The sequence below is a fragment of the Accipiter gentilis genome, chromosome Z (assembly GCF_929443795.1).
Source record: "Accipiter gentilis chromosome Z, bAccGen1.1, whole genome shotgun sequence".
NCBI classification, from domain to species: domain Eukaryota; kingdom Metazoa; phylum Chordata; class Aves; order Accipitriformes; family Accipitridae; genus Astur; species Astur gentilis.
In genome coordinates, this window is record NC_064919.1 from 33,725,446 (window position 1) to 33,869,624 (window position 144,179).

The 144,179-nt window shown below is 41.0% G+C and overlaps 3 protein-coding genes across 7 annotated transcripts in view; 1 reads left to right on the forward strand and 2 right to left on the reverse strand.

Moving 5' to 3' along the window:
• Positions 1 to 21,787: 21,787 nt before the first annotated feature.
• Positions 21,788 to 96,163, reverse strand: GAK (cyclin G associated kinase). 4 transcript variants are annotated; one of them, XM_049796295.1, is made up of 29 exons: positions 95,837 to 96,163; positions 87,025 to 87,086; positions 85,632 to 85,691; positions 83,589 to 83,703; positions 83,061 to 83,203; positions 79,750 to 79,875; positions 78,514 to 78,603; positions 73,005 to 73,140; positions 72,284 to 72,396; positions 71,603 to 71,714; positions 69,411 to 69,534; positions 61,929 to 61,978; positions 61,683 to 61,831; positions 58,496 to 58,618; positions 55,135 to 55,268; positions 53,672 to 53,866; positions 52,511 to 52,628; positions 49,989 to 50,068; positions 49,443 to 49,636; positions 47,392 to 47,550; positions 45,668 to 46,138; positions 43,544 to 43,714; positions 36,995 to 37,129; positions 36,511 to 36,630; positions 32,891 to 33,103; positions 32,685 to 32,786; positions 31,300 to 31,448; positions 29,727 to 29,903; positions 21,788 to 28,080 (listed from the first exon to the last, which is right to left on the reverse strand). In XM_049796295.1, the coding sequence occupies exons 1-29, from the start codon at positions 95,976 to 95,978 to the stop codon at positions 27,979 to 27,981; spliced, it is 4,065 nt and encodes a 1,354-aa protein (XP_049652252.1). In that variant the 5' UTR covers positions 95,979 to 96,163; the 3' UTR covers positions 21,788 to 27,978. The 4 variants fall into 4 exon arrangements, with proteins under 4 accessions (XP_049652252.1, XP_049652251.1, XP_049652254.1 ...); XM_049796294.1 differs by having other exon boundaries at positions 45,668 to 46,141; XM_049796297.1 differs by lacking the exon at positions 32,685 to 32,786.
• A 12,276-nt stretch (positions 96,164 to 108,439) lies between these two features.
• Positions 108,440 to 127,582, reverse strand: LOC126036492 (S-adenosylmethionine synthase-like). 2 transcript variants are annotated; one of them, XM_049796369.1, is made up of 9 exons: positions 127,460 to 127,582; positions 123,591 to 123,668; positions 119,674 to 119,796; positions 118,669 to 118,781; positions 117,887 to 118,030; positions 117,001 to 117,219; positions 115,438 to 115,620; positions 112,680 to 112,813; positions 108,440 to 109,401 (listed from the first exon to the last, which is right to left on the reverse strand). In XM_049796369.1, the coding sequence occupies exons 1-9, from the start codon at positions 127,530 to 127,532 to the stop codon at positions 109,299 to 109,301; spliced, it is 1,170 nt and encodes a 389-aa protein (XP_049652326.1). In that variant the 5' UTR covers positions 127,533 to 127,582; the 3' UTR covers positions 108,440 to 109,298. The 2 variants fall into 2 exon arrangements, with proteins under 2 accessions (XP_049652326.1, XP_049652327.1); XM_049796370.1 differs by lacking the exon at positions 123,591 to 123,668.
• A 5,940-nt stretch (positions 127,583 to 133,522) lies between these two features.
• TMEM175 (transmembrane protein 175) overlaps positions 133,523 to 144,179 on the forward strand; it is a 14,289-nt gene continuing 3,632 nt past the window's right edge. Inside the window, exons 1-8 of the mRNA XM_049796362.1 lie at positions 133,523 to 133,741; positions 134,313 to 134,351; positions 136,105 to 136,202; positions 138,213 to 138,264; positions 139,536 to 139,571; positions 140,798 to 140,881; positions 141,524 to 141,688; positions 143,022 to 143,100. Coding sequence (XP_049652319.1) covers positions 133,571 to 133,741; positions 134,313 to 134,351; positions 136,105 to 136,202; positions 138,213 to 138,264; positions 139,536 to 139,571; positions 140,798 to 140,881; positions 141,524 to 141,688; positions 143,022 to 143,100 — 724 coding nt within the window. The 5' untranslated portion in view covers positions 133,523 to 133,570. The remainder of the gene's footprint in view (positions 133,742 to 134,312; positions 134,352 to 136,104; positions 136,203 to 138,212; positions 138,265 to 139,535; positions 139,572 to 140,797; positions 140,882 to 141,523; positions 141,689 to 143,021; positions 143,101 to 144,179) is intronic.

Genomic DNA, 144,179 nt, shown 5'->3' on the forward strand with positions numbered 1-144,179 from the left:
TAACGAACAGGAGACTACATGGAAGTCAAGAAAAGGACAATATGACATAGCACCAAGGGAGAAATGCGTTCAGACCTTCCTGTGAAATAGTAAAGTAACAACTGCAATAAATTTTTGCATTTCTTTCCAAGACCTTAGATTTCTTTGAAAGATTATGAGTATTATGTTAAGGTTTTCAGCTTAAGCTGGATCAAAGTGAAAAGAGGAACCAGAGAATGTGGTCTTCAGCAAGAAGCTGTAGAAGTTTGTTTTGGTTTTGGTTTTTCTTTACTCTCTAGTAGCTCAAACTGACTACAAGATAGAGAGCCAGGCTAGTTCTTGTAAAACCAAAGTAACAAAACCAGGCTGCATCAGAAGTCTGTGCAACGTTTGGCTACCCATCTGTGGTATTTTAACATCTTCAAGCTTTCAAAATGTTCAGTACAAGTATTCCCTTCTGCTGTATTTATAGAATTTATATCACATGCTGTTTATTCTCTTTAATATTTATAGTGTATTCATTTCAATTCACCTGCTGCAATACACAGTTCATTTTCAATTCATTACTTCTAATTTAAGTTCCTTTGCAAAGTCTGCCTTCTTTTGAGCTAACCCTTGGAGAACTCAGTTCTCATCTACAGGCCAGGGCCTGGGAAATCTGCTTAAACAACAGCACATGCTCTGTGTCCTCATGAACCTGCCCGACAAGTTAGGGTCACCACAGAGCTGACATTATGCCTGCTGAGTCTGGAGGGAGAACAGGAGGCACCAACCTCCTTCCTTCTTACCTACGCAAGGAAAGTAGAACACATCACCCAACCCTTACTGCTGGAATGAAAGCACCACTTCTCCACCTTCCCACTTTGAACAAACAAACAGAAGTGATGTTTTGGCCATCTCTCTGTTGTGGCCACATTGGCCATGGTGCACTCCTGAAGACATCATGAGCCTTACTGGGACAGCTTTTTGTCAGAACAGGCATTAGACAACCTGCTTTTGATGAAACTCATTGTCAGTGAAACAGAAATTAACTTTCTTCAGCTTGAGGCACTTTTCAAGCAGGGCAGGCAGTTCCTGGCAGGCACACACATCCTCCCAGCACTCAGTAATTCCCCTCTGCTGCAGCCAGAGACCCCCCAGGGTCCTTGGAGAAGTTTCCCTCAGCATCCTCTCTAAGATACATCTGTGGGTCTGTTCACAGGTGCTCTCAAGCCCACATAAGCTCTCTTGTACACTCCATCACTCTTTCTCCTTGCACCCAGCTCCCTGGACAGCTTGACTCCCCCCCAGCACATTTAGCTGTTGTCACATAGGTGCTGCATCCTCTATTTTCACAAAACAATGTTCTTTAAAAGGTGTGTTACCATCGGCAAGATGTATGCCAACCAGCAAAAGATGCCTTTTGCTGACAGAGCTTCTTTGCGTGCTGGAGTTGCAAAGTCCATGCAATGCAGGTATACCAGGGGAACTACAATAACAAGAAAGCTTTAGTCTGGACCCTCTATAGACTGTCAAAAAAAACACCATGTCTTTTATTCAGTTCTTCAGATACAAAAGAAATATATATCCATTCCTTTAGGAATTAAACCATTAACCTTTTGGAATGCCAGAGAGCCTAGAAGTAGGGCAGAGGGAGAATGATTATAATATCATTAAAACAGCATAACTCCCAAATCTAGTTACTGTTAGATCTGACACTAGCTGGGGAGAAGGAGGAAGACAGAATGCCATTGTCAGAGCAGGATCTCTTTGGAGGGGTTGGGGGGTGGTTGCACAGAACATCCAGGCTGGCACAGGTTTCTCTGACATTTAGTGAGGCATTTGACTTATTTCTTCATGATACCTGAAACAAATGGCATCCTTACTAAAGTTTGCAAAACGCAGGAAGCAGCACTGACCCTAATCAGGAGGTTTTTCTCCTTGGGAGAACCCTCAGAAATGTGTTTCTGGGACAGGTACTCAGACGTGGCATGTCTTCCTCTGGGCGCTGGAAGCCCTATGGTGGTGGAACGCCAGGTAGCACATATATTGATGCCAGAGGGGTTTGTCTCAGGGAGCTCCCTCAGCTCCAGGGCAGGCAGTACAGAGCCCCTCACCTGTAAGGGGCTTCCCCTGGCCCCTGCAAAGCTCCTTGGAAGGGCACATGCAGACACAACCCCTCCCCAAATTCATAACAGGTGGACATGCACCCCATGACAAGACACTTGCAGGTCCCTCTCCCAGCCCACAGCTCAGGAGAGGGTGCGGTGGGCACCACTCAAGTACACTGCTTGTGCCAACTGCTCAGCAACCTTTGATCATCCATTTAAAGCCAATTTCCTCTCCAGGGCCTTTGAAGGTAAGAGAGCTCAGTCCACGCCTGGGTTTCAGGTGGTACAAGAACATCCCTTTTAACAGTGTAGGTGTGGACAGCCCTCACTGAAGGTGACACAGGATTGCCAGTGGCTGCCTTAGCCTGGGACCCAACCTCATGGTTCACTGGTGGGGCTTGGTGCCAGGCCAGGGCTTGGCAGCTGGAGGTGCCTGGTTGCTGCGCAGCACGGAGGGCTTGCATGTGGCAGTGGAGGCAGGTTTGATGCCCATATGTACAAGGAGCTGTCTTCAGAAACTTGGCTTCCCCAGATGGCCTGTGGGTCAGCATGAGCCAGGTTCTACAGCAAAGGGAAAGGTGGGGAGAAGGCAGCATTTTTGGGAGACCATTGCTAAGGTAAACTGCATGTTCAAGCCAGTAGCTCCATGCCCTACCCACTAGATTGCAGGATTACAGCTGAAAACAAAGCAGACATCTCTGAGCCACACACTACCTTGTAATGTGCAGCCCAGGCTGTATCAGCAGGAACAAGTTTTCCTAGTTTGCAGCTGAGTCTGCCTGCCTAATTCAACAATACATCGGGAGAAGCAAAGACAGGATGGGTGCTTTGCAGCAGCAAAAAGCCCCAACTGTTGCTTTCTGCGCAGTGCAGTGGCAGACCAGGGTGCAGCTGCTTGTGTAAATGAGGACCTGTGCTGTTTTCATTCTGATAGTATCCCACAAGCTGACAGTAAGTGTCCTCCCAGGACTGAACTGGAGCTGTTACTGGGAGCCATCCCAACTGCAGTGATAAGGCAGGCATTTCCTTTCACAAGCCAAGAGCTAGTCATCATTTATTTATATGTGGCTTCTGTTTGCTCAACACTATTGCTGGTAACCAGATAACATTCAGTAAAGTGACTTGACCCTTGTGATTTAAAAAAAAAAAAGAAGTTTCTTTCTGCCTTTACCTGTCACCTGTCCCATGTGAGAAGGCATGCCCTGGACAGGCTGTAACAGCAACAAAGATCAGCTATTTTCACAGGAAGATTTGACCATTGTACATTTCATGAAAAACTGAAATTATTTTGAAAATTAAGGAATACTAAAGAATTTTTGTTTCTGCTTCCAAAAAAATAAAACCTGTGTTTGTACCCAGTGAGGCAGATTCCTTTACTACAAGTGGTGTGATGTATTTCCTTTGGAAGAAACTAGAGTGTACAGATACTGGCAGATACATCCCTGCATATTTCTAGGCATCCAGGAAGCAGAGCATGGCATTTCCAGAATGAAAAAAGCTGTTTCACAGGGTTTCTGCGAACAACTTCCAGTCCAAGCTGCGGTCCTGTTGACTTGGCAGCAGAGGGGTATTCACAATGGGGAGCTGCTGTGTCACGCTCAAAGGGGCAGAGCTAAGGCTGAATAAATATTCAGACTCCCCTGTGCCTGGTTTAGCAACTGACTGGTGCTTTGAAGGGAGTTCTCTGTACTTACAGGATCACCCAGAGGGGTCCCTCCACATAAGAGCTGCTGAATGCCAGGGTTCAAAATGCCTCAACACCTTGGTCAGGGAAAAAATGCTGTGTCCAAATTCATTGTCAAGCAGTTCCTCTTTTTTTTGAAAGTTACTTTGTTTGATTAGGGTTCAGTGACTCTTGCAGTATCTCATACGCTAAGTACTCAAACACCAACACGAACCAGAGATATGAGAATAGCTTTTACACTCCTAGGACAGTTTCTGTGAGTCTGCTGAGGAACTGCTGTGTCTCACAGCACTGCAGTTTGTCGTTATTTCATCTTCTCACCACCCTGTATTTCCAAGGGAAAAAAAGAAGCCAGCCTGTAATGTGGTCACAAGGCCAAAATTGTCCAGATCGTCAGTAATGTTGCATTTGGGTTGCCAAAGCTGTGGGAACAATGTTTCCACATCCCAGGGTGCACACAGGGAGCAGTCTCCATTTGGAAGCTGTGGTTCATACACTTCTGTGCATCATAACAGAAGTGCTTAAGGAAGGACTGGTAGTTACCCTGGAGGTTGGTTTCCTAAATGAATATACAGCACTTTCTGAGATCCTGTGGTGGCAATAGCTGCAGATAACCAGCTACCAAGGCATATTTCAAGGTAGGTATGTGTTTTTCTGCACCTATACTGCCCAAGGATGCACAGGGAGCCTTTGCATCTTCCTCCCTCCCAACTGCTGTCTGCTGATCAGCTCTCTGTTACAGGTGTATCCATGATGGGAGAGTATGCTGTTGGGTAGTGTCTTCCTACATCAAGATCAGGCTGGGAACTTGTGTAATTCTTGTTTCTGTGCAACTCCTAACTAGAAACCTACTGAAAAGAGGGATAAATAAAGCCTCTTTATTCCCATCAGCAGAAAGGAGATTTTGTAAGCTACTAGGTAACAGGTGTGAGGGGGTGGTGAGCAGCTACTACCTTCATAAGTTGGTTTGTTGGGTTTTTTTAACAGCTGTTTGGCTTGTAGTGTTGCTTGGAACAACTGAAGATGAGTATTAGCTCTGCTCCCTCAGGCTTTAGGTGATTAATCCACATACAAGGATCCAGAGCAGACCTAAGACTTGTCTAACAGCTTTAAGCCTTTCCTATATGATGAATAGGAACTACAAGGCAGTTAATCTCAGAGACTATTATGCTATCAGTACAGCTCTAGACCATTTGAGACCTGCAAACAGGCTCCCACAGAAAGCAGCATAACATCAACTGGCCTCAGTGCTTAATGGGAGCTTGAAAGAAAGCTGCCAAGTTGAAGAGGAGTGAGCCTCTGCAGGGATGTTTGTTGGTCTGTGCTGTCCAGCCCTCCACTGCTCTCATTTAGAGAATCCCTTCCCAAGAACACCCTGTTGTGACGGATGCAGCAGCTTACCACACTTCAAGCACCACCTCAGATACTGTGCTTGTGCCTGCTCCCATGCAACAGCATTTTAAGCATGTGGTGAGAAACATGCTGCCCTGAGTTAGCCACATGAAACAGCCTCCTGTTTGTAAAGCAAATCCAAATCCTTAGGTCAAACACTCTCATCAAGCAGGGAGGATAATGAAGCAGTGGGTTGCCCTAGAGGTTTTTACTCCACCAGCCTGGTGAAAAACCCTCTAGCAGGAACCAGTTCCCAGTAGTGGAGGAGCAGGTCACACGCACTTGAGAGAGAAATGCCACTCTGCAATGTTCATTAGTGTACTACTCACCAACGATCCCCTGCCATCCTCCCCAGGGGAGTTGGATTGAGATGCAGCTTATGGAGGAAGGGTACGCAGCTCCTAGTAAACATCTCTGAAGAGGCAGAAGCCCCACCGCGTGCCACCCAAGGCCCATCAGCTCCTTCTTGGGGTGTGGTGGGGCTTGAAGACCCACAGCTCCAACCTAGAGGCTGGCAGTGGAGCACTTTGGAAACTGGACCAGGCAGGAGAAGCCCTTTTTCCTAGCTCTGAGAGCATTTGGAAAAGGAGAATTGACCCCCAGACGTGGGAAGTTTTCTTCAAAGGCTTGCTTAGTGCTGAAGTCAGTTACTTCACTCTCCCAGCAACACCACTGTGGGCTGCCGTGGCAAATGACCCCCTGTCGTGGTTTCAGCCCAGCCGGTAACAAAGGACCACGCAGCCGCTCGCTCACTCCTCCGCCCCCCTCCGGTGGGATAGGGAGGAGACGGAGGAGAGAAAAAAAAGAAAAAGAAACTGGAACCTCGAGGATTGAGATAAAGGCAGTTTACTGGGACAAACACAAAGAAAATACAACTACAACAATGGTACTAATGAAAAAGTATACAAAAAGAGTGATGCACAGTGCAACTGCTCACCACCCGGGACCCGACGCTCTGCCACTTCCCCCACTGAAAAGAGAGAGCACCCCCCCGGCCCGCTCCCCAGTTATATACTGAGCATGATGTCCCATGGTATGGAATAGCTCCTGGGCTAGTGCAGGTCAGCTGCCCCAGCTATGCCCCCCACCTCCCAGGTTCCTGTAAAAATTAACTCTATACCAGCTGAACCCAGGACATTAGCCACCCCTTATTCTATACCATCTACATCATGTCCAGATCTTACATTTTTTTTTCTAATCAACCACTACTACTTTCCTTGTCTTACATATAAGTATATGGACTCCCCCCCGGCCCCCCCAATCTCGCACACACACACACACACACACGGTGTTCCTTTAGCCTATGGGCTCTCACACTAATGTGTCCATCGATTTTGGGGGCTCTATCTGTTGTAACAGTTTTTCAGGATAAGAGAGAGATGGTGAGATGTTGGGTCGTTGTATGTTGTCTCTGGAACTTGTGGCTAGTACAGTTCGTGCAACTCATGCCCTTGGTCTGCAGGTCAAAGATGTTGATCTTCAGGAAATTGCTGGGTGCCATTTCAAGTTCTATCACTGTTGTACTTGGCTCAGTTTCAAAAATCCATTCTGTAGTCATCGGATAATTCTTACAATAATACCCTTGATATGGCATATAGACACTATAGATACAATGACATGCATTGGCAGGTTATTTAGCAGTTAAATATCATACAGCCCAATTCACTGGCTATTCTCTCCTGAAATCAAATCTCCCTGAGGTACACATCGAACTTCCCCATCCTTCTGCATCACCCACCAGGTGTACCCAGGTCCTTGAGCAAAAACAACGCCTTGAATAGGTTTGCCTCTGCTTGAGGGAGGACTAACCCAGACTGGCTTTCCTAACATACTCCTCATGCGCACTACAGGGACTTTATCCCCTTCTACAGTATGTGGAACTCTTGGTTGGGCGGGGCCAGCCCGATTGGTGGATCCTCTAGTATTAACTAACCAGGTGGCTTTTGTTAAATGTGTATCCCAATGCTTGAAAGTTCTACCCCCCATCGCTCTCAATGTAGTTTTCAGCAGTCCATTGTATCGTTCAATTTTTCCTGAGGCCAGTGCGTGATAAGGGATGTGATATACCCACTCAGTGCCATGTTCTTTGGCACAGGTGTCTACGAGGTTGTTTCGGAAGTGAGTCCCGTTGTCCGACTCGATTCTTTCTGGGGTGCCGTGTTGCCATAAGATTTTCTCTTCAAGGCCCAGGATAGTGTTCTGGGCAGTGGCATGGGACACAGGGTATGCTTCCAGAAATCCAGTGGTTACTTCCACCATTGTAAGCACATGGCACTTGCCTTGGTGTGTTCGTGGGAGTGTGATATAGTCAATCTGCCAGGCCTCCCACTGTTTATATTTCAGCCATCGCCCTCCATGCGACAGGGGTTTTTGCCGCTTGGCTTGCTTCATTGCAGCACATGTTTCACATTCATGGATAACCTGTGCGATAGTGTCCATGGTCAAGTCCACCCCTCGATCTCAAGCCCATCTATATGTTGCATCTCTTCCCTGATGGCCTGAGGTATCGTGGGCCCACTGAGCCATAAATAGCTCACCCCTACGTTGCCAGTCCAGGTCCACCCGAGACACTTCAATCTTGGCGGCCTGATCTGCCTGCTGGTTGTTTTGATGTTCTTCAGTGGCTCGACTCTTGGGTACATGAGCATCTATGTGACGTACTTTTACCACTAGCTTCTCTATCCGAACAGCGATATCTTGCCACAGTGCGGCAGCCCAGATGGGTTTACCTCTGCGCTGCCAATTGCCCTTCTTCCATTGCTGTTGCCACCCCCATAGGGCATTTGCCACCATCCATGAGTCAGTATACAGATAGAGCACTGGCCACTTTTCTCTTTCAGCAAGGTCTAACGCTAGCCGGATGGCTTTCACCTCTGCAAACTGACTCAATTCACCTTCTCCTTCAGCAGTTTCTGCAACTAGTCGTGTAGGACTCCATACAGCAGCCTTCCACCTTCAATGCTTTCCCACAATGCAACAGGACCCATCAGTGAACAGGGCATATTGCCTCTCATTTTCTGGCAGTTTATTATACAGTGGTGCCTCTTCAGCCCGTGTCACCTCTTCCTCTGGCGACATTCCAAAATCTTTGCCTTCTGGTCAGTCCGTGATCACTTCTAACATTCCTGGACGACTGGGGTTTCCTATGCGAGCTCGCTGTGTGATCAGTGCGATCCACTTACTCCACGTGGCGTCAGTTGCGTGATGCGTAGAGGAAACTTTCCCTTTGAACATCCACCCCAGCACTGGCAGTCGGGGTGCTAAGAAGAGCTGTGTTTCAGTACCAACCACTTCTGAGGCGGCTCGAACTCCTTCATATGCTGCCAAGATCTCTTTTTCAGTTGGAGTATAGAGAGCCTCGAATCCTCGATATCCTCGACTCCAAAACCCCAGGGGTCGGCCACAGGTCTCCCCAGGTGCTTTCTGCCAAAGGCTCCAGGTAGGGCGATTCTCCCCAGCCGCAGTGTAGAGCACATTTTTAATATCTTGTCCTGTCCGGACTGGCCCAAGAGCTACTGGCGTGAACAATCTCCTGCTTAATTTGTTCAAAAGCTTGTCGTTGCTCAGGCCCCCATTTAAAATCATTCTTCTTCCGAGTAACGTGGTAGAGAGGGCTTACAATTTGACTGTAATTTGGAATATGCATTCTCCAAAAACCCACGACACCTATGAAAGCCTGTGTTTCGTTTTTATTAGTTGGTGAGGGCATAGCTGCTATTTTGTTGATCATATCCGCAGGGATCTGATGACGCCCATCTTGCCATTTTACTCCTAAGAACTGGATCTCCTGCGCAGGTCCCTTGACCTTACTTTCTTTTATGGCAAAACCAGCCTTCAAAAGGATTTGGATTATTTTCTTCCCTTTCTCAAAAACTTCTTCTGCCGTGTTGCCCCATACAATGATGATGTCACCAATATATTGCAGGTGCTCTGGAGCTTCACCTTTTTCTAGTGCAGCCTGGATCAGTCCATGGCAAATGGTGGGGCTGTGTTTCCACCCCTGGGGCAGTCGATTCCAGGTGTACTGGACGCCCCTCCAAGTGAAAGCAAACTGAGGCCTGCACTCCGCTGCCAAAGGAATGGAGAAAAATGCATTAGCAATGTCAATTGTGGCATACCACTTAGCTGCCTTTGATTCCAGTTCATATTGAAGCTCTAACATATCTGGCACAGCAGCGCTCAGTGGTGGTGTGACTTCATTCAGCCCACGATAATCTACTGTTAGTCGCCATTTCCCATTAGATTTCCGCACGGGCCATATGGGACTATTAAAGGGTGAGTGAGTCTTGCTGATCACTCCTTGGCTCTCCAATTGGCAAATCAGCTTATGGATTGGGATCAGGGAGTCTCGGTTGGTGCGATATTGCCGTCGGTGCACCGTCATGGTAGCAACTGACACCTGTTGTTCTTCAACCTTCAGCAACCCCACAACCGAAGGGTCTTGGGAGAGACCCGGCAGGGTAGACAGTTGTTCAGTCTCCTCCGTCTCCAATGCAGCTATACCAAAGGCCCAACGCTACCCTTTTGGGTCCTTGAAATACCCCCTCCTGAGATAATCTATACCAAGGATGCACGGGGCCTCTGGGCCAGTCGCAATGGGGTGTTTATGCCACTCATTCCCAGTTAGACTCATTTCAGCTTCCAATACGGTTAGCTCTTGGGATCCCCCTGTCACACCAGAGATACAGATGGGTTCTGCCCCTTTATAACTTGATGGCATTAGGGTACATTGTGCACCAGTGTCCACTAGAGCCTTATATTCCTGTGGGTCTGATGTGCCAGGCCATCGAATCCACACTGTCCAGTAGACTTGGTTGTCCCTCTCCTCCACCTGGCTGGAAGCAGGGCCCCTCTAATCCTTGTTAGAATATACGTTACTCACTTTCTGCACATGTGAATCAGAAGTCCCTTCAAGGGGATCAGAAATGAGATCAGCCCATCTACTGCATCTGGGGGACTGCTCACGGGAAACTGGAGCAGCAGTTTTCCAAGAAGAATTCTCTTTTCTGGTTGCTTTTTCTCGCAACTCCTGTACCCGTGCATCCAAGACTGAGGTAGGTTTTCCATCCCACTTCCTCATGTCCTCTCCATGGTCATGCAGGTAAAACCACAGGTTAGCCCGTCAAGTGTACTTTCTCTCTCCTCTCTCTTGGGCAGAGGAATGCTTACTCTCATGTCCTGGTTTCAGCTGGGATAGAGTTAACTGTCTTCCTAGTAGCTGGTACAGTGCTATGTTTTGAGTTCAGCATGCGAATAATGTTGATAACACTGATGTTTGCAGTTGTTGCTCAGTATTGTTTAGACTAAAGTCAAGGATTTTTCAGCTTCTCACGCCCAGCCAGGGCACAAGAAGTTGGCACAGGACACAACAAAGGCACCTGACCCAAACTGGCCAATGGTGTATTCCATACCATGGGACGTCCCATCTAGTTTAGGAACGGGGAAGTGGGGGGGCAGGGAATCACCGCTCGGGGACTGGTGGGTTGTCGGTCGGCGGGTGGTGAGCTATTGCCCTGCGCATCATTTGTACATTCCAATCCTTTTATTACTACTGTTGTCATTTTATTAGTGTTATCATTGTTAGTTTCTTCTCTTCTGTTCTATTAAACCGTTCTTATCTCAACCCTGGAGTTTTACTTTTTTTCCCCGATTTTCTCCCCCATCCCACTGGATGGGGGGAAGTGAGTGAGTGGCTCATGGTGCTTAGTTGCTGGCTGGGGTTAAACCACAACATCTCAATAACTGCGATGTGGGCCTGCCTGTACAGGTGAGGAGGAGGACAGATCCACTTTGAATTGCTGGAACTCTCGGGACAACTCCTCTGCAGCTGAGACACAGGCCCGTAGGGAGGAAGAGAGACTTCCTTCGTATTGCCGGAGTTGGACAGCCAATTCATCCACTGTTTGTCCGTAGCCTTCTCTCCAGGACATTACTGCCAATGAGTTGGCATAGGTTGGTGGTGCACTTCGAAGAAACTTCCGCCACATGGGTTGTGTGCATTGGACTTCATATGGATCTGTGGGTGACTGCGCATTTTCTGGATCATTATAAATCACCTCCAGCATGGCTAATTCTCTCAGGCACTGGATACCTCTCTCCATGGTGGTCCACTTGCCTTGGTGACATGTAACTTCACCCCTGAAGGGGTATCTTTCCTTTACACCTAATAGAAGTCATCTCCAGAGGCTGAGGACTTGTGTTTTTCTCCCAATCGCCTTGTCGATGCCCCCTTCCCTAGACAGAGATCCCAACCGCTTAGCTTCCTTACCCTCTAATTCCACACTACTAGCCCCGCTATCCCAGCATCGGAGCACCCAGGTAACAATGTGCTCACCTGGGTGGCGGCTAAAATCTTTTCGCATGTCACGCAACTCACTCATGGATAGAGATCGGGTAATTATTTCAGGTTCTGCCTCTACCTCCTGTTCTCGCGATGACCCTGGTTCATCTTCATCTCTCACTAAGCGAACTGATTTCTTTGTGTGTTTCTTTTTCTGTACAGGGGCGACTGATACTGGCACAGGTTGGTTCTCTGGTTTAGCTGAAGTGTCTGTCACCGGGGTAGGGGCAGCCACGGTGCCTGTTGTCATGGTAGGGGCAGCCACGGTGCCTGTTGTCCTGTTTTCCATCTTTTCCCCCTTTTCCCCCTGAGGGTGCTGCCTAGTATCAAGCAGTGTTTGGTAGATACTGGCCAGGGCCCAGCACAATGTAGTGAGTTGTGTGTCTCTGGGATAGCCACAGCATTTTTCTTTCAAATATTCTATCACTTCATGAGGGTTCTGTAGTTGTTCGGGAGTGAACTTCCAAGTCACTGGAGGTGAGAAGTTCTTTAGATACCTGCCCACATCCTCCCACATGCTGTGTCACCCATGATTATCCAGCTTTGGGGGAGATCTCTGAGTGGTACTCTTAAAGAGCCTTTTTGTAGCCCTAAAGAAGACCTGAAACATATTCAGGAGGCATAGCACTAACAGCACACTGGCTTGCGCATCCCAAGGATATTCAAAATTCTCGAAAACTGTTGTAATTAGTCGGAAGGAGAAAAGGGAGGCGAACGGACGGGGGGGAAGTATCCCCCCCTAACTTCCCCATGGATGGGGTGTAATTACCAATAAAATCCGACAGAAGGTGCCCAAAGTATGGAAATGATATCACTGCCTCCTACAGATACCAGCTTAACCTCATGACCAGTGATGCAATCATTTCACAAGTCGACATTGCCCAGTACAGCAAAATGATAATCCCAATCACTCTCCCAGAGATGAGATATGCAACTACAGGCAATACATAGAGCATATAAGAGCTTACAAAATGCCACCATGTAAACAAATGAAACAACATTGTGACTAACATCTATTTATCCAAGAAATGCATTTGACAAATTTGTTTCAACACGCTCTGGCCAGCTCTGTCGTTATCTCAACCCTTCTGCCCCACGTTGGGCGCCAAAAAGGACTGTCGTGGTTTCAGCCCGGCCGGTACCAAAGGACCACGCAGCCGCTCGCTCACTCCTCCGCCCCCCTCCGGTGGGATGGGGAGGAGACGGAGGAGAGAAAAGAAAAAAAACCCTGGAACCTCGAGGGTTGAGATAAAGGCAGTTTACTGGGACAAACACAAAGAAATTACAACTACAACAACGGCACTAATCAAAAAGTATACAAAAAGAGTGATGCACAGTGCAACTGCTCACCACCCGGGACCCGACGCTCTGCCACTTCCCCCACCAAAAACAGAGAGCACCCCCCGGCCCACTCCCCATTTATATACTGAGCATGATGTCCCATGGTATGGAATAGCTCCTTGGCTAGTCCAGGTCAGCTGCCCCGGCTATGCCCCCACCTCCCAGGTTCCTGTAAAAATTAACTCTATCCCAGCTGAACCCAGGACACCCCCCAGGCCATTTGCAAGGCAGGATGAAGCCATCACCCACCTGCAGCATGAGGCCAGTGTCTGGGATTCACACGAGCAGGTCAATACCTCAGCTTCAGCCCCAGCTCTGGGGTGGCATGTTGTCCAAGCAGGGGAAGATGGAGCTGAAGCCTACCTGAGATGCTCCCACCTCCATCCAGCTGGGAGGACAGTGTCCAGCGTAGTCTTACAAGATGAACTGGGGCCATTAGTATACTACAGGAGCTTCAATTAAAAGTCAGTCACAAGGCAGCTGAGTCACATTTGTTTCTCACAAGTTGCAAACTCCCCCATCCTTCTTGCCCTCCCCACAAGCCAATGGCAGGGATGACTTGCCTAGCTGCTCTTTGTGCCTCATCTCTCCCTGCTGTGATGAAAAGGAGTGGAGCTGGACTACTGATAACCCATGGACAGTGCTGGGGCACAGCCTTGCGGGTGACTGCCAGCTCTTCAGGACAGAGTGTGATGGAGCAAAAAGATGGAAATTTCCAGGCCACCATGAGGACTGGCTAGGTTTCACAGGGCATTCAGAGATGTGAGAAGTGGCTGAACTTCCCAGGGAGGGCAGCTTTGGTGACCTCTGGGGGAACAACTCTTGCCCGGCCAGCAGTGACCCAGGAACTGCATCAGTAATAGCATAGAGGACAGAGATTGTATAGATAACCATATCAGAAATACCAAGCTTGGGTATGGATGTAGCAAAACTGGAGCCAGTGGAGAAGCAGTAATTTGGAGGGAGTTGTTTATTTAGGAGGGAACTGAGCTGAGAAAGGGAAGGACAGGGGCAGCAAAGAGGAGGATCAAGTAACAGGATACTAAGGTATGCAGTCAGGGCTTTCCAAGAACAACTGCCACACAGCCCTGCACATGACCACCACAGCCTGGGGCAAAAAAATAAACAAAACCTTCTTTCTGATCATACCACATATGACTGACTGCAGCCAGGAGGATGAGCAGGAAAACAGGGAGCACTGCCTGGCTAGCAAGGGAGCACCCAGGACAGACAAATCAAGCATCCCAATGCTCAGACACATTCCAGACCTGATGGCCTCAACATCTTCCTAACACCTGTCAGACTGCTAATGTTGTAGTCTTAAATCTCCACTTTTTCTTGGGACACATCTGCATATGAGTGCATGCATGCTCCCCACCTCCGTGTGCACACATAAGCCCTTGGCAGCTTCAGATGGATGTGCAGGGACACCTTTATGTTGTGCAAAGACCTCTGGTTAGGTTGATCACATCAAATGTTGCAATGATATAAAACCATTCCTTCCAGGTGCAACTTCAATCTGAAACTCTAAAAATGGATTAGAAGAATAATAGTCTCTGTTATCAAACTTGTCAGGAAAGCTGAAACGGAGGGAGAAGAGGTCTGCTTGTATTGAACAGAAACAGAAAGAGCAGACGACCAAAAGGAAAGCTGGAGTCAAAGCCATCTGATGAGAAGAAACTGATTATAAAGCCTTTCTTGGATCAAAATGCAAACTGAAGTGTGAGCAGCAGTAGGCACCTCTTTAAGTCAGCCTTCAAATATTCCTATTTTCATACACAAGTAGACTCACTAGAGCAGTAAGAGCTGCCTGAAGTCCCCTTAATGTAATCATAGCTTGTGGAAAATTTCCTCTTGCATCTTTGTTACAGTTTCTCCCACAACATTTCTCTCTGAATAGGTGATCATTTCAGTCAGAGTGGAAGGAAACATCTGGGCCCATCTGGCTCAATTGAAGTGCCTTGCTCCAAGAGCATAACCCATCATTTTCTGTTCAGCTTGTTGTATTTTCACTTCTGTCTGAAATTAGGACATACTTGGAAACGGTAATTATTTCATGAACCATCTAACACCAGACTTAATATATCTTTTTGTGGTTGTTGTTGTTATGCAGAACCCTTACTTTCAGTTCTTTTGTCCACCAATACCAAGGTAATGCTGTTTGGCTTATCTCATTTCACAGCCACTAAAGCCTTCCTAGCAATAAAACTGGCGATGTGTATGGCAACGTGCTCTGCATATCAAACGGGTCTGTTCACTGGCAAATTAAGTCTCTGTGCACCCTGGCATACAGAGACCAAGCGAGGAGGAGGCAGATCATGCTGTGCGGATGACAGAATGGAGCTGCTGTCAGCCAGTTGCCACCACCCAGACCCCCTGACTGACAGGGTGTATCTCCCCAGGGCTCTGCATCATTTGCAACCCAACAAGCCTTGCCCCCAGATGTGCAGCAGGACTCCAAAGTATATACGTTAAAACCTGTTCTGGGGCCAAACCATACTCCGTGCTAGGCACAGACCTTAAGATATCAGGCCCAGCTGCCAGGCAGCTCCTCAGGCAGAGTGTGGGAAGCTTTAAAAAGTGCCATGTCCTACAGCTCAGAGCAATCGTCAGTCACAGGGGAGTGGGAGGAGAGCCTGTGGGAAGTGCCAGCCCTTCTGCAGCATGGAGGAAGGACAGGGCTGAAGAGCAGGGCCGAAGAGCAGGGCCTTTTGCACTATTGCATTAGGCAGAGATGTGTCTATTGCAGAAGAGCATGTAGAAGTCTTAAGAAGTGCGACTTTGGACCATAAAGAGAACATTATGTCCAATGCTTTGTAGCTACTGTGACAGGAAAAGAAGCAGGGGCAGATATCACCACCCTTTCCAAGACATTTGGGACAGGATTTACAGGACACACAGCAATGGCCTGATTCCTCTGGTCTCCTGCCCAAGCATGAGGTATGGCAGGGGGAAGCAGCAGGAGCAGGAGAGCATGGGTCTCCAGAGGGCTGGCTGAGGGCACCCAATTCCTTTTACTCAGTCCCTTGCCTCATAGCAGATCCCTTCTCTCATGCTGAACCATTAAACCTGCATTTGCATGGTTGGCTGTTCTCATGTTTCAGGCTCACACCATCACAGTGTATCAGGGAGCTTTCCAGAAACCCCAAGCTCTGATCTGCCCTGGAGCCACAAGAGCAAATGCAGCAAGACCCTGTTCCAGGGGCCCAGACCTCACAAGGCAGGTGGATCTAGGACAGGGTCCCTGGGGAAGCAGCATGTAGATTCCCAGGTGTCATATGCCATGTTTCCAAAATGTCTACCCTGAAGTCAGAGGTGCAAGACTGCAGCAGGTACCCAGCATCCCAGAACCACCCTGCTCCCTGCAGCAGCCTTGGCAAGCCCTAGAGCAAGCTGCTGCGAACAGTCCTCCCTGCAGCAATGCTGAGCCATATCTCTTGTCAGATTTTGGTGTGGAGCCTACAGTGGCAGCAGCAGAATCAGTTCTGCCTAGCAAGGTATTTCTGCCAGCTTGCACACCGCAACCACCAGTCTGTGTAGCTGCAAGGTGCTCATGCAAAGCCCCATGGTTCCATTAGCCAGCAGTGGCTCCCACCACACAGAATATGCCTAATCCTGATGACTGTGCAGACCATGACATTGCAGGTAGAGGAGGGAAACAGCTCGTGCCATCTCACCTCCATGTCCCTAGGGCTGAAAGGTCCATATTGGCATATCTGAAAGCAGGGAAGATGCTAAGTGGATGTGTTATTTGCTAGAGATCAATTACAGACCAGTGTAAACAGCTGATCTACTGAATTCACTTTATTATGCAATTTATTAGAGGATTATTGAGACAGCTCAGCTGGATCTTACTAGCGCCTCAATATTTATTCTGCCCTTTAGCAAAAAGCGGAACTGCAAAGCAAAGATTCTTACTAACCTCTCCTGCTGGGAAGACAGCACGTGCCACAGAAATGCTCTCTCTACTCCATGAAGGCTTATGGCCTCCCACAGACCCACACCTGGGCCCAGCTCACAGGCATAGCCCAGGCAGCACAGCACCCACACATCACCAAGGAGGCACATCTGCCCAAGCCAGGTACCCAACTGCACAGGCTGGTTTTAGCTACAGAAGCTTGAGCTGTAGCTAAAAAGCTAGGTGGAGGTATGACTGCAGTTATGCTTAACGCCAAGGGAACCACATCATCTTTCCAAAAATGCCATAGCAAGAAAAATAGAAAAATCACTACTATTTCAGATGACTCCAACACAGGAATTGCAGAGAAGTCAATAAGCAGATAATTCTGGGAAAGCCACATATCTGAAAACAAGGCTCTGCCTCAGTGCACATTCACCAAGAGTGCTGCTTTCTTGGTCTTGCTCATTGCTCCAAAACTGAATGGCTTCAGCATCGATAACTGGATGTGTAAAACAAGGGCAAACATTATCTCAGACACAGTCAAACATCTGAATATAGGAAACACACAGGCCTGTATGACCCATACTAAAGGTATCAAACCTGAGATTTTTTAGAAGCTATCTAAATAATCAGAAGTATTGACCTCCCATTGCAAGGGCCATGGTATTGTAGGTTGTTTGAAGGACTTCATTCCTCCTAACTCTTGGAAACACCTTACAGGGGCAGGTGGGCTTTTGCTCACCACAAACGTATCACTGGCACACAAGAATTTCTGAAGTTTCAGGTTTTAAGAGGCCTTGGACTTGGCTTTTCTCACCTAGAATTGCAGCCTGGTAGCTCAGCCATGCTCGTAAAAGACCTCAAGCTTTATAACATTAACTCACTATACTAGACCTCAAGTCTTGTCAGGCCTCGAACCTATCTTGGCTTGATTTCAGCCACCTCTGCAAAATTAGTTAAGATGCATCACCTGCAACTTACCATAGGATTAGACACATGTTGTCTAGCTTGTCCTAGCTGCAGCAGCAAAACTGTCTAACAGCCAGTAACTGTTCTGCGGTTTTGAGTTGGGATTTTTGTGCTATTGTTTAACTCCCTTAGCATAAGTTTTGTTTAGCTTGTGCAGCTGTGTTGTTCTCCCTTCCTAAGAAATCATGTCATACAATTTTCTTTGTATATACAAAGAAACAGCAAACCTGAGTAATCCTGGTATAACTAACCCTGTGGACCAATAGGAGAGGAGAAAGTATAATCTATTAGCAAGTGTGGGGTTAAAACGCACAAAGATCATCTTAAAGGTACCCAAGAGCAAGAAAGAAGAAATTGCCTGCTACCAACAGAGCACTTCTCCAGGCAAAGGTTATAGGATGCCAATGAGCAACGCACAGGAAAGGCTAATGCAAGATTGCGACAAAGTACCTAGTGCTAGAAGTAAAGAATTGTACTTTTTAGGATAAACTTTTTACTCTTTTCCTTTTCTTACATTAAAGGAGCCTGCTCAGAAGCAAAGCTGTGCCCACAGATGAAGTCCAGCTTCTTGGGCTCTGAGCAAACACGTGCCTTTGGGTTCACACAGGGACTGGCAGCAGCACTACTCCCGTGTAGACAGCCCTCAGCACCCTTTATAATTCTTTCCTCCCAGCCACGGGCACCTTCTCCAAGCTCTCCTAAACAGGCTTCAGGAAACTTTCATTCATAAGACTCAAGCCATTTCTGAGAGAAGGGTAGAAGAAAAATGCTTGGGTTTGCTCATGGTGAACTCTAGCAACTTCCTGGGAGAAAGTGCAGTGGTGGGTCTGGCAGGAGGACACATGTGGGAGCAGCAGGTGGATGTGTGCCTTCTCCTGTGCATTATGCAGTGGAGATCATTAAAAATAATGCAGCCTTTGTCCAGTTAAGGGATGCAAAGTCCCCCAGTGTTCTGCAGACCTGGAGCTTCATTTCACATTCCTGGATAAGTGCATGGTCTTTTACCATCTCCTTCCTTGTTTGCTTCTGCACAAACAACAAATACCTGTGCTAGGAAAAGTGCCTTTGGGAAATGTATTTCAGTCTATCTATAGAAAAGAATAAGAAGTATTAAATGCCATAATGGATCACAGCAATAGATCTTCCAGCCTATGCTAATCTTCCAGCAGATGCTGATCTTCCAGCATCAGGAGTAATTTTCTAATACTATTTGCATAGTGCTGAAATTGAAGCACTGCATTTATCATTTCTGAGTTGAAGCAGACACATTACACTTGACAGCAACAGAATTAGAAATTGAAGCTAATCTAATTTTATTTACCATATACAAGATGCTTGATCATATTAAAGATGCAGTTTCCAAGCATTCCTCCAGGTAAAACTCAAACTTTGCTTTTAAGGTCTTGTTGGTATCAACTCCTTGTGAACTGCTGTCACAATAGGCTGAATTTTATACCTTCCTGCATGAGGGTAAATAAATGCAGATCAAATTTTTTTTAAGCTGGTGGCATCTTTCTTCAGACAGGATAATTCCCAGGGCAGAACTTAATTCAGCACCTGAGTTTAAGTATTTACCATGCTGACCAGATGGATTTTGAGGCATTCATGGTGCAGCATAGGAACACTGGTGAGAGACCAGTCTCTTCTATGAGAGCACATGTCGAAGATGCCACCTCTGAGACTAGTGCTTGACAGTGCAGGCAGGCATCCTTTGCAGGCTGTCAACATCACTTAGCATTTTTGAGCTTCATAATGAAACTGACAGGACCTAACTAGCAGGGATCAGGAGAGGAGCAGACCCAGTGGAAGCACAGAGCTAGGGAACACTCAGCGCTTCACAGCACATGACATTCCTACATTAACAAGCACCAAGTACAACCAGGTCTCCTGTTTTCCCCCTATTTTGAGGCACTTCCATTCTGCTTTCTACCTAAGTTGTTCCACAAACACAATACTCCTCTTTCCAAAGCCAGCAAGGTTTAGGCTGGTACTGAAAATTCACAGCTATGTAATTCAGTTTATTTCATACAGTAGAAATAAACAGATTTAGCAGTTGCAATCTTAAACCTTTGAAGAGGCTTGCCATTTAAATTAGCTTCCTGAGCATGTTGGATGAGCTGTCCCTTCAGGTTTCATCTGGCACACTAGAAGTCTGCTGAATTCATTGTATATTGTTTGGCAGGGAGGCAGCACACCAACAATCCCACCTCCTCAGAGTGTAACTTGCAGGGTGCTTCTGCTGTCTTGCTGGTCACCAGAACCATGCACAAGGAAGCAAGCAAGTTCACCAACTGATAACAGCCAAGTGAGGCCTTACTAAACACGAGCCCCTGAACACTCACACAAAGATAACTACATAATTCTTTGGTCTGCCAGCAGCTTTACACACCAGAGAACTTCACAGCCGTTATTTTGTGCATGCCCAGACAAAATTTTGTGCGTGCTCCTCTTTGACGAGGAGCTGAAGCCACTTCAGGAGAACAGCCAGCACTGTTTTATAGATTACAGGAGATGAAGGATCCCTTGCAGTTAGTATTAAAAAGGGATCCTTCCAGTTCAAGTCTTCACCTACCTACATGCTCCATTTTCCCTTCTTCAGTGCTTTTTGCTCAGTTCTGCCATAGAGGCTAAAAATCTGCCAGAAGTCCTCCTCTCACCCTCACAAGAAGTGGTGCTGAGGCACAGCAAGTTGTATCCTCTTCAGCACTCCATCATCCAGATCAGGTGTCCACAGTGCAGACTTGAAAGGCTTTGGCTCAGATTGGTACAGGCTACTCTGCACACCACAGTATACACCATGTTCTGCACAGTGTTTCTGCTGCCTTTTTGTAAACCCCCATTCGTTCTTGCCATTGTTTGCTCTGTTTGATATTGAACTTAAGGCCATGCTATTTCTTTGTAACACATTCTGCCTACCTGGTATAATTATTTACAGACATCTGCCACCTTAACACTGCAGGATTTCCATCTGCTGTGGACTGTAGTCCCAACTCAGTCTTTCTAAATACAAGGCAGAGTAGCCAGAGGTTTTGTATATGGCAAAGAAAAATGCAGCTAATATTATCCTTCTTTGCTGCAGCAGTAAAGGACTGGAAGTAGGTATCAATAAATTTTTCAGCAGCTTTGCATTTTAAGAGTAAACAGACTAATAAAAAACTAGCAGCATTTCTGTATGGGATACAGGGAGAAAGATTATTAGGTGAGAAAATGCTAGAAAACCTATCTTAAGTTCTTATGAACCCATCAGACTATTCAAAGTAGCAAGCAAAATAGGAAAAACATGACCAATGGCAATGGCCTTTCCCTAACAGAACTTTGCTGTGCTTGCTTCTCAGCTTGCTGATGCTTCTCTTTCCTGTGCCATGCTTATCCCACCCATCCTCCTCTGGTCACACCCATCCGTTCTCCCATATCCTCCCTGTTTTCCACCCTTCTCCGTGTGCAGTAATCCTACAGCCCTCTGGTAATCCTACACTGCTATGCTCTTAAATTTTAAAGAAACTGTCTCAATGTCACCAAGTGGCTTGTTCCCAACTATAAATGACCTCGCTTCCCCCATTCTTGTTTGAGAGCATGCAGTCAAAAGATGCTTCTGGGCACTTTGTTAGTACCATCCCAGCAGCAACTCACCCTTCTCCAACACTCCCTCACAGACTTCCCAGATCTGCAGTCCTTCATTGCCACACGTCCCACTTCCTCACCCTCCCTACAGGCTGCTCATTCCTTCCTCCTGCCTCAGTCTTGTCCACTTGTTCCTGCTCTCCTTTGATTTGATTACTGTCATGCACCTATGCAAGAGCTTCCCTTGGGGGACAGGATGGCATTGCACTGCACCAGGTCCTGTGCAAGAACCCCTCCCAGTCCAATACAGGGAGCAGTCTAAGAAATTCAGCTCCCAAGCCACAAAGCACACTGCAGGGACTCCCCTCCAACAGGAGAAGAAACAGTTCTGAAGAGACACTTGGTTTCAAAGAGATTTAGTCAACCTCAACATAACTGATGAGAAGCTTGCATATTGTTCTGAAACAGCAGTGGAAATGCTTTGGGTATTCAGGTCACTTCTCCCTTGCTAAAGAAGGAATCATCCAAAATAATTTTGTTTGTTTTAATTGATCACTGGTTAAGTCGAAATACATTTCAAAGCAAAATATTCTGTTCAAGGACATTGTGCCAAACATTGTATCTACTTTTAAACAAGGCTTAATTTGACTACATTACCTTTATATACATACAGGTATAATTTTCATTTCACTAGGAGCAAAATTACTCAGTACATTGCATTTCTTGAAAGATGGCAAAAAATTGGACTTGAATATCTGTTCTGTCCTTCCACACACCCCAAACCAGAAAAATCACAGGTATAGAAAGTACAATCACAACTACAGGTATTAAAAAAAAAAAAAAAGACCTCAGAGCAAGCCAAATCTTTATCAGAGATGACAATTGCTTCTAGAAGTCTACACTGCAAATATACAGTACAGTCCACTAAAGAGTTTCAGGAGTTCTCACAATGCCTCTTAATCCTCTTTTGGTAATAAAAGCTACATGACAACATGTATCCTTCATAAAAAATGACTGAATTTGTATTTTTGGAGCGTATGTTGGAAGTTTAATGCAGTCTAAACTGCAGTCTACAATAAGCTCACCCAAACAGAAAGCAAGGAAGCACTGCAAGATTCATCAAGATGAGAACCACAGCTCAGCTGAGTCACCCTTTGCTCCCACTCAGTGGGCATCTGGTAGCTAGAGCTACTCTGCACCAGGGACAGAGTCAAGGGGTGACAAATGATACGAAGCTTCTACAGCTTTCACAGGTCAATCACCTGCTCTTGACAGAAAATATCAACTGACTCATAAAGCACAGGCAACTGTACAAGACTAATTTGAACTTATTTACAAAGCATTCTTTACATTGCAATTGTTAGACAATTAAGGACCCAGCTAAGGAGCAACAAGGTTTCCACTTTTATGCCACCCCTGAAATATTCCTGTGAGCAGAAGAGAATGCAATGGCCAATGACCTATGCAAACATTCTGCCGCTGCTGGGGAAACTGCAGTCTGGCCTTGAGAGGTGGAACAGTGCACATAACCCAGCAGTCCCAAAGGGCAGCTGAGATTTCAGTTATACTCAAGCTCTGCTTTGTGTTGTGCAAAACATTAATCCTATGCATGCAGCTCTAACACGTAGTCTGCATTCAGGAAGGAACCACTACTTTGTGCTTGGCAAGACAACATTGGAGGAACTTCCTAGAATTAGCATGAAAATGAAGGTAAGCAAGGCATTTTTCACAAGCACTAGCTACCCTCACAGGTGCAATGCCAAGGACTTTACCACTGTTCCAAGGAAATGTACTTCATCAGCACTGTTATAGGTTCTCCATTCTGTACTTGCTGAAAGAAGCTATCATTGATTATCAAACTATCTGAACTTCACCTGAGTGACAATGCAGAGGAACTTTTCCTCCCAGGCTTGATGTCTGGGGATCACTACCCACTGACAGTATTGAGCATAACCCCATGATTTAATAAGATTGTAAGTGCTTAACTGCTCATTTTCTTTCTCTTCCCTGCTGTTAAGTTCAAAGAAATCTGGTAGCACTAGGAAACACCAAACTAAGGTTAAAGCCACCAACTAATTGCCTCCAACATGGTCAAAACACACCACTTCTTCATTTGGCATGTTCTAGCCACACGAATTCTTAACACCAATTCTTCACAGATCTCTGTTTTAGAAGTTAAGTTGCCTGACTTTCCAGATCTAACAGCAATGTAACAGAAGCAACTTAATTCAGAAATAACTAGTGGAAACCTGCCTTATTTTATAAGCCCTACTTTATAGCAACTTCTGCAAAAAAACCCAAGCACTTGGTACTGCCAGTCAGTAGCACTTCTAAAAGGGCTGGAAAAGCAGGCTACAAACCAGTTTCTTTCTTCTAGTCTAGACCTGTTTTTAGCAGAGGTAGGTAGGAATAGGTCAATGAAGAGAATTGGAAAACAACATTTGAGATACAGGTTAGAGTCTGGATGTTCTTCTCTACTCTTCCCTTCATCTATGTTGTATGGTTTTTCTTTGCTCTTACAATAATTATGTGAAACTACTCACTTTTAAGAACTGGATCGCAGTAGGCTGCAAAGAAGGCATGGTATTAGTGAGTTGTCATTAACAGACAAAGGAACTACATGCATGGGCCAAAAGGCACAATGACTTGCTGCAAGAGTCAAGGAGATGCTTCACAACAGAACTTCAGGTGCCATGCATGAAGTCTGGTAGACACAACAACCTACAGAAGCAGATATAAAGTCTAGCTTTCAGGGCATGATTTCAGTTCAACACTTCAAAATTTAGCTGTCCAATGAATAATAAGCATGAATAGAAAATATACATTTTAAGCCCAGAGAGAATTCACAGTATCTAATCAAGTCTCAGCTTAATCAATTTTTCTGTAGCCTATTCTAAAAGCTTTTCAGCTTGTGGACATTAAGAATACAGCTACAGTGAAATGTATGTGTAAGCGTTTGAGTACAGTTCTATCCCATACAGCAGACAACCAATTAACAATGAAATACAGAGCATGAGAAAGGTTGAAAAGCCCTCAATCCATTATTTTAGCATTTTTTATGACTGTTTTAAGATGAATGCAAACAGAACTTCTGGACTTTTTCTTCGAAATGACACTCTCCTTTAAAAGCAACATTAAGACTTACCATAACTTCCCTCTTCCCAGATTCCTGTAATTAAAAAATTTAATATATAAACCTTAAACTATGAAACACCTTTAGTGGTCCTCATGCTGCTTTATCTTCTAAAACCCCCAAAACTTCAGTTTACTATGTTCATGTTCATCCCTTGAATTTTTGAAGTTTGTTTACAGGGCCTTACTGAAATCCAACTTTTTGCACATTCTTGTATGCAACACAGCTAAATGACACAGTTACACACAAAAAAAACCCAAAATAGTTTCATTGTCAAGATTTGAGAGTTTACCAAACTAAGCCTCTCCCAGATTTTTAGCACCAAAATTCAACTACACAGAAAGGAGCAGGATAGAGGAATCGGTCAGTTCCCTCAATAAGGACCAGAGCTGATTAAGCCATAAAATAAGTTGAGGGCTCCCATTAACTTGACTGAAGTTTCAGTAATCATCAATGGCTCTTGAAAGAATCCACAGTCAAATTTCAGTATTTTCCATAACTTTCAAAAGGGGAATGAATTTCAAGGTATCTTCAGTTCCAGATAAAACACTTGCACTCATGTTTCCCTGCACACTCAAAATCACATCTAAGGCTTTTCTCCACTGTTAAAGAAACCTTTGCAAACAAGAGTAGAGAAATAAAAAGAGAAATGTAGGCATCGTCCAGCAAATGCTACCAAACATACAAAGCAGAGGAAGATATGTTACTCCCTGTTTTCAGTTTTAATTTTTTACATACATATTTAAGAAAAGACCAGTTAAAAATGCGTCCCTCAAAATTAAGTTGCCTGTATGTGCTGAACGGAATGTGGGCTTTTAAAGTAGTCCTTCCTCACTAAAAGCAGCTCCCTCAGAAATGTTTGTGTCTCAGCTGTATATAGGAGTGCAGTCACAGTCATTACATACCTGTGTATGTCTTTTTAAACCTATTATTATATATCATTTGCCCTAGAACTGTAAAAAAGCCATGCAGGTCTCCAACAAACCTATCCTACCAGCAGAAGCCTTTAATTTCCATGGATGCAGACCATGCACACAAAGAATTAGTGAAGTGTCCCAAGGAAAAAAAAAATTAGCTCTTACTCTAAATCAGACAGCCAGTTATCTGATTTATGAAGAAATCTACTGAGATTTTAAGACTGCTTCAAAGCATTAACTGAAATACAACTGCAGCTATGAATAAACTGAAATTGCCAGGGGAGGGGAACTTCAATCCATTCCACTCCTACCAGTTCGATGCCAGTGCCAGCAATAGAAGCCCAGAGCCTGGAGAGGGATCACAGGTCAGCAGCAGAGCACCTGGAGAGCAGCAAAAAGGAATTCCAGCCATTAAGTCAGCTTCACTGGGGGCCCAACTTAAATGCCTCTATGCAAACACATATAGCATGGGGAACAAACAAGGAGTTGAGACATGCAGGGCTATGATCTTATTGGCATCATGGAGACATGGTGGGATGGCTTCTATGACTGGAGTGTTGGAATGGAAGGATACAGGTTTTTTAGGAAGGGCAGGCAGAGGAGACGAGGAGAGGGTGTCACTCTCTATGACCAGCTGGAGTGCATGGAGCTCAGAGACATGGATCTGCTCAAGCAGGTCCAGAGGAGGGCCATGAAGATGAGCTGCAGAGTAGAGGTCGTACAGCCTAGAGAAGAGAAGACTCCAGGAGACCTTATTGCAGCCTTCCAGTACTTAAAGTGGCCTACAGGAAAGATCGGTCGGGACTCTTTAACAGGGACTGTAGTGATAAGGACGAGGGGTAACAGTTTTAAACTGAAAGAGGGTACATTTAGGTTAGATATTAAGAGGAAATCCTTTACTGTGAAGGTGGTAAGACACTGGGAACAGGTTTCCCGGAGAAGTTGTGGATGCCCCATCCCTGAAAGTGTTCAAGGCCAGGTTGGATGGGGCTTTGAGTAACCTGGTCTAATAGAAGGTGGCCCTGCCCATGGCAGGGGGGTTAGAACTAGGTAATCTCTAAGGTTTGGTCTATGATTCTATGAATAATATATAACCTTTCTGATCCATAACTGATCCTGGCTTCCATCTTAAAAAAAAATAAATCACAGTAGCTAAATATATCTGAAGATACATACACAAAACCTTTTAACAGAGGTTAATAAGTAACTGTGTCGGTCTGAGCTTAGAGACTACAAACTGCAACCTGTGTTCACATGGCATTAGAATCTCGTGTTTTCTGTTCAGATATTGCTAAACAGAACAGATCTAGCAGCTAAACAACTACCAGCTTCTCACTCAGTTAAGCATGCAAAATGTACAAAACAGCAAGATGATAAAAAATATCCCCTTGAATGTCTAACTGTACTGTTTTAAAAGACTGCTGCTGAAGCTTTAATACCACAACGCTGATTTCCAACATTTTCAAACTTGATATGAAAATTGCATTTTGTTATTACAGAGTATAACAGTCATTGGTCATTTGCATTCATTCACAAACTGCCTTCTCAACATGGATGAGAAAACATGGCAAGTTTTGCTATCACGTTTTGTCTCTACTCATCTTGCACTAGCCAGTGCATGGAAGGTAAATGAGCAGAAATGCAACAATCTACGAATACAGCCCATGTTTTCACATACACTGATGTCATGCACGTCTCAAAAATACAAGAAATTCAGACATACAGCAAAATGTGGTAAAGTACTTGAAATACTCTCCAGATGATAATGAGTAATGTAGTATTTACTCAGACAAATCAGAGTAAAATGTTTTGTGCTTACACTTCAAGTTTCAGAATAACATTATTTCTATAGGAGCATCTGAAGTCCAATGGAAGGAATGTTCCACTGAAATTGGAAGCAAAAGACACCATTTAAAGAGCTAGGAAAATAAGTACTTGTCAGAGTACTGCCTTCAAAGGTTCATAATAAATAACAAAATAGCAGGAACGTGCAGACCTTAAAGTCAAGATTTGTTTCTAGATTCACAATATGTAAAAAAATTTAAAAAAATCAAGAACAACCCTGGCTGACTATCCCACATTTGGTGTCTTTTTGGCTAAACAACTGTTACTTTATTGTAAGAAACACAGGTATTGTCTGAAAACATTATTTACAGAATGATTATCAGACTGATTACATAAAATACAGACGAAAATATACACCTTCAGGTTTGAGATAAGCCAAGCAAATTCACTGCTGATAACTAAAGCACTTTGAATAAGGTGACAGGCACCAAACATCAAAATTGGATCACAAAACTACTGAAAGTAACAGAAAAATTCAGGAAGGTAGAGGTAAAGCAAAGATCAATGAAATTGGGATGATTTATAATTAATACTAGTATACCAGAAATCACAGAGCTTCATTGAAATTCTGTTTTACCATATTTAAAACTGAAAGGAAATCTTTACTCACAGACTGTGATTTCTTGAAGTACTAAGCAGCTGTTTTCTTAATGCATCTATGTAATGCTTTGTACTCTACATCTCACGAAATACATCACCACATTTAAGTGCACTACTAGAAACTGTGCTAAAATCATGGAAAAGCGCTTCATAAATCATTGGTGCAATAAAGTCACAACAATGCTCAGGTCCAGTTTTCAGAAGTAGTTCTGTAAAAGGTGAAGCTTTAGAAAAGGGACTTTGATCCCTGGTTTTCAAACTCTGACCATGCATCACTCAATTCCATGAAGATCATTTTGGCATACTGCTCATAAGGTTGTCCTGTGGCCTGAAAACAAACAGAACATATTAGAAACATAAAAATATCAGGAATTACGTGACTTAAAGATCTCACCCCTTTTATATTTGCTATCTTATTCAGCAACTTTAGAATGCTGTGTGAATATAATCTTTCAGACACACAGATCTCTCCAATCTTATCCAAAGTTTGCCACGAGTATTTTAAACAAAGCCAAAAGCCTTGGTTTCCTTACATTACTTCAAACTTTTACTGCAATTCATAAATAACTGAAACTTAGCTAAAAACAGTTTTCCAAGCTCTTTTCATAACTAATTTTGGTTAATAATGGTTAATGATGAAATTCAGTCATTTTTGGAGTTGCTTCATGACAGACCTTGCGGTAGTGTACAAGAATAAAGTTTAAGCACTACTTAAGATGACTCCTTTTGGATAGGATTTCCTGGAGAGGAATTTGTTGCCAATTGTGAATGATGTTAAGATTCAACATTAACAACATAGCACTTCCTGCGCATTTGCCTCCATACTCAAAGATAGCACGGTCCTGATTCCTTGTCTATTTCACAGCAGCCCTGCCTCTGGGCCAACCCAATACCCATCATTAGTAAAGATCCAGTCCCACAAGATAAGTCATTTTAACAGGTTCTTTCCAACACAAAAGGGAAGCCTGAGAACCCTCTCCAGTATCCTTCCCGTTCTACTGCTGGTTGGCTTTTGCCCGCTGCAGTACTTTAAAGACATTTTTAGGGACTGCTTGAACTCCAGGTGGCAGAAAAAAAAACCAAGGAAGAAAATACCTCAAATAGACCTGTGTTCTGACTCTGATGTTTTAAGGGGCTTACAGAAAGCACCGAAAAACCACCACAAAGGTGGAGGAAGCCACATGGCCAAGAACTGCAAAGGATGGCAGGAAGAAAAGAATGAACAATGTCTTGTTTCTCTGTTACGGATACAAGATGACATAGACTTAAACTACTGCTCACTGAACCACCAGTGAAGGCAAGCCTGAAATTTTAAACCAGGTATATTCAATGCTTATCTTTATTTCTAAAACACAGCCTAGAGCAACAACTCAGAACAAGAAGCTACCTTCATACAGTGGGAGACTAACAAACAGCAATAGAATGCATTAAATCCTTTAAAAAGACAACTTGGATGTCATATTCATCAAGTATTTTTCAACTGCTAATTTATTTACTCTAGCAAAGTTTACATTTTCTAGTTCCCAGTAAAGTTGTTTAGTAAAGGAGGTTAAGTAGGTTTTTCCCCAGTTTTACTGTGGCAGCCTCTGAATCTTCATACACTGATGATTTGTTCTAAGAGACATGAAGTATCAGCTGGTAGAAATAAAGCAGATTCCACTAATCAGCTCCCAACCTGCCAGCAGCTAGTCAGAACCCAGCATAACTGACTGGTGCTCAGTACAACCTTCACAGGATCTTTCATTGGTTAACATTTACCTGTTGAATTTTGTGCTGTGTCAGGATGACAAGAAAAATCCTGTACTACCTGAATGCAGTAAGACACCAAATTCAGAAGACAATGTAAGCAAAGTGAAGAGCATCTAGGGTGCCAATCAAGAAGCAAGGCTGCAGCATCTGTCAGTGACTAGCATGGTGTAGTAAAAGCAGTTTGCATTCCTTCTAAAGGGTAGAAGATCAGAGGAACACACTCACCTTATCTGGATGAACTACAAGCACTGCTTTCCTGTAGTACTTTTTTACTTGTTCAGGAGTTACTAGATCTGCCATGCTGACTGGTTTCCACTTATTTTCCCCTTCCCAAAGGACTGTATGAAGAGTGGATATTAATGCTCTGATATTTCTCTCCTTTCCTTCAATCCATTCAAGAATCTGGGAAAACCAGAATGAATGCAGCACTGTAAGCATTCTCAGCCTAACTAGAGACATAACCTTCATTCTGTGCAAGAGTACAAGATTAAGACTCAAATACAGCTGTTTTGCTGCATTCACCCCCCAAGTCCCAACTGTCTCACTACATTCTTCTTTCGGGCACCCAGATCATTAGCCATGCAAAAGTGGTATTTCGCATCTGCCACTAGGGAGTAGCTCATTGTTACTAGTTTATTGCAGCAATTCAGTCGCTGCAAGAGAAATTACCAAGATAGTTACATATTACAAAACACTGTAAAATTAATGACAAGAGAATTGACAGCAGTAATTAAAAACATCCATTACAATTACACTAACTCCCTGTCAGGGCACAAGTTAAGTTAAGTTTACTAAAATTCTTACTTGTTTTGTACAAAAGTTTCAGATCACACATATTAACAGTTAATGTTTACTTAAGCAACCTGCAGGGGTGCACAAAGTAAAGTGTTCTTTCAGATATCCCCATGAAAGTTGATGAGAATAACCAGCCATTTCACAGACTTTAACAGCAATTTTCAAGCCACTGTGATATAGTGATACAGTGTCTTCACTGAACACTGCGTTATGCAACATGAAAATCTCTGGCCTCTATCAGCAACAAGTATGGTAAATGAAAATCTGTATTTATCTCCATTTATGGTGATTTGTGTTAAAAGGTACCCATGCAAGCTGTGCATGCTCTCTTCAGGTAAGACACATTATGAAAATGAATTTCAGCATTCCCCCAAAGTTCTTTCATAAACTTTTCTAAAGCACCATAAAGACTCCAAAACTGGGAGTATATTAATATGTCATGTTATGAATGAGTAATACATAAAAAGTCTGAAGAGCTGATCACATAACACCCCACAGACTAGTTCTATAGCCCATCTCATCTGCATCTTTTAGTAATTTCTTAGGACAGCAGTAGCACTTGTTAACTGGTAAATGCAAGTAAGCAGTCACCCTGAAGACAGCTATTCTCACCTGCCTGGTTTTTTAAAGTGTAGTTTTGTATTATCAGCCAAATCCATCTTTTCTAAGGAGACCTTTGCAAACTCTAGAGATAAAGAACAGTTCTGGCTTCAAGAAATGGACCGACAGGAAAATAGGTTCTTAAATTCTCCAAGCTTAGCTGAAAGAAACAGGAACTTGTGTTCCATCCACACAGTTTGTGCTACTGTCACTGCTGCTTCATTGCCAACTGACTCTTGTTCATGCTAATTAACTTCTACAGTCATATGACTTAAATACAGATAAAATTTCATTCTGCTTTATCAGTTTGCTCTGTTAGTCATTGTATCCTTCTGCTCTGTTATCAGCAGTTCTAAGCATAAACTCAGATTTGCACTTAAATCAAAATCACTGTTAAACAAACCTTGAGTTTCAAGGGATCCATATCTTTAGACATTTCTTGTTTTCTCATCTCAGCAATGGTCTTTGGTCCCTTCTTATCAGATTTAGCCGAAAATCCTTGATTAGATAAAAGATCCTCGAAGTCATTTTCTGAAACTTTTGGCTTTTGACCTATGAAAGGAAAAAAAAACCCATTAAATGAAAAGTTACATAGGACAACACATTAATGGGGGAAATATACTGCACTTGGATACACCCGCATGACATTTCTCACTACCATGATAAATATCCTTCAGTGGCTTGATAGACACCACAAGATGAACAGAAAAATAGGAATAAAAGAGATCATTGACAAGCGTTCAGTCCAGCACAACAGATAACCTCATGTGCATACATGTGACCCAATACTTGCACGTTCTCTTTTTTTAAAAAAATGGAGTAGATTTGAGGGAGTACACATCTACCTATTCATGATTTTGGAAATGTTTCCATTTTTCCACTGTAAAGTAATTCTAGCTGCTGTGCAGCAGTTTTTCAAGTGTCCACATACACAATACTCTAGTCAGAAGTATGTAGTCCACACTTAAATACATTGAAACTTACACAGAATAATGAAGGGATAAGATATAAACATGAATAGTCAATACAGAACCAACAAATTTTAGAAAGCTGTAGAATAACTGAATTCTGAAGAGGCCTCTAGATGTCATCTACTCCAATCCTCACTCAGAACAAGGACGACTAGTAAATTTCTCAGGTCCTTGTCCAGTTGAGGTCCACCTGTTTTCAGGGATGACAAATCACAAAATCCTCTGCTCCATTTCAGCATTTCATCATGCTAATTGAATTTATTTCCCCTGTTCTCCAATCAGACTTTCCAGTGCTGCAACTTATGCCACTGCCTCTCCATCCTGTCACCTCTTTCCAGAAAGAGATCAACAGAATCATTTCAACTTATGGAAGTACCTGCTGTTCACTTATATGCCAATTAAAGGGAGGCATAATCCTAATACCAACACACCAGGAAAATAAAATTGTCAAAGAAGGTTAATGCAGAAGAGGCCATTCCCACCCCTATACCTCTAGGTTTGCCTATTCAGTTGGAACATCTTAACAGACTGGTTCCAAGAATGATTCTACCTGCTCCCATCCCCATTCCTGTTTGAAACACAAGAATTTCCAGTAACTTTAACCTCAGTCTTGTAAGACTAGCTACTATTCTTCAGCTAAGAAAAACGTTGCATCCTTTTACCTGTATATCTACAAGTGGACTAGCACGAAGCAACATTATCAATCATCTCTCCCTGGACAGATCAAATTTATCTTTCTAACCCAGTGATACAAAACCAGTACCCATGTGGGTGAGTGAATGTAGCCTTGAGACTTTATGCCTAGACTTGCAAATACGTGAGCCACGGTCAGCTTGTCTCTGTGATATTCTAGTGTAGCTTTGCAATAGCAGGACACCAGATTTGCCAAGCTCTTTTCTGATTTCTACTAAGACACAACCTAAACGTAAATAAAAAGATGAAGCTACAAGAGTTTCTGCAGTTAACAGCACATCTGACTAACTTCACACAGGCTGTTAGAAGTAATGCCTTCAGAAAACTTACCAAAGCTTGGGGTTCTGACTCCTCTTTCTTCTCGTCCTCCAATAACACTGAAGTTTACTGTGTAATTTGGTTTAGCTGCTGTGCTGGATTTAGTCTGGGACTGCCATGAAGCGCTTTGTGGTTTTGTGGATTTCTGCCACTGATTTCCCAACTTCTGAGATGGAACAGTCTTCTGACCAAAGCCACTACTTGAGAGCCCACCACTGGAGGAACCTAACAATAAATAACTAAATTAGCTGTTCAGCTTGGTACCTGTCACCTGTTTAATTCAAGTCAGACAATTTGGTCTTGACATCTAACCACACAGTTTACAGTGATACCACTATACAAGAGAAAGTGTGTGTAAAATGAAGTCTTATAAACAAGTAACTTGGATGGCAGGAGCTAGAGCCATTGCTGAAAGTCTTCCAGTCTCTTACAACTCAGGTTCTCAACCGTCAGTTTTAGCAGAAGCATTTGCTCTTGTCTGATCAGCCAGGCATGTGTAAGGCCACAAAATAATTTGGCAGTGACAGTAGTTCTGCCTCCCAATTCATCACACTTCAATGTCTGTTAATATACAGAGGACACTGAAAAACTAATGATATGATCAAGAAAATGTAATATATTGAGAATGTTTTCAAATGAATGCTTTCAAAGTCTCCAGTGACTTCTTGCACTACTGCTTAAGAAAGATGAGAAGATTATTCTACAGTAGCATTATCAGGGAATGTTGCACATGAGTAAAAAGAGCACTGAAGCCTGCAGGAGATATTGTTGTAATCACTCTGGTGTGATCTACAGGCTTCTGTCTATCAACACAATATTAACTCAAATTTTAGTATCCCATTTCCCTTCATTAAACCAGTATAAATAATACTGCTTAGCAGCTTCACCCAATACTCACTTTGGGAAGAATACACAGGACCTTTTCTCCACTCTACAATACTCATTGTAAACAAATTGACCAGAAAAAAGTTCCAACCTTTTAAATTCATTATTCAGCTTCTTGTTTCACTGATCAGAATAAACCTGAGGTGGGTTTTTTTTTAATTCTAAACCAAGCCACCATTAAATTGCCCTTGATTGACTTCCTTTGGAAAGATTCCTAGAAACTCAGTTCCCTTGACAAGCTGCATATACCCACAGGGAAAAAAATAGCATGATAACTGAATTTAGATGCATCTAGATTTTTTGGAAGAGAAACTTTGTATACCACACTTACAGCATCCTAAAACAGATTAAGACCTCTTCATGTTGGAAGCATTCCCTAAAAATGATGGAACACAAATTCAAGACTAGCAATCAAACATGGTCCCACACCTGAAGCCAGCCAAGAAGTGTAATATGAATGAAATATTGATACTTCAAAACCTGAAATCTTTATCACTTGGTATTGAATGACAAACTCATGATCCCATCTCATTATTTCTTAGAGGAAGGTAAATTAGTATTTGCATCTCCACACATATTATTAATCAGCTGATGATGATTAGAACCTAACTTTCAGCTCAAACATATCCCAAGCCAGTTTAAACTTACATGTTCTTGTTTCTATTTTTCCACCCTTTTATTCACCCTAAAGCCTTAGAAAAAACAACCAAGCTTGCCTGGGTACACACAGCAATGTAAACTCAATTTCCTCTTTCAGAACTGGTTCCCCACACCTCAACTCTCCTGACAGCTCTCTTTTGTAGCTTCCATTCATAGGTGTAACAGCTTACAGCTTATATCTTCCCAGGGCCATGTACAAGATACCATACTATAGCTCTAAATACCACACCTCATAAAACCTAGTATTGCAATAAGAGACCTGATAAAATCTAGGATTGCACTGTTTTTTCATTAAAACACCTAACTGCATAGTCAACTCAGTCTTCAGTCATTTCTAACCTGTGAAATTTACAGAAAAAAATCCCTGTTACTAGTCAGAGTACATGACCTTGCACACTGTATGTCCTACTCTTTCAAAATATTCTACTTTCATTATTTCAGTCTTCAAGGCCAACAAATTCTTCCTGTAGGACAAGCCAACGCCTCACTATCAGCAGCAACTTTTCCAACACCACACTCCTACTTTCTGGTACAAATTCATTCTTAGAAATGAAGAGTGAGAGAACACCAACTATCACAGAACACGACTGGTATCCTACCACAAGCCTAATACACTACTACTAAATATCTTTAGCTATTGTTTCTTTTCTGCTCATATAGCATTCCCAATTAAGCAGCCTTCACCCTCATAACTCTTCTTCCAGAATAATGACTTGTATGTGAAGGCCAAAAAACTCCTATGAAAAATACAACACCAACTTGAAACTCCAGTTCTTACAACTCCCTGAAAATTCAGTTCAAGCCTGAGAAGGTTAACTAGCACAGTGGTATCTGGCTACTTTTTAATGCAGTCTTTTTTTCCTATTGAAAATTACCTGAAAGACTAATGAATTGATCTAAATCCTGCTAAAATCAGTACAATTTCCTCCACTGGTTTGGTGTGCACTATACCTACATCTCCAAGTTATTTTTTTACTGTCACACTATTTATAGACTTAACAAGTCCATATTAACATAAATTATTAAACTGGAAAGTTTTTTTAAATTATTTACTGCAAAGCAGCCTTAGTGATACTGCTTCAACACTCGAATTTTGCAAGTAATTATGCACAGGCAACATAAAGAAGACAAACATTGTATGTTACCTTGTGTTTATATAAGATAATTCCACCAAGAGGGCACTCAATTCAATACACAATGCTAACTGCCAAGGCCACAGGATAAAACATCTGTCAGCTCCAAGCTAAGGGAAAAAACACATTTCTGCAATACAGCAACTTGGCAGCTATGGGCTGTTCCAAATTGTTCCTTGGACTCTTGGCAGCTAGTCACATTTAACAGCTACAAATCAGGCATTTGCTATGGCAGTGTGGTCCTGAAATGCAAGGACCTCAGCTCTTTTTATTGCCCTTAGTTTTAATGGTGTTTGAGAAGGCTGCAGGGCTAATTTCTGAGTCTGGGGTGAATATAACATCCTGGGACAAGTGTTACTCTGCAATGTGTCTCATCTTACATAACTTCTTGTGCACACCACTGCAAACTGACAAACATTCATAACGCTCATGGTATTGGTGTACAAGTATGGGCTTGATTTGTGCTCATCTTACAAACATGACAGATTTGAGTAGCAGAGCTATGAAGGCCTACTGAATTCAAAGGAAAGTACTGACTTAAAAGGACACAACTGCCGCTTTGGATCTAACAAAGAATTTAATCCAGCTTTCATTTCATATCCTTCACAGCACAGTATCAACGCTACATAAGAAACCTTATGCTCAGTTACTGAATCACAACCTCTGGTTTCTCTTACCTTCTCAACTAGATTCTTAAGCATTAAGTATTTATACTGTTTCTAAATCACAGCTGTGATTATCTTCTGAATATTATTCTGGATGTTTCACACAGTCTCTGTAATGATTCAGTCTTTTCTTGTTACTTGTCTGTTCTCAGCAACTGCCTAAAGCTGGTTGTTAACAATTAAAAGGAAACACTCCCCTTTATATAAGCTATCAGTTACATTTATTGGCACAAAAAGCAAATCAAACCATAGAGGCATTAAGTATAGGCTCTTAAAAGTAAGATCTTACCTGGAAGACCAGATCCAAGATTGGCAAGATCAGCAAAAGGATCAAAGTTCTGAGATTTAGCCTGGCTGAAAGACAGGCCTGAAGACACACCGGTCTGGCTCCCTGGGGTAAAAGCTTGACCTGTATAACAAGAAAACGTTATCGTGTACTTGGTGTATTTGGAAATTAAATAATGAATAAAAGTACTATTTCCACAACACCTTGTGTAAACATCCCCAGCATTCTGCTTCATGACATCTTTTACTTTGACAAGAATCACCATTACTATAGATAACTGAAAATATTTGGCTCCTCTGCCTTGAACTTATTCTGAAAAACTACACAAGTGCCTTACTGAAGGGGTATTTAAAAACAAGAGCATAGACTCCTTTAAGCAAAGCAGCAAAAATGCATGAAGACATGTTGAGCAGTTTCAGGTGATTAAACTGACCAGGTTTGGAGTATTCCTTATTCCCTCTAATAGAAGAATATAATTTCATAATACCTTCAAAAAGAGGCTTCAACTGTGGTGATGCGACATTGCTGGTTGCTGAGGAATCTGCCCAAGAATCCCATCCACCCAAGAGATCTGGGTGGCTTGCAGAAGATGGTATTTTAGGTGGCTCTGGTGTCAGATTACCTACAGAAGAAAAAAAACCCTTTTGATTATTCTTTTAAGAAAACCATCACAATAATGGATCTTTTGCCAATACCAATAGAACATTGTCAGCTACAATGCCCCACTACATGGCTTGCTTAAATTTCTCCACAACACAGTCACGCAGTCTTAAACAGGACTCAGAAGGGTTTTACCACTGGAATTCCTTCATTTGTATTTGACACATCCCATGCAATTCATAGAGAAGATACTTTCATGCACAGGCAATGCCACAAATTTAACAGCTTAAGTCTCCTGGACAAAAGGACTAGCTAAGGGATGGCTTCAGGGCACACTGTTCCTGACAACACAGCAGGTAACCAGAAAACAGCAGTGCTTTATGAAAAGGTGCTCCATATCACTCAGCAGTCTGGGTGCTACACAGGTGGAGGCAGGTCACTTCAAACTGCAGGTTTGCCTACCCCAGGCCTCATGTGACAAAGGAAGCTGGAGTTCTTGAAAAACTAATAGCCCTTTTAGGTTCAATACATGAATGAATGCATGCAATTAAAGAGCAGGATACAGGAAGAGTGATCTGTTCTGGGAAAAGATTGAGAATCAGTAGCTCCACGGATAAAACCTGCTTTTCTATGTGCAAAGCAAAGCCACCATGCCAATTGAAAACAGATAATGAAACAGTCACATTCAAAAGGATGCACGTGTGCTTCCACTAACTTCTAGAAAGTGTCACATCCAACGTAAGGTTACAACTGCAACCCCTGACGCTTGCAAACGATTGCCCCCCTTTCTCACTCATGCACAGTATGAGGTGAGCCATCCTCAGAATGAGAGGTCATAGGTGTGGAACACTCAAAGCTGCATGCCAGCTGAGCATTCCCTTTGAGTACAGCTTGTAGAGACAGTGAAGCAGGACAGCTTTTGAATGTAACAACCCCTTCAATGCTATGACAACAGTCTGTGCTATAGAGAGAGGGAATATTTCAGCAAAACCATGATGTTTAGAGATACTCTAAGACATTTCGAAGACCTAGAGTTTGGAAAGCTAACCCAACCATCCTTACAAAAATAGCGACATTTTGATACTTTGGATGTTTTGACTGCTACATCATGGCTTTTCACTTCTCTCAGCTTCTCAACTTTACATGCTGAATATTGATACCAAATCAAAGAAGCTATTTTATCCTATTTGAGGAAATAATTTGAAGCAAATTAAATATCCCCTCCACGACCTCAATCCGCTAATTCTATTTATACTATGTCTAGTAGATCTAAGTAGATCTTACACTTGCAAAGAGAGCACTCTGCAACAAATACTCTGCAACAAATGTCTGACAAGAGCCTGTATTACAGCAGAGTCATCTCTGCTGCATGTGAAGGAAAGCATCAGAATAAAATGCACGAAGTAGCCGCCAACATCTCCTGAAGGTGTAGTACAGTTTTCAGCCATTTCTTCAGACTTAAGCCTCATGTCCCTGCCTCTGAAACCATGGGAGAAACACTATGTATTTGCCTCAGTACTCAGGACCCCAGCTATCTGCTACACAGCAGTGTCACTGGCTATAAATGTCAAAGTATCCAAAAGTGTCTATTCACCAGTTTAGAAATTTGCTGTACTGTATGCCACTCCCAAATGTTAAGTGGGCCTTGAATTAATATTAGTATTGATTTTTAAGCTAGAAATAATTGTGGCTTATGATCTCCACTATTACAAGATTTTTACAGGGGCATGAAGAAATTTACCACCACTTACGGAATTAACTATGATAAAATCAAGCTGAGAGAAGTAAGAATAAAGTAAACTACAGCTGAATGCATCTGAAAGATTGAGAACACACTATGTGAATCAGGTGTTTTACAACTCCTGGTTTAAGAGCAGTCAAGTTCATCACCTCCCCCATCCTGAAGAAAGCAAGGAGTAGCCTACTGCTATGTACAGCAGTAAATTTGCTATGAATAGTGCAAGCTCACATACATCCACTACACTTTTACCATAAAAATGTGAAACTTACCATAAAAATCTGAAACAATAGAGTACAACATGCAGTACACTGAACAGATAAAATGTTCCTCCTGGAACTGTTTATTCTTTTGCTATGTTCTTTCTGGTTGTACAACTTGGGCATTACAATAGATTTTAACATCAAGAAATAGCATTACCAACATGATACTCTGACTTCTACATATTCTGAAGAGGTATGACAAGATCACCTGTTGAATCCCTTATTTTTGTAACCTGGCACAATGGAGTTCATGCAGACACTTAAGGTAAAGGAGCAGAATATCTACAGAAAGGGTAAAACATGAAGCATAGCTAAATATTCCGAAAGTTGAAGCAATTGAGATCATGGGCAAGCAGATCCATACCTGCTTGTCCCTTTAGTTCTTCTTTAATGTGCATATTTATAATCCTTAGCCATACAACAGTAAAGCACTGGAGGTCAGGGCATAATTCTTTACTAACACTGCTCAAATCAAGCTAAGATGTAAGAATAAGTTGGTGGTAATCAGATCACACTTTCCAGCTTCCCAAAGTAAGAGACCTGCGTTTTACTATATCCTGCATGCAACTTCACATTAGGTTTTATTTAACTTGTCATCTCTACAGGAAATCCTTTAATCACAGAAGACAACAGGACTTTCTGTGAACCAAGAGGCTGGTTTAGTATGATGGAAGGTTTTTTAACCTTGTCTAAAGCCTGACAGAGAATGCTGTCATCACAGAAACTAACTTCTACTCAGGAGAAGACTACATTGGTCACTCAGTTTCTTTTGATCACGTTTCACATCTATCTTTTGCTCAGATCAGTTCATTCTCACAGAGGGAATACATTCCTGACTTGACTTGCATTAGAGATGACTTGCTACTCGCATACCCCAATTCTGTTCTCAAAAATTCTCACTGAACAGATAACTACTAAGGAAAAAAGGGTACTCCTCCTACAGATGATAGCTTGTGTTGGCAAGTGTGGCCACTTTAGAAAGGTTGTCAGGTCTGGAGTGAACAGTCAACCCACCTACTCTGCCAAATTACTAGAGCTTTTTGCAGAAAATTATATTGCCCTGTTAATATAGTGCTGTTTAGCAGCAACTGCTCAACATTTTCATATAACAGGACAGAATGCTTTAACAGACCAGATATTCTTTAAGAACTACCTTTTCTACAAATTGAAATTACATTTCAAAACTCCTGTTTTAAATTTCAAGCCACATTGAGAAATACTAGCCTAAAATTCTAATTCTTGAATTTGTGTTCACTGAAACAGCTTTTCTCCTGGTATCTATAGACATTTAGTAATTGTTTTCTACCAAAAGAAAGCTTATCCGTCACTAAAATTTAATTCTAGACACTTATTACTGCTCCAACAGTAGATTCAGCATACGTCATTACTGCAGTTTATTTTGAATGAACACCAACATTACTACCAATTTATTTTTAGTGAGTTTAAAATTGTTTCTCACTTTAAGGACCTCATGTTTGCACTTTCTTCTGCTCGCTCGCTCAACACAATTCTTCCAAATATGTCATTTGAGAACACACTCTCATTTGCCTTTGTTCTCTAGTTACTAGTTATCATGTCCTTTCACTCACACTCACTCATTCATATTAAAAGTATTATAGCTGTTAATATTCCTAACTTCCTTGTGAAAAACTGATATCTGTGACTGGATGGAATTCTAAAGGCTCAAATACATAGAAAACCTGTCATTCAAAAGGTAAACATAAAGGAGCATGAAACGTTATCCCAATTCCTCCACTTACAAAGGGTTTTTAAAGCCTGCATAGCAACAGTGAAATATTGGGAAATCACTGTGTAACAGTAGACTGAAGAGAACATGGGTCCATTTTAAGTGCCTTTTCCCTACGTTGACCGAAAGCTCCAAAAATCACATTAAAATAGCAGGTACACTAATGAATTTACCAGGGTGCAAGTTATCAACCAAAATCAGAAAGAGTAAGCATAAAACAATAAGCATTGAAGTGAGATGTCAGAATATTTTTTCCTTTTCTTCTGTACTTGCTTAAATGTTACTAGCAGCTGCACATTGACAGTGGTCTCCTTGAGGTTGCAGGTAAACATTTAGAGGGCAGATAAACTCACATTTAACTATTTTTCCAACTTAAGGGTTCTCTGTCATGTGGGGATTGGAGCACCCCTGATATGAGGACAGGCTGAGGGTGCTGGTACTGTTTAACCTGGAGAAGAGAAGACCTGGGTCTGGGCAATCTCATCTATGTATATAAATACTTAATGGGAAGAAATAAAGACTGAGCCAGACTCTTCTCAGTGCTGCCCAGTGGAAGAACAAGAGGCAACGGGCATAAACTGAAACATAGGAAACTCCATTTAAACATAAGTTTTTGCTCTAAGAGTAGTCAAACACTGGCACAGGTAGCCCATAGAGGTTGTAAAGTCTGCATGCTCAGAAATAATAAAAATCAGCAACAACAAGGTCCTCAGCAGCCTGCTCTACTTGACCCTACTTTGAGCAGTTCAACTAGATAATCTCCAAAGGTCACTGCCTCTGGAGTGAGACAGATTTTGGCTGAGATGATGCTCCATGGATCAGCATTGATCAAATCTTCTACTGAGCATAAGAAAATTATCATCTGTTTGGTAACCTCATACAGTGACATTAATAGCACCACACCTAAAAGTGGCATAAAACTGGCAACTATACATGCATATAGTAACAGCTGTATGTTTTAGTTGTATCTATAGGACAGAACAAAAATGTTGCAAAGAAAGCAGCAAGTGGGATCTTCTCAGTAGAATCAGCCACAGTTGGAATATAATGCTTAAATACATGGCAGAGGGCAATCAGCTGACCAGCCTTTTATTTCAAGGAGGAAGCCCTCATCTCAGCCAAGCAAATACTGCATCTTTTTTATCCAGTTTCTCTGTAGCTAACACTTGGACTAAACCACTCAGAGGCAAGGTCAACTAGATTGACTGTCCAATAAGAAGGGGCAATTCAAAACCATATGCAATAAGCTCTGGGAAGATAACACTCTTGGATTCAGGGTGAAGAATGTGATACCACCATTTCTAACTACCTCCAATTTATAAGTGAGGGTCTTCAGCAGTGGCCTTTGTAAGGAGTGGCCTGGGCTGCTTCATGCTGGGCACAGACAGCTCCAACAGACCCACTGCAGGACACAGCCGAGCCCCTCAGCCAAGATGGTGCTGCTTCTGGGAAAACATATGTAAGAAATGGTAAAACACGCTGTACAGCAGCTGTTAAAGGAGTAAGAAAAGTGTGAGAGAAACAGGCCTCCAGATACTAAAGTCAATGGAGAAGGATGAGGTGCGCCAGGTGCCAGAGCAGAGATTCCCCTGCAGCCCATGGAGAAGACCACAGTGGAGCGAATATCCACACTGCAGCCCATGGAGGACCCCATGCAGGTGGGCATGCCCTGGATGAAGCCACAGCCCATGGAGAGAAGCCCACACAGCAGCAGGCTTCCGGCAGGAGCTGCAGCTGCCAGCGGACCCACACTGGAGTAGTCTGCTCCTGAAGGACTGTACCCTATGGAGACCCATGTTCTTGAAAGACTGCATCCCATGGGAAGCACCTAGGCAGGAGCAGGGGAACAGTGAGGGGATGAAAGAGCAGCAGAGAAGAGCTGTAACAGATTGACCAGAACTCTAATCCCTATGGAGAGGACCCATGCTTTTCTCTGAAAGTCAGATTTAAAAAGCAACACTTCTGGCTCTACCACCCCAACATTTTTGCAAGGGTATGTTTCTTTTTAAAGAATAAGCATGCTTAGAAGCTCAATTTAGTAACACTTTGGAAATAACGTGCTTAGGATGGAGATACAGGAAGACCGAACATATCACAAAGCTTTTTGTTTAAAGATTAATAGATTTTAAAATAAATGCATGAGGAAAAGGCTTCATCAAGAATACATCAGAGAAATTAAATGAAACAAATAAGATTAGAGTATTACATAATGTACTCTGTAAGTATATTACCAGAATGCATTCGGGTCAAGAAGGTCCAAGCTAGCCTCAGCTTGCATTTTAAGAACTGGCTATACTATTAACTTGGCTTGCTGATTTCTTTTCCAAGGCTTCCAGAAAATCTTTAAAATCTGAATACAATCAAAATAGCATTCTGCCATCTAGAAAGTAAGTTTGCAGGTGTTTGTGTACCCTCAGTTCCAAGAGCTCTCAGAAGAAGCTCCAGCTCCTAACAGAAGGTTAGCAATGCTAGAAATCCTCTCGCATCATAAATATCAGCATGACATTATTCAGTGAACCCTTGCTACTTGGTATATTTGTATCTGCGTTCCCAGAAAATGGAGCTAATTAAAACAGCAGTCACAACAAGTGGATCTATTAAGACACTAATCCACCTTGACTAAGCTGAAAGACAAATTCACAGAGTAGCAGAAACTGTTGAGAAACATAACACCAGAAACACACTTACCTAAATTTAAGAAATCTGAGCTGGAAGAAGGTGGAAGTGAATTGTGTGTGGAAAGAACTGTGCTAGCTGTAGATGCTGAGCTTGGGTTAAGAAAGCCCCCAAAGAGGTCTGGACCAGACAGGGCTTGATTCTCTGAACCTGATGACATTGTGAATGGGTCAAAAGGATCAGCTAAAAAAGAAGCAGAAAACAAAATTATGACAAATTTTAGAATAAACACAGTTGAAAAAGTCTTACCCCTCTGGGGGCACAAAAAGTAGAGTTCATATTGGTAAATGCAGCAGCCTTCTGAGAATTTTTTCATGGCAAAGAGTCACCATCTGTCCCTTCTTCTAGACATCTGTATTTTCATGTTGGTACAAAAAGTATTTCAGCCACACACAACATGAAAAGCTATGTCTCCAAACACAAATCCTTACCAGGGATGCATACATTCAATAACATTGTTAATTTCACCCATGTAAGACACACCTTAAATTTGAGTGATCATCCGCATACAAAACAGAATTACACTTGTTAAATGCTCTATAATGCCAAACTATCAAAGAATTTAAACAAACAGACTATTAAACTACTAAAAAGGATATTAAGTAAAACATTCATACTACCATTGTGACTTGAAGGCATTGGTGACTCTGGGGCAGAAAGTGCGTCAACTCAAGAATGAAAACCAACAGAAGCAAGGCTTTCAACAGGTCTCTAGTGATCACAACTAAGAAAAAAACTAATTGGAAGTGTATTTATAGTCAGCATGGGGTAACGTGACAGTCAGCTGGAATCAGAGCTCAAGATCTTCCCGTTTCTGCTGCCCTCTAGCGTCAAAATCCTCAAGAGCCCAGGGACTCCTGCCAGATTCACTCAGAAGCTGACAAGAAGGAATAATCCTGCCGTAGTGCCCTAGCACATCCTGAGGTGATGACCACATTGTACGGGACTTGATAACACTTCAAAAAACAAACCCTGTAATGTCATCAAGCTATCTTACTATAGCATCACACACATCACACACTAAACCTCAAGTACAAGTTTTGATGTGCAAACTGAAATACAGCAGTAGCCAAATATTCTCACTTCTGCAATTATCTTTCCCTTACCCAATTCAAAGGTAGAATGAGATACATACAGAAGTACTGCCCAGGTATTTTATGAAGTAGATAAGAAATGCACAGTTAAACTAAAAAAAAAAAAAAGGTAAATTGATTCCTTATTGACCACAGTAAAAAAGTTCAATACTGACTTGCTTCAAAAGTAAAATATTTGAAATAATCTAAATGTTCTACAAAAACACTTTCCAGCTGTATGTAGATTAAAACTTTTAGCCCAAATAAATTATCTTTGTGCAAATAAGCTAATCCTTGTAACAGTTTCCCAGATTATTTGACTAATATTCCCAAAAATCTTACTGTTAACTTCAGGCAGAGAATTGCTATTCCCAAAAGTTTAGTCATGTGACAGAGCTACCTATCCATTGGTAAGAGGAACAGAACCTCTAAACTAAAACACCTTGTTTTAAATACCAAGTAGATGGCAGTATAACATTCTCCTTCCTTCAGGGTACAGACCTGCCAACATCATCAGTAAAACCAGCAAGAAAACACCTTTTAGCAGTGCCATTATCCTACTTGTTTGAACAGTAATCTACAGGATTTCCAGTTGCCTAGCAGTCTTACATGATTAACACTTAAAAATCCCACAGGGCTGTTTGTACCACATCTAATGCTATTGCTTTACATAAAGGGCAAGAAAGCAGTAAGTTATCTTGCTAAGGCATAAAATTGTAGTAAGTTATTTACACATGGTTTTAGAAAATGACCTAGCATGTAACATTTGTAGGGGAAAGCTATGGATTCTTCAAGAATACTGAACCTCCTTTAAATTAAAAATTTGATACTTTTCTGTTTACATGGTTTAAAGCTAATAGGATACTGGCAACATAACAAAATATCTGGATAATATACAGCAATTTCTCTCTTTCATGCAGTAAAAACACATATTCTATGCAGATTCTTGCTATACACCAACATGTCTTCAGTGTACACATCAAAACATGGTGCTCAGAAGCACAATGCAAGCAGCAGCTTTCATCTGCAGGCCAGCCAGAGTACTGATGTTAAATTTACGTACCTGAAGACATGGCTGCTGTTGAAGATATACCCTGAGTAGCAGCTGGACACTGACTGCTGAAAAAGAAATCTGCTCCTTGTCCAAGAAGATCTCCAGTGGGCTCTTCTGAAATCTGTGATGCATTACCCACGAATAGATTGTTCAACAAGTCTGCATTACTTGATGAAGAGTTTATTTCTGAGATAGGTTGCTTCTGTTCTCGTGAAATATCAGAGTCTAGTCCCAGTAAGTCTACATTCTCTTCAGGAAGAGATTTTTGTAGCAGTGCAGATGGAGCTTCAAAATTGGCTTCAAAAAGCAACTCTCCTTCTGGAGTAATAGAGTCTTTTTCATCAACAGTTACTGCACTTTCTTCACTTGGAAATGTAGGGAATTCCTCATCTGATGGATCACTCTCCTCCCTGTCATCATATAGTTGAACACGATCATTTTTAGATGAACTGTCGTCTATTCCACTTTCTGAGCTTTTTCCTTCTTGAATAAAAAGAAATAACAGCTTTAGATTACCAGGATTCTTCTGCCAACTAGGAAAAAACAGACTTATATGGTGAGATCATATGAAATCAATCCTTAATTAATCAAAGCTCACAAAAGAACTGATGAAAAAAAGAACTACTAACTGTTGTCTACCACCTCTTTATACAGAGCAGGCAAAGGGAGAGCTCACTGCCCCACTTGCCGCTCTGCAAGGGCAGGTATTACAAATTTTTCCAAAATGAGACTGACTTGGACATTCACCTCAGGACATCATACCACTTATGACTTAGAGGATCACTCAGTAACTGCCACTCCACTTGATGACAGCATTCAATGACAGCATAAGCAGTTACTGACATTTTTGCCAACAAAGCAGAACCCCCAAAAATGACCTAAACACGCACTATAAAGTTACATTTTCTCAGTCCTTACGTACTGATCTGGACCCCACTGGCTAGTCTGCTTTGTTTCCTCTGTTCCTCAGCCAGCCTAAGTGGGGCTGTGGGAATGCAAAGGCTTCCTTGCAGATCTTTAAGGTTAACATTTTTTCAGAAAGAGAAAAATTTAGCTCAGCACTTAAGTTACACACAATACAAAAAAAACAGTACTTGGTGCTTATCCAAATGAAGCAGAATGACCACTCATTAACCAGCAAAGCTCATTCTTTAAATAGTTTTTTCTCATAGTCTGGTGAAATAGTGACTTTTGCTGCATAAGAAGGCTTAGGCACTCATTGGAAGGTGTGCAAGGCGACTGTTGTGGTTTAATAGAACAGAAAAGAAGAAACTAATAATGATAATGATAACACTAATAAAATGACAACAGTAGTAATAAAAGGATTGGAATGTACAAATGATGCGCAGGGCAATTGCTCACCACCCGCCGACCGACACCCAGCTAGTCCCCAAGCGGCGATTCCCTGCCCCCCCACTTCCCAGTTCCTAAACTAGATGGGATGTCACATGGTATGGAATACACCGTTGGCCAGTTTGGGTCAGGTGCCCTGGTTGTGTCCTGTGCCAACTTCTTGTGCCCTGGCTGGGCATGAGAAGCTGAAAAATCCTTGACTATAGTCTAAACACTACTGAGCAACAACTGCAAACATCAGTATTATCAACATTCTTCGCATACTGAACTCAAAACATAGCACTGTACCAGCTACTAGGAAGACAGTTAACTCTATCCCAGCTGAAACCAGGGCAGCAACAAACATACAACAAATAGTTACTTCAGAGGAAAACCTGTACCTTTCCAGTCCAGAGAATGGAAGAAGTTATTTGCATCAGTACTGCTGCTGTGTGGGGATTCTGTATCAGTAGGTACACTTTCTGAAGACTGCTCCACCTGGAATGCTTCTGCTTCATATTGTGCAGTTGAACCTGGTTGTCTAGGCAGCTCTGGTTTCCCTATGAAATAGATTTTAAGCCAGAACCCTTAGAGAAAAACTTCTAAAATACAATCCTGGTCAGAGCAGCTGGTATTTGACTTGCAGACTGACTGCTATAGCAAGACAACTGTATCTAAGTACCTATTACTGTACAAAGGCAAATTCCCATCCTCACCCCCCCATTTGAAATTAGCATTATTAACTTTGTTTCAACTGCAAAAGCTGGTAAGACCCTATCTTCAACTATAACATTAAATTAAATCAGACTCACAGCAAAACACTCAAAAATTCTATTTACATTTGTAGGAAAATGTAATTAACACCTCACTTGTACCAACCATCCCTAAAATATGCAAGAGCTACAAACAAAGCTGCAATAAGGAACAGAACATCAGAAAATAGCAAATGCAGCTACAGAAAAAACCCAGATTATAAAGCCAGAGGAGAACACGGAGCTGTTAAACATCTCAAAGGAGTTAAGTAATACACTGTGTGCTGCAATTAGCTACTTCTTATATTTCTTATTTTACTAGGATCAGAAATCAAGTGACTTTTGTGTAAGACTGAGTTTGGCTGAGTTACCTATCATGTCTCAAACAGGAGGCTTCCTCAAGGCAAATAAGACGACCCCCTAAATTATTAAATGTTCATCCACCGTTAGAAAAGAATGGGATGAATGCCTGGGAGAAAGCTACTTGTCTAAATCTAAATACCAAACTGGTAGAGCACTTTTTCACCCTCCTTCCATGTACTCAGTTGTAGCTTACAGAGATGCTGAAAAATAGTCTGTCTCGGAAAATATACACGAAGATTGTGGTTAATGAAATACTGAAAATTCAATTTTAATTAGGCAAGTTTTATAACACCAGTTCACAGCACTTCTTCTTGCCCTATTCCCTTCCCATCAGCTTTAAGAAACATTTTCAATGGAACCTGAAACTCTTACATTTCATTTATTAATCAAAAAATGCAAGCGACTTAAAAAAATACAGTAATTTTTACAGATCCTTATTATCAATGAAACACCTTAACTTCAGTGAGCTAAGACTTGTGTTCACAGTAAGATTTTTCAAATCTGTATAAACTAAGTTAAACAGAAAATGACCGAAATCATAATACAAAGTAAACACACTCTGCTTAAAAAACAAAAACAAAAAATCCACAAAGACAGCAGCAACTACCTTGTATCAAAAAAAATGTAATTAAGATGTACCATATCGAGAGCAGAGAGTGAGATCTCATGTATGGTGTACTAAAATCACCACAATAATCTCCATCATGCCTTTTATTCTGGAAGCACAGAGAAGGCTTAAGAGCCTTAATGAAAATGTCAAAGCTAATTACTGATACCAGGAGAAGACGACACTGAATAGCATTAACTGAAATTAATGCAGGCATCTACAGATGAAGCACAGAATACATAGTATTAAAAAAATTAAATGTCTGCTGGATCACATTAGGAAAAGTTGAGAAATTGAATTATAACATTACGTGGCTATATATAAGGACCTTGATTAAACCATTTTTAGTTAAGACCATTTGTGAGGAACGCTCAGATGATTTTAGGTGAAGTGATAATGGTGCCAGTTTAGGCAAATATAGTTCAAGACATTTTGCCTACAAATCCTGGCTGTCACAATCCTGTTTGCTAAAATCCTTGCAAAGAGCATATTCATAGCTTTAAAGCAAGAAAATGTAGTGACAGTAGAGGTAAGACAAGGATAATTATAATCCATTATTGAGGGATAATTTATACTCCTTCATATAATGCAAATTTTTAAGTGATATTTACAAAAAACACCTTTTAGATTTCTTTCTCTTAAAGGAATGTCAGAAATTAAACAAAAGCCTCAAACACTAAGTACATTAGAAATGTTATCATGTTCTCTAGTTTTTTAGTAGATTCATTACCAAATTTTGATAAAATCTCTTGTTGTTCCTCACGGGTGGAGAAAAGGATCTTGGGATTCAGTCCCTTTATATTCATGTTATCCCACGGTGGCTGTTCACAGCTAGGTCTGTCTCTGGGCTCCACCTCCACTTCCAGATTGACTTGAAATAAATCAGGATATTTTTCCTGTATGTCACAGGCATCCAGATCATACCTGCAAAGACGCATACAAGTAGATTCTTGATATTGATGGCTAACTAGATTAGACTTACTGCAGTCCAAAACAAACTTTAAAACAATTAGTATAAGGCTTAAAATGTGCTGTATTTGTTTATTTTTGTCCATATATTTTAAACAGGTGGTATTTTGGTACTGAAAGTTTTTTTGTGTCATGAACAAAACCTTCAGTTTCCTTGAGGTGAGAAAACAAAAGAATCTTAGAGCAATCAAAGTCAGCTACTTCCTACACTGACTATATTTCCTCCCCCCACCATACGTTGGTTTGGTAGGTTAAACAGTTTCAAAGAAAACTTCTTCGAGTCTCCTACGAAAGGGTGTCAACATACTTGGCAAATTTCACTGTGGTGGCATTTCGGGGCACAAAACCTGTATGGAACTGAATCTGAAACATCTTCATTGAAGCCATCTGTTGAAAACAAGAAATACAGGGTAACTGCATAAATCCACATGAACAGTATGCACAGTGTTCTGCCTTTAATATAATGCAAAGTATTTGCAGCATTAAAATATTTTAAAGTGCTTGTTTTGCTACCGTTTCAGTTTAACTCGATGTATACTTTATCATGAGAAATTTAAATGCAGTTTGACTGAATGCAGATAAATCTATTACTACCAGAAACGAACCACAAAACCTTGAACCAGATATATCTCATCATTAATCTCAGACTATTAGTCTGTTAAATATTTCCAAACCTTGTTAAAGATGCTGAAACTGCATGATCTTGATTACTTTTCCGAGTAACATACACTCATACACTAAGAGATGTCATGTATAAAGGAGTCCATTCAGAACAGTTTTAAATGTAGCACGTTTAAAAGGACACTTTATAATACATGCAAAGACTTCTTTTTCCTGTGCAACTTCAAGTCAACCATGCACGCCAGACAAAATTATAGGGATTTTCCAAACTGATTCATTGTAACTCTTCAACTTTCCCAACTTTTTCTTCTGCTGACAGAAAAACTACTTCCCCATGCCTGATGAGCATGTGAGAGTCCAGAAAATGCTATTATAGTAAAATTCACGTAGCTCCTGGTCTTGCACAAATCCAAATTACAGCAAACTGGTAAATCTACACTGTATTTGTTCCCTGGCTTTAGCTACAACACGTGTGGAATAGTCTTGTGAGTCCTTATAAAAGCAAGTCATACAGTAATAGTCCAATAAATATATAATAGAATTCAATTATGAAAGCTTTCCTTGTAAATAAGCATTTATTGAACATCATAACCAGAAGTCAAGTAACACGCGAAGCGTTGCCAGCAGGTCGAGGGAGGTGATCTTTCACCTCTATGCAGCACTGGTGAGGCTACATTTGACATCCTGTATCCACTGCTGTGCTCCTCAGTACAAGACGGACATGGACATACTGGAGAGAGTTTCTCTGATCCATCCATCTCCACTCTGAACTACATGTGAAAACCTGAACACCCTATTAAATCAGTTTTCTTAATCCCTTGCTATGCAAGGCATTTCCTAGAAGATAAACTAAATCCTCTCAAATTAACTGTGAGCAAGTGGGAGACATTCACAATGCCCAGCTCTAGGCACTTTACAGCAATATTGAAACACGGTAGTTGATCTCCATTAGAGTTCTGCAGAGAGCTTCAGGGGCAATTTAGAGTGCATAAAACTAAGGACACATTAAATATATTTCCATTAAAGGTCCAAACCAGGATCATCACAAACCCTCTTGATGTTTCATGTCATAATGAGAAAATTTTCACCTTTTCCAATCAGTGAAAAAATGCCAGAGAAACCACATCAAAGAAACCCTACCATCAGTGAAATGGAGATTACACAAAGAGTATAAGCTAACCTTGGCTGAATTTTCCCCAGTTGTATGCCTTCTTCACTGATGACCATGAACCATACACTAGTTATTTTTGTGCGTTATAGAATCATTTCACTGAGCTTTCAGTTTTAGGGTATTCTGGAAGATCTGGCCCATAGCACCCTGGGGACACTATGAAAGTCTTGAGCCTCTGCAACTTGACAAGATTTGATACTCATCTTTCTACATACAAAGCAGAAAAAACATAGGGAAAACCATTTGTTTCAGTAACAGTAGATACATATGAATATGCTTGTTTGCCCCAAACGTATGGAAACTGTCTGAAGAACATCTGGATCAACTTTCACAATGCTCCAAGTTATCCTAAACTTTGCACTATCCCTTCCTATCTTTTACATGGACCTCCAAGTTTAATTTGGGTTACTTATCGGGAGAAAAAAAAAAAAAGCTTCTTTTTTAGAAATTTGAAGATAGTCTTCATCAGCAAGTTTTCTGTGATCTTGCAATACATTTGCATACATAGGTGAATTAAAAAAGGAAACATGCATTCTCCCTTGGAGAACCCGTAAGAAAATCAGCTATAAAAACTCTACCTAGCTATAGAAACAGGGTACAAAACTACATGGATTTTTCTAGCCTGTTTTGTAAACCCAGTCCCCTGGAATTCCACTTTTCTACTGAGTGTATTTTTCCTTTGGTTGCAATTTGTGTGTATGGAATTAGAAACTTCTGGCTTATTGTGCAATTTAACAGATAATAATCACTGCCTCAAAAAACTGGCTAGAGGGTTTCCATGCAAATATAATAACTCACTACTAAAGTAATTTCCAGAAATGCTTACCAAAGCATCTATGTGCAGAGCATTAAGATTGGATATACTTTTTAGGCTTGAAAAGGCTGAATTCCCAAGCACATGAAAAACTCACACGTTTATTTGAACAAAGAATAGCAAATAAAGCCATGTACTTAATGAGATCACAAATACAAGTACGATACAAAACTGCAACAAGAAAAAGCAAATCCTCCATGTAGGCTCTTAAATTTATCATTACCTTGGCTTGTAGTCTGCCTCCTAGTGTTGACCTGGCATGATAGATCACAATGAGAACATCTCCCTGGACTGTTATACCTAGTGGAATTACTGCTTTCCCATCTTCAATTTTAAACTCCCTGAAGAAAAAAATACAACCACAGTTAATTTAATCTAAAAAAAGAAAAAAAAGCTTATCACCTTATGTTTAGTTGGGTTTCTCCAAGGCCTTCAATATCAACCCATAAAAATCTGCTTCAAGTTCTTACTTAGAGAGAAGGAATTTGCTCTGAATGATCAAAACGTAAAAGCTGCTCTAAAAATAACAAGATTAACAGTTGCCTACAGCAGAGCAACAGACATATTTAGACCCATAGTTCTCAAATTGAATATGGGAGAAACATGTCTTCAAGTTGCTGCTGGGAAATGCAAGAGACAGGATATTATGAAGAAAGCTGTTCCAAAGAAAGGTGCAGAAAAACTCTAGCTGCACTGCTGTGGTATGTTAGGACTCGCACCGAGTGACTGTGTGGTAGAGAAGAAAAAAAAAGGAAAATGTTATTATAACACCCCCCAGCTATTTCTCTTCCTGCTCTCTTCAAAGTCATTAAACTCCTTACAGGGCTTGGATTTATAGGAAAGCTAGAAGGACTTCAGTATTCTCTCATCTTTCCTCTGTCTGCGACTATCTACACCTAGCATTACTAGTACCATTTCCAATTCCTCTGCTGTATTATAACAGCAGACACCAGAGCTGTACAGGGGCTAATAAGCACTCCCTTTACAGTTACCATGCCTATGGGATCCTTACTGTTTCTGTGACTGAGACGTGATGTTCAGTTCAGTACCTGTACATGAGGAATCAATCTTCCCATCGAGTGAGAGGAAAGAGGGTCTTGCTCACCTCTGCCTCCCAGTGGCCACTGTGCCACCCCACCATCATCCCCACTTTCTGCAGGAACAGATCCAAGCTGCCATTATAACCATGTTGTCTTTTCCCCATGATTTACCTTCCAAGATCAGTTAAAAGGGGAGAGAGGAGCTGTTCTGTACATTAGAGAAGCTTTCTGCTCAACTGGCACATGCAAAATTATGCTTTCTCCCCACCGTAAGGACTTTATATTTAAGTTAGTACAGAAAAAAATAACGTGCTGTTTCAGAGCAAATCATAACCTGTACTTACTTCATTTTGTCATATTCCTGGGAAGTAGTGGTTACTCTCTCATCTCCCACATAAACTTCACAAAAAGGCCTGCAGCCATTACGCTGCTTACTGAAAAGAGGAACAGGAGTCATGACGATTGATCTGACAAGGATGGGCTTGCTGTGAGGAATGATGGGTTCTTCAGCCATCATGTCACACATGTATTCAATGTATCTGCCAAAACCAAACAGTACTCACTTAGCCAGAGAACCAAATTCTAAAAATAGGTTAACAGGTAGGTGAGTGACTTCTGTTCATATCCAGCCACTGAGCAGTGACAAGCGCTAATAATAAAACACTGGGAACACTTAGCAGCACTTCCAGTAAATGGATTTTCAAATCAGATAGAATTTCACAAAGAGGAAAATTAAATAGAAACATAGAGAAATATTCACAATCCCTAGCCAGCCTCTCAATTTAAGGGCAGCAACACAGTTTCTGTACAAAAGCCTGATGGCTGCATCACAACAGAAAAATATACTGCACAGAAAACTGAACACAGCGCTGCGTATGAACTTATCTGCACCTGTGTCCCACCTTCCAGACAGCTCCAGACGTTGCCTTAGGTTGGTAGCTTTACATACATTAACTTGTAGAACAAACTAGTCACTCTTTCCAAAGGCCTTAAAATGCCAAACTAGGAGAACTATTTATTTCGTATCTTACACTTAATGGATAAAAGTTGCAGAGCAGTTCTGGAGCTAGTAACTCAAAGCCTTTACGTTTATCCTCATCAGTAAAAGTTATATTTAGAGGACCCATTAAATATACTCAAAATAAATCTGTACAACTGCATAATTCGTCATTTATACTTAACTACTCCTTACTTCTCACCTTCCTGTATCTAATCCTTTTTGTAGGAAACACCTTTACTACCAGTGTCACTTGCTACTGAGGCTTCGTTGTTTTAACATCTATCAAATTAAATCAAATATTCAGCTTAAAACGTTTGTCAAAGTATATGAAAGTCACCTCTGCATGCACTCCTTTAAAAAGCAGAAGGCATTCTTACCTAAACAGAAAAGATTGCCAGAAATCGTTACTGGTCTTTCCACAGAACTTGCAGTGTTCTGACATAGTGAGTGAAGCCTATTGTAATAAACTTTTAAAATATGGAATAAGTCTTACACATGTGGAAGAGGATTTTATACTTAAGAGCATTCAAAAGCACTGCATACGCTTGTTTGCATTCCTAACGCTTCTTCACTACAGGTCATATTCAACTCACTTTGAGAAGAACATCATGAGTAACTTAAGGGCTCACAGAATTCAGAACTACTTTCTCTACTCATGATACATCTATTTTTCCAAGTATTTTGCTGTTTGAACACAGACACTATTGAAATAATTTATCATCCTAAAAAGCCTCCTGTATAAATAGTAGCATATTCGTAACTGCATAACTACTTGCTTCAACAGTACCCTACAGACTGATACTGTACCTTTTATGAGAAGGCCAAATGCCAGGAGGACAGCGTTTCATACTGAACATATAAACTGCAGCTTCAGCAGTAGTGAAGAGACGACAGAAACACAGAAAAGAACAAACTACAACAGCAGACGCTGCTCTTCCATCCTACAAAAAAAGTGTAACTTTGTTATTAAACCTAGTGGAAAAAGCATTACAGAAGTTACTGAAGAATATGCTATCTCCTTATTTAATGTTAGTGAAATCCAAGGTCTAGTGCGATCATTAGATCTGAATTTTGTATCTGAATGTGAAATGTTTTCATTCAATTTCCACACAAAAGAAAAGATACTACATATTATCTGCTTGCTCAAATGTCAGTAATTGCTTTACTTTAACAGTTTGAAATTTTCAATTGACATTTACTACCTTATTGTCTCTAATATCCATTTTTAAGTTTGTTTTCTGGCTGCTACCTGAAACACCAGTTCAGTGCTATTTTTGACTGATAACCATGGACTTCTGCTACAAGAGAAGTCCTAAGATTCAGAACAAATAAGTCACACTGAACACCTTATTTTTCTGACTAAGACTGCCTGAGATTTGTGGCAAGCTATTAAACTAAGAGAAGGAAATTAAAACAATGAACCTCTTTCTGCAGGGACCACAGCTACACACATCCCACACTCATCCCTACACTACAGAAGACTGAAGATTCAGAAGAGGTAATGGTTGACAGAACAGAATCTCTCAAGTCTTTTTTACTAACAACATGGAACAGATTTTTTTGTAGTCATTTGGCATGAGTGTGGAAGTGAGGAAGAAGGAAATGTTTTTCCTCAACCTGTTTTAACAGGCATTTCCTTAAAAGCCAGGCTTCTACTCTTACCATAGATCAATGAAAAGGTCTGCCAGCTCCATAACAGTGAGATCTTTAAAGAGCAGTTCAACAAATCAATATTATTACTGCTGGTGTAACTAGCAAGCCCAATGATTTCCAGAAGTCACTGAAATAGTCTATGATTATGTGGGCTGGACCCTGCCTTTCAGTTAAATTTCACACAGATGGAACAAAAACATGGTGCCACCCTGAGAGCCTACACTTAGGACAAAACATTAATGAATACAAGGGAAGAATGGGCCAATACTGATCAGCACAACAAGCAGTGACCTATGTACACTTACATCACAAAGCTACTTCCACATTAAAGCACCATACCAAGGGGAGAAAAATCATTGTACAAAGAGGTCAGCAAACAAGTCACAGCAAACCCTTTGCAACCATGGCATGAAGTCAGAGGACAACTTTACAAGACTTTAAAGACTACTTTACAACCAGAAATACAGCATTCAAAATAAAGACTATCTTATTCATTAGTAAACAAATCTGATGACAGAACCTTGGACTTCAGAAAGAAGTTTGATAAGTTGAGAATGAGAGCAAAAGAAACACAATCATTAAGGCAGCAATAAAAAAAAACCAATTATTGGAAAAAGCTAGATTTTGAGCATAAGTTTTGTCCCAAAGTCTCAAAAAACTAGAGGAGTTGTGTCTAAATTATTTTGAAAAGAAATAACCTTCACAAAATAAATAAAACATAACTTTTCCTCATGTGTGCATAATTATTTTAACTTGGTTCATTTAAACACAGGTCAAATAAAGCTACCTGAAGGAACACCTAAGCACACTGAAAGAGCTGCAGCATAGCCAGTTGCAAGTCTCTTTGCCATTAAGTTCTTAAAGATGTGCAACTTTTCAAGGATGACCATCACTGCATGGCCCCAAATAATTACACAGAACAAAGTGTTACTGCAGATGTCAAGGAGCTACTCCAGCCTCTGGCATATGTGCTACAGTCTTACAGTATCAGCAGAACAGGATACCAGTTAAAAACGGATCCCCATCATTGCCAGTCCAAAAAGACTTAACTGCAGCTAAAGCACAGAGCTGCCATTTAAATCTTGTTTTCAACTGCTTGTTCTCAACTGGATCACTCAAACTACAATGTAAAAATTTAGCAATTCACTGCATTATTGCAAACGTCCACAGTAAAGATCAGAAAAACAGAAAGCCCTACCTGGTTCTGAATCCCAGCCATCTAGAGGCAGTTTCGCCATTACAAGAAGCAACTCTTATGTTTTGTTATCTAAGAAAGTGCATTAGACTAAAAAAATGCACCAAAGTATTCTTTTTAACCTAGATTTCCTAGCTTTTATATCTACAAAAATTTCCAGCTAGATGAATCCAAGACACATATTGCCGCTATCATTCATTTCTAGTAGTTCTGGTATATGCTCTTCACATCACATCTGGCATACAGCCATATATACACAAGCTTACCTCACACCTGAAGAAAAGGAATGAGTTAAGTACCTTAAAGGAAACACTTCAAGGGAAAGATCTTACAAAAACTGGGGCTAATTCTTCACATCTGCTTCTTACCTACTTGACCAATCATGTGATACCAAGATACTGTAAGTATCACTTTAATATAGAATTGTATCCCTAACCTCACAGCAGCACTGAAAATCCCATCAGTTTTCAGGAGCTGACATTAACTGATTTTCTCCTCATAAAACTCTGTTTAAGGAAGTACACTTTGCTAGATTAACAAGTCCTTAGATTCCGATAGTGATATTCCATATAGACTTCTATACCATATGAAAGGACTGGTTTTGAATGCTTTCCAGCAGCATCATACACATTGTAACAACTGTCATGTTTATCTTTTTACTGTGCAGGAAAAGAATGTCAAAATTTTGCATGCAATTCTCTTACACAAACATAACAGTAACCTCATGTCTTCAAGTCTTGAGCATAGTAAATATTCTTTAAATTCATTCCTCCCCCCTTCCCCCTGTTGGACATGAGGTGGCTCTTTGAGAGTTTAACTGCTTTGGGGGGTTATATCAAGGTTAATGATATATTAGAGAACAGTGAAAGTTACATAGCAACCTGCCACCAGCAAAAGCAAGTGCCACCAAAAGTCTATCATAGTCAGTTTGTGCAATTCTGCAGATACAGATTACATTCGAAATGGACAGTAGTAGGAAATGCAGTGTATACCCAGCTGTCACTCAGAAAACATGAACAAAAAATAGAGCAAACACTGAAATAGTAGAGCAGATTCTTTCTCCCAAAGGCTACTTTGCCTTAATCCCTCCTATATACTTACTGCCTTCCATGCTACATGCAAGTAAGCAAGGGCTACACTACTCTACTAATTTGCGTAAGGAGAAAATTTATGCAAATAACTTTGCTAAGGATGGAATTGCCCCCAAGCCTCACATTAAAGCAAGTCAGTAATATTCACAAACTGAGTGGATACTAGCATCCTTATTCACAATTTAAAGCTGGATTGAGCAAAGCACTTCAACTTAAGTCAACTTCTTACAAGGCAGTGCACAATGCAAACATTTTTCTGGTCTTGTTTCAGCCATAAATGCATGTTCTTGCATATGCTATAAAGATTCTGAAGATTTGGTGCTCGTCTTGCTGGCCAGCCACATTCAGAAACCTGCAATGAGAGACAGCAGAGGTGAGAAATGAGATTAAGTAATCACATACATTTGCACAGCATAAACTGTGTATATGAGGCAATTTTACACTTTAATGCCACCTTCAGGTAGAAATCACACAAGATGCTCAAGAAAAGTAGTCTCACCACTTTATAGTGTGAAGTGCAATAAAACTCAAGTCCTGTCTGCAGTCTGCTGCACTAGAAATAACAACTCAGATTACTACCCGAAATTTTCTTAGAGCAAGGAATAAAGTAAAACAGCTTTCAACTTATTTGTGCACATATTCTTAAGCAAAAAAAAAAAAACAAAAACAAAACCAACCGACAAACAAAGAAACAGGAAGACTTGGTTTGCTTTTACATTTGTCCTTTATTCAAAGAGCCTCTTCAGTTAATAATATTCCTTCTGCAATAAGGGCTACAAAACACTACTGAATAATCAGCTTCACTGCTGAGAGTCTATATTCTTAAAATCAGCTGTCCAGTAAGAATTCAGTATATGAAACCTGATCCTTGAGCACATGCAATGCCAAAAGATTAGATGTTTGATAGATGTGACCAAGGAGACAACTTATAAAGCAAGCTTTTTCTATTTCTTTTTAGCAGGGACCACAATTGCTGAATGTGGAAGACCAAATTTTGCTATCAGCAACATGTTTTCTTACCCAGATAATAAAGTTCAAGGGTTACTCTGAGATGAATTACCTGCATCAACTGAGTATCACAAAAAATTCTTATTGAGATTGGTTTTTTTGCAAAGCTCAGGAAAAAAGGCTGAAAGAAATGGTCTGGCATACAAAGTCTCCTACAGCTGTTCACTGTATTCTAGTATTTTAATTAAAAAAGAGGACAGTTTCAGAAAGCATCACTTGAGAGATTTAAATTGTACATTCTTCTGTTAGTGCAAGCTCATGCAAAGTCACCAGTGAACGAATAAAAGCTAAGGCAAGCAGTCCTTTATATTCCTGTTCACCACAGGATTCAATGTGGGCTTCAGTACATCTCAAATATTAGAATAGCAGTGAAAGAATCATATTGCAGCATTATATCTACAAGCTAGAACACAATCTACAAAAGCAGGTGTATTCAAAAAAGCAAGAACTCACTTTTTTCTGATTTACCGTTTACTTTCTGCTCAAACACTAGTTTTGTTACAAGATGTATACCATACAACATTACCTTCTTTTCCTTTGGCTATGTTTTAAGCCCAAAATGTTCTGATCATCAGCAGAATGATGGAAAATGCACAATCTGAGCAACCTATTCCAAGTAGGACTCAAAACTAGCAGAGAATAATTCAAAACTACCATTAACTTTAACCAAGGTTACAGAAATTTGTAAAAGTTTCATACAGATAGTATACAGCAAGCAAGAAAGAATATATAATTTCATAAACACCTACTACGCAAAGTGTCAGAATTAAGAATTTCAGAAGCTGTTCTCCTCTGATCAAGTTTAAGGCTTGCCATAATCATCTTTTGCAGGCACTAAAGAAAAACTAAGCTTCCTTAGCTTCTGTCCTGGTTTCAGCTGGGATAGTTAACTATCTTCCTAGTAGCTGGTACAGTGCTATGTTTTGAGTTCAGCATGTGAAGAATGTTGATAACACTGTTGTTTTCAGTTGTTGCTCAGTAGTGTTTAGACTATAGTCAAGGATTTTTCAGCTTCTCATGCCCAGCCAGGGCACAAGAAGTTGGCACAGGACACAGCCAGGGCACCTGACCCAAACTGGCCAACGGTGTATTCCATACCATGTGATGTCCCATCTAGTTTAGGAACTGGGAAGTGGGGGGGCAGGGAATCGCCGCTCGGGGACTAGCTGGGTGTTGGTCGGCGGGTGGTGAGCAATTGCCCTGCGCATCATTTGTAAACTCCAATCCTTTTACTACTACTGTTGTCATTTTAATAGTGTTATTATCATTATTAGTTTCTTCTTTTCTGTTCTATTAAACTGTTCTTATCTCAACCCAGGAGTTTTACTTTTTTTCCCCGATTTTCTCCCCCATCGCACTGGATGGGGGGGGAGTGAGTGAGCGGCTGCGTGGTGCTTAGTTGCTGGCTGGGGTTAAACCACGACAGCTTCCTCCATGGCTGCTCTCACCTATCACTGAATAATGAAGTTAAGTCAGTCAGTATTGCTCATTGTGCATCTAGATTTCAAAGATAAACAGGGGAAGTTTCCTTAATATATTTAAAGAGTTTGTTTTCCAAGTAGAATAGCTGCCTTTTTTTTGCTTTTACACAGAAGACAATGTTTTGCAGAAACTTTCTAAATACTCCCAGCCAATAAAGTGGGCAGGAATCTACAGTGTTTTGACAAGTTATGATCTGCTATTACTTCCCAGCAAAACAAAGATCAGAAGACAAAATGAATGTCAAAAAGATAAATGTAGACCAGAAGACTTCCAGATTATGGGTAGATCTAGCTGTGCTCATTGATACATTAGCTTGTACCATTCACAGTACCAATACATGAGGAATGTCAGTGTATAGGGACCACACACTTGCATAACCAAAAAACCATCCCCAGAGTAAACAATTTCCCAGTGACAGAATTTATCGTTCCATAAGCAGATATTGATAGCTTTGTGGGATGAGGAATAAATCAGTTCACTATGTCAGCCTCAGTGGACTTTTCAGCAATCTAGTGCTCAAAAGCATTGCTGAAGATTTTTGGTTTGAGGTACCTGCTCCAAATTATCATGCAGAAGGTTTCCTGTGTGATTAAGCTTTGCCTTCCATGTTGAAAAGCCTCTGCCTGAACCTCATACTGAACCAGATGCAGATAAAAGTTGATTGCTTCCCCCCAAAGAGGCAGTAATTGTTTTTTTCAGGTGTGATAATACTTTGTCTTTAACTGATCAGTCTTTAATCACTTAAGTTTGGATTGAAAGACAAACACAATATAGGTTATTCTTTGACCTTATGTTTATACTTACTCTTTTGTCATCTTTTTGATTATGCAGCCTACTTTAACATATTTCACAATAAAAAACTGAAGGTATAACCAAGACATTGTGTTGAAAGACCTTTTACAGAAATACACAAAAACTATACACACCCTATTATGGAATCTTGAAGGCCTGTATGTTCTTGGAGAGAGATTGTACACAGCATAGTGGCCAGGATGTTTAGAGTCCAGACATAACCGCACATCTTCTATGTTATTTTTGATGGCAGATTCTACACCTTCAGCTGGAAAGGACATCACTGAAGACAGAACAACAAACACCAGATGAAGTATTTACTTTTTTCATATATTAAGAACAATCAGAAATTATTCTTAAAACAGACATAGCTATCATACCAGCAATTCTGGAAGTGATGTATGATATATCCAAGTCTCCTTTTGCATAACTGAAACAGAACACATTGGAGTTAATACTATGAAATAGAACCATTCAAGCCATAAGTCTAAAACTCACCACCATGAATAAAGTTTCATTTCTTCCAGCTGAGGCTTGTTACCTCATGCTTCAGACTAGAGTTTTCAGACTAGATGTTGTATTTGAACAGTTACTCATCTCAGTTACTTATCTCTGGCGATTTTGTACAGATGCCTTCAATGTTTCACTCATTCCTCTAGACCCTGCTCTTACTGATAAAGATTCATTGTAGGTATCAGTTTGAAAGCTTAATGAGGATGCATTAACATCTTTAATGGAGGACAACATAATGCTTAGAACAAAGATAATTTGTTAAAACATTACATTTTAAATTATGTAGCTCTGGCATGTTACTCTCTGGCCTAGATGGCCATGCTGCCCAGTTTCCGGATTCCATATGAATAGAGAGAACATGAATCTCTTTCCTCATTTAAATCTTTCCTCCAAAAATTCACTTCCAAAACTCCTATACTAAGCAAGGCCTTACTCATTACTCAGATAGTTATGCATAGTCTTAAAGAGCAGCCTTTTTCAAAAATAATCTACCAGTGATTTTTTTTTTTATTTAGCTCCATTCCCTTCATCTCTCCCTAATCACCCACATTATGCCAACAATTTACTATTTTAAGACCACTATTATTTTTTTTGTTTCTAGGTTATCTGCTATGTAGCAGGACAAAAAAGCTCAAGAAAAAGACTGAAGAGCCTCCAGTGCTAGCCAACACCCCTGACTATAATCACATAGGTCTGCACTCCTGACTGGCAAACTAAGAACAAACCTCACCTACAGAATTTGATTTAGACATCCCTAACTTAAAATAAGTCAGTAGCATATCTCCAGAATATCAAAATATCATCACAACACTATGATGCATGTTTAGGGAATGCAGAGGCACTATCAAAGCAATATTTTCACATTGTTGCCAAGTTTCAAGACACTTCTTGAAAGAGCAGACCTAGTACACTGCACTCAAATTCTGAAACATCAAGAGAACATTATGCTTTGATTCTTTACTGCTTGCTAGTAAACATGAAGGAGGCTCAGGAGATTCATAAAAGATTATTGAATTTACAAGGATTAGGAAGAGTATTTTAGGTAAGGCAAGAACAACTGTTCTGAAAGCACATTAAACAGTATTTATGCAAAATGCCATAATCACTGTCCTAACAACGATAATGACCCAAGGTCTTGAGAGAAATGGAAATCACCACAAGGAAGTTTGAGTTTCACTAGACAAAGCACTAAAAAATTCAGCCTTCAAAAATCTTGCATAAGGAGGTAGACAAAATGGCCAAGTAAACTCTACTTCAAAATTCTTTGCACCTTTGGAAGGACATAACTTCATCATGTAGCTCAAGTGGTAACACTGTTGCAACTGAACTAATTAAGGTAGGCATTTACATTCACAGATAATAATTTCTTATTAAAATTAGTGATGAACATAGTCCTTTATATGATTGCAAAGTGTCAAACGTTATTTGTGGCTTACACCCAACAGCTTCAAGCAAGAAAACATGCAGATCATTCTAATGATATCAACTTTTTTGTTATCAAGATAAAGAATGACCTAATATGATAGCCTGAGAATAAAGAACCATAATCTCTTCAATGCTGTAACACTGAGGTTAAGCAGCAACTTGAAGCCTGTTAAACTGAAAAAGCTTCAGAATGCTTGTGTTGCCTTACTTAAAATGTAGCTGCTAAACTGCAAAATCAACATAAGCACCCTACAACGTGACCTTCCTTGAACTTCATTCTGAAGATTTCAGAGCTTCAGTAGTAAGACTTGAACATAACATACTCTGGTTTTAGTGGAGTGTTTCACATCAAACTGGTAACTGAGATTGCTTTAAATAGCAGGAAGGTGAAAAAAAATGCATATTCTTCACACTGGTAAGCATTGCTACACATTTCAAGATAGAACCCTGTAAATAAATGTAAGGAATAAGGTCTTTCCTTTCATGTTATTAACAGCAGAAATTCCATTTACATAGCAATGTTGCTGGGAGGTGGTAAGAGTAGTACATGCAAACAAATCAAGAGATTGCATGGAGCACTTCTGGCTTGTGATCCATATGGAAAACTCGGTGTGCTTTTTAAGGCTCTAATTAAGCTAAACAGGGAAGTACTTTGACACCAATATTTAGCCACTTTTCTGATGATACCAGGCTACTTCAAGGCTTTTTAGTGAGAAGTCTAGTGGGAAATGTAGCAAACTAAATATGAATTCTCATTTTGCAGAATAAATACCTAAATAAAATCAGAAATTTTAATTAGATGTTAAAAATTTTTCACTGTGTATATGGTTGGCATTATTAATCTTGTCAGAGAACAGCTGCATTTAAAAGCCCATAACTAATATTAAACAAAAATATCATTCCAGCAAATTAAGTTTAAAACAATTAAATTAAAATTAACAATTAAATTCACAAAATAAACTAGTTAGCATGCAGCACAAAATTCTGTAACAGTGCATAGTTACTTTGTATTACTAATAGCTGAAGACAGGAAAGAATGAAGAATGACAGACTGACCAGCACAGCTACAATGTGAGCATACAAACTATTATCTTAGTTAAAAATAATGCTCTAACACTAAGCAGTCTTCCTCCAGACATCTCTATGCTCATAAGAGTAGCAAAACACCACCACTTTTGCAGTTTATTTTTCAAAAGCCAGGATGAAATGCAGCACTGAAGTTCACATCAATCTGTTCCCACTTGGGTCTGCTTCACAGAACTGAATTAATCATTCAACTACCTAGTACAACACAAAGGTCCATGAAATAAAACATTAATGCAGCAAACCAGAAACAAAGAAAGCTAGCAATAAAACGCACCTGATTGTTCCCTAGATTAGATCATAATCTCTTCAGTAAAAGAGAATGTTCTGACAAAGCAAAACAAGAGTGATCATAAGTTCAGCACACTGCTTTCAATACCAGTGAAGACCAGATACTTAAAACATTTTTGTATGTTTTTCGGTAGGGCATCTGTAACCTGTGTGGATGCAGACCTCAATAAGCATAAAAGCTGGTCAAGGGCACAGCAGCATCACAAGCAAAAGGTGGATGAGCTGAACAGAGGTACGTTGAGTCCACATGGCTACAGACTGAGTTATTGGGCACACACAGGTACATCTGCTGGAACAAAGTTCCCTTTGATGCAGACGCTGGTCTGCCGTATTCAGGCCCCTTCACAGAGCAACATGCATCTGCTCCTAAGTGCATGTACACCCCAGTACTTTCTTTTAGGTCAGTTTGTATCAACAGAGGGCTGAACCTCTGCTGGTCTGTGTTCTCTCTCATGTAGCTATAAACTGATTCTGCCTAACCTGAATCTGCAAGCGACTGCAACACCTGCAAGTGAGGTGGCCTGGGGGACAATGAAGATGGCCTTCATTCACTCTTCTGTTCCTAGTAGCCTGTGACATGTGTTTTAGTTTTCAGACTTTATCATTTATAAGGATAAATAAGAGATCAAAATTTGAATTAAGATCAAGGCAGCTATGGGAGAGAAGAAAAAATTAACTTTTTTGTAGCAACTACCGAACAGTAACTCTTCCACTGTAGTTTGGATTCAGTGAAAAAGAAGTCTGTCTGCAGAAAAAGGAAATAACTCCACAATTCAGAAAATCAATGGTAAGTAGGAAGGACAGAGCCTACCTAATGAGATGACAGACTCCAACATGAGGAATGCTTAAGTGTGGTGAGGAAAACGCACGACAAGGAAGAGACATTTTAGTTTTTCCAGAATGCCTGCTTCTCATGTTTGTTGAAGAGTTTTGGAAAGGCAGTCAAGGATGCAAAAGTAGAAGAGGTATTCCCACGTCCCTGATGGTACCAGCTGTAGCCACAACACAAGTTTGTAAAGGCAGAGAATGACCATGATATAAACAGATATGTCCTATAGTAGATGCAAAAAGAGAATTAACACTTCAGCTCAGTTAAAGCATAAATAGTTTAAGAATGCACAAGCCCAGTGGTGGCACTCTCAGCAGCATAGTGAATGTTCAATGCTAAGAACATTAAATGCTAAAGAACCTGAGACTACCTTAGGTTCTGCATAACATTAAGTATGGTTCACATTAATTCATGTTTTGCCATTTCAGTGACCTGTTAAATACAGTTAAGATTCAAAATATTCATAAGGCTTATCAAGGAATAGAAATTACAGAACTAAGGGCTACTAAAGAACATTGGCAAATTACAAGTGGAAGGAGTTTCTCTTTCAGTATTGATTAAATACCAAAAGAAAATAAGTACTGAAGTAACTGGTTCTCACTAGCATAATTATGTACTCACTGAATTCCCTCCTCTTCTTTCACTCCCAAACCCAATGGCCAAATTCACATAGGTAACACAAGAAAACAAAGTTGTATGAAGATAGAGTCCTCTACAAAATCAAGATTTGTTTGTATTAGTGCAAAGCTTAAACAAGAATCTGACAGTCTCACGTGCTCTGTCAACAGCGGTGATACACACAAGTCACCTATATATAAACCCTTATTCAATCAGCCCAGTCCAAAACATCTGTGAGGAACTGATACCCTCATGATGAACCTTGGGACTTCACACTGTCTGACAATCCTCTGTCAATCCATCACAGCCTGTGGAAGTGCTGCATCCCCCATTAGCTGGAGAAGGTCTGTGACTCATTGATCTAATTTGGATATTACAATACTCCCACCCATTAAGAGCTACAAACCAAAACCACAACAAACAGTTACATTCACAAGCTACTCAATTCTAGTAAAAATCCACATGTGATGTTCTGTAATTAATACAAATAACATGTAAAAGTAATAAGCTTTTCTTTAACTCATACTTGGTATGTTCCACAAAACATGCACTAAAATGTCTCCAATAGCAGTCGCATCCCTGACAGAGGCTCAAACACTAACACAAAGTAAAGAGTCATGCCAGATAAGGTTTGAAGCAGTTTGGAGAATTCTAACAGTTCCTTATGTCCCACGCAAATTTAAAGCATATACGATCCTGCCATGGGGCTCTGTATAGGACTGAAGAGCCTCAAGTTCCACCTCAATCATACTTTCCAAGTTCTGTCAAAAAAGGGATTCTAACTAACACGCCAAGCATATTGTTTAGCCACAGAACACTAACTAGGAACTCAGAAGTAGCATCATAACTCTAAGAATAAGAGAGATGCAAGACTTATTTGGCACAGTCACCATAATCTAAATAAACAATTGTAAAGAAGATCATGGGAACTGAACAGCATCTTTTCGGACAGCAAGAACTCACTGTCCTAGACTTCAGAAGCTGCCAGATGAGCTCTGCAGATGCAGTCGGATGTACAGTTACTGTTTTATTCCTTGCACACTACACTTAGAATGGAACCAAAGGAAATCACACAAAGCAAAAAGCCAGACACCTAGCAGGGAGGAGAAATTTAAAATAAGGTGCAGGTACAGCATAAGCCATTCCATATTAAAAAGTCAATTTTAGACAGTCCTAATTGACCACTAGAAAAGGGGAAAACGGCACAAGATGAAATTAAAAAAAGTAATTAAACTTCCAGTGGCCTTTAAGGAAGAAGCCACTTACAAGAGCAGGAAAGGAAAACTTCTTCAAACATAACTGATTGATGGAGGCATAACAATTCATAAAGTCAAGTAGAGACAAGAGCCCAAGAAAGTAAAGTGCAGGAGTGCTTCAGAAGCACATAGTGTACAACCAAAATATAGTACAAGTAAGATCTAATAAAGGAACACAGGCATGGGAAAGTAGGGCTTATAACTTTGTCAAAGGTAGAGAAGAATTTAAGTGTTATCTGTCACAAATGAAGAAAAGTAATCTCTGCTGCAAGACTTAAACCTAAGCAAAACTGGCAGAATTTAAGACAAGGAATTAAGTACCTTCAAGTTTATAAATAGTGTATCTGTCAAAGGCAAGGAATCTGGAGAATATTTCCATGTTTTACCACACAGGAAATTTCGTTTAACAAGACAGAACAAAAGGAACAGAAGTAAGACTGAAGTGGAAGGGAGAGGAAGATCAGTGCCACAGAGGGTAACAGATACAAGGAGGTAAAGAACAGAGGCCTGCAATACAGCACATGCCAAGGAAATAAAATTGGGAGTGGTCACTTAGAAGTTGTAGCTCATCTGTTACTTCATACATGGAACTCCTACAGTTCTGCTAAGCTGCTAACAAGTTACCACTTTCATCATGCAACAGTTCATTTCCCTTGCACACCTCCCTGACTTCTCTTGTGTCAATGTGGTTTTCCTGGGGTGAAAAGTTTGATTCTAGTGTGTCAAAAGCTATAGAAAGCCTAAGGACAAACCAAAGCTGCAAAGATTTTGTAACCTTTAAAAAAATAGAGAACCTGACCTAAGCCACACATAGGAAGTTTAAACAGACTAAATGTAAGAGCAAACAGCTAAAAATGCAGTTGAAGGGTCTACAGAGGTGCAAGATCTACAGATCTAACTTATCTGATCATTACAAATATTTTAGAGCAGCATTACACAGAAATTACACTCAGTAACAGAAAAACATTTTGCAAGCAATAGGCTTCATAAGCCATAGCACAGTATTCCAATTAAAGGCCCACAAACCCTACAGTGAAGGACACAGTTCAGTATTCCTTAGGAGGCTCTTGTTCAGTCATGGTATTCAGCAGTGACTTACCTGCTCTTCCTATAATTAAGAAAAACCTTTTACACTTTTTGATAATGAGTTTAAAAAGTATGAATCATACAGATTGATTAATATTGATCACATAGAGGTACTAGAAACATTTTGAATGGGACTGAAAATCTGATTAGAAAGAAATAATCACAGACTAGGTATCCGAGAACACATACATAGAAACAGGAGAGTATTCTTCCATGTAATGCAGGGCAAAGGAGACAAACAGTGCAGATCCTCTCACTTTGCCTTGAGGGCATAGAATTCCACCTGAAAACTAAACTGGACAGACAAGTCCATACACTATTTCCCCGCAGTTTTTCTTCTCACCTCCATTCCCTTTCCCCTGCTCCATCTTTTTTTCTTCTTTTCTTATTCATGGAGGCCCTATCTACTAATTCAATTTATTCATTCTGAACCATGATAGTCCTAGTCCATACCTCTCCACCCTGCTCCAGCCCCCACCTGCTCATCTCTCCCAAGCTTTCAGTATCCAGAATACAGCAGGTAAAGTAGTACTTAAGGACAGGCTTTTGGCCCCAACATTCTCATTTCCAGTAAATGATTGCTAAAGTAACTTTTGTATTACTATCATTCTTAAAATCTCAGGGCCAGCTACCAACTATTAGAGCTCATACTTGGAAAAGTATGCTAAATTTGATAATTTCTGGAATAAGCTCCTGACCCTTCATTTAGAACTCTCACCAGCACAATTTTTATTTTTTTTTATTTATTTTTTTTTACTCACTTGGCCACAGACTGGATAACTTTAGAAGATGTATCCTTAATATTAGTGAAAAATCGCTCTGTTCCACCCCTCAGAATATCAAAGAACCCTCCATAAGTCTGGTCACATTCCGCAACGGTCAGGCCTAGAGTAGTTAAATAAAAATAATTGTACTTTAAGTTGTATCCTGGAATGGGCTCCACACCAAAGCAAGTTGCCTACAAAGCTGGAAGTGAATGCACATACAGGCTACACCTTGCTGTTCTGAAAGTAAAGCATTTATTTCAAATGGCCAGTACAGCAAAATACTGTCTTTTTTAAGTATCAGTCTCTTAAAGTGCAGCTTATGGTTAGCGTATCTACTTAAGCACCCCCAGTAGAGACATTTTAATATAGGGCTTCAAAAGCAGCTGGCATAATTAAGTTACTTTAAGCACAACATCCCAGCTAGCACAGCATCCCAGCACAACATCCCTATTAATATGATTGTAAACAACAAACAGTACTCATTCTTGTACAAAACAGATGGTCAGACAGCCTTTTGATTATAATCCTATTAGGAAGCTGGATTCTTCCACAGAAATTGATATACAGACAGCATTACTCTAATAAATATTACCCAATTTTAAAAGTTTCCCTGGAACAGTAATATCCTTTTTGTCTCATTACTTATGCTGAATTGCTAATATCAAGCAAGAAATACTGAGCTGGAAAGAAAACTGAATACAGTATGAAATATTCCCTTGATATCTTCTACATTAATTGATATGTTCCATATTCACATATGATATGTGACAAGATGGGTGCAGAAATTGCCTTTTAATAAGAAATTAGATGCAAATAAACCTATCAAGCTTCTCATTTTCTTTACTATATTAAGTGCAAGTATTTTCAACTGAATGAACTCTGGAATATCTATTTTTACAGAATGGGTACATCAGGTTTTAATTGTGTCATTCTGGAGATGTGTTTTGGTTGACTCAATTTAGTACTGCTAGTCCAACTATTGTTTTTCCTCAGATGGAACCACAACTCCTTCTCCTCACCATTAATGTCCTATGGTGCAACCTTCTTCCGAAGTCCTCCCTGCACAGTCCTCCCATAATTAGCTGGGCTCAAGGCAGTGCCAGCTATGGCTATTTCTGAAAGTACTGAGTTTAGGCTAAACTGAATTTAGGCTACTGTTTTTTCCCTTTGAGGCTGTCAGCCATGACTCTTTTGGAAGTGACAAAACTAAATAGCTTTAGACTATGATCACTGTCAGAGGCGCATCAACTATCACAGAAGCTCAGAAGTCTTTTCGGGGGAAAGAAAGGAAAAATACTATTTCTTCCTCATACAGGCTTTTCATAGGCCAAAATAAATACATGTCAGGTGAGTGACTCCTTAGCATTAATGAACTAGTGTGATCCATAGTCGAAATCCCTGCAATTGCTTCTGCATTTCTTTGTTGGACTACCTCCACCATTAGACACCAAACACGTTTTAGCATAAAGTTATACCAAAAGACACAAAACGGCTGCTATCTTTTGAAGTTGTAACATATCTGATGTCTTTGCTTTCCAAGAACAACTGCTTGACAACTGTCACTTTCTTATACCAAATAGCCAATATTGTGCACAAACTCAGGGTATGTACTGATTTCAGTAACTTCTGCCACAATGTAACAAGTTATCAGTTAAAATACAGCACTTTTCTCAGAAGACTTTTAACAGTTTAAATTTAAACTCCTCTTAAACTCTGCTTTTTACACAAGACCCTTTCAATTATCATTGCCTCATTGAACCGGAAAGTTTGGGGGTTAAAATAAGCTATTTTTTATTAATTTGTCATAACCTGAAGAGTACTTTCTCTAAAGCTCTTGTTCTTAAGAACATTATTGCTTCTTGTATCCACCACTTTCATCAAGTTTTAGTTCACTTATTTCAACTCTCCCACCTCTAGAGATCAATAGTGCATTTTAGTTTCAATTATTTTACACAGGAAACCAAATTTTATCTTGCCCAGCAATGAACTTGAGAAATTCACATATGCATGTGTCAACATACAACCAAACCTTGCGAAACATAAAACAAGGTTAGAAACAGTGATATAAATGCAAAATAGCTAGTGCTTGTGCAAAATGTCTAAAACCCCCAAATGTGGGGGGTTTTCCCCACGTATAAGATATGCAATTGGTTTTACACTAGTATGATGTCTCTTTTTGCACTTACCTGCATTGTACATATTGTTGAGCTGTCCTGCAGGCTTGGAGCTCTGTGAAATAGAGGTCACAGATGTCCGAGGCTGAGTATTGTTTCCATAGCCTCCATTTTGTTCCAGGAGCTGAGGAGATTAATACTCACTATGAGTATTTTCTTGCCAATTTAGCCAACTTGCTTTGTAAATTACTTTTACATGGTGAGAACAGGCAAGCTGAACCTCAGGAGAAAGCCAGGAAGTTAAGATACACTAATTGATTCATTTGCAGTTTTGTGTAAATTAAGCATCGAACAGAAGACACTAAGTGGGTTTCAAGTCAGTGCAGGCAGAGTCTTCGTATACTAGATTTTTCTGTTCAAGTCAATTATGATTAAATGCACCATGTCAAACAGAGCACTTCTGTACTAAAGAATGACCCAAGACTATGAGAAGTTTTTCAACAAGCAGAACTGAACTAGTTTCCTTTAATGTCATGCAAGCTCTGTGCTTTAAAAGGTGTACTTTCAAAGATCCTACAAGTGATACAGATCAATTCAATTGAATTTCAAAAGAAGTTTTCAAAACAAATTTTCAAAAGACTAAGGCACAGGGTACCTCTTCTGACATCTGTTACTAAACTCACACTCACTGGATAAAAGAGGAGAGAAAGGAGACCTAACCAATAAATAATACTCCTTATGAGACATCTTTACCTCTGTGATAGGGGATTTAGGATTCACATTCCTAGCTGCTGCAATCTCCTGCAGTTGATTCACAAGTTCAGTGATTGACAATCTCTCCTCTGGGTTCACCTTCAAAGTGGAGCCTAAAAAAAAGAGATTCAGACAATGTAACAGAAACCCTTCGGAGTTTCTCTCCCAGCAGAGATTAATAATTTCTTCACTGCGCTCCAGTGCAATAAGCAATGAAACACGTGAACAGAGCAGAGCAACTACAAATATCCTTGTCATAACAGGTATCCACAAAAAAACACCACTTAGGATTAAGAATACTTCAAGGAATATACCTGAGGATCAGTTAATGAATAACCTCAGAAGTAACTTTATATCTAATACTGTTGGAGTTAGAGACATTTTTCCAGCACCGTAATTGAAGCTTCCAGTGATCTATTTGAAATTTAAAGAAAACAACTTCTAAAGCAAATTCAGAGAAACCAAACTGATACACTAGTTGCTCCTGTGGACTAATTCAAATCCTAAACAAGGCAGGCAACAGCACTAAAACCCCAAAGGTTTCATTTAAAATCTCCAAGTTTTTTGATAAAAGATTAAAATTTTTCATAAAACAAGAAGTTGTTGCACTTAACCTTTTTCACCATCACATGTCAACAGCATTTAACTGTCAGCAATACAACACTGTCAATAATAAGACGTATCCATAAAGACACCAAATTAAGTAACACTGTAAACTTACGAATGAGATCATGAAACACAGAATAGCGGGTGTCATTTTGTGGCATGACATATTTCCCATTGACTATGCGAAGTTTAGCTCCATCTTCAAATGGATGTTGCCTAAAGCACAGCAAGTACAGGATACAGCCCAGAGCCTACACAGAGAAAAAGACAGAAATATTTCACAGAATCATGGAATCATTTAGGCTGGAAAAAACCCTTAAGATCGAGTCCAACTATTAACCTAGCACTGCCGAGTCCACCACTAAACAATGTCCCTAAGCACCACATCTACATGTCTTTTAAAGACATCCAGAGATGGTGACTCAAAACACTTCGCTGGGCAGTCTATTCTAATACTTGATTCAGTGAAGAATTTTTTCCTAATATCCAATCTAAACCTTCCCTGGCACAACTTGAGGTCATTTCCTCCTGTCCTACCACTTGCTACTTGGAAAAAGAGACCAGCACCCACCTCGCTACAACCTCCTTTCAGGTAGTTGTAGAGAGTGATAAGGTCTCCCCTCAGCCTCCTTTATTCCAGAATAGGCAACCCCAGTTCCTTCAACCGCTCCTCGTAAGACTTGTTCTCTAGAGCCTCCACCAGTTTCATTGTCCTTCTTTGGACACACTCCAGCACCTCAATGTCTTTCTGGTAGTGAGGGGCCCAAAACTGAACACAGTACTCAAGCTGCAGCCTCACCAGTACAGGGGAACAATCACCTCCCTGCTCCTGCTGGCCACACTATTTCTGATACAGGCCAGGATGCCATTGGTCTTCTTGGCCACCTGGGCACACTGCTGGCTCATATTCAGCCTGCTGTCAACCAGCACGCCCAGGTCTTTCTCTGCCGGGCACCTTTCCAGCCACTCTTCCCCAAGCCTTTAGCACTGCATGGGGTTGTTGTGACCCAGGTGCAGGACCCGGCACTTGGCCTTGTAGAAACTCATACAATTGGCCTCAGCCCAGCGATCCAGCCCTTCCAGATCCCTCTGCAGAGCCTTCCTACCCTCATGCAGATCAACACTCCCTCCCAACTTGGTGTCATCTGCAAACTTACTGAGGGCACCCTCCTCATCCAGATCGTTGATAAAGATATTAAACAGAACTGGCCCCAGTACTGAGCCCTGGGGAACATGACTTGTGACCAGCTCCCAACTGGATTTAACTCCATTCACCACAACTCTTTGGACCCAGCCATCCGGGCATTTTTTTACCCAAACAGTATACAGGTGTCATGGTGGTGTCACAGCAGGCCAAACATTGGCAGTGTCAGTTGGTGACAGCACCAGCTGCCAGATGAGCAGCCAGGTAAGCAAGGACAGCGGGTGGAGGGCACAGAGGCTGGGGCTGCCCATGGTAATGGAGAGTGGCTGCTTTGTGCTACAGCTGGATGTCCAGACAGGGAAGCAACCGGACCACAGCACACTCCCATCCTGTTCCTCCCTCCTCTGCCACCAAGCTGGAGAGCTGCCAACAGTCTACAGGAAAGATAACACCAACCCCCTACCCCATGGTGGTCTTACAGGGAGCTAGAAGCTCCCGGAAGCCATGGGGAAAGGGAGGTCTGTACCCTTTTTCACTGGGTACCGTGGGACTGAGCTCCTGGCCCTAGCCCTAGTGATGTAGTGGCCATGTCAGTAGGCAGAATACTGGTAGTGGCCAGCATTTTTGGCCCAGGATGGGTGTCTCCCAGTCATCAAGGAGGCATGGAATGGACAACCTCGTTGTGAGGCTGGTAGATCCCCAGGCAGGGAGGCAGGGGCTGCCTGTGGCAACAGAGTGGCTGCTTCAGTTAGTGGTTGTCCTGTCTTTGACAGCTGCAGCCCCAGACAGGGACATGAGCAGATGATGGCACACTTCTGTCCTCTTCCTCCTCTGCCACTCAAAGGAGTGTTGCAACTTTATACAAGGATATTAACCCAAGGATAAAGAGACACCTTATCCTGTACCTCTACACCTTATCTCATACCCTGTGATAGATAGCGTCATGGTCCTGCAGGAAGCTGGAAGGTCCCCATAGCCACAAACAGAACTCTGCAGCACCCACCATCTTTGTGTGAAGCTTATCACAGAATGGAAAAAAGTTTATAAATACAAATTTTCTGATTCATGAACACTTTGGCTGGTTCTTCTTGTTTATGCTGTCTTTAATTCAGGCAATGATAATTAAAGCAGAATTTTAGACTATGAAATTGATTAAGCTTCCTAATACTGCTTGCAAATCTCAGGTTGCTATCATCAACTGCTGACTCATGCAATTCTATATATATTCCCAGTGCTTAAGAGATAAGCTTCACACTCCTTCAGAAATCATTAGTCATGATGTTTCTCTGAGGACAGAACATTTAGTAAAACATTCATTTGCTTGGCATGTCAATTACAGAGTTCCAAGTAGCAATACTGCTAAGCGTGTTTCTAAATAGGTCTGTGGGGTTCTTCCCTTTCATGGAAGTTTTCAGGTTCAGGGATTCTCCTATTCCTATATTTTTGAAAATCATTACAATAAATACATTTTATGAATTTCACAGTATACAAAAATAAGTAGTCCTGCAACAATGAACACGCTCAAGAACGGGATTTTCTTATAAAAAGGCTCAGAAGATTTATTTCATCTTCATCCTGTGCTTCAAGAAGACTCATTTTATTTGTGGGGACAGAATTTGTTCTTTTGTATTTCCAACAGATACATTCTGTTATGCAATGCACTGACTAGGTAAGCACTTAAGCGTTCATCATTTTGTTTAAATGACACTAGGGGGACACATCAGCCCTAAAACACTTGTTTTGATAGAGACTGGAAGAAAATAAGCTGAAATGATGGCCCCTTTATTTCCTACAATCAGAAGGCTATTAAAGTCTTAAAACAAATAAAGTTTAAGATCATTTTCAGAGAGGTTCATTCAAGCCACATAAATCACAAAATTGGGACTACCACATCCTGGGAACTTTCAAGTTCCTTGGAGTGCCCAAACTTAAAACCTGTGTAACCTGACAAGGGAACACCACCAAAGCCAGAAATCAGTTTTAAATTCTAATCTCTGAATAGTCCAGGTGTTATGGATAGTTAGGATAATTCCATCTGTTACATAAGCTGATATATGTATTTTCATATAAGTTAACATATGAAACATACTGGCACAGTTATACTATTGTAATAGTACCATGTTCTTCCACCTGGCCTATAAAAGTTTGATAATAAAACATCCAATACCTTCAAGAAAATGTTTGCTCAGACTGGGAAATTCCTCCTCAAAGTTTCTTCTGAACCCCACCTCAGTTGCTTAAGCATATGGACTTTTATAGCCCCCACAAATAAAACAAGCCAGTGAAGACATCAGCTAAGAAATGTGCTCACTGCCTCCAGTCCTCTGCGTGCACCGTCTCCAACTGTCCTTGGTTGTCAATTCATCCCACAAACAGTTTCAAAGATATGAATGTTATTAAAGTCTCGAAGGTTTGAGATTTAGTTACTCCAAAACACTTACTCAGTCTCTCAATCCAGGGCCAGAAATAAAACTGCATATATTAATTCTGTATTATTGTATAGCAAGTACATTTTTGTCAGTTGATAATAAGCTCTCCGTAATGTATACACTGAAGCACCATATAGTCCACATCAATTAATCCAGCAGGGGAGTACAGGAAATACTACCTACTCTGCCACAGAAATGCCTGTTTACAAAGGAGTAAGGCAGAACATAATTTAGTTGGAGGAATGAAACTACTTCTTGTGCAGTCCAAGACACCGTGCACATCAGAAGACAGTATCCACAGACACGTGGTGGAGAAAAGCACAAAGGCAAAGCAGCTAAACACACAGGAAGTGAAGAGACCACTTAGATTTGATCTTTGCTTTAATTGCTAGAGAATGTTTTTCATTCCCTCTGCTTTATCTGTAACTTGGGATTATAACAGTGGTACATTCTGAATATTTTAAACACCGATTTAAACACCGATTGTGATTCATTTTGGCTAAAAGGCAATTCCAGTTGCAGCAACGCAATTCCGCAAAGCCAATACCATCCACATAGCCTCAGCATCGACACACTTAACAGTGTCGTGGTTTAACCCCAGCCAGCAACTAAGCACCACGCAGCCACTCACTCACTCCCCTCCCCACCCAGTGGGATGGGGGAGAAAATCGGGAAGAGAAGTGTAACTCGTGGGTTGAGATAAGAACAGCTTAACAGAACAGAAAAGAAGAAACTAATAATGATAATGATAACACTAATAAAATTACAACAGCAATAATTAAAGGATTGGAATGTACAAATTGCTCACCACCCACCGATTGACACCCAGCTAGTCCCCCAGTCACAATTCCCCGCCCCCACTCACCAGTTCCTATACTAGATGGGACATCCCATGTTATGGAATACCCTGTTGGCCAGTTTGAGTCAGCTGCCCTGGCTGTGTCCTGTGCCAACTTCTTGTGCCCCTCCAGCTCTCTCACTGGCTGGGTATGAGAAGCTGAAAAATCCTTGACTTTAGTCTAAACACACTGAGCAACAACTGAAAACATCAGTGTTATCAACATTCTTCGCATGCTGAACTCAAAACATAGCACTGTACCAGCTACTAGGAAGACAGTTAACTCTATCCCAGCTGAAACTAGGACAAAAGAGCAGCCCATTTCCCCAAGATGTTGCCCCAAAGCTGCACAGTCCCTTCTACCTGGGTCAGTCTGAGTGCTCACATGCCAGCAGGTAAAAAAGCAGCATGACAAAGTGACCAAGAAAACCTAGTGATAACTTTTGACCTGCTGAATGAAGTTCTGAGATTTCAAATAAAAACTTCTAAAGCGCCGGTATTACATTTTCTCAATTTGTCTTTTGACATACCTCCAATACACATAACAGCTGAACATCTTGACACCTGTATCTGCAAAAAAGATCCAATAAACTAAGTCCCTAAGCACAAAGTCACTGGACAGTACCTCAATACTATTACACTATTACACAACTGAAAAAAGGTACAACTAAGGATTTAATACTTACCTTTAATTCTGGCTACAGATTTTTCTAGTGAATGTTAACAGTTTATCATCCTTTCTATATAAAGCATGAATAATCTCTGCATCATTCTCATCCTTGCTATTTGTCAGTATTTTATCTAGATGCAATACCTATATATAACCTTTCTGAACTCAGCAATAGGCTGTCCCAGGATTACATGCATGGCAGAGCATGAAAGGCAAGAATTTGAATCTAAGGACTGTAAGTATTCTGGCTCTATGGTGGCAAGCTCCAACTAGGCAACAGTTCTAGTGAATGTCAAAGTTCAGCATTGTCTCTCACAGTGGAAGTCAAGCTGGATCTGGGAGAAAATCTCAGATACTAATCTCGTTCTTTTAATATTTAGATACACAGTTCATACTATTAAAGCTTACTTTGACATAAGACAGTCTATCCTATGTTTATTTTGGTGCCTTTATTTATTTAATCAACAAATTAACATGAAGACTGCAGAATCAGTTTCACTATGACATAAGCAGCTTCGAGTTAGCAGGAGAAAGATTTCTTACCCAAATGTCCTGTTTTTCACCAATTGGAAAATTTGAATACAAGTCTATCATTTCTGGTGTCCTGTACATTGGAGTTGTATTCCTTGTGATCTGCAGAAGACAGAATTTCTTGAAAGAGAAACTTGAATAATAAACTCCAACAGCATTCAACCAAAGAAACAGCTCTCCATGTAGAATGGATAGCATTCTCGCTTTGAAAATAAATTTCAGAAATACTTGTCAAGGCAGAAGCCATCAATTGAATCCTGCAATAGTCACAACAGCTTTGATATAAGGCTGGATAAAGACAGTAGTACTCAAATAACATTGTGATATTCAAGAGTCCTTCCAAATTGCAAAGCATGTAAAGTAAAATGACTGTTCTACAAAAGGCAAAAAGGGATATGGACACAAATACAGAAAATCAACAATAGACCAAAAGGTGAATTAATGCTCCAGTGTGTATTCTTCATTTCATCACACTTAATGACAGTGCAGACACATCTGAAGAGTTAAGCTATGTTCACAAGGATCCCTGAAGAAACCTTTTCTACTATCTTTTTGCATAGACTATACAAGAGAGTGGTACATCATCATCTTTTCTTCTCCAGAAACCAAAGGATTGCTCTCCAGGGATGCTGGATTCCAAAACAGGGGGAGTTTACAGAGACTCTTGATATCAGAAGTTGAACACCCAGATTTTAAGTGTCATTGTATTTCTCCATACTTAAAGGTCTGAGTCCAGCTGATGTATTACATTAGATTTACCAGCATTACTCTCAACTCTAAACTAAGAAAAAATGCACTTTGCAAAAACACACTGCGTGCTTGACACCATCACCGTAGTCCTGGCGGGACTGCAATACTGCCCATTCAAATTCTGCTGAGCAGACTTGCTACTTCTTTATATATCATTCAACTGAGAAAAACTGATGAGAAGGTGGGAATCACTTTGCCATAACCAATTTTTGACTTCCTGTTAAGAGCACAGTTAGAAGAAGCTCTAGTAATCACTTCTGTTTTCACACCAGATGGCAGAATGGACTCCACTCCAAGTTGAAGCAGTATTTGTATATGCAGCTACAAAACAGTGTTTGAACTCTGGCAACATGAATACAAAAACAAAGCTTTATGAACACTACAACTGAAACACTCTCCAGTTGTCTTAGAAGACCCCTGAATCAATATCAGATTAATAGTGACAGTTAAACAAATCCACTTTTGTTATAGAGATTAAACACATTAAAATAGGCTCACCTCTTCTTCAACCAGTGCTCTCTTTTGCGCAGACCAGTTGTAGTCAGGATAGTAAGCTATAGTTGTAGCACTACCAAAGTCACAAAGTTTAATTGTCCCTTGGTTACTAATAAGCAAGTTTTCCACCTTCAAAAAGAGGTAAAACAATAAATTAAAGATGTCTTTTCTGTACACTAACACACATGCTTTTAAACATCAACTCACTTGTGCATATATATAAAAAAATACTCACTTTAGCCCAGAATGTTGTTTACCGGAACACAAAGATTGGAGACAGTACTGTAGATGTATATGGTAGAAATACAGCCAATTTTTAAAAGGAAGCACCAAACCCACTATGAGCAGGAAACATTCAAGAGAGCATGAAATAAACTCCAGGAAGAAAAATAATCTCATTAGTGCCTAAGAAGAGGCCAGTTTTTCAGAGGACCACTTGCAAAAGCAGCATCTTGGAAACCAAATGTTTTCATGCTTAAAACTGAACACTGTTAACTTAACTGCAATGGAGTGGAGGTTAGGACTGCTGTAGACACAAAACAAGAAGGCATTACTAGAGAAGTAGGCTGCTGGGGGACACCCAGAAAGAGGCAGACATGACACTGTGCGGAGACAGAAACCAGCTATTTGAGGACCATGTGCTGCCCAAATAGTTCATTGTCATCCCTCCCTTTTTCTACTTCATAAAGTCTAACCTTCCTGGATTGTTAAGCAAAATGGGGAAGAAACTTAAGGGGAAGGTAAAAGTAGGTATTGAGCAGCAGTATTGTGAGATCATAACCACAAATGGGCTAAAAAAGAAAATTTGTTTCTCTGTATGAAGCCAGGAAAAGGTGTAAAAGTTAAGAGGCATATTAGTAACATTACAACACTACACTGCAGATAACTAGGTTTGTCTTCCCTTTCCCTTTGAAACCACATCTCTGGACTTCCTTCTGTAAAACCTTAGTTTTCAGAACATCCTACTAGCCTCCCTTACACAAGCCCCTTCCAACTTCTGCGATAAAATGAATTTTGACTACCCTGCAGGAATACATAAGCTCTGTTAATGATGTGATAAGAGTATCAATCTCAACGAGCAATCTGAATTCCCTTCTCTGTTGGATGACCTTTGCTTATCTCCATGTACAATAAGAACAGCGGGCATTCAACATCACATTAAATTTATACACTAAAAATAGTCACAGTAAGACCAGAGATCAAGCTTCTGTGCACACATGTTCTGGTTTTTGTGCTCTGGTAAAGGTTGCTAATAACGTAAAACATTCCAGCTGATCATTCAGATTTTAACAGGCTCTATTACCTATGTTATGCAGACAAGCTGTGTGCTGCATGGCAAACCCCAAAAAGATCAAATTCAGACAACTGAAATACCAGAGCAGCACTGATATTTTACAAATCACCGTCTATCTAGCTTAGAATTTCTACAACTTGGAAACTAGCTGGGTTCTTACAGTCCTGTACACACATATAAGTGCAATCCTTGCCTAAAGGGGTTCAGGAGCAAAGAATGCACTACACTGACAAGCAAGAGAAGGAAACCACAGGAGGATAGAAACAGCTACCACTAAGAAGTTGAACTTGTTTTTAAGCTGCACTGTAGAAGTTCATGAATACTTATATTTTTAGTCAAAATAATTGAGAAAAACCTGTTAGGACTCCACCGTACCACACCCTTCCCCAAGTGCTACGCTAGCAGCTCGTGTCTCATTTGAGGTAGGCTCAAAATTTTGACCTACAGGTTTTTATGCTGCTGACCTAAGTTCAGCCCTCTGGAAAGGGCAGCAGTTAAATGAACCCTATTTGGCTCCAAATTGTAGTAAGGTCTCTGCCTGTTGCAGCACAACTATCATTTAATCTTGCTTTGCAGCCCCTGTGACATGAAACCAACATGAAACCAAATTCCTGCCTTTTCCCGTATTTTATCCCTGCTGGGAACATACATTACTTGACAAGAAATAACAGACCTTGAATTACAGCATTAGCTCAACTTCAGTGGAGCTGGCTATGTAAGAAATTGTATATTTATTTGTAAACAGTTTTTACCCCCTTTTCAGAGAAGAGATGCACCTTTTCTACAAGTTTTTCTAGGGGCTTGGTGCATAGAAATTTCCATGAAGAATAAAAGATTTTATTCTAGAAAGTAACAACAAGAAAGGTCTATCCCAGCTTGGTTAAAATTTCTTTGACATGACCTAGAAGCCTGCTCAATGGTACTGAGGAGAACAAAACAAAACAGAAAAAGTGCTCCATCATCAAAACTACTTTTTATATTAAGGGGCTATACTAGTGCCTAACATTAAAGCTTTCAACAACAGTGTTGAAAACACTTCGCACACATTTACTTTCAAAAAGTGGTTTAATTTTCCTTTCCCTGAAGTAATCAAGTACATGCTTACTTAAGGTGGAACAAATTTTCCTTTTTTTATATTCAGCTAGTATCACATCAAGCAGAAAACAGACATGTGTGTGAAATTTGGACACTGTTTCAGGAATAAGAATCTTCTTTCTCTCATTTTGTTTATGTTTATAGAGACCACCTTTTTCTACTAGGTTCAAATGTATTTGTAGTACAGCAGAATCTCACTAATGATTAGGGCTCGTTCAGCCAAGGTATAGCGTACATGTAAAGGTGAACCCCTGCTTTCAAAATACAAAATTCAAACACAGATGAAGTCCTTTCAAATCACCAAAGTTTCTAATGGGACAACACTTTGTACAGCATAACCCTATAGCATCTTAGTTAAGGCTAACAGAACGAAAAATTAAGAAACAAAAAAATCTATCATTAATTATGCCTACCAAATTTTAAAATTCAAGTTAAAAACAAGCCCTAAAATGCAATACAAGTTGTTAGTTCTAAAACTAACAGCTTACTACACACTCAAAGGCTATGTAATCTTTTACAGAGAATCAAACATTACCTTGTCTTCTCATTCAAAGCTTTCTTTTCTATCTAGAAAACCTGCTCACCCCAAAACTGCAACTCACAAGTCATAATCGGTTATTTTATCAAAAGCAAACTACTTAAAGACTAATTTAATCAGCAAACCATGATATACTGCTTTTCTGTCAGCTTGTTCAGATAGAGTACAAGTAGTACAACCACGAGCCCAAGGAAAAGATGTTGTTTGAAGAGATAAGTATTTCAGTGATGACCTTCACTGACATCCAGCAGCCTTGGCAAGGCAATACATGTAAGCACTACACTCAAGAGCATCCACTGTATTTGATGAACAGTCTTAACACTGATTCAGCCCCACAGGTTCCTCTGCTGTTTTAAATTCAGCCTTTATTTAAACATTGTAACACACCTTTAAATCTCTGTGGATAATAGGAGGCTTCTGTTTATGCATATGCTGCACCGCTCTGCAGGTCTGATAAAAGATCTTCAAAACTGTGTCACAGGAGATAGGTCCTCTGGATTCTACTTTCTTTAAGAATTCCACCAGCTGCCCTACAGGAAATCAGAGAAATTCATATAAGCATACACAGAAGACCACAAATTCTGAAAGCTTGGCATGAACAGACAAACTTTCTCTTTTAGGAAGATTTACAGTCTTGAGTTGTAGTAGTAGGTGGATATTCTGCAAAGGGCAAATCCACACTGACTGCAGTGCCAAAGGAAATGGTGCTCTAAGGAACTATTCCTCCTTTTCCTTCCTCTTGAACTGTAGTCTCAAAGAACATGATCCTTATCCTATAAAAGATGAGGTTGAACTCTAGCTCCACTGAACTATGCTATCTTTAAGAGGCTTTCTAAGCTTCTAAGTTGTGAAGCAACCTGTGCAAAACAGCTGCCAAAAGCAATGCACATTGCTGGGAAAGGAAAGAAAGTTTACCTTTACACAGCTCTGTAAGCAGAAGAAACTCTCCCTGCCCTGTGTCTGATTCTTCTTTTCCTATAGATGCAGCAGAGCAGAACTGGACAATGTTGGGATGACCTGAAAGTTTTTTCTGGAGATAACATGTTCAAGGAAGACAACCACGAAGTTTATTGATGCTACTATACACAGCAGTTCACAGACATCTCATCTGAAATGTTAGCTTAAAACAACAGAGAGCATTACAGCTGCAATTAAAATACTAAAGAGAAGTGGGAAATCCATGCCTCAGCTGAAAAAAAACACAGACTTCAAGGGAAGCCACTGAAGGTAATGTAATAAAAATTCAAAATAAAGCATTAAAAAAAACCCACTTGTGATTAAGGCTCTGAAGAAACTAGACTTCAAAACAGGCCTAGTTACTTCTTTTTGTCTTTTGACAATGATGCAAGGCATTAGCAGAAGTACCAGAGAGACCTTTTAATTATCAGCTGCTTCTTGAGCTGGCTGATCAAGAAAGGGCTATTCTATCAACACCTATCTTTCCAAAGCAAGTATTAAGTATGTTATGTTTCAATTTTTAGTAATTAAAATGAAGTTCAAAACAAATAAAAGCTCTAAAAGACAGAAGAACTTATCCTCCCATTATTAGTAATAATTCTTCATAGTACAACCTTTGTCACGTTTCACTTCCATTTAAAAAATTCAAGGTATCATTTCTGAACTACGTAAAGGGGAGTAAAATGTAAGTGATCTCAGTTCCTGCCAATGGAAGTTACATTGCATTATACCTGTTTGTGTTAACCCTGATGTGCATCACCTTGGTCGTATACCAAGACTCATGCCCACGAGACAAACACACATTATTTAGCAGATGCATTCACCAAGTCTGAAAAGAAAAAAGCAAAGACATCCTAAATACAACAAACCTATTTAAAAAAAAAGGGCAAGTTGGATCCACGAAATTAGAATGAATCCTAAGTACTATTTTATATCTTATATCTTCACAACCTTTTACTCAGAGCTGCAGGAATTAATTTCATTTTGCAGTTATATCTTGGAAAGTTAGCAACTGTTAACTTCATTCATGTTGTACATCTGTTTTAATGCACCTGAGCTGTGAAAAAACATCTAAAGAACATTCAGTTCTTTACTCTGGGCAAAATATAGTCAGAGTAGCTAGAAAATACATAGTGCTATGGTAGTCCATTCTTTGCAAGCGTACTTCTAGTGAACAGTGTTTAGTGTTGCCAAACATTTTGGTAATCACGAAAAGAACTATCTGAATAGCTTAAATTAAGATCAGAGGTTTTGCCTGGTAACTCAAAATTAAGCTGAATACTCAAAATTAAGCTGAATACTCAAAACAACAGTGTACCATAGCTACTCATTGACTCTTGAAACAAACTAAGGGTCTTAAAACAAATGCTGGGGAGCAAATACTGAGTTTACTAAAGCCAAAGACTGAAAACATTCTGAGATACATTATACCCTACCATCTAACATCACTGAAGATGCAAAGGACAGCAACAACACTGAAAAATGTCTGCTGCTTGTTTGTGACGCATGTATTCTACTGAAATTCCTTCCTTAATATTCAGCATTACTTTTTAAAGTCAGACACATCTGAGGCAGAAATTAAGAAACATTGAGAGCAAAAACAAAATTTTGAGTAGTTAAAAAAGGAATATATCCAGCGCATATAAGGGAAGTCTACTTAAGATCTAAGTATCATTTGAATAGTCAAAAGGTCTCTTGACCACAGTCACAGGACTGCAAGAAAGCCCAAATAAGAATTTCACTTCTTGCTAGACAAAGTACATGACAAAGTCTATACTACCTACAAAAGTTGTCTGCACACATTAAATTCCTGCAATTTTTGAAGAACTGAACTTGCTGGATGTCAGTGCCATATTCATGACAAACCAGGAACCTTCCTCAGAATGTCAGTCCTCTTAAGCAGGAAAGAACTGAATCCATAGAGCAGTCCTGCACTTCTCAGAAATGTTTGATATCAGACAATTAAATCAAAACATTAAAATATGTTCCAGAAAAGGATACCATAAAGCAAACTTCCTGAATGATGGCTTTGTTCTTTTCTTCTTCATTAGATAGCAATCGCTGTCAGAAAACAGAATAATTGACAATGTACAGTTATTAAAACTTACAGAAAAACAGTTCACGGGTATTTTTTTCTAGAACAGAAAGGATAAGCTACAGTCAAAAACCTAACAAATTGTGATGGGGCAGTAAACAAAGTGGGCTTACTGTACATTTGGACATACTGCCATAAATAAACCACCAGATTTCCAGCTACCTGTACTGTTCAGGTTTAGTGACAATTGAGCAGTTGTAACCTTTGATACTCGCCAAGTAACTGTACTGACAGTTTTCTGTTGTATAAAACACTAAAGTCTCCTGGCTACAGCACTGTGCACTGACAAGGAAAGATTCATCTTCTGCCTCAAATCTTTAGGAACAACCTTCAATCCACTCCAACCAAAACTTCTCCAAATTATGTAGCCCAACTTTTTCAATGGTACCTGGGTAATCAGCAGCAAAATCAAGCATTACTATTTCCAGTATCGCTTGGATTTGGAGTCAACACTTCACTAGAATCAATCTGAGCAGTTGCTACAAAGTACCAGTTTTACAAAACAGAGGAAGCACAGTAATGGTTCACCTTTTATCCGATATTTTCAAAAATGGGGCTACTTCTAGATGACGTTTTGAACACTTACTATATGGGTTTCATCACAAGTTTTTTTACTGTAGGATGTAGTATGAAAAGGAAAAAGACCAGACCAAGTAATTACTAGTGGTGTAATGCCATCTTACCTCTCCCACCCCTCATACTACTATCCTTTTCACTTTCCAAGATAGATGTCTTCATACTGATACAGCCACAGAACATCCCTACTCCAAAAATGTAGCCATCTTGCAGTGAACACAAGTGACAATTTTTTTTGCAGCAAAATATGACAAAGTAAATTACCTCACTTTATTGTCCCTTCCATAACACTTCAGTTTTTCAGCTGTTAGATGATTATTATAAGCCTTCAGAAAACAAGAATCCAGAGGAGTGTCTCTGAGGAGTGCCAGGCTGAATGTCTGATCAATGAGTCCAAGTGTGGAGCATTATTTTTAATACTGATAAAACCCACCTTGGAAGTACAAAGGTAGGCTAACTGATAGGCTAAATCTGCTCCTGAGGAGTGAAAATATTCCTGTACCCCACTTCAGGTAACTAGGAAAGATTCTTTTCAACCATGCAACAAAATGCCTGGGGGCAGGGTCATGAATTTCTAGACCAAATACAGGTAGTGTGGTACAAATACCACTTTATCATACTGGATTTTTCCAAATGACTTGTCAGTGGCATACATCAAGGATTAAGTGCCATCAAGCAGAAAGACAGACCTTATGTACCTGTAGTGAATTAAATTCACTTTACCTTTAAAGCATAGTCTTTGCCACTTCCAAGATCTTGAGCTTCATAGACAAAAGCAAAACCACCTACAAAAAAAAGCAGCTTAAGTCAGTTTTAATTTCAACATTCAGGCAAATAATTCTTTTTAATCTAACAGTTTGAATTTAGATACTTTCTGAATGTAAGTAGTATACATATTTTTCAGTGGCTTACCAAGAGTATGGGTAACCTACATACAATAGCTAAAATACTTTCGTCCTTTCTTTTACACACACCAAAACCACACTGAGTCTGTTACTTTCCTGCATTTTGTTAGTCTGCATATGCAGATTTCCTATGAAGCAATTTTTTTTTTTTTAATGCAGGTCCTTATAAAACCAAGATCCAGTACAGCCAGTATTACCTAATGTTTTCAATTAAACTACTTCTTGGTTTTACACTGCTATGCTTCCTATAAAAATAGCAATAACCAAGGGGGACAAAATATTAAACATACACCTCCTTATACTTTTAGAATAATTGCCATGCTTCGAACTTCCTATTAAAAGCAGAAAGTGTTTTCAAGCACTGAAGCGCACGCTTCCAATAAGGATGATGCTGTTACTAAATTGCAATTTGTCATTCCATACAACACTTTTCCTTCCAAATACTTTTGTCAGAATATCTATTTCATCGACTACTACCAATAGGCTCAAGAACATTGTACACATTTCTACAAAGTGAAAAAGACTGAGAAAAAGTTACAGGTCTGGTAAGTTTCCTCAATTGCTATATTATGTAATCTAACTGCATCAAAAGAACGTATTTATACAGTCCTACTCCATTTTAAAGATACTGGTATCACTTCCATTTCTTCTGGGAATGTCCTCCTCATGGTTACACAAACAGTGTGGTTGCATATGTGCCCTCCAACTATTGTAGAGTATCTCTAGTAGAGTAACAGCCAAAGTGACAAACTTCAATGATTTGCCTTTCTACTCCTAAAATAGAAATTCTGTTTTCATTGAACTACATAGCAATGTTCTCTACAATGATTTGGAGAATAAGGACAGAAAACATTGGTGAACTACAAAATTTTACTGGTCAAAATGTCTAGGAATAGGATAACTAACAAATGAGCCACAACAGACAAAGAAACAAGTTGACAAGGCACTTTTTTTTAAAAGATGCAGGATCCAAATTAGTATGGTCACATTAGTACCCAATACCTTCTCTGTAGATGAGGAATATTAACATGAGGCTGAAGTGAACACAGTGTTTGCTTTGTGCAATTCAATCAAATACCAGGCTTTTCAAGAAGTACTCTGAAAAGTTTTACATGGCAATTAACCATCACAGTGTTCTCCAAGACTCCTGAATGGTACTGCCCACACATATTGTTCCTTTGCCAGTAGCATCCACAACATGAAACAAATAAATGACAGGCTCCTGGATATTGCCTTTCCTTTTGGTATCTAAAGGGCAATTATACACAAAACTAGCAAAACCATTATCTCAGTTGCAGGGAGGACAAGCAAAGCAGAGTAACTAGTGCACCATAGAAGATTTAAAGTCAGTGAGAACACTGAAGACAACAGACAGTGAGGGCTGCAGTTCAGTCCCACCATACACTACCCATGTATGCATTGTGCTAATCCATTTAATTTGATTCATTCTGTAAAATCAGGTTTCGTACTTCCCACAACAGGAAGTTCCCTTAGCTTTTCTAAAGCCCCCAGTGCAAGTGTTCTGATCAGCAATTACAATCAGCATTTTGGGCACTGATGGGACAGGGGCTGGAGATAAAATGAAGTCCACACTTACCGCCACCTTAAGAGTATTACCTGAAGACAGTTTCTGAATGAGAACATATGCAAGAACCACATGGTTCTGGACAGTGCTAATCAGTTGTGACTACTATTTACAGATTTCATGGAGCTGGTGAAACAAGCAAGAAAATCTGCGAGTCATGCTTCCACTGAAGCTGGGTGCTGGGAAACCATGGTTTTTGACTGCTTTTTCCAACCAGTTCCCTATTCATATCTAGAGGCATGTCCCAGGTTTCAGAGTCCACTGTTCCAGTGAGTTGCAAGGCCCTACACCAGTGTACAATCACTGGACCACACAGCTACTGCCTCCATGTCTTCACCCTACACAGATCCCACAGACATTCTACACAGTGAAAGTACTGCTGGCCCTACAGAAGAAAGTCTTTACATTCATCTTGATAAATATTTCTTTGATTTTATTCTAGTAACCCTGCAAGCCGCATCTTGAAAATATATGCTTCAATTTACAAAATGAGGGGCTTCAGCTCAGCACAAATTTCTAGAACATAAAATTACTGCACAGTTAGTTTTCTGTAAGGCACTCAAGCAAAATGGTGACAGAGGCACCACAGATTACAGAACAATTATTCTGCAAGCTCAGCTCAGCTGAGTACACTGCCAAGGGTTCTACCAGGGCTGGAATGGGGCAAGTGTACTTTGCATTTCAAGTACACACTTTGCTAGTACCTCTACAAACACAAATGTCCACAGACCTACATACAGGCACTCCGAAATATAACCATGCTTCATTCAAATGCATCAAATTGCCTCCTGGAAAGCATACAGGTGAAAGCACCTATGCATCAGAATTAACTCAAATCAATTCAATCCACCATTTTCAAGCATATATCTGATTAACAACCAAGCTGATCCAAACTCTGAAGAAGGCCCCTAGAAGCATTGCTACCTTTCCAACTATTTCAACAGGTCTGAAAAGCCTTCCTGCAAGCTCTCCCTCCAACATAAGAAGTGCTTACAATATAGACCAAGTTGCACATTATCACTAAGGTTAATCCTGTTGACACTAAGTACAAAGGAGTAAAAGGAGGAATTAGTTTACCTGACTAAAGATTATATAGTAAGTCTTCAAAAAAGATATATTTCAAATTTTCACAGAAGTGCTGATCATCATAGTCTTCCAAAAACTCTAGACATATCCACAGTTGCCCTAAAATTTTCTCTCTCAGTTCCCAAATAATCTTGAAATACATGCCTAAAACTGAACCACATTATGAAACTACACAAGTTCATTTCTTGATGGAAAAGCCTTTTTTTTTTTAAACACTCAGAATCATGTTACAACCACCTCAAAAAGGCTTCTGAAGTTTAAGTAATCTTTGTTGCATTTAAGTTAATCTCATTTCCAACCAAAAAAGTTAGTTTCAGTCCTCTTAATTAGTATCTAGGAATCTGAAGAAATTTTATATTCAGCTTCATAACTACTTCAAAACACATACTGCTTGTAAGTTTCAATACTCATGGAAATTCATAAATGTTCATTTTGGCCTAGCAGTACAAGTGAACATTTTAAGCCATGCAAGCCATTTAAAAATGATAAATTCTTGTTATCAACAGAAAGTTAATACAAGCTCTGCTTAGGTTAAAGCAGCTATCTGACTTTAAGTGAAGTATAATTAACATTACCTGGAAATCTGGTGAAATCTGCATACACATTGTCCAAACTAAGACTTTGCTGAGGTCAGATTTAAAGCTGGCAGGACTCAACTTGTGTATTAGCAAAATGCTTGGTTTAATTACTACATTTTCACAGCATGGGTTAACAAAAGGAAAAGTAATGAAAAAAGTCTTTTTTAAGGCCATTTCAATGGTGGCATGGCTTACCAGGCCCTGTGACCAATGTAGTTAGCAATATAATTTGCAAAAAAGAAAAAAAAAAAGGCAGTTTCACCTGTTTAACTATAGCCACACCAAGGATTTCACAGTCAACACAGCCATGTCAGTCAAGGATCACACCCCCACATCAACACACCTGTATGATCAAACACCTGTATAGTAGACCCAACTGAGGCAAACAACAAAATTAAAGTTAAGAACAGAAAGACTGCTTTGGTTTCTTTCCTAGGGGCACAGAAAGAATGTAGTTTTATCTGGGGTGTTTTCACTCATTATTTCCACCCATGTAAATATCTGTCAATGGTTTTAAGTCAGTTTTCTGAAGCTTTTTATATCAGCAAAATCATCTTAATATTTCCCCATACAGGTTACCAGTGTGTATGTACATACATACTTATAGAAGCTCTTGCCCTGAGAGACTAGTTTTTCACTGCTGTAGCATTTCATAGTCTCATTTTCAGAACAAAGCCCAACCTCTCAGAAAGGGTCTCAGATTATTATTTTTTGCCACAGAAATTATGGCAGAATGTCCTGGTTTCAGTTGGGATAGAGTTAACTGTCTTCCTAGTAGCTGGTATGGTGCTATGTTTTGAGTTCAGTATGAGAAGAATGTTGATAACACTGATGTTTTCAGTTGTTGCTAAGTAGTGTTTAGACTAAAGTCAAGGATTTTTTCAGCTTCTCATGCCCAGCCAGTGAGAGAGCTGGATGGGCACAAGAAGTTGGCACAGGACACAGCCAGGGCAGCTGACCCAAACTGGCCAACGGGGTATTCCATACCATGGGATGTCCCATCTAGTACAGCAACTGGGAAAGGGGGGCAGGGGATCACGGCTCAGGGACTAGCTGGGTGTTGAGCAATTGCACTGTGCATCATTTGTACATTCCAATCCTGGAATTATTTATTATTACTGTTGTCATTGTATTAGTGTTATCATTATTAGTTTCTTCTTTTCTGTTCTATTAAACCGTGCTTATCTCAACCCACGAGTTTTACTTCTTTTCCCAATGGTGGGGGGGAGTGAGTGAGCAGCTGCATGGTGCTTAGTTGCTGGCTGGGGTTAAACCATGACAGAGAAGAAAACTGGTTTTCTTTTTCTGTAAACACAAACTTACACAGAAGAGGTTCACTATAGAGCACCACAACAACTCATGAAAATGGAGTAGCTGAAGTACAACAGTCAGACCTGGAACCAGTCTTGCCCCATAGCAGACTCGGAGAAACACAGTAGAGCACAAAGCTTACCAGCCTCACCTTCCTGGCCCACACTGAGACCACCTCATGACTTCCTTTGCATTAAGAACTAACCCTACCTCATTTGCTTTAATAGCAAGCACTCTACACTTGTCTTTACACCACCACAGTCCACAGGCATTGGTCCTGTCAGTACTTCATCTTTTCCAGCCAAGAGATTTGCCTTCTCCCTCAAGTTAAACCTAGGCATCACGTAATATCGATTAACTTCACTGCACTATAAATCAAATTGGATTTAAAACTTTTATTTTTAACCTGTCCTGTTCTTCCCATCTTCACTGATTTTTTTTCAGAAAATTATTTCAGTGAAATGACAGTTTTCCTATTTGTCAGCTAGTGAAGCATCAAAACTGTGACATCAACCACAACATAAAACTGCTTGCTACTGTAATGCATTATTTCATTACATACTTAACTAGTCATGAGAAAGGGAAAGGCAAAAATGAAAGCCAGCAGCATCTATCATTTGAAAAACAAATTTGCAAGGTTGCTTGTCTTTGCAAATATGCCTGCTTTCACAAGCAAGAAACAAGAAATTTCTGAAAACTACTATTCAGCCTGCTGTGGTCACTTGCTCTCCTCACTCTGTCCCAAGGTCAAATGTGCAGGCTACATCAATCATTGAATCAGTTGAGGGACTGAGATGGTCCTTACTATCTGGCACAGGTTAATATAGGAATCCTGACATTCCTGAACAAAGGTGAAGGACAATCCAGGATATCAACTGAAGAAGCAGAAAGTCAGCATAAAAAAGCACATACTTTTCACACAAACAGCAAGGGATCTGACAAAGACTACAGTTTAAGCCATCCTCACCTAACCCTGTAAAAACCAAACATGTTAGCAAGCGTTTGGAGAACTCTTTATCACGTGTAGCTGGACTATGCGTGTGCAGACACCCTGGTGAGAGCAGATACCCATGTTGTGATGGAGACAAATACAGAATACTCAGACTGACAAGTGACTTATGGCCATAAAAGAGAGCGCTCTCTGTCATAAAAGTATGACATAGTTACATTTACTAATATTCACTAATTAGGTACACAATCAACGACTATTCTACATAAGCGAAACTGTGTCTGTGAACTTAACCAGAGGACACAAAAGAACCACAACACCTGAAGCCAGCATCATTTGAAGGGCAAGTAGGGATTAAACGTAAAGGCCCCAACCCATTTCCTCTAAAATTTCTTAACTGCAGTGAGCTACTGAAAAGCCTGAGTAGAAAATACAGGAGACCGTGTTCAGCCCATCCTGTGATACACTTAGTCTGTTTGTGCATTTGGAAGTAGTATCAGTGCTAGAGATCACCACCAGCCTGTCCCCCCCGCTGCCCCCCAGTTGTGCTCTCAGCTTCCTGCAGCAGCACACCATGTTTTCTGTTAGCCCAGTCCTAGCCCTAGCGTGGCACCACTGCAAAATGAACGGGGAAACGCATCCAAATGAACTGTGCAGCTAGTGTCTCAGCTTACAGCATGACCCAACGTGTATTTGCACCAACACAGGCAGCATGCTACAGAGCTGGAAAGAGTTGCAGGGTGCGAGAACAACTGAATTTATGCTGCCATGATATGATACCGTGTAACACTAATCCACAGTTTCTGTTCACACCAACCAAACCCAAAGCAGACCCCATGACCTTACAGAAAAAGGCGATGCCTCTCAATTTGCAGATCACACACAGTTCACCACGGATTTAAAATCTAAATTCAGAAAGTAGCACTTGACTTTCTAGCAGGGAATTTGGCATTAAAGAACTCATTTAGAACAAAAACAGATTCTGTATTTGTAAGCATGGAGGAGAATGCTTATAAGCCACTGTCATGCAAGCATGTATCAGAAGGTGCCAAACAGGTTCAGAGCTCAAAGACAAACGCGATTTGAGCAACAAAATAAATGATATGCTAAAGACAAATTCAAGTCTGAAGACAGCAGGAGAGGCTGGACTTCTATATTTTATATGTATTGTATATTTATACTGAATATGCCCTAAAGGTTGTTTTATTCCAGCTGTGTTAGCTAGGAAGTCTTCCCTTCTAGCAAAAGCAAGCAGTTAGGCGCAATTTTAGTTAGTGAAATACAGAGAACACAACATGAAATAAAACCGTAATAATGAGACAAACATAGAACATGAAGCAGCAGCTACAAATAAATTTGCAAGAACACTAGACTTAAAGCATGCACCCTTTTGTTTTATACCATCTAACCTGGCATCTTTCCCCTTACATTTTAGAAAGCCTGTGTCAGATCCTGGGAAACAGTAAGCTGCTGCCAGAGTAAAGTATGAAGTACTTGTTTCAGAACCCAGAACTAAACAGCAGATAAGTCTCAAACATAGCTTCCTGCCCTTCCTTTCCTTTGTTGCTCTCTGGAAACCGCCGTGGTCACTCCTGGCAGGAATGTCACAGTATCAGCAGCACCAGCCAGTTCCCGTAGTGTTCACCTTGCAGTCACACCATCTTAAGTGCTTACGTTTCACTCACAAGTCTGACTGGATCTTTTATAAAGGAACCGTAAGTAAAGGCTGAAGGCAGAATAGGACTTGACATTAAGTATTGTTTTAAATGCAACTTACTACCTAAAAAACTTCAAGGTTTTGTCTGAGATCACATGCCAAAAGTGCTGAAGCATTAAACTAACAACTTATTTGCCCTTAAGAAGATAAAACAGTGGTAAAGACTAATGTCCTGTTGTTTTACACAAGCCAATTTTTGTAAGTTTAACCAAAGCAGCTAATCTTGAAGAATCAAGTTTTCCTTCCATCCTGGTCACTTAAGATTTCAACAAAAAAACTACACAAGCAAAAAAACAACAACAAAAAAAACCCCAATAAATCTATTTATAAAACTATTTAAATACAAGACAATTAAAAGAAGCAACTACAGAAGATAACTTCAACAATGAAAAGGATCTCTGACTAGAGCTTTGGGGTATTTAACCTAAATGACATCACCCACCTGTACAAAGTTAATGAATTATGTAACTGCATTAATATGGACAAATTCACATCTCAGTCTTTTGAGACAAGCTTTCGATGTCTCTTCTGCCTGAGGAAATAAAGTAATTGCTCTGACCACGAGTGCAACCATATCCAAATTTCTCCTGATTTCCAAGTAATTTGCACACACCAAACATAGCATCTATTTTAAGACAGACTAGCAAGTCTACTACCGTGACGCCTACCCAAAAATTCACTGAAACTGAAAACTGCCCAGACAGTTAATTCCTACGCTCCAGCTAAGCCTATATGCAGAATGAGACCAGCCTCCTGACATTTGCGTTTAGAGTTACCATACTTTCCTGCATTTCACAGTTTTCCAAACAACCCAAAACGGCACAGGCAAACTTAGACCTCTGCATATTATTACACATTGTCGTTTTTAAAAAAAATACATATGCAATCCAGTATTTCCATGAGGTCTTAGTCAGATCTTAAGCGCCTTTGAGAGTTGCGTTAAGCGGTGAGACCATTCTAAATCATAAAGCGAGGTGAAGTTGCCACAAAACACGCTGGCTCTCCCAACATTCCCGCAGCTGGCAAACACCGCCAACACCGCGCACCGCTGCTATGCCGGGCCCTCCCGAAACACCTTCCGCGGCTCTTGCGTTAACTCCTTGCACCCGTGACCCCGAACTGAAGCAGCAAGGGGGAGGCAGACAAGCCTTTCCCAGCGGACGTCTGCCCGCGCAGCAGGAAGCAACCGGCCCCGGCCGGGCACCACCGCACGCCGGCCGTCCCAAGGCTTGCCCTCCCTCGCGGGGCGCGGCCTGCCAAGAAGGAAGCCCTCCCGGCCGAGGAAGGCGAGACTGGGCAAGGGGGAGCGGAGGCCCAGGGCCCGAGGGGACGCCCAGCCCAGCCCTGCAGCGGCGGGTCCGCTCCGCCCCGCCCCCGGCCCGGCCTGCCGCCGCCTGCTCTTACCCTCCGCGATGACTCGCTTGATGCGCAGCTTCATGTCGCCCATCTCCACCGTCTGCCCCACGAAATCGTTCTGGTCGCGGCTGGCGGCCCCCAGAGAGCCGGGACCCGCCAGGAAGTCGAGGGCGGACTGGAAGAGCGACATGGCCCCAGCAGGCGTTGCCCGGGGGCGGGGGCCGGCGGCCCAGGTCAGAGGAGAGGAGCACGGCAAGCGGGGTAATTAGGGGCGGCTGCGCCGAGCTACCGACCACAGCGGCGAGAGGCCGCTGCCTCCTCAACCACCGTTCGCCCAGCTCTCGGCTGCTTCCGGCAGCGCTACGTCACATCGGACCTCGCGGTGCCACCTCCTACCGCCCCGCCCCTCCGGCCGCCGCTCCGCCCCCGGCGGCCGCGGGGAGGGGCGGGGCGAAGCGGCGGGGCGGGGCGAAGCGGCGGGGATGCCTGCCGCGGCGGGGGGCAGGGGGCCTGCCGCCGCTGAAGCACAAGTCCCGAGGGAGCGGGACGGGGCGGCTGGGCCGTCCTCGGGGATAGGAGCTCGGGCCGGGAGAAGGGACGTCATTCAGCAGGCAGCAGGTTTTTTCCCGCTGTTACCACTCAGCGGCCTGGCAGTCACCAGGAGGTGGCGTGCCTCGTGTCAGTAGGCCTACCTACACAGGCGGCACTTGTGCAGGACGTGCAGCTTCCGCCGCAGAGTGCTGCTGTAAGCCTTTCGGGGTCCGCCTCCCCTCGGGGTCTTCCAGCTCCTTCGCGTTTCCCTGCAGCCCTGACATGCCAAGTCCCGCCCTTCCTGCCTTCCCACCGCCTGCACCCAAGTGCACAGGAGGAGGTGGTGGCGGCGGTGGTGGTGCCTTCCCGGTGTGTCACGGCACGGCAGGTACGTGAATATCGCCGACTGCTGTAATCTGCGTAGAGCATTAGCCTGGGCGTTCAGGTGCGAGGCTGACTTCTCCGTGTGTTCGTGCCGGCAGATCACTAACTCTTAGGCTTACCTGCTACTATACGGCTGTGTCACCTGCGACAGCAGATCACTAAAAGCAAGGCTGCCTCGAAACCTTTTGTTTCAGAAAGAATACCGCTAGCTAGGGCTCTCCTTCAAAAAGTCCCGTCTCTTCGCTATTGCAGTCTGCTCCCTGCCAGCAGCCATCACTTTGAGACAATCCCAGACATCCGCAAATTCTGTAAGGTTTCAGGTGGCCATGCTTACGTTCTCCTGCAGAAAGGAGTTTTACTTCCCAGTCAACTTCCATAAACTAAGAACTTGCAGTTCTTCATGCTACTGTGTAAATTACAGGGGCATGGCATCTTGTGCTTCTCTCACTGTTCTGTAATGGCTTACCAATCAAGAAGTGTGGTCTTAAAAGGCCTGTAGATTTGTATAGACATCCCATGTTTCTGTATCTCTTATTAAAAAAAAAAAAAAGTTTAAATTATCAAAGTCAGATTATATGGAGAACTTCCTTCTATCTGTTAGAGCGGTCAGCTGCTATTTTTCTCTTGCAATTCTCCCTATAAGAAAACTTATTTTGCTATCATGAATCATACCACCATCACCACTTTGAGAACAGCACACTCCCTGTTCATAGCAGGAGCATCCTACCTGCAAGCCCACTTTGGTTTGTGACTTTTCAAATTATTTTTTTCAGGCAAAGGCTGGAATAATTTTGGACGAACAAACACTGATAATTAGACGTGCTACACCATACTGTTCTGCTCATTGTCCCTTGTCCTATCACTCACCTGCATATTCCTCTTCAAACACTCATTCATACAAGGCCACTGGAAAAGGAACAGGATCTTTTATAAAGAAAGACAGAAGCAATCCTTCTGTGTTTGCAGGTCTAGATTTTTTGTTAGCAACTTTCTTACTCCCAAAAGGAGGACTCTAGTCGCAGGTGGAATATGAGGCAACTAAAACTCATACTTCAGCTTAAATGAAGACTGAGGTTTCTGGTGTACCTTCACTAATAGACTGAGTGACCTGGGCAAAAATGACCTCTTTTTTGGGTTGCTTGTGGGGTTTTTTTGCCAACCAGCTTTAACATGGCCCTGTTCCAGTGCTAAGTTTCACGTTTACCTCAGCACAGAAGAGTTGTCCCAAAGGCTGGAAGAAACAGCTGAGGATGTCAAGGCAGCAGGACTATTTATTTCTTTCAGCAGCAGTACAGGCTCATGCCTGCTTGAAATTCCCTTAAACCTACTGTCTGAGAATCTTGGTTCTCTATCAATATGTACATTTTTAATGTATGAAAATTAGCAAATAAAATTAAATCAGTGAAAAATTACTGTATTTAAAACTTCGCAGTTTCACTACTTACGCAAGAGAGATTTGACTGTTGAGAAAGGATCATGGCACAAATAATCCAAAATTTCAGTCCAAAAATCGTATGCAGATAGGCACCAAGTGGGAGGTCTAGTACTAAAAGCTCGACCTAAAGATTTGCACAATTCCTCTAGTTGCTTGAAATTGTTCAGATCCTACAGTGGGAGTTTGTCATAAGAAAGATTGCAGGAGCAGTAACTATCTGTTACACATGAAGGAAGTATAAGAAAAAATGTAGGATAAGAAGCAAGAATGTTACATTTGAAAAAAATCAGGATGGATTTGGCACTCCAACTGCTGCAGGTATGTGAGGAAAGCCTTGATGTAGATGCAGCTTTTCTGGCCAAAAAGTTTAGAAGAATGCCTGGGTAATATTTTACTGACCTGTCTTTTTAAATATCCAAAACTATACCAGAAAGATCCAAGCAGACCACTAAGTAAGATGCGGTTTGAAATGTGTGCAGCTGTCTAGAAGGCTCTCCGTTAGCAGGGCTGACCTTTTTATTTATTGCTGAGACAGAAGTGTGGTAAAATGCTCCAGTTTTCAACAGTACTTGGCCAAAAAGAGTAATGTTGTATTTTTGTTGCAGCTTGAGAGGCCTATGGATTTATATTTTTTTGAAGTTGTTAAAGGCAATAAGGCTTATCCATTTATAAGCTGGCACCCTGTTGAAAAGCACAGGAAAACAAGGTTGTGCCATCTGTTACTAATTTGCATCCCAGTTCTGACAGCCACACTGGACTGCTGCAGGATAGTTTTGCTCCTGATGAAAAAGCTCTGCTCCAGCCTTCCTGTTTTAACTCTCATCCAGTTGTCTTCCTTCTTACAGGCTCACCCAGAATGAACCAAGGTCATTCTGGCCAAAAATCTTGCATGGGGAAGGTGGTAAAGAAGGGATTTCCTTTTGTATCATCACGTCCAGGCAGGGCAAAGCTATAAACTTAGGAATTATTACATGAAAAGTTCATTCTCTCTGTTAGCATGTAATAAAAGATATGCACTTTAATTTCCATTCCAGTAATTGCTTTCAGCTCCTTAGGAATAAAATGAATTAAATAGTAATGAATTAGCATTCTACTTTGCATTTCTCTATATAGCATTTAATCAAAATATAGCTAGGAAAAACGGCATATATAATAATGTCTGCATGGCTCTAGGTAGGGTTTACTAGGTTCAGCACAGCTGAAAAACTATTTCAAAAGTACACCTTGGAAAGAATATTAAATACATCTCCAGGGTTTGTATTTTTTTAGTGCAGCTGCTCTTGTGATGTACTCCAAAAGCATAAGTCACAAAGCCAATCCTGACACAAAGCAAACAGAATGGGTTTGACCTTTCTTAATTTAATGTCTTCATTTTGCATGCAGAGACTCTTCATCTCTTCTGAGACCAGAAGTATACAAAAAGCACTTTCAGAGCTGAGCTGGCACTTCTGTTTCATTCATTTCTTCCCTAATTGGCTAGTCTAGGTTTGAGTGAAACTATGCCCCTTTGAAAGATTTAGGTTTATTTCTGCCTCATGCAATCCAGTAAGAATCATCCACTGGCTTTTGGAAGTGCCCATCCAAATTCACTATTTGAAAAAATAATTTTCTAGAACAGCCACTAATACCTCCACATGTTACAGTGTACAGTACACCCAAGTAATTTTCTGTAATACAGATTCTTCATTCGTGTAGCTTTTTTGTACTAGCTGAATTTCTGTACATACTTTGGATGAAGTTGCAAAATACAATGCATAAACTATTGTGTTCTTCTTCTGATGTGTAATTATAATTTTTTTCTTAGACTATGAGCCATTATATTCTGGAAGATTTTTATAACATAGCATAACCACGTATTTCAAAGAAGAGCCTGTTCCTTTGATATTAAAATAACAAGTTTAATAAAGCAATAGTTGCAGCATTTGGAAATAAAAATATTTTGATTGATCCTTGTGTATGTAGGCTACATTATAATTTAGCTAAACTTTCAGCAATAACTGCCATTTTAATGCTTATGCCTGATTTGGGCACCCTTTTTTATTTTTGAGGTTCCAGCTCTATTGATTGATTTCTAGAATGATAATGTGAAAACATGCTAATCATTCAAAGAAAATTACTTCACTGATTTTGTGGAGCAATAGTAGTTTTGTCTCTGACTTTGGATTAGATGCTACAAATTTAGCAGAGGTAGCTTTTCTCTGCTTGTTTCGAACAAGGCATATGTCTTTTGCTCTTCTTGAGAAAAAAGTTTATGTAGGGCAAATTAGCTACCCTATGTAAGTAAAACTAATTCACTACTTATTAGAAAACTTGCTAAAATTTGTAGGCAGGATCTCTAGAGATTGGATGTATACTGTACCTGTTCCCATCTGTGGTTAGGGATTTCTTCTGCAGCTGGGCTCCTAGCTACTTTGAAACACAAATCAACAACAAGGGGAAAGAAAGATTTGTCATCTGGAGACAAAGACTATCTAACTCCTTGAAGAAAAGGTCTGTAGCTTTGATCTCAACTCTATTTATAGGAAGCCAGAAAGTAAGGTGAACGAAGTGTTGCAGAAACGTGTTATTACTGTCTGAAACACACTGTGTTCCAATTTGCTCCTGTAGGCTCCAGCTGTCTAACGGAAAGGCCTAAGATCTGTTTTGTTGTTTTTTTTTTACAATGAGCAATGATTAAGAACCACCTCCATTGAACAAATAATTTCCTTGTTAAATTTAACAAGAGACTTTTTCTTCATCAAAATGCTCTTCCCATCACAGCTTCTCACCAAAGCACTATTCAACTTTGGAAGGGTGAAGTATGATGACAATAAAATTGATAATTGTAATTGAGACAGCTGTAAAATTGAGACTATATGCCCATTTACTGAATTCTCTTTCAAAGATCATTATAGTCAGTTTACTGTACAGTGATCTCTGCAATCCCTTGCCAAACATTGTACCCCTATATTACTAAATCAGAAGTTATGCTGACATTTCAAAATTTTTAGCAAGCTACTTTACTATTCCCTAGACAATACCAATTTGAACAAATTTTATTAAAGGTTAATGACAGATTTTATGCCTACATGGCCCTGTGCATACTAAACTGGATTAGTTTCAGGCAAAGGCAGGGTCCAGGGTCCTGTGATAAAAAGGAAAATTCATCATTAAATAAAAAACTGGAAAGAAGCCCACAAAAAAATTGCAGCTTTTATTCCAGAAATTAATTTAGTTTTTTACAGAACAAAAAAAAAAAAAGTGTTTTTTGTAGGTCACAAGACTGACAGCAGGGCCACTGTGCTAGATCGGGTTAACTGTACCAGGCCCAGTAACGCACAGGTACAGCCATACAGTGACCTCACTTCAGCTCTGGTCTGTCAAAGAAGCAGTGGATCGATTGGTCTTTACATGAAAGCAAGCAGCTTTTCAAAACTTGCTTGAGACTACTGTTATATTCAACTACTTGCATTTGATTAGATTTACCACTGAAGCCTGTATTTTTTCCCTTATTGGGGATGGGGTAGCCATATTGCTTAATTGTGTCTTAAAATTCCCTGATACTAAGTAAAAGTGGTTACAGCATTCCCACATTCTGTCTTAGTTTATGATTTGATGATAAATTTGTTTGCCAGAATCGCTACTTTCTGTGTACAAGCCTGTCCTGGGTTCAGCTGGGATAGAGTTAATTTTTACAGTAACCTGGGAGGTGGGGGCATAGCCGGGGCAGCTGACCTGGACTAGCCAAGGAGCTATTCCATACCATGGGACATCATGCTCAGTATATAAATGGGGAGCGGGCCGGGGGGTGGTCTCTGTTTTTGGTGGGGGAAGTGGCGGAGCGTCGGGTCCCGGGTGGTGAGCAGTTGCACTGTGCATCACTCTTTTTGTATACTTTTTGATTAGTGCCGTTGTTGTTGTTGTAATTTCTTTGTGTTTGTCCCAGTAAACTGCCTTTATCTCAACCCTCGAGGTTCCAGGGTTTTTTTTCTTTTCTCTCCTCCGTCTCCTCCCCATCCCACCGGAGGGGGGCGGGAGGAGTGAGCGAGCGGCTGCGTGGTCCTTTGGTACCGGCCGGGCTGAAACCACGACAGTCCTTTTTGGCGCCCAACGTGGGGCAGAAGGGTTGAGATAATGACAGATCTGGCCAGAGCGTGTTGAAACAAATTTGCCAAACGCATTTCTTAGATAAATAGATGTTAGTCACAATGTTCTTTCATTCGTTTACATGGTGGCGGTTTGTAAGCTCTTATATGCTCTATGTATTGCCTGTAGTTGCGTATCTCATCTCTGGGAGAGTGATTGGGATTATCATTTTGCTGTACTGGGCAATGTCGACTTATGAAATGCTTACATCACTGGTCATGAGGTTAAGCTGGTATCTGTATGAGGCAGTGATAACATTTCCATACTTTGGGCACCTTCTGTTGGATTTTATTCGTAATTACACCCAATCCATGGGGAAGTTAGGGGGGGGTCCTCCCCCCGTCCGTTCACCTCCCTTTTCTCCTTCCGACTAATTACAACAGCTTTTGAGAATTTTGAATATCCTTGGGATGCGCAAGCCAGTGTGCTGTTAGTGCTATGCCTCCTGAATATGTTTCAGGTCTTGTTTAGGGCTACAGAAAGGCTCTTTAAGAGTACCACTCGGAGATCTCCCCCAAAGCTGGATACTCATGGGTAACACGGCATGTGGGAGGATGTGGGCAGGTATCTAGAGAACTTCTCACCGCCAGTGACTTGGAATTTCACTCCCGAACAACTACAGAACCCTCATGAAGTGATAGAATATTTGAAAGAAAAATGCTGTGGCTATCCCAGAGACACACAACTCACTACATTGTGCTGGGCCCTGGCCAGTATCTACCAAACACTGCTTGATACTAGGCAGCACCCTCAGGGGGAAAAGATGTAAAACAGGACAACAGGCACCGTGGCTACCCCAACCCTGACAACAGACACCTTGGCTGCCCCTACCCCGACAACAAGCACCGTGGCTGCCCCTACCCCAACAACAGGTACCGTGACTACCCCTACCCCGGTGACAGACACTTCAGCTAAACCAGAGAACCAACCTGTGCCAGTATCAGTCGCCCCTGTACAGAAAAAGAAACACACAAAGAAATCAGTTTGCTTAGTGAGAGATGAAGATGAACCAGGGTCATCACGAGAACAGGAGGAAGAGCCAGAACCTGAAATAATTACCCGATCTCTATCCATGAGTGAGTTGCGTGACATGCGAAAAGATTTTAGCCGCCACCCAGGTGAGCACATTGTTACCTGGCTGCTCCGATGCTGGGATAGCGGGGCTAGTAGTGTGGAATTAGAGGGTAAGGAAGCCAAGCAGTTGGGATCTCTGTCTAGGGAAGAGGGCATCGACAAGGCGATTGGGAGAAAAACACAAGTCCTCAGCCTCTGGAGATGACTTCTGTTAGGTGTAAAGGAAAGATACCCCTTCAGGGGTGAAGTTACATGTCACCAAGGCAAGTGGACCACCATGGAGAGAGGTATCCAGTACCTGAGAGGATTAGCCGTGCTGGAGGTGATTTATAATGATCCAGAAAATGCGCAGTCACCCACAGATCCGGATGAAGTCCAATGCACACAACCCATGTGGCAGAAGTTTCTATGAAGTGCACCACCAACCTATGCCAACTCATTGGCAGTAATGTCCTGGAAGGAAGGCTACGGACAAACAGTGGATGAATTGGCTGTCCAACTCCGGCAATACGAAGGAAGTCTCTCTTCCTCCCTACGGGCCTGTGTCTCAGCTGCAGAGGAGTTGTCCCGAGAGTTCCAGCAATTCAAAGTGGATCTGTCCTCCTCCTCACCTGTACAGGCCCGCATCGCAGTTACTGGGAGTAAGCGTTCCTCTGCCCAAGAGAGAGGAGAGAGAAAGTACACTCGACGGGCTAACCTGTGGTTTTACCTGCGTGACCATGGAGAGGACATGAGGAAGTGGGATGGAAAACCTACCTCAGTCTTGGATGCACGGGTACAGGAGTTACGAGAAAAAGCAACCAGAAAAGAGAATTCTTCTTGGAAAACTGCTGCTCCAGTTTCCCGTGAGCAGTCCCCCAGACGCAGTAGATGGGCTGATCTCATTTCTGATCCCCTTGAAGGGACTTCTGATTCACGTGTGCAGAAAGTGAGTAACGGATATTCTAACCAGGATTAGAGGGGCCCTGCCTCCAGCCAGGTGGAGGAGAGGGACAACCGAGTCTACTGGACAGCGTGGATTCGATGGCCTGGCACATCAGACCCACAGGAATATAAGGCTCTAGTGGACACTGGTGCACAATATACCCTAATGCCATCAAGTTGTAAAGGGGCAGAACCCTTCTGTATCTCTGGTGTGACAGGGGGATCCCAAGAGCTAACCGTATTGGAAGCTGAAATGAGTCTAACCAGGAATGAGTGGCATAAACACCCCATTGCGACTGGCCCAGAGGCCCCGTGCATCCTTGGTATAGATTATCTCAGGAGGGGGTATTTCAAGGACCCAAAAGGGTAGCGTTGGGCCTTTGGTATAGCTGCATTGGAGACGGAGGAGACTGAACAACTGTCTACCCTGCCGGGTCTCTCCCAAGACCCTTCGGTTGTGGGGTTGCTGAAGGTTGAAGAACAACAGGTGTCAGTTGCTACCATGACGGTGCACCGACGGCAATATCGCACCAACCGAGACTCCCTGATCCCAATCCATAAGCTGATTTGCCAATTGGAGAGCCAAGGAGTGATCAGCAAGACTCACTCACCCTTTAATAGTCCCATATGGCCCGTGCGGAAATCTAATGGGAAATGGCGACTAACAGTAGATTATCGTGGGCTGAATGAAGTCACACCACCACTGAGCGCTGCTGTGCCAGATATGTTAGAGCTTCAATATGAACTGGAATCAAAGGCAGCTAAGTGGTATGCCACAATTGACATTGCTAATGCATTTTTCTCCATTCCTTTGGCAGCGGAGTGCAGGCCTCAGTTTGCTTTCACTTGGAGGGGCGTCCAGTACACCTGGAATCGACTGCCCCAGGGGTGGAAACACAGCCCCACCATTTGCCATGGACTGATCCAGGCTGCACTAGAAAAAGGTGAAGCTCCAGAGCACCTGCAATATATTGGTGACATCATCATTGTATGGGGCAACACGGCAGAAGAAGTTTTTGAGAAAGGGAAGAAAATAATCCAAATCCTTTTGAAGGCTGGTTTTGCCATAAAAGAAAGTAAGGTCAAGGGACCTGCGCAGGAGATCCAGTTCTTAGGAGTAAAATGGCAAGATGGGCGTCGTCAGATCCCTGCGGAAGTGATCAACAAAATAGCAGCTATGTCCTCACTGACTAATAAAAAGGAAACACAGGCTTTCGTAGGTGTTGTGGGCTTTTGGAGAATGCATATTCCAAATTACAGTCAAATTGTAAGCCCTCTCTACCAAGTTACTTGGAAGAAGAACGATTTTAAATGGGGGCCTGAGCAACGACAAGCCTTTGAACAAATTAAGCAGGAGATTGTTCACGCAGTAGCTCTTGGGCCAGTCGGGATAGGACAAGATATTAAAACTATGCTCTACACTGCAGCTGGGGAGAATGGCCCTACCTGGAGCCTTTGGCAGAAAGCACCTGGGGAGACCTATGACCGACCTCTGGGGTTTTGGAGTCGGGGATATTGAGGATCCGAGGCTCACTATACTCCAACTGAAAAAGAGATTTTGGCAGCATATGAAGGAGTTTGAGCCGCCTCAAAAGTGGTTGGTACTGAAACACTGCTCTTCTTAGCACCCCGACTGCCAGTGCTGGGCTGGATGTTCAAAGGGAAAGTTTTCTCTACGCATCACACGACTGACGCCACGTGGAGTAAGTGGATCGCACTGATCACACAGCAAGCTCGCATAGGAAACCCCAGTCGCCCAGCAATGTTAGAAGTGATCATGGACTGGCCAGAAGGCAAAGATTTTGGAATGTCGCCAGAGGAGGAGGTGACACGGGTTGAAGAGGCCCCACTGTATAATAAACTGCCAGAAAATGAGAGGCAATATGCCCTGTTCACTGATGGGTCCTGTCGCATTGTGGGAAAACATCGAAGGTGGAAGGCTGCTGTATGGAGTCCTACACGACTAGTTGCAGAAACTGCTGAAGGAGAAGGTGAATCGAGTTAGTTTGCAGAGGTGAAAGCCATCCAGCTAGCATTAGACATTGCTGAAAGAGAAAAGTGGCCAGTGCTCTGTCTCTATACTGACTCATGGATGGTGGCAAATGCCCTATGGGGGTGGCTACAGCAATGGAAGAAGGGCAATTGGCAGCGCAGAGGTAAACCCATCTGGGCTGCTGCACTGTGGCAAGATATCGCTGTTCGGATAGAGAAGCTAGTGGTAAAAGTACATCACGTAGATGCTAATGTACCCAAGAGTCGAGCCACTGAAGAACATCAAAACAACCAGCAGGCAGATCAGGCCGCCAAGATTGAAGTGTCTCAGGTGGACCTGGACTGGCAACGTAGGGGTGAGCTATTTATGGCTCAGTGGGCCCACGATACCTCAGGCCATCAGGGAAGAGATGCAACATATAGATGGGCTCGAGATCGAGGGGTGGACTTGACCATGGACACTATCGCACAGGTCATCCATGAATGTGAAACATGTGCTGCAATTAAGCAAGCCAGGCAGCAAAAACCCCTGTCGCATGGAGGGCGATGGCTGAAATATAAACAGTGGGAGGCCTGGCAGATTGACTATATCACACTCCCACGAACACGCCAAGGCAAGTGCCATGTGCTTACAATGGTGGAAGCAACCACTGGATAGCTGGAAGCATACCCTGTGTCCCATGCCACTGCCCAGAACACTATCCTGGGCCTTGAAGAGAAAATCTTATGGCAACACGGCACCCCAGAAAGAATCGAGTCGGACAACGGGACTCACTTCCGAAACAACCTCGTAAACACCTGGGCCAAAGAACATGGCATTGAGTGGGTGTATCACATCCCTTATCACACACCGGCCTCCGGAAAAATTGAATGATACAATGGACTGCTGAAAACTACATTGAGAGCGATGGGGGGTAGAACTTTCAAGCATTGGGATACACATTTAACAAAAGCCACCTGGTTAGTTAATACTAGAGGATCCGCCAATCGGGCTGGCCCCACCCAACCAAGAGTTCCACATACTGTAGAAGGGGATAAAGTCCCTGTAGTGCGCATGAGGAGTATGTTAGGAAAGACAGTCTGGGTTAGTCCTCCCTCAAGCAGAGGCAAACCCATTCAAGGCGTTGTTTTTGCTCAAGGACCTGGGTATACCTGGTGGGTGATGCAGAAGGATGGGGAGGTTCGATGTGTACCTCAGGGAGATTTGATTTTGGGAGAGAATAGACGTTCAATTGGGCTGTATGATATTTAACTGCTAAATAACCTGCCAATGCATGTCATTGTATCTACAGTGTCTATATGCCATATCAAGGGTATTATTGTGAGAGTTATCCAAATGACTACAGGATGGACTTTTGAAACTGAGCCAAGTACAACAGCGATAGAACTTGAACTGGCACCCAGCAGTTTCCTCAAGATCAACGTCTTCGACCTGCAGACCAAGGGCATGAGTTGCACCAAATGTACTAGCCACAAGTTCCAGAGGCAGCGTACAACAACCCAACATCTCACACCATCTCTCTCTTATCCTGAAGAACTGTTACAACAGATAGAGCCCCAAAATCGATGGACACATTAGAGGGATAGCCCATAGGCTAAAGGAACACCAAGTGTGTGTGTGTGCGATGTCGGGGGGTGGAGTCCATATATTTATATATATGACAAGGAAAGTAGTAGTGGTTGATTGGAAAAAAAAATGTAAGATCAGGCATGATGTAGATGGTATAGAATAAGGGGTGGATAATGTCCTGGGTTCAGCTGGGATAGAGTTAATTTTTACAGTAACCTGGGAGGTGGGGGCATAGCCGGGGCAGCTGACCTGGACTAGCCAAGGAGCTATTCCATACCATGGGACATCATGCTCAGTATATAAATGGGGAGCAGGCCGGGGGGTGGTCTCTTTTTTTCAGTGGGGGAAGTGGCAGAGCGTCGGGTCCCGGGTGGTGAGCAGTTGCACTGTGCATCACTCTTTTTGTATACTTTTTTTTCATTATTGCCGTTGTTGTTGTTGTAATCTCTCTGTGTTTGTCCCAGTAAACTGCCTTTATGTCAACCCTCGAGGTTCCAGGGTTTGTTTTCTTTTCTCTCCTCCGTCTCCTCCCCATCCCACCGGAGGGGAGCGGAGGAGTGAGCGAGCGGCTGCGTGGTCCTTTGTTACCGGCTGGGCTGAAACCACGACAAAGCCTTTTCAGCCTCTCTAGTCCTTGAAGAGAAGGTAAATTATTTTGAATTCTTTCTTTCCATTTTGTGCTTTCAGCCAGAGAAGTCAAAGGAAGGGAATATCCTACAATTCTTTTTTACATATTTTTTTTTACATTTCAGAAGTGACCAAATGAAACTTAATTGAAAGTTTATATAGCTAACTCCAATCCATGCAGACATGGAAAATTTCAGTTTGAGAAGGAGTAACTATAAATAAATAAAAGAATTACAACACAGGAGTTCATCAGTTTTCACAGATTCACCTACAAAACTGTAATGTTAAAAGCAAACAGATAACACTAACTTATAGCTAAGTATATTTAGGGTTACAATGAACAATGTTTCAAAATGGTTTTTTTTACTAATTTGCTTGGACTAGAAGGACCATAACTAAAGCTGTAGTGATGGAAGTCCTGGCCCAAATAATTATGGCAATTTGTGCTAATACTGCTTTCCTCTTACAGGGAGCTGTTGGAAGTTACCTCAGCAACTTCCATCTACTTCAGTACAAAGTTAAGTGGGTAAGCAGTAGTGGACTTCCCTGGCAGAACAGGAATGACTTCAACTTCCACAACCATCTGTGCACTTAGTATCTGATAACATCCAAAGGCCTAAATTGTTCACATGTTACCAAAGACAAAGCTGAAGAGTATGTTAGATAGACCAACATGCATTTAAAGTGTGAGGCCACTATGAAAGTTAGAAATTAAATACGAATAATTTTAAGTAAATCTATTAACTACAGAATGCCATTTAAAAAACAGTAGATAACAGTCTTGAACAGCTTGAAATTTTACCTGATTATTAAACCACCTGTCAGTTACATGAAACATTCTGAAAATCTTAATACACAAGCTTTTTGGGTATTTCCCATGTAAATTCTTCTCTCCCAAAGTGCCCATAGCATGCTGTTTTTTGATAGATTGGCCTCTTCAAATCCAGCTCCCTTAATGAAAAGAAAAAAACGCAAGTCTTACACTTAACTCTACTCCAATGTATATTATGATTTAGACACATCAGAGGGATAATCAGTATTATCCCTGGAAGAAAGACAATAAAACCTAGGTGTTGTTTCCTTGCACAATCACACGGATTTACAGCAGCAAAGGTAGTGAGCTGATGGTTTCAATTTTAAAGTGACTAGAAACAGCTTTCTTCAAATGTGTCAGAGATGTGGTAAGTATGCAGTTAGGCTTTATAAGCATTACAGTGCAGAAGCATTACAATTGGAATAAAGTTCAACTATAACTGTGCAAGCATCAATGTGTTTTCTGTTATTGCAAGTGTAATATAGAATATTTTCTAATGCTACTGTGCCAGAAAGACAATGATGATCTCAAAAGAATCACCCAAAGATGATAATCTAGTAGACTAGGTAACTGTGGAAGTTTAACTACTTATATAGATGCACAAAGTCACCATTTATAATAGGGCTTAACACTAATTATGGCTAGATAAATAACGAAGGTGAAAGTCATGAATATTGCTTTTTGGCCTGCATAATACAGCAGATTGAAGCTCTGCTAAATGATTAGCTACAGGTATCTACACAGAAGTTTCTCTTCATTTCATGAAAGGCCTGAAATATTTTTTTCTACTTGGGCTTTCTTCTATTTGTTGTTATGTTGTTTAATTATCTTTGAAAGCACACTTAAAATAGATTCATATCATCACCTGCTGGAGAGAAAATTGGTGGAGGAATTGCAAGAAGGAAAGAACCACAAATACTAACAGGGTAATGAATACGTTTTAGATGGTGAAGAGATTTCACATTCTTGCACTTACAGGGTCATTTATGAGGTACAGCAGCTAAGTTTTGTTTCAAGTAATATCTTGTGCAACATGATCACATGCTGCAATGGCTACTACAGTCATTTGTGCTTGACCCTAATACAAAAGCCATCAAAATGTGAGTGCTGACTACATGAAAAGAAAGACATCATGAAGTACTTTGGTGCATAGTTGATTAGAATGGATAGCCAGTACCGTTTACAGGATTTTAAAAATTGTGAGGTAACATTTAACAAGGAAACATTCACTAAACAATGCTCATGTTTTTGCCTGCTTTCTTACTCCCTTACTGCCTTCACCACTTCCAGGGCTGTGATAATGCATTTTAAAAATGCAGCATTTTTGAGCACACCGAATCAAGGAAAGTGTCTGGGAACCACCACACAAATTACTGATGGCGATGAACTGTCTTAATGACAAAGGCAAGGAAGAGATTTGATTATACTTGTGAACTGATAACACTTGGAAAACATTACATAGCAACAGAAGTTGCCATAATGCCTTGCATTATACCCTCAGCATGTAAATTCAGGAAGCATTCTGAAAAGGAATGCAAAAGGCTGGCTACATGAGGAAAATATTGATATAGCTTGTCAGCAATGTCTTTCCTTTTTTTAAGGGAAAAAAAGAGACTTCACTAACATGTTGACATTTCTCCCCTCGGAGTCAAATACACTCAAGATTCCTCTGGAATATAGAGACTAGAATGACATTAATAGCTCTGGATTTAAAAGAGAAGTGAATCATTGCAAGCATGTTCTTCGAATAATGAGATATCTAACTTGTATGTTTTAGCATGTTGGAACAAAGGTCTTAAAACTTGCATTGCTCAAAGTGACAAAGTGGTTCCTTTCTGCATGGAGTCAGCTTCTCGCTAGTATCTGTCTCAGGCTTGAGCTCCCACGTCAATTTCACAGAGTTTAATAAGGGGTGAGCTTACAGTATGGCTACTCCCTTAGAAGAGATAGTGTTTCTCTCCATTAATTGCATATTTCATGAAACTTTTAAGAAGTCCAGCCTGTAAAGTTTGGTGAAAATCAGCCAAGAGATTCAAAAGTTCTTCAGGACTGAGATAAGCCTGTACCATTAGGTCTTAGGAAGCTGTACTACAAATAGGCAAGAAGCTCTACCTCCTAAGAATTCATACAAAGCATCATATAAATTAGTCATGAAAGGGAGAAAAAAGAAGGAAAAATACTAGGGTCAAATTATAGCTCCCTGGAATGTAGGTGGCTAACTGCTAAGGACAGGTGCTGATCTGCTTTTCTCTTCCAGCCCTTCTCTCAAAGAAAAGAGTCATTCCCATGCTTCAGCGTAAGTATCATGTTTGCCTAAAGACCTGCTTTTTCAGGTTCAGAAACATTCCAGAAAGGAATATAGCTGGGTTGGCTGCAGGAGGCCATGTAAGTAGGTTTGGGTTTTCTTGTCCTGTCTGACTGCATGACACTTCTGATCACAACTGAATTTTCACTTAAAGACAGCTCATCTCATGACAGGATTTTTATTCTTTTTCTGTTTTTTAAATGCATAGAATATTTCAGTGGCTTACCAAATCTTAAGAGAGCATTTAAGAAACCTGAATTCCTTTTTAATTAAGTTTAGTTGACTTCAAACCGGGTGCAGAAGAATGCGTGACAGCTACAGACAGGCTCTCAGTGTTCAGTTTTTCTGATGTATATAAGGTAGGTTACACTTAACACCTCATGAAGCAGCTAGTCACCTGAGGGTGTTCTTTTCTCTTCTGGGCTAATGGCCACAATCCCCAGAACAGCAACAGCAAACACCATCCTGTCACTATTGTGGTAGGGTGACACTCAGCTTCTGTGCATGAGCAAGGGCAAATAACAGCACAGAACATCCCACTGATTTTAACGGGATTGCTTGTGAAGTGAGAGCACGAGAACCTTTCCATCTTGCGGCAGCTGTCTCACAAGTTGTTGCCACCTAAGGATCAAAGGCAGGGACACCATTCTTAGCCTAGTACTTCTTTGAGAAAGAGCCAATATTTCTTGTGCCTTCCAGATAAGGCAGGGATTAGGAGTCTTACACATCCTGTAAACAGACTGGAAAGCCTAACTACATCTAATGTTAAACTTAAATTCTACTTTACCAAGCGCACTACCACCTGGCTAGTGAACTACAACGTAGCACACTACCACCTGGCTAGTGAACTACAGTGTAGCACACTACCAGGGTTACTGGTGTAATTTGGACCCCTCTTACTTATTAGTACATTTTGTGACCAGATTTATGAATTGGCCTTGTATGTTGTACTGGGTGCGTGGGTGAGGGAAAAGCAGAAATGACAGCAATTAGAGATTTATGATGAAGATGACTTTCATGAGGTTAGGAGCCAGAAAGTTTTTAACATTAAATGTTAAAGACAGCATTGAAAACATTATTCCCTTCTGTAAATACCAAGAGCACACAAACCTTATGATAGCTCCAAGGCGTAGATCAAAGTTTTTCTGCACAATCTCAAGCAGTTCTTCTTCAGATCTGTCTGATGTTCCATAATGAAATACTGAGATTGCAAGAGGATGACTCAGACCGATAGCATATGATAGCTGTAGAACACATGCATAAAAACCCAAACACAGTTAAAACAGTCCTTCCTACTATTTGCTTAAGAGAAATGAAAGGCTCATCTTAGGGGAAGGTTTTATGCACACCTTTTCTGCATAAAGCAAGTGAGGAGAAACTTTTTTTGCTATTTGTCTTTTATGTTAGAAAATTATCTGTTTTCCTTGGAGAATGCTCAGCCTGGTCAAATATCAGTCCAAAGTGACAATCCTTAAAAGCAAAAGAGGTACTTTCTAATCATCCTTAGATACCACCATTCTGTGTCCTTCAGCCTCAGCTAGACAAAAGGATTTCATGCCTTTGAGACTGGAAACTCTGAGATCTACAAATATTTCTGGGGTTTTTTTCTGAGGCAGAGAAAAGATCATTTAGGACAAGATGACAAAAGGCTCCATGTTCCTAAAGCACTCATATTTGTATTCCCAGAGTAAGTTATTTCTGTGCACTCCCTGGAACTTCATCCAATATTTCCATTTGCTTTTTAAAACACAGCTATCAGAAGCAGACAAAGTAACCCAGGAAGTGTTCCCTGTAATTTCACTTTGTTCAAAGGACAACAGAAGAGCTCTATAGCTCCTTTCTGACATCCAAGAATCACATTAGCTTTTTTTCAGCACAGCACTGCACAGCAGACAGGTTCTCTGGAAATGTATTTGCTTTTATCATTCAGTCCCTTTCCAAAATACAGTCCTGCCGCAGTATAGGCTAACATACACTTCATTTTCTTCCACCTTGGTGTATTTGGATGAAAATATGTTTTGCTTTCACTGGTCTTCCTCATTGTGTCTGCTTTCTACAGATTTCAGGAAGTAGTAGTCCAACGGCTCAGATCTATTTACATACTTATTAGCAACCAAGAATTGATTTTTGTTAGAAACAGCCCTAATCATGACTGTCTTCCCCTTAGCTAATTTTGAGATCATGCTAAGTCTGTTTTTCATTAAGCTGACAATTCTGTATCACACTAAATAAAGCCTAGATGGTATTTGTGGTAATATACAGCTAATAAGCCTGCAGTTCTCTCCATTATCCATTTTGGCCTTTCAGTATGAAAAGGTGGTTAGCACAGAAACAATATCTGTAGCAGAGCCAGCTCAGTTGTCTGAGTGGAGGCTGGCAAGGTCTTACTGCAGCACACAGACACTAATGGGCTGGAAAACACTTTTGCATTTCCACTTGATACATTTTTCCTTTTTTTTAATCTTTAACCTAGCCTTCTTTGACTTCACAGGACATTTGCTTTTCTGCTCTCTCATCCTCCTCTTCTCCACCCATCCATCTTACCTTCACTGCTAATATCTGACATCTCCATAGTTTGCTGTTAAAAAAAATCAATCTTGCCTTATCTAGAATCAGGCTTAGGTATTTAAGAGGGTCTCTGGGAATTACTGGAATAACAATATTCCCACCTAACTCAGGAATTAAGACAGTAATGTATATGGTCATAAATGCCACTCAAAATGTGCATACCGAGAAATCAGAAATTTGTCTTCTGTCCCCTCAGAAAAAAAAAAAAATTATCAACAATTTGTGAACCATCACTATTTGTGCTTGACTTATTCCCAATCTACCCTTTCCTTGACTAACTCCAAATCTTAAGTTTAATCAGGTATCAAACACAGCACAACATCTAAAGCAAGGGGCCTTGTTCCTTATTGGGATGTTTGGATAATATTATGTCATTGATTGTAACCACATCCAGTAGGCCTCTCCTCTGATCCATGGAGAAAGTAAAAGGTTTTAAACACACCTCTGCAGCAAAACATCAGCCAAATCACTGTAATTTTTTGCGTAGTAATTTGTTGCACTGGGTTAAAGTTACTACACAGCAGCTACTCAGAATAAGTATGTGTATAAACTAGTATTGCAAACTGCCTAGACAAACCTCAATTGTTTAGCATTCATATTGGGTTCATGTTTAATGATGAAAGTGTCTAGCGGTCAATAAAACACGTCTTTCGACTTCTTAGACTTATATTCATGCACAAAGAAGGAAGTGCGTTTCTTCTAAGCGTGTAAGACTGATGGAAGTTCTTGTTTTATACTCTTAAAAACAATTGAATTTTGCTTTTAAACACAACTTATACCGTAGTAGTATGCTAGGAACACACAGTAGGGAACTCATGGTAACTTTAAGGTAATTTCAAATACAGTTTAAAATGGTTTAATTTACATATGACCATATAGTACAGCAGGTTGCACATCTACATCTAGACACTGCAAACATAACCCTGTAATGTACTGTGCAGCCCAGGTTGGAGTGCTGGGCATGTGTGTGTGTGCAGAGGATCACTAGATTTGCTGGAAGTAAAAGCAAGGATGATGCAAAGAAGTACCCAAACCAGGGATGGCAACAGTTGCAGAAAGAATACCACTGTGAACACACTCCTTGCTTCAGGACCTTCCTGGCCTGTGTCTTTGGCTTTCCTCATAGGGGGACCCCTTAATACCACACCCCCAAGAGGAACTTCCTGGTGCCCCAATCTAGTATGAGAAGAGCTTTTCTGAAACTGGAGTGGGGCTGTGATCGTAGTATGTGTTCTGAGGGGCTGACCACACATAAGACAGAATTTCTGTTATGGTGTATTACTTTCAGAGTTGCTTTTACCTGGATTAGTACCCTTTTACAGAGACCAGCTTTCACCAGAGATTTTGCAATCCAACGAGCTGCATATGCTGCAGAACGATCAACTTTGGAGGGATCTTTTCCAGAGAATGCACCTCCACCATGGGCTCCCCAGCCTCCATAGGTATCAACAATGATCTTTCTGCCAGTCAGTCCAGCATCACTCTGCAGGACAAACAATTGAATACGTTCATGAGACACAACAGTTTACCCAGCCCCATACTGGGTTATTGGGTACAGCTTTGTTTTGTATTTGCCACAGATATGACCCATTGTTCACAGTGTTCACCTTCAGATGCAACTGTTTAATTAATGAATAAGGTCTACATGGCTGGAGTATTTTTTAGAGATGTATTAAGCCATCTGTGCTGCAGTCATTTTTGAAGACTGATAAGAATGTGGCACAACATCACAAACATTGCACTCCCTTCAAATCAGCAATCATTAAATACTGTCTCTGGATTACTGGCCAATGTCTTCACTCAGTAACACTTGATGGAGGCCAAGAATTTAGAAGGACAAAAGCCCTCCTGAAGAACAGATCACATAAGATCTAAAAGGTTAACAAGCTTCACTTAGATACATATACTAAAGCTGCAGCTCAGTGCTGCCAGCACAAGAGTGCTGAGCTCACCTTGATGGTTCACAACTGGCACAAGAACCACTTGGTACCCAAGTGCCACCAATAACGGAGTCCCACCCTCTTGCATGGACTTCTGTCTGCCTCCTACAACTTGATGAGCTGATCCAACTATCCAACCAGCAGAGAATTAACTGCCTTTCTGTCAGATTAGCAAAGCTGGTGATGGCAAGCTGATAAATGAACTCCAGAGTGTTGAGAAACTCCATTCTGAAAGACGATAAACTGTGTTAATCCACTAAACCCCAAGTAAGTAATATGGGAGTAAAGCTGACATTTATTCTTCAATGAAAGCAGGATTCCTACATCATTCCAGTGTGATCATAAACACACCTTGTAGTTTTAGTCCTTCATGGAACTCTTTATACAAAACTAGACAGTTTTGTGTAACAAAATGTTTTACAATTTCACAGCAATGACCTGCTTACCTAGTACCAGCACCTGGAAAGCAGAACACATGTCAAATTCTAATGACTATTGAGACTTAATACATCTAAGGTCTCCCTTGAAATTTGTTCAGCTTTCTGAATAATTTCAATGTAGAAGATCAGATCTGTTATTATTTCTGGTTTTGATTTTTATTGTGAAAGTGAAGAGATACTTTCAGTCAGGCATTTTAGCGTGTAACTTAAGAGCTGGCTTTTGGTCATTTAAAAAACTTTCTGGAAGCAAGACAAAGATCCAATAATCTGTACATTTGGCTGTCTACACAGATAGAGCTTCAGTTTGCCAGCTGTCTAGTAGGAAAATTCCAGCAAAATGATCGAAGCTTCCCTGAAAATGTACAGGCTTTCTTGGTTAAAGGTGTATCAGTTCATTGCACTTTTGTTCAACAGAACATTTAGAAGCATGTGGCAAAGTAGAATACAAGTCTGTATAGGCCGTCCTCTTTCAAAGTACCATACCTTAGGACCACCTTCTACAAACTTTTCACTTGGAAGGAGATGATAAATTGTGTCCTCATCAAGATACTTCTCTGGAATGACTTCTTTAACAACTTTCTCCATTAGCTCCTTCTGTATTTGTTGTAGAGGTACATCCGGGGCATGATGTACTGAAATCACAAGTGTGTGCACTCGGATGGGCTCCACTGCGCCATTACTCTCCCTGTATTCCATTGTAACCTAGAGAGGACACAATCCATGTTGCACTGCAACAACAGCAGCAGTATAACTCAATGCAGTTCACCCCCACTAAGCAACAGAAATTAAGATTGAAACACCTTGCTGTCTTGGAAATGCCACACATATGGCTTTCCTTTCCTCTCCTGCAGATTTCACAGCCTGGAAGACACAGAACTGCCTTTAAGACTGCTAAAGTGCCTCACTCTTATAGTGGGCTCAGTGACTGACTCATCCACTCAGCTGTGCAACACAGCTGTCAGTGGCTCTGACCACTGATCAGGCACAGTATACATGAGGTTTGAATCAAGAACAGCTCTTTTTTAACTGAGAAACCACAGCACTATCCCAGCCCGTGCTTCTGGAATGCTGATATTTATTCAAAAAAAACCAGCTGATTGTCAGTAATTTGTTAATCTGCTTAATCTTGAGGGGAGAAGAAGCAAAATACAAGTGATATTTTGAAGAAACCTGGTAAGATTCTAATAGTACAGCTTAAACAAACCATGTGTGCTACTTACAAATGTACCTTATGAAACTCACACCACCTTGGAACATATGAAAATGACAGCACCCTTTTTGACAAACATGAATTTAGATTTAGTAGCAGACAGGGTAAATTATTTCTGTTGTTTCTTACCCTTACAGTTTATACAACTACGTTACGAACCTGTGTTTTCCCATCTGGTCTAACCCAGGGCCATGTTCCATTCCGTTCCAGAGCCTTTATGCTTGCAGTCAGTTTGTGTGCCAGGAGGAGTGTTAAGGGCATACATTCCTCAGTTTCATCAGTGGCATAGCCAAACATCAAACCCTGCATTGAAAAACAGGGAAATAAGCCACTCATTTCCACGTTCTCTTTCCATTTCTGCACCTCTTTGCCACACAGTACTTTAAAACTGCCCAAACCTAGAAAGAAACAGCAGTAACATGCAGAGTAAATACACTTCAACATAGAGCCAGCCTGAAATAACATTTGTGTACCTGCATGCACAAGAATCACAGCCACAGCACGGTCTGGTTCTCGAGAATGGCTCTGCCTTAAGCATCCATAAGAATCCATTACAATGCTTAATAGACATAAAGCTCATAAAGACTGCTCAGTCTTCTCTCCATGCATGACAACTAAAATAATGTAGCATTTGATGCCTAAGAAGTAAAACCAGGCTACTCAAAGGACTTGAAAGACCAGAAACTGACACCAGCTGATAAAAAGTTTAATTGTAGCTCTATCCAGTAAAGCCACTGGATATGGAAAAAGCCACTTTCACTGAAACTAGTGAAAGCCATGTTACTTTTTTTCACTTCTGATGATTAAAAGAGTGCACAGTGTTAAGCTGCTAATTCTTACACGGCACGATAGCTTTTAAGGAAAGGCTCTGGTCCAATGCAATTCTAGCTGCTTGTGCATAAACTAAATTTGAATAAGTACCTGGAATTAAGTCACATTACCTGATCCCCTGCTCCAATGTCATCGTCACTCTTGCCATGGGAGACAGCATGATTGATCTCTTTACATTGTTGTTCTAAGGCCACTAAAACTGTGCAAGTCTTATAGTCCAGTCCTAGTGAAGGGAGTTTTGTAAAGTTAGGTCATACATTCTTGAGAGTTTACAAATTGGTAGAGAAGCTTTTAGGGATTATCTAGTTATCTTGGCTAAAACTTTTAAAACTCTACGCATGTAAGCTTCCTATACAACATTTCGTATTGCTAACAGAAGCAGACAATCAGCACATTTCGGTAACAGTCCCAGGTTGTGGGCAAGTTAGTAGTATTAGTTCAAACTGGAGCTCTTGAAACTGAGAGGATAAGTATAATCCTACAAGCTGCCCCACCAAAGCTTGTTACATTGCTTATGATGACTAGGGTTCAAACCATTTAGGTATTAAACCTGGGAGGGGATTGTGGAGAATGTTACCAGAAACTGGGATTCAGTTTTTCTTGTAGTACGTTCTAGGGTTCAATAGAATTAGAGAAAAGCTGTATATATCATGCATGAAAAGGGAAGACTGAAGGGGAATAGTCATGTAACGGGTTCAACTGCTGAAAGGAAGCTACTTTGGGAAATATTTTAAGAACACATAAAGAATTCCCTTGGGTGTGAACTTCAAGTGTCATAGGTTTATGCACCCCAAGGACAAGGAACATCAGTGTTAAATCTTTCACTGTACAAACCTGCAGATGTAACCCCCTTCCGACATTTGTGCAAACACTAGTTCTTCTGCATCAGAGAACCAAGAGGTACCTGGCACTTTCAAGAATAAGTCTTTTACAAGTATGCCACCTTAAAACAGCTCCTTCAGTACCAGGCACTGAAAAACGCATATCAACATCTGCGCAGTTTTCTCCAAGGCCTGGATACGCATTTCATTTTATTTTCCAGAAAATCATAAGAATATTACTTTGGACACATGCAGAACAGACCCAAGAATGAACACATAAAGGATCTCACTCACCTTTGGAAGAGTCATCATACCCTATCCTCTTAAGGGTCTCTCTTACAATTTGTTGGTAATCTACTATAGCTTGGGATGTGATCTCCCCACAAAGCAAAATCATTCCAGTTTTTGCTACACACTCTGCAGAAAAAAGATGAAACATCAGAATTTTACTACTGCTATTTTACAGTTACACAGGGAGATCCTGAAGATGGTTCTATGAACAAAGGTTTAGTCATAGGGGAAACTCAGTGTAAAGCCTTAGCATACCTATAGGTCTGTGTGCAATCACTCTCCTCTTCAGCTGATACTGAACATTAAAATGGCCACAAGTGGTGTGTGGGGGGGTGTCCACCTTACCCAATTACCCTATCTCCACAGTGGCCAGCAGCAAACGTCTATAAGAACATGTCAAATATATAGTGCTATTTCTACAAATATATCCCTGGTCTCCAACAATTTCAGCTCAGGATCTTCCTGAAGCTAACGGGACATCATTTATTAACAGCGTTACCAGTCTTTGACAGATTTTTGTTACAGTAATTCACCCAGTTGCCCCTGGCAACCATGAAAACTTTTAACATCTACAGCATCCTGGAGCAAGAAACTACGCTACTTCATTACAAATTTTGTGCAGAATCATTTCTTATTTTATTTTGTTGTTTCAAGCATCCACCTGGTCTCCAAACTTTTCCATTTTATGTTAAAACATAGAGCAAACAATCACAAAAATTCACCACATCAGTATGGCCTACAACCGTATAGCTCTATTTCATATTCCATTCAGTCCTCTCTTTTCCAGGCTGGGACGGCCTAGGCTATTCACTGAGAGACACTGTATGGCTATGATCATATTCATTAGTCTTGCCATACAATCTTACTATAGCCTTTTTTGTGGATGGGAAAGAGAAACAAATTGCATGCAGTATTCAAGACCAAGGCAACCATGGATTTACATGACTTAATGATGTTCTCAGTTCCACTCTTCAGTCCTTTCCCAGTAAGCCCTAACAGTCAGCTTGGGTTTTTACTGCTACTGAGCACTGACTCTTTTCTCAGAAACATATGTCTATTACAACCCCAAAATCTCTATTCTGAATGCTTGTAGTGAACTGAAAACCATACTTTCTCTACATGGGGTTAAGATTGCTCCCTTCCCCCTTGCATTAGCCTACACTAAATTTCATCCATCACTTCTATCATCCAGTCACCATCTCATTTGAATAATTTTATCTGATTTCAAGATTAAGTATTACAGGCAGGAATATAAAATTGCACAACTATGGACTGCAGCATCACATAAAGACAATCAAGCCATCTTTAACTGGCACCTAATCTTAGATAATCTAGACAAGCAGTTGAGAATTTAGCATAGGGCAAGCTTTCTCTGCTTATCTGCAAGAGGAATTAGTCTATATTGAACAATTAAGCTACATCCTAGCTGGCATGGTATCTCTGAATTACACTGTGGACACAGTGAGAGTCCATAATAATGCAGTAGCCCTAAAGGTATACAGCACATCAACCCCAGGTTATTGTGTATCCCCACTACAGTGCAGGTTATCCTGGTACCTTTGTTTTCATACCCAGTCTTGTGCCCCTGCTCTACTGACCAGCAGCACTGTTCCTGTCTGCCACACACTAGCAGACCACCTATGTGTGCAAGGCACACATGGTGCTGTGAATCCCGCACAAGGGGAAGAGACCATATGTTACAGGTGGGAGGCAGAGAAGAGTTGCTCTTAGCTTTTCCATTGTGGTCATTACAAAAACAGGAGGCCTTTCTGGAAGAACACAAAGTTGGGGACCTGGGGCTTAGAGAAGTGGAAGACTAAGGCTGCAGTCAACACCAACAGTCCCTAGAAACTCTTCCAGACCCATTACAGCTAAGCAAAGCTTGATGGTGATGCAAGACTTCATGACATGATGATGCTTTTTTAGTATCAGGATAAGAAAGATTCATCTTCCTACCTTTGACTGCTTTCTGTTCTGACTGAAATTTAATTCAACCAAAAGAAAACACAGCTCGGGAACTGCACTATAGCTGCAACTTACAAGTGAGCCCAAGCAACACACCCATCTGCTCTACCCAAGAGAAAGTTACTGTATTAAGGTTTTGGGATCTTCGCTGGGGGGTGATTTCTTACATGTTTAAGTCTTCTGGAAAGAATATTTTGAACACCATTAGTAGGTTGAAACTTCCACCTTCTCTTTTGTACTGTCTTCTTTTACGGGTAGTTAAATTTTCTCTCTTGAATCCCATTTGTTGGGCACACTGGGAAGGACTTTTTTTTCAAGAAAGCATTTGGCTTCACTTAGACAGGAAGTAGAATAATTAATCTGCCTTCTGCTTTATGCTACTTGCAGCCAGTATTCTCTCACTTGACTTTACTGCTACCCAGTTTGTTGGCAGCACAAAGAGACAGCAGCTCTATCCTGCTGAAATGAGGTAGTGCCAGTGTAATAATTCAGAACTTCATATGCAAAACTTGCTGATCTGAAAAGTCCAAGCAGTAAATAAAACTCAGAGAACCACAGATACATTTTTCTAGTGGTAGATAGAATCTAGTTTCAACACCCCTGTGAACTACATTTCATAGTTTTTTAAAATACAGTGTTACAGTGACTTAGTACTTGCATAACGCTTGAGATTTTTTTTTTCCTGAAACTTTGAGGCAAAGCCTGCACAACTAAACAGAAATTCTAATCTTCACCCAGTAAAACCTGTACTGAGTGCCATAACTGCTTTCTGTTCTCCACACCACTACTTTTTTAGCAAACTCTGTGTCTGGTCAACTAATTTATCTTTCCAGACTTATGCTTTAATGTTTTCTGACTCCAGACAGCAGTTTTGGTATGTTTTTTTTCCCAACAGGTTACAGAAATCAGGCATTTATCTATGTAATCATGTCACATCTCAGGCTTCTTTTTTGGTAAGACAAACCGATCATGTTTCTCACATCTCTTATGACACATATTTCAGTCCTTGTCATTTTTGCAGCATTTCGCTGTTACCATCTCCAGCTTTTCAGCAGTTTTGGAAGCATAACTACCCGCAATACTGAAATACATGCTTCATCAAGTCTAACACATATGCTACACCCTCCCCCCAAGTCTCCTCACTGCTTACATTTATGCATCAAGGATCACATGAGGTTTTTCAGATGAAATCACTGTAGATCACTGTATTTGTGGGACGCAGCTAGTGCTCTGTGCTGTAACTATGGCCTTGATGGCTTGTTCTAAGAAAAAAATGACTGCATTCGGAGATCTCATTAGACACATTCCCTTTCTGTGTCCATTCCCCCTTGGCAACCCAGCTCATTCCAATTTGATGACATGTTAGCCTCTGGAAGAGGTGATGTTGCTAGTGACAACATCCATGTAGAACACAGGGTAGTCCTAATAGAAAGTTCCAGAAAAAGGCAAGCCACTTTGATCAGAGTCACATTCAAATGAACTGTGCATTTACCTTCCTGTGAACCAAGGGTATCACCCTGCTTCTGTAAAGGCACATTAAATACCTATTTAGCACTTCCAGATTTTGAGTTTTATTAACACCTTTTACTCTACGAAGAAATGCATCTTGACATATGTCTTTCCTCAGTTCTCTTTTTCCCTCATTTTCTTAGATTCCTCATTATCATTAGCCCTGTCCACAATAGTTTTCCCTGATACCACTGGCCTCTCCTGATCTATTTCTTACATTTCATTATTTTTACTTGGTACTGGAGTACTACGTATTTCATTTTTTGCAGCTTTTTTTCCTGCCTTCCCTTCTCTGAGCCAGTGTGCCAGAGTTGGCCTCTTGACTGACTGTGGAAGTGTTGACTGCCAGCCAGCTATTGCAACAATTTTGGATCATGGGATGTTATATCAACATGGATTACTTGTTGTACTTCATTAATTTGTTTTTCCATCCATATTGTACTTACCACAGGCAACCTTGGCATCTGGATCAATACTGAGATGAGCATCTAAAACAGCATCACTTATCTGATCACACATTTTATCTAGAATGTAAAAATAAGACAGACATAACATTTCTTTTTGTGATAAAAACAAAAAAGTGATTTCTTAATAAAATTTCATTTCCAGTGTGTAAGAGACTTCTATTCATAGACCATCTGCCAAGGGGCAATTTTAGCAACTTATGTTCTCATAGGTATGCCTTACTCTGTTTTCACTCCTCTCCTCAAGTCAATCCTAACTGACATTTTACTATCATCTACACAGGTCAGCAGCCTCCCAGGTGAGGGGAAAATGAAAAAGGCCTGCAAAGGCATCCTGAAATATTAGTTTCAGGAGAACAGAAGATCCAAGTAGTAATGTTGGAAGAAGTATTTAAGCTAAGACCTTTCTGTAGGGGTCTTGCATTCTTGCCCTCCCTATTTTAAACTGTGCACTGCATTTTCTGTGTGAATTACCAGTTTTGATCTACATCTTATAACTGTCAGAGGTCTGCACTCAAGGCAGTGTTTATCCCTTCAGTATCTGGAGTGGGGATCTCTGAGATCTCATCTTTTTGGATGACAAGAGGCATTGCTCTCCCTACAAACAGGTGCATTAGACTCACTCCTGCAATTATCCACAACCATCTGGCTTATTTGAGTTTAGAAAAGCATCTGCAAACATTCTCTTAGGGACAAACATTGGCCACTAACAAGTTTCCACTGTTATATTTCTGAGTTTTGTTCTTTTTTTTTAGGACAAAAGTACTGGGGAAAAAAGGTTTCCCTATTCTGTCTTTAGCACCTATGACTTATTGTCCAAGTAAGACCTGAGTATGCCAAATGCATTTGGTTTGTTAAAAGTTAATGAACAATTTAGGAGACAAATTGAGATTCTTTGTCTCATCAGGGTAGCTGAACCAGGTAAAAGCAATCCATACTATTTCGTCAAAAGTACAGGTTTGAAAGCTTGCATATCTGCAGAACCAACATGAGGAATGTGAATTAATCTTCACCCACCACCATTACAAAAAAGGGTATCCAAAATACGTTCAGCCACACAACTACACAGCTGGATTTACAACACTGTCTATCAATAAGCCAGGTGCCTATATTGTTTGCAACAGCCTCTATAATTATGTATGTAGTTGCCAATCTACAATAACTTCTCTTGCAGGAGTAAGTACCATTACATACATGCGTAGACTCAAAGGCCCAAAGAGGAAGCATAACTAAATGTCCATCTTAAACTACTTATTTACTTTTAAAGATAATCTGGTCTGGAAGCAAACAAACATCACAATGAAATTATAAGGTAAGAGTAGGGTTATTCTGTACCCTGAAAGATCTGTAATTCAATGCAAAGATTAAGTGCAAATTGAATTTCAGAATGAGAACCGTAGAGTAATACCTTCCAGTACAACCTAAAAGAAAGTGAAACATGCTAGCCTGTAGCTTTGAATGGATTAGCCATTGTGCCATCAATACTACCTCACCCAAATACAAACTAAAAACAGGCTAAAACCAAAGCACAAGTGCTAAAATATATGTGCCCCTTTTATTTAAACAGGCTACAGTGATCTCAATGTCAGCATGAGGTTTGTTTATGGACGTGCACAGGTCTCTTCTTCACTGGCACAACTTTCACAATCTGAGTCAGCAATTTCTGTACCTTTATGTTTTTTGAGTTTTCCCCAGTCAAGCTGTCATGGTTTAACCCCAGCCAGCAACTAAGCACCATGCAGCTGCTCACTCACTCCCCTCCCCACCCAGTGGGATGGGGGAGAAAATCGGAAAAGAAGTAAAACTTGTGGGTTGAGATAAGAACGGTTTAATAGAACAGAAAAGAAGAAACCAATAATGATAATGATAACACTAATAAAATGACAGCAGCAATAATAAAAGGATTGGAATGTACAAATGATGTGCAGTGCAATTGCTCACCACTCACCAATTGACACCCAGTTAGTCCCCCGCCCCCCATTCCCAGTTGCTATACTAGATGGGACATCCCATGGTATGGAATATCCCATCAGCTAGTTTGGGTCAGCTGCCCTGGCTGTGTCCTGTGCCAACTTCTTGTGCCCCTCCAGCTCTCTTGCTGGCTGGGCATGAGAAGCTGAAAAATCCTTGACTTTAGTCTAAACACTACTTAGCAACAACTGAAAACATCAGTGTTATCATCATTCTTCTAATACTTAACTCAAAAACATAGCACCATACCAGCTACTAGGAAGACAATTAACTCTATCCCAGATGAAACCAGGACACAAGCTGAAGCCAAACATTTAATTGTGCATTTCATAAGCATTTGCAAAGTAAGTCAAACAATTTAGAGGCTTGAAAAAAAGAAAAATTACAAAAAGGCATGCCAACTTGATAGCTGTAAAGCCTGTCTTCAGCTGTTTGTGTTGCATTGATCCCCAGCTCAAGCATTATCTTACTGAAATTTCTTGCTAGTATATTTACTCAGAGAATCAGAATCCTGGTCAGTTACTTCATTTATATTGCACCTTCACTTATAAAAATTGACCACAGTTTGAATACACAAGGACATAAAGTGAAAGACAGAAACATCATGTGGTCATAATTTCAGACCCAGAAATCACTTGTACAATCAAGAATAAAATCAGTAATGCCAGGTTCCAAAGTTTGTCATCTGGCTAGTTTGTCAACAATCCTGAGGCGAGGCAAACTGAGTCCTGAAGATTGCGAAACTAATTCACACCAGAGGGACTGATGCTTGAGGAGGAACGGCATAACCTGGAACAACTGATAAGTTTTATTGCCGTCAGCTATTTGCACTATTACAACATATAGTGCAGTGTTTTAAAGCAAACAAGCGGTTGTGGTCATTAAAGATACGAAGCTACATACTGCAGTGGTCTTGCAGCTGTTGGACTGTTCAGTAGGGGCTGAGCAGACAGACTGATAAAACTGGTCTCATACCAGGTGCCATTCCCACCTAGCGAATAAGAATCCTGAGAATACAGATACACAAGAAAAATTCAGCTGCAAATCCTCAGTGTTTGACACCACCCTCATTTTCTATTAGTTTTTTTGTCTTTCCTTCTACTATGCAAAAAAGTACGAGGTAATGCTATTTTTAGTCTGGACATTAAAATGCTCTATTTGAAGGTTCTGCCATAAAAGGAACTGTTGCTACCTTTACTGTAAATTTGAGTCACTAGTATGTCTGCTGGAGGTCCGAACTTTTTCCAGTCCATCAGTTAACACAGCTTCTAGATACATATTTGTGTAAACAAAGCTGTGTGAAAAATAGCTGAATTTAATGAACAGCAATCAGAGCTGAAGCACTGTCTTGCAGTCCCAGACCTGGAAAATACATTTGCTTTGTACAGCCTACCGCGTACATGAACTTGTGTTAGGGAGAGCAACGTGGCAAAGAGGCGTATATAGTATTATAGCAGTATCTGGAAAGCAGCTCTGCTAAAAATCAATGCTTAGGATTCCAAATGTTTCAGAGGCTCAGAGTTCAATGATCACCTATAATAAACATGTGCATAAAGTAATATTTTTTCATTACAGAACTAAAACTGGAATTGTAATTCCAGTATATGTGGCAGCTCCAAGTCTACCTGTAGGAGACCTCTCCGTGCTTTTTTTCTCTCAAGCAAAAATTTAAAGTTGTCTATGCCAGATTATATTGCATACTAAACAAATATGACAAATTCTTCTCTAGCAAACAAAGACACTAATATGAAGTCTATTAAAAATAATTAATTGGTTCTTTCTTTTCTCCATTGGGGGACATATGACTGAACTTTCATCAGATAGCATTCTTCGGTGCAAGTATTAATGAAAGCAAAGATTCAATCAGCATTTTTACTTACCAGAATGTCCTTCAGCAACAGATTCGGAGGTAAAAAGAAATCGTTTTTCTTTTTTTGAGGTATGAATTGACATGTCTCCGTATCTTCAGTGAGCCTGCAAATGAGAAAGACCCAAAGCAACTGCACTACAGAACAAGCCCAGGCAGAAGTGGAAAGGTTAATGTATCTATGCAAACAGCTGATGTAATTGCTTCTGCATGTTCGTTCCTCAGAAGTTAATATATTAAGACTGATCTGTGTGGATTTTACAATACACTGCTACAGAAACTCCTTTCATAAGACTTTCGTGTTTGGTTTACCATAGTCCTGCTAAACTCTGCAGAAGTGTTATCATTATATGAAGTGTGAACACAGCTAAGCCAGAGTTCAGTGCTTTTGCACACTTGCCAAGCATCCATTACTCTTTCTTCAAAGTGCTAACTAAAAAGCACTTCAAGAGAGTAACATAGCATAGAGATACTATCTGAATTTGTAAGGGCAAATGACGCTTTCTCCTAGGCATAATACCCATACATTGTACTCAGCTGCAGTAGTGAACTGTTCAGAAATGTATCTCTCTTTACATGAGAACAGATGTTTGTAACACCTCCAGGTCATAAGCTGTGCTTTTCTTCCCAAATACTATTTGTGTCAGTTGTTATAGACGCTCGTGACAAATTGGAGGAGCCAATTTGTAGTGAATAAAAAAAGGTCAAATTTATTAGCAAGCGATAAGAGAGCAAAACAGCGCTGGGCGGCCGGGGAGGCAGTGCTCCGCCACAAGCTCGCAACTTTAGGTTATAGTTACATTCCTTATATACATTTCATGTATCTCTTTCTTGCAAGTCTCCACCTTGTCCTGCTTCTTCTTTCTTTGTTCATGCAGATCTGTTACTAAGCTGATTCGGTCGATCTTCTCAAGGACAAGTGTCTTTTGATGTAGAATGTCTTTTGATGTGGAAAAATACAGTCCTGGCAGAGTCCATCCCCTTATCTGGTAGATTATAGCTGTTGTTCTTTTCCCTCCTTAGCTAGTAAGTTATAGCCGTTGCCCTCCCCTTGACCTTTACGCACCAATTAAGCAAGTTTTGTTATTTACACAAGGCATCTGCTAACTCTCAATATGTCTCTTCTCCCTTCCCGATTTCATGAACAAAGTTAACCCGTTCATTACATCAGTGGCTAAGTGAGGAGCTGTAGAACAACCAACGGCATGCTGAGAAACAGCTATGAAGATAGTAGGTTCATGATAAGTTACTTTGAATTCTGAAACTAAAAGCTATGTCCTAGCACAACGAATCTTAATCCTGTCAATGGTCAGGCTCTCTCATTTCACAGACCCCTTTTCTCCTACCGTTTGCCTTGATGAAGAGATACTAGTAAGAAACAGCTGGACTCAAGTATCCAAACTAAGTGAAGAAGCACTGCCCCTTTGGAAGCGCTGTTTGCCTTTGGCTTATTTCAGAATGCAGTGCAACAGCACACCAAAGCACCTGAGTACAGCACAGTGTCGCAAAGCTACCTAGGAATGATAACAAGTGCATCTGGTCTTAAAAACCCTTGTGCTGCTGAGGAGCTCTACACTGCTGCAATATATTATGTTGAGCTCAGCTTCTCTAAATCAGTAGTCATTTCTGAAAATGTTGCTCCATAAGCACAATAAACAGTAACAAGAGTGGTACAGAGATGCAGGTACAACTGAAGGCTTTACCACTGGCCATCACAAGCAAACCACATTCGCTACAAGGCCGCCAGCAAATATCTCACAAGAGACTATGTGTTCATTCTGCAAAGAAGCCGTCACTGCTAGGAAGCAGCATGCCTTCACTTCAGGACACTTCCCAGTAGTGAGGTATAGGAGGTAATAAAAGCAGTAATGAAGGCAAAGCACTTGCACAAATGAGACAAAGCCAACCCTCAAAAATATAAAGCAAAATTGTAATTCAGCTGCAAGAATGACTGAAGAAGGCACTGCCTAACTGTGGTAACTCAAGTGGTGTGCTGCAACAGACCAGTCACCCTCGGTGAAAACCACCACGCTACAGAGCGATACTTGAAGAGGTGACTTGGTTGGAGGAAAGAGACCATCTGCACCCCTTTTGGTTTTGCTTTTGGGGTTTTTTTAGTCCTAGGAACAAAAGTTTTCAACACTAGCACCCAAAACCATCAGTTCTTAGAGAACAATGATTGCTTAAGTGTGTGTGAAGGACAGCAATAAAGAGGAAGACTTTAAACCACAGTTAATGATTACCAGAAGTGCCTTTTGAAATCCATTAACTCATCTATTCCATTGCCTTTCTTTAGCCTGAGAATTTATTATGATACAACACAAAATTAAACTAGTCATACAGAGATTTGTGTGCCTGGAGATATTACAGTTCTGTGTATTAAATATGCTTTGAGCTCAAGTTACACGTTCCATAAAACGCTTCATACAAAGAATAGAGAAACATTCATATGAAGAATTTCAATCTCCTCCATCATTAATCCATTATGCTGCATTCTAAAATACTCGTGCTTTACATTGTGTCTTATACACTATTCTCACCCAACATGTGCTCCTCGGCATGTTTTATAATGGAGGGTATACGTACACTCCAACCCCAACCTTGAATGTAAAAGAAAAAAAAATAATAAAGAAAATACAAAGAACAGTCAACATTTTTAAGTGAGAAACCAAAAATGTGGGGGCAAGAGACACCAGAGCAGAGGAAAGAGGGGCCAGGGCAGGACAGAGGTGAAGGCAGGAGGGTGCAGGAAAAAAAGGAGGCACAAGGAAAGTTGCCTGAGCAAGACTAGAACAGACAGACGCCCATGCAGGGGAGATGCACAAAAGAAGACATGGCACAGGTACACCTCTGAGGGGTCTGCAGATGGTGGAGGAGCCCACGCCAGAGGAGTAGAGACAGAAACCTGGAGGAGCAAAAGAAAAGCAAACACAACACACTGAGCCAAATCTTGTGCTCCCCATCACTTCAGCCAAACGACTGAAGCTAGGTAGCAGGGAGGAAAGTTGTCAAGAGGGAAGTTGGGGTGTTTTCCCTAAGTGATCTTTTGTCTTCTTTATTTTTCAATCCTACAATCAGTTATTAGAAGTTTGTTAATTGGCAATAAATTAAGACAAATTCCCTGCAACAAAACTGTTCCGTTGCCTGTGATAGTGAGGCTGTGTTTTACAAGGCAGCTGTCTCAGCCAAGATTCATCTATCACTGGTGAATTTGTTCAAGGAATACCAATTGCTTCTGCAAGAGTCACATTTTCCTTTGCCTCTTTTGCTGATGTTTCTTGACCAAGTGTAAAAAACACCATCAGTGTCTCCAGATCTGGGAAGCTGTTATGGAAAATGGAGAGATGAACTGGCAGACCTTTTAAAAATGGGATCACTTCAGCAGCAGAACTTTCAATATTGCTCTGCATCCCAGGACATCATGAAAAAATTACTGTTGGAGCCACAGAACTGTACCTGTCCCAACTGAAGTCCATGCATATTCTGCTTATGTTTGGCACACCAGTGTTTCAGCCAAAGGCTTGCCCCTTTTTGTTTTACAGATTTATTTTTGCCACAGTTCTACTATTTTCTCACATCGTCTATACAATACTTCAGTTCAACTTGCTTATGAAAGGAGATTGAGTTCTGAGATCTCACAGCTGAAGTGGCTCTTGTGTCTCAGCCACTTCTTCTGTAATCAGTTCAACACTGTGTGCTCCAGCTCAGACCACTCAGGTCAGCCCCACACGAAAATGCCATTAATTCACATATCTGCCTCTGGAAACTTCTGCAGAACAAATGCTGTCCTTATAGGCAAATGTATTCAGGCCTTTTTCTCTGGACTTTCTGGCACTCCACCAAGATCTCCCAAGGTGATTTCCCAGCCCATTCTTTGATAAGGCCCATTGCTAGGGCTATTGGCTGCTGCTTTTTTCCAGGTGAGGCCTCCCAGCTTTTCAGCTTTCCTCCAGCCTCTTCTTGCTTCTGTGTACAGCCAAGATTCTCAGCTTTTCTCACATTCTTCTTTCCAGGAAGACCACTCGAACTGTCAGGCATATCACACTCTCAGGCTGATCAGTTCTAGCATATAGGCAGGTCTACAGCATCAACCCACTTCCTTGCAGACCCCAACAGGTTTAAGAGCTGACTTCCACCAGATGTAGAAACAACTCTCTTGGGCAGAGTCTAGAGCACACCTGAGTGATTTCAACAGGTTTCTCCAGCTATTGACTAGATTGTATTGTATTTATTTCTAACTCCGACTCATGAATTTCAGAGATTTCCACAGCAGTTCTAGCATATCTGCTGCACTCTTCCTTCCCAAAAGTATACTACAAATTCATGCCAATTTGTAGTACATACTCAGCTGCATATTTCTGATCTGGCCTCTGTACTCTTAGCTTCAGTTCCTACAGGAACTGAGGAAAATTGGTTACCATTTACTGGAGGCAGCATTCTGTACTACAAGAATGCAGTATCATGATGTTTTTCCATCTAGATCATCTTGGATACCTAATTCCCATCAGTAAGCTGAGCCAACTGTTTATGAGTTAAACTGCATTCTCAATGTATTTTCAGACTGGAACTTGTGCAAACCTAGAACATCTTCATCCCATCAGCATGTGTTTTTGCTCTCTGCAATTTGAGTTCTTCACATGTGTTATAGACGCTCGTAGTGAATAAAAAAAGTCGAATTTATTAGCAAGCGATAAGAGAGCAAAACAGCGCTGGGCGGCCAGGGAGGCAGTGCTCCGCCACAAGCTCGCAACTTTAGGTTATAGTTACATTCCTTATATACAGTTCATGCACCTCTTTCTTGCAAGTCTCCGCCTTGTCCTGTTTCTTCTTTCTTCATTCATGCAGGTCTGTTACTAAGCAGATTTGGTCTATCTTCTCAAGGACGAGTGTCTTTTGATGTAGAATGTCTTTTGATGTGAAAAAGTACAGTTTGGGCAGAGTCCATCCCCTTATCTGGTAGATTATAGCTGCTGTTCTTTTCCCTCCTTAGCTAGTAAGTTATAGCCGTTGCCCTCTTCCCGTGACCTTTACGCACCAATTAACCAAGCTTTGTTATTTACACAAGGCATCTGCTAACTTCCAATATGTCTCTTCTCCCTTCCTGATTTCATGAACAACGTTAACTAATTCATTACAACATGATATTTGAATTCTTGGCCTCTTCTCTGGATTTCTCTTATGAACTGAAAATACAGAGTTTACGACGGCAAAGACACTGCCATGCAAAAACCTATCACAAATTCAGGTATGTTCCCTTTGGACACTGTGCTTCTCTTTCAGTTACAGCAAAAGACTTTAAAAATGCAACCGTTTCTCTGCAATAAAACCACTTTGCAATCATGTTTGAATCACTTCAGTTAGAGCACAACTTCACTGAAAACTATATGTTCTATATATTCGAAACAGACTATCATTATGGTTATGAAGTAAACATGCCAACAGAATAAAAACCTGAACATAAACCAAAAGCCCCCAGTTCACAGCTCCAAAGGACAGAAGGCACATAAAACAAACGCCAAATGGCTTTAAGAGATGGGAAATATGTTAGGCTGGTAAAAACAAACAAACAAACAAACAAAACCCCAACACAAACAAACAAACGAACAAAAACCCCCTCCAAAATTAAAAAAAAAAAAAAAAGAAAAAAGTTACGTTGGAATTCAGATACGGATTTTAAAATATGACTTAGGAGCAGAGACCGTCCAGACACTACAGCCTCTGGTAAGTGTAATATCCTTGGTGTATAGACATTAGGTGTAACGAGCTTTGGTGGCGCCTAAGACACCATTTTTATAACGCTATTTCTTCCCCCGGGGCCCACCAACTCGTGTCGCCTCTGGCAGCCACCAACTTTAAGATTTCAAGACACCACCAGTGGCTGACACTTCCAGATGTAAGGAACGCCGCCCTTTCTTCATGCGTCATCTGGTGACTTCCAACAGCGGCACCGGTTACCGCCGGCAGCGCTCCCCCACCTCCACGCACACAGACAGACCCAGGCGCCCGCCAACCCCGTCAGGCGGCCGGTGGTTCTCGCCTCACAGAGCGCCACGGAAGGGGGAGCACCGCGACCGCCCCGCCCCCGCGGCCGCCCCAGCTGCCGCCGGCGGAGCGCAGCGGGGCCATGTCGGCTCCGCGAGCCGCGGTGCCGGGCCCCGGCGGCGGGGCGGCGGAACGCGAGCCGGTGCCGGTGCGCGGCCGGGGGCTGGAGCTGGAGCTGGGGAGCAACACACAGACGTCGCACCGGCTGCTGGCTTACAGCGATGCCCTGCTCTCCATCATAGCCACGGTGATGGTGAGCGACCGGCCCGGCCCGGCCCAGCGGCGGCGCGGGGCCTGCCCGACCCGGCCCCGCCGCGGAACCCGGGGCAGCAGGGTGGCGGGTTGGCGGCGCTTGAGGCGGGCCGGCGCAGCGGGGAGACCCGGCAGGGCGGCCAGGCCGACCGGCGGCCTGAGGGAAACCGCGCCCCCCCCTCCCTCCCCGGCAGCCGCAGCTTGTCGGGGGCCGGCCGGATTGCGCCCCTGCCCTGCCCGGGCGGCTGTGCGCCCGCCACTTTCGGGGAGCCGCGTTCGCCCGTACCACCCCCCCCCCCACCCCCCCCCCAGCCCGCCTTCTACAGCGCTGCCGCGAGCTGTGGGAGCCGTGTGCCTTTGAGCGCGGCGGGCCGTCCCGGGGCCGCGGTGCTGAGGGGAGGGAACGGCGTTGTCCCTGTGCGGCCGAAGAGGGACTCTGTCTTTCAGAGCTGCGGGCTGTCAGGAGCTACGTGATCCAGTAGTATTCGTGGCCGCCTCAAGCTTTTTAGGTTTTAATAAGGCTCTCAGTAAGGAAAAGAATGTCGCAAACTAATAAGGTTTTGTCATTTCAGATTTTGCCCGTGGCTCACACAAAAATACATCCTGATCAGGTATCGTATGCTTTTTGTTTTGTTCCTTCTCGTGTCTTTGTGAGTACATGTAACATCCTAATTTAGCACCCCCACTTAATTTCAAGTGCCAGACTTTCAGAAAGCCCGAGCAACCATTAAGTAACCTAAAAGCCAACAGAAATTTCCCTGGCGGGGGGGGGGGGGGGGGGGGGGGGGGGCAGCGTAGAACTTGGGGTGAAAAACCTAAATACTGAAGATCTGTGTAGTCTGCAGAAGTTGTGATATAAAGCCCTGAATGAGCCATATATTGTAGGCCATAGATTTTATCCAGTTCTTTTTGTATGAAGAACAAATTGCCCATCTGACCAAAATATCTTTAAGAAGGCATCTGCTCTTTTTGGTAACGAATTGTCACTTAGAGAAGCTGCTTATATGGTGCAAGCTGAATGCTGGTTTTAAAACCAGATTAAATAATAAATGTAATCGGAATAAGCAAAGGAGGAAAAAGATGACCACAAAAAATAAACTAATTCTGAAGGAAACAGGAATGTTAGGAAACACAAATTAATAATTTGAGAAAGTTCACAGGCTTTTTAATCACATTTTATTTTTTGCTCTTAAAAACAGAACTAGATGCAAATATTCTGTCTCATTTAGTTTAGGAAACTCAAGTGTGATGCATAAGACAGCAAATATGTCACCTAAGTCTATTTAAGCCATTGTGGTGGTATGTGTAAAATTTGCTGTGGTTAAGCCCTCCCCTTCCTCATTGTTAACAATCATCACATGAAAACCTGTGTGATGCTTCTACTCCAGAAGTTAGTGCTAAGAAAATAAAAGAGGCATTTTGTGGCCAGCCTCCTCTGAAATGTATTATCACAATAGCAGTGATGAGAGAGCGCATAAATGAATTGCAAGGTGAACAGAGCATTGGGAAGCCCTTTTACAGATTGAAGAGATGTGTTGCTCCATCATACACTGCTAACTACACATTTAGGCATACTCGCAAGTGTCTAATAAACCAGTTCTTCTGCACGGTAGTAAAAAGATTGTTGGAAGAGACCTGCATTCTTGGCAGTCATTTGTGAAAAATCTCTCACATGACTGCATGTCCTTCCTCATTTGCAGATACTGCTAATAATTTCACAATGTAACATTGTCATGGTTTAACCCCAGCCCGTAACTGAGCACCACACAGCCACTCACTCCTCCCCCACCCAGTGGGATGGGGGAGAGACTCAGGAAAAGAAAAAGGTAAAACTCGTGGGTTGAGATAAGAGTTTAATAGAACAGAAAGGAAGAAATTAATAATGGTAATAATAACAATAATAAAATGACAATAATGAAAGGATTGGGATATACAAAAGAAGTGATACACAATGCAATTGCTCACCACCTGCCAACTGGTGCCCAGTTACTTCCCAAGCAGCGATGCCCCCCAGCCCCACTCCCTCCAGTTATTATACTGTGCATGACATCATATGGTATGGAATATCCCTTTGGCCAGTTTGGGTCAGCTGTCCTGGCTGTGTCTCCTCCCAACTTCTTGTGCCCCTCCAGCCTTCTTTCTGGCTGTGCATGAGAAGCTGAAAAATCCTTGACTTAGTCTAAACACTACTTAACAACAAATTATAATGTCAGTGTGTTATCAACATTCTTCTCCTACTGAACCCAAAACATAACACTATACCAGCTACTAGGAAGACAATTAACTCTATCCCAGCGGAAACCAGGACAAACATTTAACTTTCTGTTTCCTTTCTCTGTCTCTGGGTTTCACTTTCTATTTCAGAAACTAGGTGAAAGTATTCAGCAACTTCTTCTAGCAAAAATTGCAGTCTACTTGATGACCTTCTTAATAGTCACAGTGGCATGGGCAGCTCATGTCAGGTAGGAACACAATGTTTAACTCCAAAGTGAAAGAAAAACTACTGTTTAAAAAGACAGGAGTTAACCATGTGACTGATACATTTCTGTCTTGCTGATATATTTCTGAATTGTCTTTTGTTGGGTAATATAAAAAATCATTGTAAAGAAATGCTACCCGAAGCAGTGAATAACTACTCTTACACCACTGGCACAGTGATACAGAGAAAAACAAGCATTATATACTTTTAAATTAGAGTTACTCTTCATTTTATTTCATATTCTAATTATGCTGAAAAAGCATGACTTCGTAACTTGTGGGCTACACAAATGGAGGAACTGATGCAGTACATCTGGCCTAAAACTTGTCTTTCTCAGTCCTCAGCAGTGCTTGTCACAAAATCAATTGTAATGTTGCAGATGCTGCATTTTACAGAGCTGTGGACACCACCAACCTGCCCGTATAGTGGTAGTTAAAAGGAAATTGACCTGCAGGCATCATACTGGAATCAGGGCACTTTTTGTTTGAATTTTGAAATTTACAAATGTCACTATACTTTTTCCTTAAGTAAGTGGATTGACTGCATTCTAATAGAGGTGTGGAACCTGTAATTCAATACTTGAAGCTGATATTTCACATCAGTGCTTTTATCACATTGTTTTTCTTTGCTTGCATAAGTAAATGCTGAGGCATAGTCTTTGAATACTTTAGGGTTTTGTGGAGGGTGATTGGTTCTATCGATTTTAAGTGACACTTCTGTGGATCAGGAATTTCATTAACAAGGTGTGGGGCAGTTTGGAAGAAAAACTTACTTTCTTTGCATAATAATAACTGTGCTGTATCTTAAGGAGAAGTAATTTTAAGCCTTAAAGTTCTGAAAGTTCTCTGGCCTTAACTGCATGAACTTGCCTCTGTTCTTCCAAGTAAAACTCAGAGAAAATAAAAAAAATAGCTCTTCACAATGGCATGTGAGACAAAGAAAAATCTGAGACTCTGGGTGGACTCTGAACATCTGGATCTGCTCTGGAAGATCTGTGCAGTCCCACCACAGGGCTCAGGTCCCTATACAGCATTGCTTCATCTGACAAGCTAAAAGTCAGTCTGGTGCCTATATTTTTTTATTTTGTCATCACAGTCTCAAATGGACTTGTTCATGTTCTTGTGTGAGCAGTGAACAGTGCCTGTTGGTGAAGGTCTGCCTTTGGTCATGCTTCAAAAGCATTTGCTTGAGCAATGAGCACAGGCTGTCAGTTTTCAGTTGGTTCTGGGCCTTGCCTGTGTTTAAGTAAATAGGTGATTAATTGACAGCTAATGATAGTTGCCCTGTGGCTCCCAAGCCTTGTGCAGCTCACTTGCAGTTTGCTGGCTGTCCTGTCCTGGGTGTATCAGGTGGCAAGAGGTAGAGGTGTTCTGAAACAAAACTGCTGTGGGAGAAAGCAAACCAGTAGCCTACCCTGTGACTTGGCTGCATTTCATCCTGTAGTGAAGTGACAAGTCCTCCAGAGAGTCATCATCAACTGCTGCTCCTGAATCACCCCCATATCTTCCATCTTCCAAGAAATTATATCAATTTATAGCTCACTGCCTTGTTAGTTTTTTGGTATGTGACTTGGTGTGTCAGAACTGACATCTGGATCACTTCTTCATAGATGAATTGGCTGTTAACAGTGGTGAAATTTACTTCAAAGTAAATAGATAATTTCAGGTGTAGAGGAAGGATAGAGTAGGGGGTGGAAAAAAATCCCAACAGTTTGCTACATCATATGCCACTTTTCCTTCAAACAGAAATGACGTTCTTAATAACTGCTCCATGATTGAACTTGACTGTTCGTATCTCACTTTTCAAATTTTCCTAACAAATTACCTCCATGTTTGAGCTAATGAATTTTGGTAGCACCTGGGCTGCTTGTATAAATTATAGAGCAAAAGAAACCGGGTTCCCCTCTAACATCATAAAAGTACAATTTGTATATGGTGTTGTAAATGTATTTTGGGAGCCGGCTTGTTCATGATATCTTGTCTTTCCTTGACAGGTTGTTTCAGGTGATAGGGCTTATAGATGATGTCCTCGCTCTTCTAAATCTGGTGAGTCGTGTCAGACAGGCTGGATGTTGAACTAGCAAGTACAGGTCACTTTTTTTAAAGTCTGTATGTACATATCCAAAAGTTTCTAATTTAAATAGCATAATTCTGCCAAATATCCAAGTCAGGAAGCTACAGAGAGCTTGAATTCCTCTTTGCCAAAGCGGCTGATTGATAACTAACTTGCTTTTAATTCCACGTGTTTTACTGTAAGCCAAAAGAAGCTCAGCATTAGGTTAGTCTGAAGTTCATCTGACGGAACTGAAGAGGTACCTATGGCAAACGCTTTTCACTCTGTTCATCTGTGTCCACCTGAAGTATCTGTCCTCCAGGCTTAAGAAAATTAAATGCTATACCTTTTGTGGCAAGGAGTCTTAGTGGTAGGTTTGAATTACAGTTACATGTTCAGTCATTTCTCTATTTAAGTTGCTCAGAAATTCATTCGGAAGCTTATTTGAAACAGAGGATTATATGATCTTTCAAAACTACCACTGAGAGACTAATTTCTGAATCAGTGTTTTGAGCTTTACACTTGCCTAAATCTTATCTCTTAAAAATTCTTCATTTACTTGAGTATGTTTTTGAACGAGCCACCCTGTAATATCTTGGTTACTAATAGTTGTAATGGGATGCTGCAACAGTGAACATATTTTTGCTTTCAGCTAGAGCTTTGTATTTTGCTATATTGTTCAAAATTCTGTTCTCTGACAGCGTGCAACCACACAGTTAATTTAATTTTTTTACTTAAAAATAGTGAGTTTAAACTCCATTAGATAACACTACAGGAAATTATGTTAGAGGACTAGCTTAAGGCATGTAATTCTTATCTAATGTAGCTTTCAAAGCAATGCATTTCTTTGTGCTTGAGGTGGTTTTTATAATTTGCCTTTTTTATATATGAAATACTTGTGATCAGAGAGTAATGTTTTTGACAAATCAGAAACACCTCTTTAGGAAGTATGGTACTTTTGGCATTGCTACTTTAGGAAGAAGTTTGTTAACCATAACAAAAATTTTACCTGTGGTATGGGTTACAAAACTGTAGTGTTTTCTAAAATAAGCCTGTACAGTTTGGATAGCAAACATGGAAGGTGTGTATAGAACTAGCCATTTGTTACAGTCAAAGCTCAGCAACTTCAAAAATGTGGGTTTTTTTCATGATGCAGCAGGAGCATTTGATCTGTTTGTGTTGCATTCTCTGGACATGTCTTTAATGAAGAAATGGCTTGCTTTGTATTTTACCTAGTGTTTCAGTACACTGTTTTATTTTTTAGGCTTGTATGATGATCATAACTTTCTTGCCATACACAGTAAGTACTTTTCTAAAATTTGACAATGTTTAAATTACAGGGCTTTTTCCTTTATTTATTTGGAAAGGCTTTACCAAAGTATTCAGAAACCCGGGAAAGTGTTTTTGTAGTATAAACTCTGAATCCTTTGTAATAGTTAAGCCTTACTTTTTTAAAATCCATGAGGACATGTTATAGCCTTCAGTTACTGCATGTTATAGGCCTGGCAGAAAATGGGTATTCTAGAAGAAAAAACTGTAATAATGGAAAGTTGTAGTTTCCCGTGATTTCTTTTTAAAAAGCAGCTGTATTGAAAAATGCGGAAGTGGCCTGATGAGAATTTTGTATTTTGTAAGGGAACTAAAGCTGTGTTTCACACTCCTCCTTAGATGACAGAAGATTTTCTTTTTGTAATCTAGACAGTTTTTGGTATCACTTTTGACTTACTCAGCAAGGTTGAATCTGGCAGCCAATCATTCATTTTTTAAATCTGCAAATTTGATGTTCTGTGCAATTTCTGGTCAGATGATCTTTAGACTTAGCAAGAATATTTGCAACTGAACACCATGTTAGCAGAACAAAACAGTTGCTTAAAATACATCTTGACTTTTATTGTATATGTAGAACAGATTTATATGACAGGCACCTGTTTCTCTGTGGATATATCTGTGTTACATATTAGTCTGCAAAGAATAAGGCTGTGGTCAGTAAAATGATCTTTATGAGCAAGAGTACATACTTTTTACTTTGCCTTGAAGCTGAAATAATTTTTTGAAAGTTGTCAATGTTGCCCTAATACTACTCCCTGCTTCCTCCCCCCTCGCCAATGAAGCTGCAGAAATTAATGCAACAGGGAGCCATGGAGGTAGAGAAATTGAAACATTCAAAAAGGTATCCTAGTATCAAGAATTTTCACAGCTATGAACATCTTGTCTACTGAAAACACTGTTAAACTTTATGCTCAGCTACAAGCCAGTCTGTAGTTATTATGGAGATGCAGTATCAGAGAGGTTAAAGTTTTGCGATGTCAACGTATTGAGAGCAAAGCCACCTCTCCAGATGCCTTTGGTTGGGATGCCTGCATGTATTTGTGGCTTGAAATTGCATTTAGTGGAATTATGTTGAAATGCGAAGTGTTATTTAGGTTTTTGAGTTTCACTATTGAATGAAGAGTGCTTCCATTTCTCTACTGTTATTCCTACTTTGCTTCTTAATTAAATATTTAATGTAGTTGCATTTTTTTCTAGTTTTCCTTAATGGCCTCCTTTCCAGAGGTACCTTTTGGCATTTTCCTGTTCAGTGTCTGTGCTGTTGTCATTGGTCTTATACAGGTATTGGAGCTATCCATTTACATTTTTACTTTTAAATAGGTTTTCTTAGGTAGAACTAAAATTACATTTCTTAACTACAGGTATAAATTGCTAAATGCCTCTTCTGTTTGTATAGCATTCTTTTTCAAAGTTGTGCCTGTTGTGGTAATACAGTATCTGTATATAACGTGAAAGTTTGCATTGCCACTGTCTTGTGAAGCTGTTTTATGCAACTAAATCAGCTCATCGCAAAGTCCACAGAATTGTAACTCCTTTCCCACTCTTTAAAAATGCCTTGGGGAAATGCAATTGACTTTTCCTGCTGAGGTTTTTACTGAGCCATTCAGCGATGGCTGAGTGAACATGGGCTTTCAGCCTCAGTCCAATGGCACTGGTTTTCTGCTGGTGCAGTGCCTTGTCACTTTCTGTTCCTTATTGTGGAGGTCTTCATTCCTCTTCATATAAGGTCATGACAAGCTCTGCAGAGGAGATTAAAATCTTGACATGCAGTGTATTGTGAAATCTCAGAGTTTCTAAGACCAGCGTTCCATGTGGGAGTGATGAATAAGGTTGAAAGTGTTGATTTATAGTTTTACAGTTTTGTATTTGAAATGCTGCATATAATTGTATGTAATAACTTCAGTAATGCTCTTCTCCTTGCAGGCTGTGATAGTAGTGTATGGATTCTATCACCCACACTTACTGAACCAACAGATACAGGTGTCTGAAAATCAGAATTTGTATAAAAGTCATATCTTAAAGATTATCCTAAGAGGACCAGTTTTATGCTTTTTAGCAGCCATCTTTTCTTTTTTCTTTATTCCTTTGGTAAGTTCTCCCAGTTAATTGAAAACTTTGATGCAGCAGTTTGTATTAGTTGTATTTAGGACTGTGTATTAAAATAATGATGTCCATGTTAAATATGCAGACTTTCTCAGTTGCCAGTTCTCTGGTGTTGTAATCACGGCTGCTATTTTGCATTGAAGGTGTTCAATTCACAGATACCAATCTGTGATTTGATCCATGAGTTTGGATAGTTTTGAAAGAATATTCTGCTACAATATTTGCTTTCCTTGCTCTGCCTGATTTTTTTCAATGCTTCTCTTAATTAGAAGCAGGTCTTGTAAACTGTAACAGCATCTTGCTCATCATAAGTAAGTGAGATAATGTGGCAGGTTACATGAAATAAACATCACATCGCACAAACTGAAGACAAATGAATATAATTGCTGCACTAACTCAGGGTATAAGAGCAAATAGAATAAGCAGGTCAGTTAGCCAACCTGCATCTCAAAACATACGTTTTTGGCTAAGGCCTGCTCTTACACAGCCTTTTTCTCTGCCATCTTTATTAAATGGCAGTGACTTGCTTGTACTTATTAATAGCTTTTATCTTTCTCAGAACCTTGCTTGGAACTGAAATCTAGTTTTCTGAGGTATCCTGAGCTTCCTTTCCTTTGTCTTGTTCTTTAGGAAAAGGTGGATCTAACTGAACTTCAAGAAAGATTCCATGGGAATTAGCAGTGTTTAAATAATCCCCAAATTTCGGAGGAATCAGGTTGCTATTGATAAAAAGGACAGTTATGAGTTCAGAAGTGAAAAAGCCTAATTTTAACTGAAAATACATATTCCTCTTAAACCCTTCTTCCCTATTCTCCCTCACCTTGTTCAGTAGTGTATTTTCTTTTAATATGAATAACAGTGAAATGAGTCTCCAAGTTGCTGTTGTGCTTAAACCTGTGCAAAGCCTGTGAACCATTTAGGACCCACTGAGGTGTCTTTGGGACACAAGTAGTAGAATTAAAGAATCACAGAATATTTCAAGTTGGAGAGAACTCATAAGGATCACATGGGATAGTTCTCCAACTTCCAAAGAAGTCATTACTGCATTTTTGTTAGCAGAATTATTTCTCTTCTTGTTTGAGCTTGCTTCATTATTGGTACTAAATTACCTATCTAAAAGCAGTATTAGGTTGCACGTGCAATATTCAGGAGGTGCATGTGCATCTCAGGTAAGTGTTTTCCATGTCATAAAGTCAGCATTTGTTTTTCTCAATGTTATTACACCTAAAGATTGAAAGTAATAGTTTCATATTAAACTTGGAAGGTAATTTATATTTTGATAACTAAATTTAAACTGTGTTCATTTTCCTCTCCGTAGTCTTATGTATTCCTTGGGCTCGTAATCATTTTTCCGCATCTCACTCGATTCATTACATGGTGTAAAACCAAGATTGTTGGTAAGTAACGATATCCATAGGAGTATGTTCAGATATGTTAATAGGTTCTAAACATGTTATCCGAACAGCCTGGAATTAAGTAATTTTAGTTCTACTTCATTTTCAGTCTTGGATCATAGTGATCTTGGGGTTTATTGCCATGCTTCCAAACAGTTTCTGCCTCACTTCCTGGTTTCCTGTAATTTGTGACTAGATTTATGTAAGGTACAGTAAGGTCAGAGATCATTTCTGAGTTCAAAACCTCTCTGGTTTGTCCTGAATATGCACGTGCATGCACACATACATAAGTACATGAATGATGGCAAGCAGAGCACCTATAAATGAAACTTTGTCAGGGTAATTAACTGTTTAGGGTGTTATATCTCATTAATCTAACCGCTGTGGTCTAAAGATGTGCCTTCACACATGGCTTAAGTCAGCCTAAATCCATGCTTCCTTCCCTCACGCTCCTTGGTTATGTTCTTTCTGCCCTCCTTGTGTCAGCATTAACAATTGCACAACCACACCAACAGTCAGAACTGCCCTTAAGCTCTGCTGAGAAGGAGGTTGCCAGTGCTAAAATAAAGGAGAAGGTGGTATCATGCAACCTACTCAGCTAAAATGTGGAGTGTCCCTCTTTGAGAGCAGTATAAACTGACTACAAAAACACTGAACAGATTATGTCTTTGGAATTGGCACTCCAGAGGTGAGTCAGAAGAATAACACCTTTGTGCATCTGCTGCTACTGTTCTGCCTAGTACAAGTCTGTCCACGCTGCAAATGGGAACATACTTTTGACTCCTCCATGTGGCAGCAATAATAGACGGGGAGGCAGAAATGCTCTGAAACAGCTAAAGCCAGGCTGTCAGAGCCAGAGAATAAACACATACAAATACTGCCTGTGCCTACTGCAATGGGGGCACGTTTGCAGTCATGTCTGTGTACGTCTCACTCCGTCAGATGGCTGACATAAATTACTGCTCAGTTGACTGAGTTGTGATTACACGTGCTCTTCATTCAGTTCCTCTCCTTACTTCCTCTGGAAGCTGTAAGCTTTTTCCTCATCTAGTCTATACTCCTGAAGTGGTGCAGCTTGCCTA

Coding starts and splice junctions, on each gene's coding strand:
- GAK (XM_049796294.1), bottom strand. CDS start 95,978: ATGTCGCTCTTCCAGTCCGCCCTCGACTTCCTGGCGGGTCCCGGCTCT. Junction 73,141..78,513: donor GTGAAAAACAGGACATTTGG/GTAAGAAATCTT, acceptor TTCTCTGTGTAG/GCTCTGGGCTGTATCCTGTA. Junction 58,619..61,682: donor CTTCAAGATTCCATAATAGG/GTGTGTATAGTT, acceptor CTCTCATTGCAG/GTTTCTGAATGTGGCTGGCC.
- LOC126036492 (XM_049796369.1), bottom strand. CDS start 127,532: ATGTCAATTCATACCTCAAAAAAAGAAAAACGATTTCTTTTTACCTCC. Junction 118,782..119,673: donor GTATGATGACTCTTCCAAAG/GTGAGTGAGATC, acceptor TCCCTTCACTAG/GACTGGACTATAAGACTTGC. Junction 117,220..117,886: donor GACCAGATGGGAAAACACAG/GTTCGTAACGTA, acceptor TGTCCTCTCTAG/GTTACAATGGAATACAGGGA.